The sequence below is a fragment of the Molothrus ater genome, chromosome 33, assembly GCF_012460135.2.
Source record: "Molothrus ater isolate BHLD 08-10-18 breed brown headed cowbird chromosome 33, BPBGC_Mater_1.1, whole genome shotgun sequence".
NCBI lineage: Eukaryota > Metazoa > Chordata > Aves > Passeriformes > Icteridae > Molothrus > Molothrus ater.
Genome location: NC_071660.1, coordinates 253,347 through 392,993, shown reverse-complemented (window position 1 = coordinate 392,993; position 139,647 = coordinate 253,347). Strand labels below are relative to the sequence as shown.

Here is a 139,647-nt window from a genome sequence, read left to right as displayed (position 1 = left end):
CAGTGAGAGGCCTTGGTCTGTGCCTGGCACCTGATGAGTCAGAGTCGGGCCGGGCGCTGATTGGTTTAAAATCGCTGAGCAGGGCCAGTGCTCTGAGTTTCTGCCCAGCGAGTGGATCGTCATCAGTGCCGCGCGTTCTGATTGGTCAGGATCTGTTTTAGAGTGGGGACAGGAGGAACTTGGGTTACTTGGGGTTTATTTGGGGTTATTTATGGACTATTTGGGGTTTATCTTGGGGTTTACTTGGGTAATTTCTGTTTATTTAGGGTTATTTTGAAGTATTTCGGTTTGTTTGGGCTTATTTGGGTTTATTTGGGCTTATTTGGAATTATTTGAGGTTCGTTGGGTTTATCTTGGTGTATATGGCATTTTTTTAGGTGTAATTGAAATCATTTGGGGTTTTATGGGTTTATTTGGGTGGTTTTTTTGTTTTTTTTGGGATAATTTGGATTTGTTCGGGCTTATTTAGGGGATTTACGGTATTGTTTGGGTTTTTTGGGGGTTATTTGGGGTTTATTTCCAGTGCTTTGGGTTTTTTTGGGTTTTTGGGGTCATGTGGGGTCAAAAAATCCGGGAATGTTTCTCCTGCAAAAATATGGGAATTTTTCCATAAAAATCTGAGAGTTTTTCTCCAAAAAACTGGAAATGTTCCCTTAAAAATCCCGGACATTTCCCAGCCAATAGCGGCGCGCCCCGCCCCCAACCATCCAATCACCGCGCTTCATCTCCCAAATTAACGAATCACGGCGAACCCCGCCCCAAACCTACCAATCACCGCGAGTCTCCTCTCAGGAACACCGGCCTCCCCGTGCGCCGATCCAACCAATCACTGCACGCCTCCCCTCAGACACACCCGCCTCTCACATGCCGAACCAACCAATCACCGCAGGTCTCCCTGCAGCTACTCCCGCCTCTTTCGAGCTCAACCAACCAATCACCGTGCCAAATCTCCCCTCAATCTCCCCTCGCCAAAGCCCGCCTCCCCCACCCTCTTCTGTCAATCACCACGCCCTCTACGAAACCAACCAATCATCGGGCGTCTCCTCTCAGCAACTCCCGCCCTCCCCGCGCTGCTCTAGCCAATCAGAGCCGAGCCGAAGCGGCGCCCCCTGACCCCGGGGCCGGGCATGGAGCGGGCGCCCCCTCCCCCCCGCCGCCCCCCGGACCCCCTCAGGGACCCCCGGGAGCCGCCCCGGGCTCGGGCGGGTCCTGCGGGAGGCGCTGGAGAGAGCGGGGGAGGCGCTGGGAGAGGACGGGGGGCTCCGGGAGCTGCTGAGGAGGCGCAGGAACAGGTGAGGGGTCCTGGAGGAGTCGTAGGGGGAATTTGGGGAGGGGTCTTGAGGACGTTTAGGGGGCATTTGGGGAGGATCTGGGGGGAACTTGAGGGGGTTTTAGCGGGGTCTCGGGGTGCTGTGGGGGCTTTGGGGGGGAATTTTGGGAGGGGTCCTCGGGGGGTGTCACGATCCGTCCTCACGGACGGGTTTCGTGATGGTTCGTGGATTTGATCTCAGGGTGCAAAAAGAACCGACACGGTACAAGGGGGTTTGCAATGATAATCGAAACAAATGCACCTTTATTGAATGACCACAGCAAAATGCGAGAGAGGGATTAAGGGAGAGAAAAAGATAGAGGAAGAGAGAGACAAAAGAGAGAGAGAGAGAAAGAGGGGGATAGAGCTACCAAACGTAGAGACGAAGTCCTTTGGTCCAGTCCAGTCGAGGATCCGCCTGTTATGTTGGGGAGATCTCGAAGTCTCTGGCTAACTCAGAGGTTTTTATTATGATAACTCTATTGGAAATTGCCGGGGAGGGGGAAACAGATACAATAAGGAATAGATGTAACAGGTAGTCCATGCTCTCAGCAGTAAACGAGAGCCATTGTGTTCTTGGTCCAGCGGTCACAACCTGCAGGCAAACATCTCGCTTTGGTCAGCTTGCCTCCCCCACACACCTGCCCCGGGCTGGGGGTTTCAGTCCCAGTCCTTGGAAGGAGCAGAGGGGCCTTTTCACATGGGGGTTTCGTGTCTCAGTCCTTGATGGAGAGGCTCCTTACATCTCAGTCTGTCTGTCACGGTGGTTGTAAAACAGGTGAGGGTCTTCTGTGGGGGGACCACCCAGAACTCAGGAGAAGTCCAGCCAGGCTGATAGGTGGGACAGCTCCCAAGGCTGTTGTTGCACAAAGGGCACGGTGCTTCCTTCTTCTTCTCATTGGGCTCAGTGTAGCACACAGCAAACAACACCTGGGAAAACAATGGCTTGGCAACGCTCTCAGGTCTCAGGCACATGACTTTCTCCTTTGGAGCCAGAGATTTAAGACAGGGGGGGTCTTCTCTTCAGTGGTCCCCCAGTGACGATCGTGAGGCAGATGAGGGAAAATTCGGACAGACTCTCACACGACCCCGTGACTCACAATTGTCTTGAAGGGATCTTCATCAGCAGAACTCTGGAGTGTTGCTGATGGGTCTTTATGACTTGCTGTACATTGGTAGTATACTTGGAAATGTAGAGACAGTATGACAGAGAGAGAGAGAAAAGAGAGAGAGAGAAAAAGGAGGAAAAGAAAGGATAGGAAAAAGAGGGGAAAAAGGGAGACAATAAAGAAACATACTTAATATTGATTATAACAGTATTATTTTCAAAACAATTTACAAGTGGTTAATTAATTAAAATAGTATTATTTTTATAACAATTCTCAAATTGGCAAAACAAATCACAAATAATTAAAAGCAAAAAGAAATAAACTAATCATAATACAAGCATTAACTTAAAAATGATTGTCTAAAATAATTCACTAAAAGTGGAAAATAATTTTCACAAAATCATAAATGAAAATCCAGGATTACTCTAAAACTCATATGCTTCATTCATAATTGCCTTGTGTCAAAGGCTTGGGGATGTCCACAGTGCATGGGACATCAGCCAAGTTGTGTGCATTAACTATAGATGTCAATCTTGTCAGCTGTTTCATGCTCCAATTCATAACGAATGGGACTGCTGATAAAATAAAACCAAGCAGAATTGGTATCAAAAGGATAAGAATGGGATGACACAGACTGCTCAGGACACCCGTGGCAGTAGGAGACCACCTAAAAGAGTATCCCACCCCCTGTGCTCGGCATCTTTCTCCACCCTTTCCATGACACGGGGTATCTGTCTCACATTGTGATGAACAGTCACCAGGGCTTTCTGTGCGTTTTTCTCAATCTTCTCAAGGATTTCAATTAAGTCTCAATGGAGCAGCAGTTGTCTTACCAAAGTGAGATCCATCCCAATAGGAGTAGGCATCAGTTTGTGAATCAGTGTGTAGTTGGATTGCAATAGGTAGTGAGAGGTGACTGGTGTTAATGTGGCTTATACATATTGCAAAGCTGAGCTCATTATTGGTTAATTACTTCTCGGTCAACCACGCCTACTTCCACACTGGAGCGGTTAACTGGAAACCTACAGGTAGAATCAGGCTTTGGTATTGATGGATGGCTCAAATCTTTAGGCCTGGGATCATGGTTACACTCTATTGTTAAGGTCAGCATTATAGTGGGCATTATAGCTTTGTTAGTAGTATTAATTTTGCCATGTTTTTGCATATGCCTACAGAACATGGTGCAAAAGATGGTATCTGCTGCATTTAATCAGACTACGCTTGTTCAAGAGAAAAACGGGGGAAGTGTGGAGAGCTTTGTGGACAGCTGGCCAGCTGAGAAAGGTCACATCGACATAATAGCGTTGGTTAAGTTAGAAGGAGGCAAGTCTAGGATTCAGCAGTCAGTGTCCAACCACTGACAAGGACATTGTGCCCTTGGTGCAACAACAGGATAGAGGAGAGGAACTCTTGCCAAAAATATGAGGACATTTTCAGCAGAATAACTACAAGAATGTAGAAGTAGTAACAAAATAACCATAAGAATATAGAAGTAGGCTTGGTTGACCAATAAGTAATTAACCAATAATGAGCTCAGCTTTGCAATATGTATAAGCCTCATTAACACCAATATAAATATGTGTGAACTATCAATAAAGTTGGAGACTTGCTGATCACTCATATTGAGTGCCGCATTTCTTCTGCCGATCCAACAAGATCCCCCATCAGGAAACCCGACCATGAGGAGGAATCGTGACAAAAACACAATTTTATTATCAAGGGGTCAAGGGAATTATTAAGTAATATTAAAATTATTTTTAAATTCTATAAATGTAAATTATAGAGATGTTTTCATATATTAAAATAAAATGTTATTAAAATTAAAAAGTATTAGTTATTTTAAAGTAATTAGAGATTCTTAACAAGGGCTGAGCTCTCTCTCCCCGCTCACTGCGGGATGTGGGGAGGGGGCGATGCTGACAGGGCTGGGGGGGCTGCAGCTCCGGCGGGGCGGGGAAACCGTGGGGATCTGGTGCTGCTGCTCTTCCTCCCCCTCCTCCTCCTCCCGCTCCCCCCGGGCCCAACCCCCACCCTTTGTCCCCCTCTCTTTGCCCAAATCCGTCCCATCACCGCCCCCCCCCCAACCCCTCCCCATCGCCCCCCAATAAACGGCCCCGGGGCCAACTGGGAAGCTTTATTGGGAGCACTGGGAGCAGGCACTGGGCGGGGGCAGAGCGCCAGCGGGGCTGGGGGGGAACACGGGACCCCCCCAAAATCAGCGGAGCGGGGACGGAGCGGGGATCCCGGCCGGGCCCGAGCCCACGGGGAGGGGCTGCGGCCGCCGCCGGCTCAGGAGCTCTGTGGGCAGAGAAAAGGGGGTGACACCGGGCTGGGGGCCCCGGCGGGAGCGCACACGCTCCGCCACGGCCGGGACGCCACCCCCGGCACCCGCCCTGACCTTCTTGCGCACGTAGAAGCCGAGCCCCAGCGCCAGGAAGACGAAGCCCAAGACGAAGCCCCCGATGCCCGTCAGCATCTTGCTGCGGGCGGCGTCCAGCGGCATCTCTGGGGGGTCCGCAGGGCTCAGCACCCCCAAAACCTCTCAGGGACACCCCCAGCCCCTCCCAGCGCCCTCCCTGTGGCCCCCAGCCCAGCCAGGACCCCCTGAAACCTCCCCCTGATATCTTCCTGACCTCCCCAGGAGCCACCAAAGCCCCTCCTGCCCCTCTCAGATCCCACAGCCCCCTCCTGATGGCGGAGAGGGAAGACAAGCAGTCAATCAATATGATTGGTAAGGCAAGCTTCGGTTTATCTTGAGTACACCGGTACTTTTATATTGTTTTCCAGTAATTATGCATACCTGTCTTTAGTTTATTGGTTTAATTGCTCATACCTGTCGTGAGTTTCTTGGTTTAAAGCAAGAGATTACATTTACATATTCCTTCTACTTTGTGGTTATGCATACTTTATGGTTTCTATTCTCGTTGCTGTCCTTGCCCGTTCGACCTTGTCAGCAGGCAGGACACAGCATCTTCCTATCATGGCATGCGGCCTGGTTCTGCTAAGTGCGGCCCACTTATGCCAAGCTGCTAAGTTAACATGTATGCTCCGTTATCATGGGGCTTGCTTGTACAACATTTCCACGGATCCATGGCCCTTTTCCTCCAGCCATTCTTCCACACTTTCCCTTCCACACCACAACCTTGGGCAAATTGCGCAGACCAAGCAGCCTTTTCCCCCTCTTCCCCATTGGCCTGAAGACACTCTGCACCAAGAGAAAGCTCCTGGACAGGCGGCTATCCAACAACAGCAATTTAATGTTCCTCTAGGGGGTGAAGGGAAAGGAAGTGCTGGCAGAGGAGAGGTGTTCCCCGCAGGCTCAGGTGGCCCCAGCAGACGCAGCCTCCCGGAGCAGTTCTGCACAGCGCCGCAGCAGGACACTCAGCCACGGCCGCACAGCAAAGGCCGCGAGTGCCAGAGGCGGCGCAGTTGGTCTCGCATCTTCTGGAGTCGGGAGCAGGGAACGCTCTGTAGAGCTAAAAGGATGTACAGAGCTTGAAGCGCCAGGCATGAGATGGCAGGGCTGGTGTCATCCGTCATGTCCTGAAGGGCTGCAGAGAGAGAAACAGAGGCCCAGTCAGAGGCTGGATCTGCGGGGAGCTGGGGAGAGCCTCCAGGCTCGTGCATAGCACGCAGCTCCTGGCACGGTCTGGAGGAAGCAGGAGGCAAGAAGGACGAGCTGGCAGCTGCTGGCCAGGAATGTCCCCCAGGCGGCTGCAAGGTGTCTGTGCTGTGGGCACCTTGGGGCGCGCAGGGAGCGGAGCCGTCCGCGGGCGGGCCAGGGAACGCAGGTGCCAGCGGCAGCCCCCGGCGAGAGCCCGCGGGCCTCACTCACCCCTGCAGATGATGCGGAAGTGCGGCTGCTGCCCTGTCAGGAAGCGCCCGGCCATCCCTGGGGAACACAGAGCGTGTCCTGCCTTCAGAGCCACAGCTGCCGCCCACGGGCGCTGCCAGCCCCGAGGCCACACGCCCTGCTGGCCCGGCAGGGCTCAGCCCGGGCCCCTGGCGCACGCTGCCGCCCCAGGCCACGGCTGCCAGAGGGCGGCAGCAGCAATGCCGAGCCCCGCCGGGGCTGCACATGCCCGCGCCCGGATCCTGCTGCCGGGGCAGCAGGCGGGGCTGGGGCCGAGCTGCGGCGGGCCGGGCCGGGGAGGGAGCCGGGCTTGGCGCTCACCCATGAACCTGACGGCCGCCTCTCGCAGGGGCTCCTGTGCGCTCCGCACGTAGGGCAGGGCCAGGCGCAGCTGCTCGGCCGCTCGGCTCCTGTCCTCTGCCATCTGCAAACACCGGCGGGGCACGGAGGGAAAGGGTTGATGCGGGCCCTGCCCCTGGGCCGGGCGCTGCCTACGGCCGCCACTGCTCCCCCTGCCCACAGAGCCCTGAGGCCCGGCCAGCAGCCGCAGGCGCCGGGCTCGGCACGGGGCGGAGGCCCCGGCGAGCCGCGGTGCCGCCCCGCAGCAGAGCCCGGCTGGCTCGGGGCTCCATCGGCCCCGGCCTTGGGGCCACAGGAGCCTGGAGAAGAGCCCGCAGGGCCCAGGCAAGGGAGCGGCGTGTGGGGCGCAGGCTGGTGCCCCTGCCTGCGGCACTGGGCAGGGGCCACAGCTGCCAGCCCCACAGACTGGGCGCCGTGGGCAGGCGGCTTCTCCAGGGATTGGGCTGGGCATTCCAGGCTGTCCTTACCAAGCACTCGGCAAATCTCCACATCTGATCCGTCTGCAGCAGCTGCTTGAGATCCTTCCTCTTCAGGAAGCTTACTGCAGAAAGCAGCGTTTCCCGAGAGGCCTGCAGAGCAGCAGAGACCCAGAGATGGCACCGCAGCCCAGGGCACCAGACCCGCATCTCTGTGCCAGGGCCGGGAGGAGGTTGGAGCCCGTCAGGTGCCAGGGGCTGGGGAGACAGCTGAGCTCCTTCCATGGGGACACCCAGGAGGCCTCACCTGTGCCACACGCCCGTTCTCATCGTGGCAGTGGAAGAAGAGTGGGAGCAGGCTCTGGCTCACGTGCTTCTTCAGGGGCTTTTCTCCCTTTGCCACTACCAAGGCGATTACGTCTTGGAAGAGGTGAATGGAGAGCAGCTGCACAAGGCTGTTGTCCTGTTGAAAAGGAAGCCAAAGCCCTCCACATCAGCTGCTCCAGGCCTCCCTGTGCCCAGGCCCAAGGCAGCACCCAAGTGCCCGTGGCTGGGGGCACAGAGCCTCACATTGTCAAAGAGGTGCCAGAGCACCTCAGCCAGCTGCAGGGCAATGGGGCTGGCTATTGCCAGGTCTTTCTGCAGCATCAGGAGGATGAGCACAATGAGGGTCTTCTCCACGATGTCTTCATCCCTATCCCACAGTAGCTTCCCAAGGCTTTCAGTCAGGCTGTACATGCTTGGATCCTGTGTGCAAAACAAGGCTGGGCAACCACACGCTGCTGCTGCTGCTGCTGCTGCAGGGCTCAGAGGCCGAAGGCCTGTCCCAAAGCACTCAGGCAGCTGAACAGCGACCCTGGAGAGCTGGGAGCAGCTGCCACAGCTGCCAAAGCCCAGCTAAGCCCAAGGGGCTGCTTGCCCCAGCCCCACGCTGCCAGCACAGATTCAGCTGCTTCCTCCTTCTCACCATCGAGGTGAGCACCACGAGGCCTCGCAGCGCCACGCCATGCATCTGCCTGGACTCGCTCTGCAGGTGCCTTGTCAAGATCTCCAGGACTTTTTTACCGCATTTGCTCAAGTCCAGGCAATCCAGGACCTGAAAGGCACAGAGCAGGCACAGAGCAGGCACAGAGGTGCCCAGCTGGCAGGAGCTCAGAAGTGCACAGGGCCGAGCCAAGGCAGCAGCACAGGGCACGGGCGGTGTCCCAGGCAGCTGCGGCTACGAGAGGGCAGAGGGCTGGGAGGCAGCTCAGCCAGGCAGCGCTGGCCATGGGGCTCACCTCCACCAGGAAGGCCAGGGCGGGCAGCTCCCAGTCTGAAATGCCTTGGCTGAGCAGGTCAAAGAGGCAGGATGCCATGCCGCAACACCAGATGATGGAGACACGGCGCATCTCCCTGGCAGGGAGAAAAAGGCACCATTGCTCCTGGGCCGGGCGGGCAAACCTCTCCCAGGGCTGACTCGCAGAGCTCTGGTCTGCTCCCGAGCATCCCGAGGGCGCTTTGGGAGGCGGCTGTTCCCGGGCAGCCTCCTGTGCCGGCCTTTTCCAGTCTGCTCATCCCTCCCTTGGTGACAAGGCCCGGCTGCCCATGAGCACGGGGACTGTGTGGGGCGTTGCAGGCACAAAGGAGAGGGGCGGTGGGGAGAACGAGGTCTCACCTGGCCAGCAGACGCACTGCACAGTGGTGGGTGTCAGCACAGAGCAGCGTGTCCCAGGCACGCTTGCGTTCCATGGACAGCACCACGTCCTCATAGCGCATTTGGCAGAGCAGGGCCTTCAGGGTCTGCAGTGCAAAGCTGTGTGCAGAGCAAAGCCCAGGTCACGCTGGGAGCCCCGGCTCCTACCCTGGGGCCATGGGAGGGATGGGGAGACTGGGAGGACGGGCATGGAGCACCTGTTGGGGTTGGCGGAGAGGCCGTGTTGCTCCTGGCATCCCTGCCAGAAGGTCTCAACCTCTCCTGGCATATCCTGCATGCTGATGTAAGCTTGGAAGAGCAGACGCAGAAAGAGATTGGAGAAATACTCCAGCACCACAGGCGAGCGCCAGGCCAGATTGAAGACTCTCCACAGGGCCATGGTTGCCTGCAAGAAATAAAACAGCCAGAGACAAGGCTCAGTGCCAAGACATCCACGTGGCAGGGCCTGAGCATGCCAGGGAGAGGCTGGGGGAGACACGGGGGGAGCAGCGGGTCTGGTGCCCCTGAACCCCTCCCCTAAGGCAGGATTCAGCCCAGTGCCTGAGGCAGGGAGATGCAGCTGAGGGGAGGACAGAGAGCTGGGTGCTGGAGAGGCGGCCTGGGGGCTGGCAAAGGCCGGCACCAGAAACTCACAGCCAGGGCAAAGACTCCTGCGTTGTCCCCATCGGAGGTGTACACGCTGTGCACTGGCCAGGCGCTCAGCACATCGAGGAGTAGCCGCAGCGCCGGCTCCGCAGTCCTGCTCGAGGACATGATGGTTCCCCACATGGTGGCGGCAGCTCTGTGGGGTCAGAGCTCTGTGTCAGGGCGGGCTCGGCCACAGCACCGTGGCCTGGGCAGCTGCAGGGCCCCGCGCTGGCCCTGAGCCCTGCCTCTGCCCACTGCCCCTGGCCGGCAGCGGCCAGCCGGCCCACGTGGGTACAGGCCCCGAGGGGCAGGGAGGGAGCGTGGCACCAGGCTCAGGAGCTGCCATGGCAGCCCTGGAAAACCGAGGAGCCAGAGGATCCTGGAACTGCCCGCCTGTCTGGCAGTCAGCATGGACAGGCTCTACAGGGTGATGGGCCGGTGAACCCAAAGCCCTCAAGGCATGTGGGGCTGCCCTACCTGTCACACGATGGGGCCCAGCGCAAGAGGGTGATCAGCACGTCAGAGGGGTATTCCTCGGTCAGCTCCAGAAGGGCCTTGTCCAGCCTGTGCCCAGCAGCCTCATTGGCTGTGAGCCATTGGTGGATGGACCTCACCATGGCGGGCACCTGCAGAGGGCACGGGGAGACTTGGAGAGCTGCCAGAGCAGCAACTCCCCCTGAGAAGTGCTTCCCTTCCAACTGCATTGGGCTGGGCCTCAAAGGCCGAGGGAGCCCAGCAGAGCCGGCTTGAGGCGCCGCACCACTGCTGGGGCCATCGAGCCCTTGCCCCAGGCTGCTTACTTGCACTGGATTGGAGACACCCTTCTCCACAAGCAAATCCAGCATGGCAGCATTGATCTCAGCATCGAGGAACGGAAGGTTGGCCAAGACGCCCGTGCCCGCACCGGCGGTCTCTTCCTGCCAAAGGCACGTGATGAATTTACAGAGGGGCTGCAGGAGAAGGGCAGCAAGAGAGGGAGAATCCATGGAGCGCTCCAAGCCTGGTGCTTGGCTGAGCAGTGCCAGCAGGCCCAGCCCAGGTGGGGATGGCCGCAGGTACCTGCGCCGTTCTGCCCAAGCGGCCACGGGCGGCTTCCTGTTCTTGTGTCCGGTCCTGGGCTGCATCTGGCAAAGAGCGAGCGCAGCCAGAGCTGAGGGGCTGCAGGAGAGGCCGGAGAACACAGCCCAGCCCTGCACTGCCCAGGCAGGGAGAGCCTCGGGATGCCCCGGGGGATGGAGCGTGGCTGCCAGGTGCTCCAGCCCAGCTTCTGTCCTATCCATGGATATGTCCACAGGGATGGGATGGGATGGGATGGGATGGGATGGGATGGGATGGGATGGGATGGGGCCAGGCTGGCTACAGGCACCAGCCCTGTGGCCCAGCTCTGACACTCACGCTCCTGCAGCAGCTGGAACTGCTCCAGTTCTTCAGGCTGCTGTGCTGAGGTAGCTCCAGCCTCTTCCTCCTCCAGCCAGGCCAGCTTGGGCACGCTGGGGGGTCTCTGCTCCATGTCACTCTTTGCAGTTATGAGTGCTTGCTGAAGCAGAGAGGCCTCGGAAGAGCTGAAGATGAGCAAGTGCTGCAGTTGTGCCTTGAAGGCACCTGCAACACAGGAGCCTCAGGAAGGCTACAGGACAGGAACTCCTGCAGTCTGTCCTCGAGGGCAGCAGCAAGAGAGAAGTCTCAAAAGGGAAATAGGACTGCAAGTCCCGCAGTCTGTCCTCGAGGGCACCGGCCGCAGGGATGGCAGACGCTTGGGAAATGCTCCACGTCACCGAGTCCCGCAGCCTGGCCTCGAGGTCACCTGCACAGGGAACGCCTGGGAAAAGCTCCGGGTCAGCAAGGAACGAGTTGGCTGTGTGGGGGCTCCTCACAGCACTGCTCTGTCCCGTCCTGTCCCGTCGCGTGCACCGAGCACTGTGGCGTGGCCGTGGCACCACCAGCACCTACGTCACGACGTGTCACAAAGGGTCACCCTTGCACACTCTGTCCCTTTCCATCCCACGGTGACCACGGTGCACTGTGTCACAGAGAGCCCCAGGACACACCTCCACGTGCCCTGGGGACACCCCCACGCCACCCAAACTGCCCCAGCTTGCAGGCAAGACCTTGCCCCAAGTGTTGAAGACACAGCCCAGCAGGAACTTTAGCAACGGCCCAAACAAGAAGCAGCTGCTCCTCTGCTCTGCCCGCTCAGGGCAGCAGAATGAACCCCCACGGCTGCCACCGCAGCTGAGCAGGAAGGGCACCGGGGCCTTCCACAGGCCCTGCCACGGCCTCTTTGGGACCAGTCCCGGTGCTGGGTGGCTGGCACAGTCGCAGGGGCGTAACACAGACACGGGACGTGTGGCAGTCTTGGTTTGGAAAGACAGGAGTCTGCTAAGGAAGGCAGGAGCCTCCCCTGAAATGGAGAATGTAAACCCTCCCCACCCTTCCTGACTGCTATAAACTTTAAATTTAGGGGCTCTCAGGCAAAAATATGGGAGCAGGAAATAACAGTTCTTTAATAGGGAAGGAAAAAAATTAAAGGATAAAGTAAAGCATGCAGTACACTAGAACAACACTGACAGAGTCAGAACCCAACCTGACACCCTGTGGGTAAAGGTGTGTGGTAGCAGTGCAATTGGAAATGTGGCTGCAGCCCTCCTGAAGTGTCAGGGGTGATTCTCTTGGTGCAGGGGGGGGTCCTCTAGAGAAGGATGTGTTCTTCCTCCAAAGATCCAGTGGAAGAAGAGGCAGCTGCTGTTCCTCTGGGGAATCCAGTGGAGAAAGCCGTGCTGGTGTCTCAAAAACCTCTGGATTATATCTGGGTAGCAATGCTTGGCTCCTCCCTCTGGGCGGAGCATCTCCCAATGGGATGTTATAGTTCTTATCAGTCATGCAGTGACATTCAATAGTCTGTTATCAACAGATGTCCCCTCCCGAGGGAGCTGTGAATGTGGTCACTCTAAGAGAGAGAGAAGGCAAACTGCCCGCTTGACAAAGATAATCTGCCATACAGATGGTCATGGAAAACATCTTGCACTGCAATCTGGAACAGCATCTATGACAAACTCCCCTCTTATTCTTTATAAAACATTTAGCTTGAGCAATGTTTCTTATGCTTTGGACTACGCTGATAATTAGCTGAATAAAACAAGGAATCAAACAAGGAAGAAATATCCAAACAGCTGTAACACATAAAAGGAAGAAGCCCAATTTCTTCCACCATTCTATACATGATCTCACCAGCTAGTTTTTTTAACATTGGTTCCCAGTTTTGGATCAGTATGTGGGCTATTTTTCATTGTGGTCATCTATTTTAATATATCTACACCTGATATATGAAATTTTCCACAAACACTCCCTTCTTTAGCCAATAGATAGTCTAAAGCCAATCTATTCTGATATATTATCGTTTTGTTTGGCTTTGTTGACTTGATATTAATTCTAATGCCCATCTAGTTATGTTTGTTATTATCTCTACAACTGTTTGGAGTCTTATAATGAGATTCAGCTTATTAATTGGGGCTGATACAGAGTCAGATTGCTGTGCTGGTTTTCCCTTTTTGTTTACTGATTGTTCTTTTACCAAATCTTGGACTCTACCCTTAAAGGCAAATGTGAAACAAATCCATCTCTCCCCTTTTGGACATTCACTTCCCAATATCTTCTCACTTTTTCCTAAGTTTCTAGCAATGCAATATTTTCCCCATTTTGCCTACAGGTACTTAATTTGGATGGGTCATAGCAGTGACTGCTGACATGGGTGTGTGTAATAAAAGAGGAACTTTGATTTCTTTCCCTGTAATGCTTTTGATAGCATTTGTGACACGATTTTGCTGGTATCCCTTAAGGGAAAAGACAGAAGATGAGTGACAGAAAAAGGAATAACAGAGGTCTGGCATGGCTTATACCCCCACCTGCCATGCCTATGGGGTTGCTGCCCATAGCAGGTGTATTTGATCTTCTCGGTGGCGAGTACAGCGGCCAATCCAGTCTTGCCCTCTTCTCTTTGCCACTCCCTTTTTGCTAATTTCCAGGCAAATCATTTTTGACACTCTGTAATTGTGGTTTCCCACTGTTCCTCAGGTATCTCCCACTCAACAGGCACTAATAACTCCCATCCACAAAACAAAGTTATTATTTCAGTTGTTTTGAGTTCTGTCTGGATAGGGGATAGATTTGGTGCTCGACACTTCCTGCAACATGAGCATCGATTGTGTAAACTACAATACCAATTTTCCCCACAATTTAAACATTTACATTTAACCCCGCATTATAACCCAGCATATCTGATATTAGGATGAAGCAAACAGGGTATATGGGATGGCCCTGATGGAAGTTGTGATTCCTCCTCCTCTTTGCAGAAGTTACAGGCTAAGGCCAGAACATGAGAATTCTCTGACCGAAATAGTCCTGATGCTCCTGTTTGGAGTGGAAGTATTCCTCCCCAAATTGGATATCTGACATGTCTCAGAACTTGTCCAGATGGCACTTGAAACCACTGATATAACCTTGGCCTTGTTTCTCAATTAGCTGTGATTCTTTGTACATTCCTTGGATCATTTGGGTCGTTGCAGTTCGTTACCACCCAGTCCCAACTTAGGAGCCAATTTGGTATCACCCGGTTTAAATGTGCTAGTCCACTCCTCAGGTTCCTCCACAGCTCCTTTGATTCTGCTGGCCTGGATCCACTCTCTTTTCCCTTGGCTTGGATTGCTGCCTCATTTGTCAGTAGTACCTGAAAAGGACTTCTCAATAGCACAGAACAGTGACTGGAGGAAAGGCAACTCTACAACAGGATTTGCCATTAGCATTCTTCAAAACTTCCTGGGTTTAGCAACAAGTTGGGTTTTTTGGGTTTTTTTGGCCACAGCTGCTTGTTCTTCTTGTACCCAGCTGAGTCTTCAGCTGCGCTAGGCTGTTCAGCTCTTGGGATCACGTAAAGGACAGTTCTCCTAGAGAAAAAGGGACTTGCCATGCTTAGGATGCTTCCCTTTCTTTCTAAGGCAGGAAGCCTTAACAGCACTGAAGGGAAAACTCAGAGGCAAATTCCTCTTCTTGTGAGCCACAATTAGTAAAACAAAAAAAACACCCAAAACCAAAGAAAACCAAACCAAACAAACCAAACAACCAAAAAAATAAACAAAAAAAAGAGAGCCAGGCCAGTCTTAACATCTATTGCCTTTTATCGTCTGAGCATTATTTAGCTGTTCAGCCTTCACAGATCCATTCTTCTAACACCTTTTCAGAACAACCCCCCCGCCTCATCCTATCAGCAAAAAAAGAAGAAAGAAAAAAAGAATCTTTGCTTTAAGAGAACCAAAATAACTTGGTGAGCTTTTGAGAATTAGCGAGAGATCAAGGCCATCTCTGCTTTGGTCTTATCGCTTATTCTCATGCCACCCCCTCTTCTCTCTCTCTTCACTCATAGCAGGGCCCCTGTGGGGACCTTGGGGATGTGCCTCGCCCCCCTTTCGCCCCTTTTCTCTCTCTCTCTTCACCCACCTACTGGGGCTGAGGCTGCCGCCCTGCACGGGGACCCCAGCAGGCTGGGAGCCACCCCCGGGCTGCTCCGTCCCTGCGGCAGCCGCGCTCCTCAGCAGCAAACTGTGCAAACCGTGCCCAGCGCCGCTGCCGGGCTGCTGAGCGTGTGCAGCAACCCCGCGCCCTCCGAGAGCCCGGCACCACCAAGCAGCTGCCGAGCCCCAGCGGCGCCCACACAAACCCGCGCCCCGCGCCGCCTCCACCGGGGGGCAAACGCTGGAAGTTGTCACGCGGGGCCGCCCCCATGGATCAGCCCCTGCCGCAGCCCCGAGACTCTGCCGCCCGCACAAGAGCGGTCAAACACCCACAGCCTCAACACCCCTCACCCTGGCTGCCCAGGGATTCTTTTTCTCTAATAAGCATTTGGATGAACCATCAACATATATCTTTTCCCCCTCTAGGAGGGCTTGTTCTGCTACATCCTCCTGAACTTCAGCTTGGTATTGCACAATTTCTGAACAATCACGTGTTAAGGTAACTTTTTGTTTTCTATAAAAATTGAGCTGGATTCAAACTTTTTTTTACTTCTAGTGTTAAGTTATCATTATTTCACATTTTTACATCTTAGAGTCTACTAACCATTTCTTCCCCAGCTTTTTATTTTCCTTTTTTTTTTTTTCCTTTTTGATTTTAACATATTTTGGACCACATGAGGTGTACACACCGCTACTTTATTTCTAAGAGTTTGTCCACAGCCTTTTCTTCTTCTGGTATTGCCTCTATTCCCAGCTGGATTTGTAAGTCTTTTCCAAAGAAGTTGACACCTGCTCCAGGAACTAAGAAGACATCTCCTACCCCCATTCTGGCTTCCCCTTTAATGACTACATTTTTAATGACAGAGATATTAAACCCTTCTCTTTTGTTGATGGTTGTGATTGTGGTTTTGTGTGTCCCCTCTCTGCTTGCATTTTTGCTAAGGGCCCTGCAAAAATCCTTAGCAGTTGCATTTACAGTCCAAAAACAAAAACGGGGAATTGTGAAAGGGACTAACAGCGGCCTGTTAGCTAAAGGAGCGAAAAGAAACTGGGAAGTAAGAAGAAGCTGATAAGGAGCTCTCTCCAAGGCTGTAACCAAGGAGAGAAGAAAGATAAGAGAACCTTGCAGCTGGACGAAGCATTTTTAGAAAGTTAGTTGTGTCACTGTAACTTTTCACCAATAGTGTTATGTTGACTTATTGTGGCCAATAGTAAAGATAGAAGAAGCATAAACAATTGGAAAGTGTATAAAAGTCAGCCATGTTCAATAATAAAGTGTTGCCATCTGAGACTGCTTGTGGTCTCTGCTTTATGTCGTGACCACCTCGACAGCAACACTTCCCCTCTACCCCGACGTGATAAGAACAGAGTCGGTGGGGGCCCATACGGGGTCCTAGCAACTGCCAACCGTGACCCACTGGGACGTAGTGGGGGAGGCGGCGTTGGTGCAGCTGAGAGGGGCAGGTGGAAGCCACAGGGAGGTCCGGACCTGATTTCCTCCTATCAAGACACCTGGAAGTAGGCGAGCCACCAACTAGTAATAATGGGACATAATTTATCTAAAGAGGAAGAAAATGTTCTGGCTACATGGAAAGTTTTGTTAAGGAATAACGGAATTAATACTTCAGACTATGCCCTTCGAAATATATTGGTGTGGGCTAAATCACAGGATTTTGGCACTGATCCCAACACAGCTTTTAGTGTTAAGGCATGGAAAAAAGTCGGGGACAGACTGTGGGAAGTCATCCGAGCAGGAGATAAAACGGTTGTCGATCTAGCAGTTACTTGGGAACCGCTCTTTGAGGCATTAAAGGAATGGAAAACAGAGCGAGAACAAGCAGAGCAGGATGCGGACGAAGAGTTGGGGCAGATAACAGAACCCAACGGGGGGGGGATGAGGCAGAGGGGGCCTCTGATGGGGAACTTGAAGAAAGTCCGGGTGCCATGCAAGTTACCTGGCAAGCTGCCAAAGCTTCTGGGAGAGCTGCCATAGCATCCTCTTATCAGACCCCTAAACCTCTTTATCTCACACCTGCACAGCAGCTCACGATGGTGCCTGTATACACTACACCACTACGCCAGTCAGCTGAAATGTCTTTAGCAGAGAGACAAACCCAGCCGTCTGCCCCCCCGTTTCCCTCCGCTCTAGTCCAGCCATCCGTCCCCCGCTCCCCTCTGAGCTGCATGAACAACCTGCAAGGTCGTATCCTCTGCTACCTCACAGTGATGGCAACAGCGAAGCAAGTGATGAGTCGCCCGCAGTAACACCTGAGTTGGGGCAAGGAGCTCTGGTCTCTTTACCTCCCAAGAGCTCTAGCCTTGCTGCCCCATGGACTTTGCCTCCATGTCAAGTAACTGCGCTTCCTCGACAGCCTCAGGAGTTTTGGGAATTTATTAGGAGGAAAGCAGTTGAAGAAAAGAATTGGGACATGATAGAAAGGTTAGGTGCTCCAAGAGTACCTCAGGAGAACAGTGCCAATGCAAATGTTGCCTGTGATAACCCTATGGCTTCTCCAGTTTTTAAAGCAGCTCCTGGAACAGGGGAAGGTGACAGTCATCACGTCTTTGCCTGGAGGGTTGTGCAAGATCTCCAATCAAAAGTGGCTCAGTATGGTATTAATTCCTCACAGGTAATGCAATTAATATGTGTAATTAATGCAGATATGCTTGCACCTTATGACATCATGCATCTTGCTACAATTTTATTCCAACCAGTACAATATGGTGTATTTCAAGACACTTGGAGGCGAGCGGCTGAACGCACAGCTCTAACAAATATGCAGTTGCCTCAACACGACCCTCGTCATGCTGTGGGTGTTGATGCCCTACTGGGCAATGGGTCTTTTGCCAATCCAGATTCACAGGCAAGGTGGGATCCTTCGATTTTGGCGCAAGCTCAGCAAATTGGCATGAGTGCCTTAACTAAAACAATGGAAAGGGCAGCTCCAAAACAGAAATACAGCAAGGGATGAGAGAACCATTTTTGCAATTTGCAGAAAAACTTGCTGCAGCTATTGAGAAACAGGTAGATGATGAAACTTTGGAAGACAAATTGTGCATACAATTGGCTAAAGAAAATGCAAACCCAGACTGCAGAAAGATTATTGACACTTTACCTGGGGAACCCACCTTGTCTGAAATGGTTACTGCTTGCTCGAAAGTTGGTTCAGTCGAGCATAAAATGGCAGCTCTTGCTGCAGTGCTAAGACCTTCAGCAAAATGTTATAATTGTGGACAACAAGGGCACGTAAGGTCACAGTGTACCACAGTGTCAAATGTTGTCCGGAAAACAACATTTAAGCCAAGTGCAGGCAGCGATGTTGTGTGCAATCGCTGTGCTAAACTTGGGCACTATGCTAAACAGTGCAGGAGTAAATATCATGCAAATGGTTCAGCTATTGCAGGGAAACCCAAAGAGGAGCGCGAAGGGGCGTGTGGGGAAACAAATACCCCAACAACCACCACAACAGCAAATGTGGGCCTTCCCAGCACTGCAAAGCTGCCCATTTGTGAACAATACTCAGGGGCAACAAGCGGGTCCGCAGGGATTGATATACCCACCGCTGACACAGTAACCATTCTGACAAAAGAAATATGTAAAGCGCCCCTCGATGCCTATGGTCCGATAGGATGGGGATTGAGTGCGTTTTTGATAGGGAGATCAAGTACCACACTTAGAGGTATTCATGTGCATCTAGGGCTTATTGATGCTGATTATTTGGGACAGATTCATGCTATGGTATCCATCGATGACCCTCCTGTCACTATTCAGAAAGGAACCTGCATTGCTCAAATTGTACCTTTTGTGAGTTTTGTTCCAAATACAGTGGGCCGAAGTCGCGGCACAGGAAGTTTTGGATCAACAGGAGTACCCCAAGCGTTCTGGGCTGAGAAAGTAACAGAGAACCATCCAGAAAAGACATGCATCCTCACTGCCAGTGGATGCATGTCCATCCAGGAACCGTATCAGTAACAGGTTTGATTGACACTGGAGCAGATGTCACAATACTCTCATGACTTTGCTGGCCTCAGTCGTGGCCTCTCACTCATGCAAGTTTTGGACTCCTGGGGTCTGGGGGTGCTACAACAGGTGGCCTGTCAGCCATTGTAATTAATGTGAAACATCCTGATGGCCAACAAGCTAACATCAGACCCTATGCTGCCGATGCTCCTCAAAGTCTGTGGGGACGAGATTGTTTATCTCAATGGGGTGTCAAAATTACTATGGATTTTTAACGGGGGCCACTGTGATGCAGGGCAATGAACGTCCAGTTGTAGCCCTGACATGGTTGACAGATAAACCTGCCTGGGTTGGCCACTGGCCCCTTACTACTGAAAAGCTTACTGCCCTGCAAGAGTTAGTCACAGAACAATTGCAAGCAGGAAATATTGAGGAATCATTCAGCCCCTGGAATACCCCTGTTTTTGTAATAAAAGAGAAATCAGGAAAATGGAGACTTTTACATGATTTACGGCAGATAAATGCTGTAATGGCAACAATGGGAGCTTTACAACCAGGTTTTCCTACACCTACAATGATTCCACAGGAATAGCAAATAGTTGTCATTGATCTGAAAGATTGTTTCTTCACTATTCCACTGGCTGAGCAGGACAAAGAAAATTTGCTTTTACTGTGCCTTTCATAAATCATGCTGAACCCTGAACACAATAAAAGATATCAATGGAAGGTACTTCCCCAAGACATGAAAAATTCGCCAACTATTTGTCAATGGTTTGTGGCACAGGCCTTGTCAAAAGTGCGGGAGCTATTTAAAAACTGCTACTGTTATCATTACATGGATGATATCTTGTTGGCATCTGATAACAAACAACAGTTATCAGCTCTTAAACAATGTGCTGTGACAAATTTGAAAGCTTTTGGTCTGATCATTGCTCCAGAGAAAGTGCAGGAGCACATGCCTTGGAATTATCTAGGTATGTTACTGACTAACACTCAAGTTATGCCTCAACCTGTGAAGTTAGACATTGATGTTAAAACTGCTACTGATGGACAGAAATTGGTTGGTTCAATAGGTTGGATTCAATCATATTTAGGCATAACTAATCATCAGATGCAGCCATTGTTTGATTTGCTCTCAGACATCACCTCCTTTAGTGATAGGTGGCAACTGACCCCAGCAGCAAAAATGACCCTAGAAGAAATTGAATTAGCCCTAGCACACAAATTTGTTAACAGGATAGATATCTCTGTTGCGGTTCAATTGTTTATTTTGAGAGACCATGAAATACCATGTGGGATACTGTGTCAATGGAGTGACAACTGGGAAGATCAACTGCATATTCTGGAATGGATATTTTGATCTTTCAGATCTCAGAAAACAGCTCCAGGACTTTATGAGCTTTTTGCAGATATTATCATCTGCAAGGGCCGCAGGCGTTGTCATGAGATTTTGGGACACAGCCCTGTGACCATTGTGATACCTGTACAACAGTGGTATTTTGAATGGTGCTTTCAAAATAACCATGAGTTGCAATCTGCCTTATCTTGTTTTACAGGCCAAATAAAATACCATTTGCCTTCTCATCCTGTTCTAACACTGACTAAAGAGATTCCTTTTGAAGGGAAACAAATTTGTTCTCCCGTTCCAGTGGAAGGTATAACAGTTTTTACAGATGGATCCAGGAAAACCAGAAAAGCAGCTGTGGCTTGGAGAAAGGATGATCACTGGGAATAGGAAACAATGATTCAGCAGGGATCTCCTCAATTGGTTGAACTTTGTGCTGTTCTTTTGGCTTTTACTTTATTTCCTGGTTCTGTAAATATAGTTACTGATTCCATTTATGTTACCAATTTGGTTAAGCATTTAGATCAAGCAGTGTTGCATAATATTCAAGAGAAGCCATTGTTTATCATGTTAGTGAAGTCATGGACAGTTATTGGTGCTCGAAAGCATCCTTACTTCATCATGCACATTCATAGCCATACATCATTACCGGGATTTTTTTTTTTAAGGCAATGCCTATGTAGATTCTCTAGTAGCTGCTGCTGCAATCAAAACTGTACCCAATGTGTTGCAGCAGGCAATTTTATCTCATCAATTTTTTCACCAGAGTGCTCAAGCTTTACAGCAGCAATTCAAATTGTCTCCTGGTGAAACAAAATCAATTCTTTCTTCTTGTCCTGACTGTCACATGACTCATGTCACTCAGTATTATGGTACCCAGCCTAGGGGTCTCTCTGCTTTAGAGGAATGGCAAACTGATGTTACTAAAATGCCAGAATTTGGTCGCCCAAAGTATGTTCATGTCACAGCTGATACTTTTTCTCATGCAATGGTTGTTTCTGCATTCACAGGGAAAAAACTTGTGATGCTATTTGTCATTTTTATCATGCTTTTTCTGTCCTAGGTGTTCCGTGTCACGTAAAAACAGATAACAGCCCAGCATATGCTTCGCAGAAAATGCAAGCATTCCCCATGTCACCACAGGCCAAGCAATCATTGAAAGGGCTCACAGTCTTCTTAAACGTCAGGTTCAAAAACAAAAAGGGGGAATGCAACAGGAGTCACCTCAAGTGAGATTAGAGAAAGCTGTTTATGTGTTAAACATTTTGCGTCCCCTACCTGACTCACAGTTATCTCCAATCTTTTACCATTTTTCTTCTTTGAATTCTAGGCAACCAGATTTCCATAGAAATGTCAAGGTAAGGGTCAAGGATTTAATTACTGGTATGTGGTCTGGTCCAGTGGAACTGATAACCTGGGGGGGGGGTTATGCTTGTGTTTTGACAGATAATGGTCCTCGATGGGTTCCTGCTCGCTGTGTTAAACCTTACCTGGAGCACACAGGAAGGGACAGGATGGATGGTGCCGCAGCTGAAGCAGAACGTGCGGATGACACTGGCTAAGGTCAGATATCTGTACTTAAAGATGGATGAAGGACAGGAATGATTGTATTAAGAATGGGAATGTTAATTTTGTTGATGGTTGTGATTGTTGTCTTGTGTTTCCCCTCTCTGCTTGGATTTTTGCAAAGGTCCCTGCAAAAATCCATAGCAGCTGTATTTACAATTCAAAAACAAAAAGGGGGAATTGTGGGAGCATCTAACAGTGGGCCTGTTAGCTAAAGGAGTGAGAAGGAGCTGAGAAGCAAGAAGAAGCTGATAAGGAGCTCTCTCCAAGGCTGTAACCAAGGAGACCGAGAGAAGTGAGGAATTGAAGAAAGATAAGAGAACTTTGCAGCTGGACAAAGTATTTTTAGAAAGTTAGTTGAAGTCACTGTAACTTTTCACCAATAGTGTTATGTTGACTTATTGTGGCCAATAGTTAGGGCAGAAGAAGCATAAAGGATTAGAAAGTGTATAAAAGGTCAGCCATGTTCAATAATAAAGTGTTGCCATCTGAGACTGCTTGTGGTCTCTGCTTTGTGTCGTGACCGCCTCGACAGTGACAGGGAGGTGTCCCCAATTTCCACACAGCCTCGGTGGCTGTGGAGGCCGAGGCCAAGTAGCTGTGGGATGCCAGCGCCAGCCTGACCACACGTCACTTCCTGGGGACACTTGGGGACATCCATGCCCTCTTTTGGAGTTTCCACTCTGACCCTGGTGGCCCTGGTGCTGTTTGGTGGCCGAGCAGTGCCAAAAAACCATCAAGAACATACCAAGGCTACTTCAGGAATAGTGATGTCACCACTGTGACGTCATCGGGGCAGTGACATCATCAGGGACATCACTCGTGTCACCTGTCCCCTGCCTCCTCCAAATTTGAGACAAATTTGGGGAATTTTCTGGGAATTTTCATTGAAATTGTCCTAAACCCTGATGGGAATTCCTGGGGTGATGTCATTTGGGACACTCAGGGGCACGCAGTGATGCTCAGGGACAGGGCAGCAGGTCCAGGGTGAATGAGACCCTTGGTACCTTGCAGCAGAGGCAGCTTTCCACCGTGGCTGCAGCAGAGCTGGGTTTTAAATGACAATATAATAATTGGCTTTTGCATTTCTGTATTGGCTTTTGCACGTTGTTCTTGATCACTAGTATTTTCATATAGTCCAATTTATAATTCCTTGTAGCTGCTTTATGGTACAATATAATCTATCAATTTATATGTGCACCATATAGCCTAGTTAATAGTAGAGTAATAAGTAGATATTATATCATAGGCCTTAGGGAAAAATTAAATAGAGACCATACAATGGTAAAATGCTTCGGTGTAATTGACTCAGAGAACGGTGTAAAAAAATTCTGTTGTGTCTCATATCTGCAGACTGGCCTCTCCAGGTGGTAACAGTGACACAAATGTGAGAAGAATTTATGAATTGATCAGGGGGTGTGAAAAAACAGGATGGAACCAGGAGAAGAAATAAAACACATCGACCCAATTTACAGTATGTCCTGCAGACAAGTCAGATGTTAAAACAAAACAAGTGTTCCCAGAACATCAAAGCCACTCAGGAATGTCTGAATAATGTCGAAACTCAGGAATACCTTTGTGCCCCTGAAGTGGAACCACATCTGGAGAATGATGGTTTTGTAGGAAATACATTCTGTGCTGTCCCTGTGAGCTAGCAGGGCCTCCTGAAGATAAGGAGAAGCCCCATATCTCTCCTGAAGGAACACCAAAGTCGTTACCAGGGAGACCAGAGGAAGGAGACAAAGTTAAGAGCTATGGACTCTGGCTGGCTCGCAGAGTGACGTGGATCCCTGGTCGCCTGCTGGGAACTTTGTTTCTCTTTTGTGGCTAATGGGCACTGTATGTGTGTTAGATGGGTGTAAATATCCGGAATAACTTTGAAAGCAACGTTGGTCTAATAAATTTCTCTCTTGCACCCTTTTGATGGAGTCGTGTATTATTGTACTGTGTCGTGCTCTATAGCCACATCTGGTGGCCGTCTGCCATGATTGTAACAGGACTGTAAAGAAGAAAAGAAAGTTGAAGGGTACCCTAAAAAAAATATGAGTGAAGGGAGCAGGGATGCTGCAGAGGTCCGGAGCTAAATCAGACGTCTGATTTGAGGTGAGTGATTGGGAAAAATAATGGGAAATAATTTATCACACGAGGAAATAACTGGTTTGTCCATGTGTGTGGGAACTCAGCACATCACTCCGGATGTCCAGAGTTACCGAGAGATTATGATACATGTAGTTTTTAGTATAAAAAGACATGACATCCCCATGGGAGGTCAGAGTGCCCTTGGCTGCCTTGCAGGTCAAACCTCTGTTGGGCAGAAAGAAAATTCTGTAAAGAAGAATAAACAATCTGAAGACTGAAAAACTGAAGAGTCCAGACTCGTCCTTTGAAGCGCGGGCGCCCCAGTTCCACCCTACGCCTGTCCGGGCAGAGACAGACAGCCGACCGGACATCTGGCGTCCCTGGGTGGGCGCCCGGCGGGCACCCGCTGACCCTGGTGGGCTCTGGTGTGCACCTCTCGCAGAGGGGCAACCTCAGAGCGCCGAGCGGGCAGCTCCAGAGCTGGACTTGTTCCCAGGAGAACATTGATAACTCCTTGGGAAAGCAGCCAGAGGAGTCAGAAGAAGCAGCAGCCACTGAGAACATCACACTCCACTTCTGCCAAAGAAGGTTCGTAGCAGAACAGCCTAGATGGGAATCAGAAAGGCGCCTCTGAATCCATCTCCTGTGACCTGCGGGCCGGTGACCAGGAGCCTTCAGACTGCTCTGATGACACAAATTCAGTGAGAAGGTCAAAAATTAAGAACATGGGGGGTGTACTGTCCCAGGAACAATTAGAGGTTCTGTCTGACCTACAAGGCGTGGCAGACACACACACTAAGGGGATCCCAAAGAAAAAGCTTAAAGATCTGTTGTTATGGGTGCGGTGTAATTACCCGTACTCAGAGACGCGTCTGTTGTTTGAAGTGGGTTTTTGGCAGGAAATTAATAGGCACCTCTATCTCTCAGCTACGAAGGATGATAAGACGGCCTTGAAATTGCTGTCTTCTGCAAGAATTATGTTAGAGGCGACCTCAGCTCAGTCTAGGGGGTCGGCCAGGCAACAACTTGTTACAAATCCCACAGGGGCAGAGGGAGGAGAGCAAGGTTCCAAATGGACATTGGCTCTGATCCCAATCGGCCTGGGGGAAACAGCTCCCAAGGAAGGGAGCAGGGAGAAATGTCATTGCCTTCAGTCCCACCTTCCCGAAAACCCAAGGGACCTCCAAAACGTCCTGAAACCCCAGAGAGGGCAGGGGTTTCAGGCTCCAACTCAGGCACAGACGACACCATTCCAATCCCAGACGAGTTAAGGTTTTCTCCCAGCGAGATCGAGGAAACGGGTCATTCCTTAGGAGCGCACCTTCCCGATTCGCAGGAGCCAGAGGGAGACAGGATAAGACAAGTGGCGGAGTTGGGAAGGGGGGTCAAAGGGGGACAAGAGGGAAGGGGGGTTGCGCTCTCTCACGGCAGGCACGGCAGCGGTGCTAGCTGGCGGGAGGGGCATGGAGGCAATGGGGGACACGGGTTCTGGTGTGGCTTTTGCGGGCGCAGCGCCGAGGGCGGTGGCAATCTTGGCTGGCGCGGTGCCAAAAGTGCGCGTGAAGGGCAAGGCTCGCGGGACATCTGGGGAGGGCTCTCAAACCGATGCAGCAGCGTCAGACGCGGGCAGTGAGGGTGGAGCAGCTGCAGGGCTCCAGCCGGCTACCGTAGGGAGACACAGGGAACGGACGGTGATGATATCAAACCCGGAAGTCATGACGCGGAGATCAGCCTGGATTGCAGCGCGAAAGGGGGTACCACCAGGGGGAGGGCTGCACGCTCCGGCGGGGGGTGTGGATACAGCATCAGAGGAGGAGGAGAGAGGGTCAGGAACAGACACCGGGGGGAGACTTTGGAGGCGGAGCGGGACGGAGACAGTGACGTCAGTTCAGGGGACACAGGAGGCTTTCCCGAGGGCGCGCATGCGCAGAAAGTGTGGGCAGAGCGCGGTCAGAGGCGGGTCTGATCCCCCGTGACGTCTCGGGCCAGGAGGAGGGGCTGTGATCGGGGTTCGACATCCCGGGGCTGCACCCCCTCTCCGATCCCGATGCCTTCAGTTTCAATCCCTGTGGTCCAAACCTCTTCCATCCAAGGGAGACATTCACGTATTCAACCTCCACTGTCAGCTCAGTCAACAGCCATGCAGACTCGGTCTCAAACACGATCGCAAGAGTTGCAGTCTGCTGAACAGGAGCCGATCGAGTTCGTGCCGTCATCACGGTCGGCCAGGCAGACGACAGCGCCACCTCATGGGGGGATGACCGCAGTGCAGGACATGCCAGGCCTGTTCGACAGCGCCACAGCGCCACCTGCTGGCGAGACTGCAACAATGCAGCGATTTTTTCCAACAAGGTATAAAAAGAAAACTACATCAAAGAAAACAAGAACAACACAACAAATGGATAATCCCTCGTCAACTTCAGGATCTCTTGAAGTTGAGGACAATTCAGATGAAGCGCAATCACAAGGAGAAGACATGATACCAATCACAGCATCAGAAGGAATTCCCGCAAGGATGTTTTCGGCAGCAGAAGCAGCAAAAAGCTTTCTGCATTCTTTTGATACAGCAAGAAGAACATGATCATGAGAACCTCAAGTTTCTTTTTCGGATTTGGCAGCGAGACCAAAAACCTCAAAACAAAGAATGTGGAACAAAGAATCACCAAGGACCTCCACGATTCCAGTATGCATGCAACTGCCAATGGGGTTTTCAGAGGAGGAAGAAGAACAGCCAGTGGAACCAACAGACTGGAAAAAAATTAGAAAAATGCTAGCAAAAGAAAAAGATTTGTTTAAAGGATCAGAAGATATAATAATGCCAGTGACATACGATGCACAAGGTCAGAAACTGAGGTGGGAAAGGTTGGGTCATGAAGTAGTCAAAGACTTAGCAAAGGTCATTCAGAATAATGGGCTGAAATCACAATTCTTCAAACAACTCCTGAGGGGGACATTCAATATGTACGACCTCACACCATATGATATCCAAAGCCTTGTGTCAATGATTCTCACGGACACACAGAGTCTCATCTGGGAAAGAAGACGGTGAAGGTATCTCACAGAGTTGAGAAACAGTTATCAAGGTGGGCCAAACGCAAATCTCACAGAGGCACAGTTGGCAGGGGATCCTCCAGATGACAATCCAGCAGAGCAAGCAGCACAACTTCCACGACGAGTGTTGAATGACATCAAGGAAGCAGCACGCAGAGCGATCCTGCAGATTGCTCCAGCGGGAGTTCAGGACGTTCCATTCTCATGCATCAGGCAAGGTCCCACGGAACCATTCTCGTCATTCACAGATTGACTCTCGCAAACTGTGGATCGACAAGTGACTGATGAGGCAGTGAAGAGACCTCTCATGGAAAGTCTAGCCTTCGGCAATGCCAACCCGGATTGTCAACGGGTCATCAGTGCAATGCCAGGACGACCATCCTTGGCAGAGCTGGTGGAGGCATGCAGCAAGGTGGGAACACCTCAGCATGTCGCGTCGATCGTGAGGGACGAGCTGAGAGGAGAATGGGAAGAACAGATGAAAAGACTCGGAAAAATAGTTGGAAGACAAAGTGTTGGAAAAAGTGCTGGAAGAAGTACTTCAACAACAGGGTAAAGTTCTTGCAACCATCCAGAAAAAGAACAATCTGTCGGGAGGACAATGCTACAAGTGTGGAGCATTTGGGCACTTGAAGAAGAATCGTCCACAAGCACACGCACAAGTGCAGACGCAAAAACTAGAAAAGCCACTTTGTGCATGATGCGGAAGAAGGCACTCTGTGAAAGAATGTTATTCTCAGACGGACGTGGAAGGGAATCCTTTACCGTATCCAGGAAATGGGAAAAGGAGCGCGCCCACAAACCGTCAGCGCACGTTGACACAAGTGATGGCAGTGACACAACAGCAAACAGAACAGTCATCGGGGAACATCAAGCAGACGCCCTCAGCAAAGTCTTCAGCCGATTCCCCAGCGACCCAGACCTCCTTCCAACAGGAGCACAGTGCACATTGGCAGCTTCAAAATTAGTATGCTTTCTAGATGAAAGTCATGCGGAGATTCCTGTCACCCTGTTTTTTTAAGATTTTCTAAGCCTTCTGATGTTGACATTCTTGTAGTGAACTTTCTCACTCACTTTCTGTAAATAACTCATTGTTTTGCATTCCTTTATGGAGGAGGAGAGAGTTGATGGACTGTCAGTTTAACCAGTGGCATTGGAGAGGTGCCACTGTCACCCTCCAATCCACTGTCACTTTTGGAAAACTATAAATGTTGGAGTCAGAAAATAAACGGCCCTTTTTTCTCTTTCACCTTGAGAACGGTGTGAGTGTGTGTTCTTTTGTGTCCTATAGTGACATCTGGTGACCCCAATGTGTGTATTGCAGCAGATTGCGGTGAGGTTTTCCCCCCCTCTCTTTGGTGCTCTGCCTGCGGTTCTTAGGGTAATGGCAAGTGCTGTGGGTTTTGAGGAGGATCTCCTCCTTTTGGATCTTTGGAGGGGGGTCCTGGAGTGGAAACAGATTTCTGTTTCCTGGGATGATTTTGAGAGATTGTTTCTGTGGGCCCGAGGGTGAGGGTTTCTTTCGGGTCCTGAAAAGGTGTTCTCCAGGGAGGAGTGGTCTCGTGTGGGGACCCGCCTCATGGAGGCCCTTTTTGATGATTGCACTCTAGATGCGGGACCGCTGCTGGTGCAGTGGAAAAGATGTGTGGAGCTTTGGGAGGGGTCTGGTTCTTGTACCCCTTGGAGTTCCCAGGGAAGCTCTTCTGTCTCGGACGTGGAGGAGGGGGAGTTTGAGTTTTTGTCCGATGTGGAGTCCCCCTCCCCGCCTCCGGACGGTGTGCTGGGGGGCGGAGCCCCGTGGGTTTCTGCGGGCTCTGTGGATTCGGCGGGCCGTCCTCGTCCTGCTTTGCCCAGCGTGGGCGGTGGGGTGGGGGACGGGTTGCCTTTTCTTTGTGCCTTTCCGGTTCTTGAGGGCCAGCCTCTGCCTCGGCTTGAGTCTGGTTCGGTGACAACCTGGTGTCCGAATTGCGGGCTTTCCACAAAGTTCCCCCTGGCCACAGCGGGGGCGGGGTCGCCCACCTCCAAGCTGGGCTCCTCGGTGTGGGGGACCACTTTGCCCGTCTCTGGGTCGGCGCAGCCCGCTGAGCGTGCACAGTTGGTGGACGCAGCCGGGGGCGGGGTGTCGGTCGGCGTTCTGTCCGGCCCCGCTCCGGTGGGCGGGCAGCCCGCCCCTCTCTGCTCGGTGGGGGCGGTACCCACTGGGAAGTCTTGTGGTTTGGGACGGACCCTCATAGGGGGCTTGCCGGGCTCCCTGGTGCCATCCCGCAGTGACTGCGTCTCTCTTGGCGTCCCGTCCCTCCCCTGTGTCGGGGGCCGGGGGCCCCGCGCCGGTCTCGTCCCGGTCCGCGTCGGATTTGCTGGCCGCGCTGGTACCTGTGTCTGCCGGGGCGCCCCCTGCTGGAGCTGTAGCGCGACAGGGCACTGGGGTGTTTACCTTTAGCGCACCTGTTGACACGGCCAGCGGGAGGCCGGTGGGTGCCTGGGGCCACGGCACTTCCTCATCGAATTTGGGGACGCTTCCCGCATGTCAGGTGACCGTGCGTCCCAGGCACTCCGAGCATTTTTGGCGAGAGGCGAAAACCAAGACCGACGAAATGAATGAGCCTGTTTCCTCACGGCACCTGCAGGGTAACGGGGCGGGCTCCTTTGGCTCTGCCGGTGCTGCAGGGGGCCCAGGGCCGAGTGGTGTTGGCCTGGCTCCCAGGCGATCTTCGTCTCTTGTCCCTGTTGGGCCTGAGGACCGGGGTGCGGCAGGTGCGGTGGCTTTGCCAGGGGATCCTCAGGTTTTCCCTGTGCTCAGGGGTGCTGCTCATAACACCCATGAACCCCTTTCATATAAGCTGGAGAAGGAGCTCCATGAGGCAGTTGCTCAACATGGTTTGGGGTCCACTGAGGTTATGCGGACTCTCTGGAGGGTTGATTCGGATATGCTGACGCCTCACGATCTCCGTCGTGTGGCATGTTCTCTTTTTGACCCTGTGCAGTATGGTGTTTTTGAGACCAAGTGGGCTCGTTTGGCGGCCCATGTGGTGCTGCGGAATGCTGCACTGGGTCCGCAGGACCCCAGGCGTGGGGTTGTGGCTGACATGCTGCTGGGAACAGGGCTTTAGGAGAATGTTCAAGGGCAGGTTGGATTTGATCCCCTTGTGCTTGAACAGTGCCACTCGCTGGGCATGACTGCGATTGTTCAGACCCTGGAAATGGCTGCTCCGAGGCCGCCGTTCTCGACCATTGTCCAGGGGGATGACGAGCCTTTCATGACGTTCGCAGAAAGGCTGATTGCATCCGTGGAGAGGCAGGTGCCTGATCCTGTGGCAAGGAGTGTTATGATTACGAACCTTGTCAAGTGCAATTGCAATGCTGCTTGTAGGAAAGTCATAGTGGATCTCCCTGGTGATCCTACTGTTTCTGAGATGGCGGAGGCCTGTGCGGACATCGTCCCCCTGGATCGGAAGTTTGCTGCCATGGCTGCCGCTGTGCAGCCGGTTTGGGCGGCGCCACAGGGCAAACGGCCGTGGCGGGGGATTGCGCAGGCTAGCAAGAAGCAGGGGAAGAAAGCGCAGAAGGTGAAGTTCCCCATGTTCTTGTGTGGTCGGTGTGGTAGGCCGAATCATATGTCCGATGTGTGCAAGGCGACTGTTCATGCTAAGGGCCAGGCTTTGCCAGGCTCGGGAAACGGCAAGCGGAGCGCGCAGGGGGGACGCGTGTGGACACAAGCTTCTCTCCAGACCCCGGTGCCGATGGAGGTCTCCTTTGCCGGCTTGCAGCCAGCACCTGTGGATCAGCAGGAGTGGATGTCTGCACCGCAGCAACAGTTGTGTTAGAGTCTTCTCAGATACGCAAGGTTCCCCTGGATGCCTTTGGTCCCTTGGGTGGGGGCATGAGTGCTCTCCTTATGGGGAGGTCTAGTGCCACCCTTCAGGGCATCATTGTGCACCTGGGGCTCATTGATGGGGATTTCACAGGGCAGATTTGTGCCATGGTCTCCACACCCACCCCCCCGTCACGATCCCTAAAGGGACGCGGCTTGCTCTACTTGTGCCTTTCAAGTCCTTTGTTCGCAGGTCAGCTGACCAGTCGCGTGGAGCTGGCGGTTTTGGCTCCACTGGGCCGCCTCAAGTTCACTGGGCTGCTGTCCTGACCAAGGACCGTCCCGAGATGCTGTGCACCCTGTCTGTTCCTGGTGCGACACCGCTGGAAGTCCACGTCCGTGGGCTTCTCGACAGCTGTGCTGACGTCACGGCTCTCTCCCTTGTGACCTGGCCCCCAGAGTGGCCCTTGGATCCGGTGGGGACATCTGTCGCTGGCCTGGGAGGGACGGCGCAATGTTACGTGAGCCAACGGCCCGTGCTGGTCATGAACCCAGAGGGACAGATGGCCTGGGTTAGGCCTCATGTTACTTCTACTCCTGCCAACCTTTGGGGGAGGGATGCTCTGTCTGTTTGGGGGGTGCACATTGGGACGGATTTTTGATGGGGGCCACTGCAGTGAAGGGCGCAGAGTGTCCGACGCCTCCTTTATGGTGGCTGGTTGACAAACCTGTATGGGAAAAGCAGTGGCCCCTCCCTCAAGAGAAGTTGAATGCCCTTCAGAATCTGGTGCAGGAGCAGTTGGACCAGGGTCGTCTGGAGCCTTCTACCAGTCCCTGGAACACTCCTGTCTTCTGCATCAAAAAGAAATCTGGGAAAGGGAGGTTGTTGCAAGACCTCCGAAAGGTCAATGCCGTGATGGAAAGCATGGGAACATTGCAGGCAGGCGTGCCATCGCCTACCATGCTTCCTGCAGATTGGCCGGTCCTCATTGTGGATCTGAAGGATTGTTTCTTTGCAATTCCTTTGCATCCCGATGACAGACCAGAGTTTGCCTTCTCAGTGCCAGGAATTAACGAGGCTGAGCCTGCACAGAGATACCAATGGAGGACATTGCCTCAGGGCATGTGCAATTCTCCTGCCATATGCCAGTGGTATGTGGCCCGTGCCTTGTCTGGAGTTCGCAGGCAGTTTCCTGATGTGCGTCTGTATCATTATACGGACGACATTTTGGTGGCTGCAACCGATTCAGCCTCGGTTGCTTGATGCTTTGCATGCTCAGGGACTGCAGGTGGCTCCGGAGAAGGTCCAACAGCAACCACCTTGGAAGTATTTGGGGGTCAAAATTCTGGAACGGATGATCCATCACCAGAAGGTGCAATTTGTGCATCCTGTGAGGACGCTGAATGATGCCCAGAAATTGGTAGGTGTCATCACTTGGTTGCGTCCGTATTTGGGAGTAACCGATGCGCAGTTGTCTCCTCTGTATGATTTGTTGAAAGGAGACGCTGATCTAAAGTCACCTCGCACACTGACCCCTGATGCGCATAAGGCATTGGAGGTGGTTCAGCGAGCTGTTTCAGCTTGCCAAGTTTATCGCATTGATCCCTCCGTTGATGTCACTGTGTTCGTCACCACTCCAGATTCATATCCCACGGGTATCATTGGCCAGTGGAGTGACAAGTGGTCTGATTCCTTGCACATTTTGGAATGGGTTTTCCTGCCCCATCAGCCGCAGAAGACGGCAACTGCGTTGTTTGAGCTGATTGCTCGCTTGATAATCAAATGCCGGCAACGGTGTTTGCAATTGCTGGGTGCGGATCCCTCAAAGATCATACTCCTGGTGCAACGGGAGGATTTTGACTGGAGCTTTGCAAACAGTGTGTCTCTGCAGGGTGCTCTGGAAAATTTCTCCGGGCAGATCACTTATCATCTGCCCAACCATAGGCTACTGCATATGGCAAAATCCAAAAAAATCTCTTTGAGGCCCAAAAATAGCCAGGAGCCCGTGCAAGGACCCACCGTCTTCACTGATGGTTCAGGGAAAACAGGAAAGGACATTGTTACTTTGAGGGACAGATCTGAGTGGCAGGTTCTGGAAGGTCATGAGGATGGGTCAGCCCAATTGGTTGAATTGAGGGCTGCTGTCATGGTATTTGAGAAATTTTCCCAGGAACCTTTCAACTGGGTCATGGATTCCGCCTATGTGGCTGATATCGCACAGCGGTTGGGTCATTCGGTCTTGAAGGAGGTCAGTAATCCTGCCTTGTTTCATTTACTGAAGACCTTGTGGGGTGCCATTCAGGCCCAGGTTCATCCATTCTGTGTTCTGCATGTGAGGAGTCACACCAATTTGCTGGGCTTTATAGTGGAAGGTAACGCGAGGGCTGACAAGCTGGCTAACCCAGCGTGGGCAGCACCTCAGCCTGATACACTCGCGCAGGCCAAGGCATCGCATGGGTTTTTCCACCAAAACGCACATACCCCGCAGAAGCAGTTTCAGCTGACGCCAACCGAGGCTCGTGACATTGTTGAGTCATGTGATGACTGCCATGCACTTGCTCCGCCTTTGCCGGCAGGGGTAAACCCCAGAGGCCTTAGGGCCTTGGAGCTTTGGCAGACCGAGGTCACCCTGATTGCCGAGTCTGGTCGGTTCAAGTATGTGCATGTCACGGTGGACACGTTCTCCTCTGCGATGTGGGCTTCTGCTCACACTGGAGAAAAGGCCCATGATGTCCTTGCCCACTGGAGGCAGGCCTTTGCCGTTCTGGGCATACCTTCTGCTGTGAAAACCAACAATGGTCCTGCTTACGCATCGCAAAAGGTGCGGCAGTTCCTGCAGTTGTTGGGTGTTTCGCACAAGTTCGGGATCCCTCATTCTCCGACTGGTCAAGCTATTGTAGAACGCGCTCATGGTACTCTGAAGCGGGTTCTTCAAAAACAAAAACGGGGAATGCAGGGTGAAACCCCGCACAGTCGGTTGGCAAAAGCTTTGTACACAATCAATCATCCCACTGTGCCACAGAACTCAAATAACCCTGTCATTTTGAATCACCATCTCTCGTTGCAGGCTGCGGATGAGGCACATCAGCCTCAAGCGAAGGTTCGGGTGCGGAATTTAGTCACCAAACAGTGGGAGGGTCCCTATGAGCTTATCGCTTTGGGGTGTGGGTATGCTTGTGTATCCACAGATACTGGGGTACGCTGGGTACCTTGGAAATGTGTTCGCCCTGACCTGCAACCGCAGAGGCAGAATCCAGCCAACGAGCAAGACGGAGACCGTGACCAACCTTAAAGGGATCAAGCGGGCGGATCGAGTGATGACTCAGATGAAGATGACAGGAGTTATCGCTCTGATGATTTGTCCGCAAGTGGACACTGAGCATTGTCCATGTTTTCCTTTTTACATTGTTCATTTTCTTTTCTTTTTCTTTTTAAATGGAAAAAGGGTGAGATGTCACTCTGGTTTTTTAAGATTTTCTAAGCCTTCTGATGTTGACATTCCTATAGTGAACTTTCTCACACACTTTCTGTAAATAACTCATTGTTTTGCATTCCTTTATGGAGGAGGAGAGAGTTGATGGACTGTCAGTTTAACCAGTGGCATTGGAGAGGTGCCACTGTCACCCTCCAATCCACTGTCACTTTTGGAAAACTATAAATGTTGGAGTCAGAAAATAAACGGCCCTTTTTTCTCTTTCACCTTGAGAACGGTGTGAGCGTGTGTTCTTTTGTCTCCTATAGCGACAGATTCCAACAGGTATCCGCGGAGATTCATATAAGAGACAAGATTTTTTAATAATAGGACAAGACAAAAGCAGCATCCTTGGACTCATTGTTTATCCATTAGTTGTTTCAGCGGACAAGAATATGGAACTGACAGTTTTGGCAAAAGCGCTTCATCCACCGTTGACCGTGGCAGAAAACACTCAGGTTGCGAGAGCTTTCGCCTTGCCACCACCCACCACTGAAGAAGCCATGTCAATTTTCGATGAGGAAGGGCTTCCTTTGAAGGAGCATGTTGAAATACACACTACATGGATAAAGCACATAGGTCGAGACCGACCCACGCTCACATGCCAATTAACTTGTGGAGACAGAACAATAGAGGTCAGAGGCATGCTTGATACAGGGGCAGATGTCACAGTAATATCCTACATCTTTTGGCTTCGCAACTGGAGCTTGATTGCGCCCTTGGGATCTCTCTCAGGCATAGGGGGAGTTTCTCTGTGTCTGCAGAGTGAGAATGCCATCGTTGTCACGGGACCAGGAAACAAGATGGCGATCATTCGTCCTTTCGTTGTGCAGAAGCCAATCACGGTTTGGGGACAAGATCTCTTGGCACAATGGGGCACGAAGATCGAGGTGGATTTTTAGTCGGGGTCACTGCGGCACTCGCCACATTGAAGTTGACTTGGAAAACGGATGATCCAGTCTGGGTGGATCAGTGGCCCCTGGGGCGAAAAAAGTTGAGTGCATTGAAAACCCTGGTCCAAGAACAGTTGCAGAAGGGACACATCAAGCCAACAAACAGCCTTGGAATTCTCCAGTGTTCGTCATCAAAAAGAAACTGTCAGGCAAATGGAGACTGTTGCACGATCTCAGGAAGATCAATGAAGTCCTCGAAGACATGGGACCGCTTCAGCTGGGTCTTCCATCTGTTTCGATGATTCCCAGAGATTGGCCGCTTGTGGTCATTGACCTCAAGGACTGTTTCTTCAGCATTCTGCTTCATCTGGATGATGCTCCAAGGCTTGCCTTTTCAGTTCCAAGTATCAACAAGGAAATGCCTCTGCAGCAGTACCATTGGGTGGTCCTTCCTCAAGGCCTCAAAAACTCGCCAATAATCTGCCAATGGTACGTGGCACGAGCTTTGTCACCAGCGCGGAAGAAATTCCCGAAGGTGAAAATCATTCACTATATGGATGATTTGCTCATTGCGGCATCGACACAACAAGAGCTGCAAAAGGCTCATGACTGTGTGATTGCAGAAGTGCAAAAGGCAGGTCTGGAAATCAGTGTTTCAAAGATTCAGGAGGTCGCGCCTTGGAAATATCTAGGGTGGAAGATCTCGGAGAAAACAATAAGGCCTCAAAAGATGGAAATCAGCACAAAAGTCAACAATCTGCATAATTTACAACAACTTCTAGGGGAAATCAATTGGATGAGGTCGATTTTGGGAATCACAAACAATGACATTCCAGCGTTGCTTGATCTCTTGAGAGGAGAGGCAGACATTCGATCTCCCAGGACGCTCACAGAGGAAGCGAAGAAGGAGTTGGAAAAAGTTACAGATGCCATTCAGAAGAGACAGGCACATCGATTCGTTGAATCGTTGCCTTTCCAATTAGCAGAGTTGGGAAAGAAAGCACAATTCCATGGTTTGATCTTCCAATGGAATGCGTCTCAGAGAGATCCTATCATAATCATAGAGTGGATTTTCTTACCGTATAGGCCTTCAAAGACAATTCTGACAGATTTGGAGATGGCAGCACAGATCATCATAAAGGGGAGAACAAGATTGCTGACAATGGCGGGACGAGAATTTTCAAAGATTTATCTGCCTTTGAAGAAAGATTATTTCGATTGGGCGATGCAGAAATCAAAAGATTTGTTAATTGCGTTGTTAGCTTTTCCAGGAGCTTGCACCATCAACTTTCCGCAACATAGAATGTTGCAGTCACAAATATGCTACAGAGCAAAGCCAAGAATAAGTGAAGAACCTCTGGACGGGATCACAGTGTTCACTGATGGCTCAGGGAAGACACACAAGTCAGTGATCACGTGGATGAACTCAACGACAGGGGAATGGGACTCAGACGTGAAGACGGTTCAAGGCTCTCCACAAATTGTGGAATTGGCAGCTGTTGTCCGAGCATTTCAGTTGTTCCAACAACCTCTCAATTTGGTCACGGACTCTGCATATGTTGCAGGTGTGGTCAAGCGATTGGAAGGTTCACTCTTGAAAGAAGTCAGCAATGAAGTCTTATATTCCTATCTAGTGAGCATGAAAGCAGTGCTAGAAAGCAGGAAAGAAGAATATTTCATCACTCACATCAGAGCGCACACAACACTTCCAGGATTTCTAGCGGAAGGGAATGCTCAGGCAGACAGATTGACAATGCCCATTTCACAAACACTTCCGGACATTTTTGAGCAAGCACGACTGAGTCATGCATTTTTTCATCAGAATGCGCAGGCGCTGATGGAATCCTTTTGTCTCACAAAAACTCAGGCGAGGGAAATCATTAGTGCTTGTCCAGACTGTCAGCTTGTGCAGCCACCTGCTTCAACAGGAGCAGTCAACCCACGAGGACTGCAAAGTCTTCAGCTGTGGCAAACAGATGTCACAAAATATCCATCATTTGGGAGACTCAAAAATGTTCATGTTTCAGTAGATACATTCTCAGGGGCAGTCTTTGCTTCAGCACATGCAGGGGAAACAGCAGAACGTGCTTGTCGACATTTTTTACAAGCATTTGCATCATTAGGTGTACCTCAAGAAATAAAAACAGATAATGGTCCAACATATACAGGCAGGGTGCTTGACAGATTCCTGAAAAGATGGGGTGTCAGGCACACATTTGGCATTCCACATTCACCCACAGGTCAGGCAATCATTGAAAGAACACACCACACCCTGAAATCCCTTTTGGACAGGCAGAAAAGGGGGGAGCCAGAGGCGACACCACACATGAAGTTAAACAAAGCATTGTATGTGTTGCATTTTCTTAACAGTTTGTCTTCTGAACCCAATCCACCAATCGTGAGGCATTTTTCAAACAGCTCTCAGGCAAAACTAAGGGAGAATCCTTTGGTTTTGATCAGAAACCCAGAGACAGGACAAATAGAGGGTCCTTTCAAACTAATCACTTGGGGCAAGGGTTTCGCTTGTGTTTCCTCAGGGCAAGGGCTGAAGTGGGTGTCGGCGCGACACGTGAAGCCATTTCGGACAAGAGAGCGAGAGGGCACTGATCCCAGAAGCAGAGAAATGAGCACGCAGACGGAGGAAGAAACTCAAGTTGTGAGCAACAACTCAGAAGAGAGACAAAAAGAATAAAAACTTTGGGGGTTTTTCCTTTGTGGCTTTGAGTGAGAGCATGACAATGATTTTTCATAAGGATGAAGTCATGAGCTTCATGATGCTCATGCTTTCATCTGTTGCTTTAAGCAATGGAGCAAATCTACCCATCAATCAACCAAAACAAAATGTTTGGGAAACGTTAGCCCAGGCAGCAAATTTAGAAAGTATCTGCCTGACACATTCGAAACCAGGGAAACCATTCACAGCATGCATGGTTGGGTTGCCAGTGGACGAGTGGCCAATTCCAGGGCATTCTCCAATGGAGATTTCGCAGGTCATCAAAGATCCTGTGAATGAATGGTGTGCTTGGACACATCTTTTACCTGTGGCTTCTACCGAACCGCAGGAATTGGAAATTTTCGGGTCCACAACAATGGAACTATGCATGAAATTTGAAATTTCGAATGTGTCAAGGACAAACAAAAGCATTGATGTCACTCCAAATCACAAGTTTTATAGAAACGCGTCAGCTTGGTGCAATCACACCGAGACGACAGCCAAAGGATCAATCCAGGTCCCAGTGCAATTGCCACATGGGTTGTTTTTAATTTGTGGGGACAGAATTTGGCACGGCATTCCTGCAAATGCCAAGGGAGGTCCATGCAGCATTGGGAGGATTTCAATGTTATCACCAGATTTGAAAGTATTGAGAGAGCAAAAACATAAAGAGAAAAGGTCCTTGAAACATTACAGTGCAGACTGTGATGATGAAGTATACACCTGGGACAAGGCAAGGAGAATTGTGGCAGCAATTTTCTCACCTCAGACAGCGTCGGGGGTGGCCTTGACTCAACTGGACCACATGGGTTGTTGGTTGAGCAAGCATGCTCAATCAGTCTCTCTCGCTTTGAGTGATATGTTAAAAGACATAAGTAGTGTGAGAGAGGCAACTCTTCAAAACAGAGCAGCAATCGATTATCTATTGCTTGCTCATAGACATGGATGTGAAGAGTTTGAGGGAATGTGCTGCATGAATCTCTCGGATCATTCAAGATCAATTCATGAAAGTATTCAAAAAATAAAAGACAGTATAAAGAAACTCGGTGAAATCACTGGGTCATGGATTGATGATGTGGTGGGATTTTTTGATCTTTCTCCCTTATGGAGAGGGTTTTTAAAAATGGGATTTTATATTCTAATAATACTCTTAGTCCTCATGCTCATCGTCCCATGCATCTTTTTATGTGTGCGATGTGTCATGAGTCAAGTTGCCAAAGAAGTATTCTTGGTGCAAACAGAAGGGGGAGATGTGGGAACTCAGCACATCGTTCCCGATGTCCAGAGATGCCAGGAGAACCCTTGGGGGTCTCGGAAATCCTGGAATGTTGCCAAGAGTGCTTGGTGGCTTGATTTTGATCCATCCACAGAAGTGACAGCAGTTTGAGGACATGAGAATCACTTTCAAGTGAAGGGTGTAAAAGGGACACATTTATAGAGTGAAATATAAGCTTTAAGGTTTTTGGTACAGGGGGGTTATGGAGACAAGATGGAGGGATCAGGGCGTGTCTCATCCTTCTTCTTTCTTCTTCTTGTCTTCCATCTCCTGTGGTGATGTTGGCACTTGGGGATTGGTTTATGGTGAAGGTGTACTTGCCAACATGGGTGAAAAGTATTGGAAAATAAAAGTAAATATCATGTACGTAGATTTTAGTATAAAAAGACATGACCGCCCCGTGGGTGGTCACGAGTGCCCTTGGCTGCCTTGCAGATCAGACCTCTGTTGGGCAGACAGAAAATTTTGTAGATAAGAAACAAAAAACAATCTGAAGACCGAAAAGCTGAAGAGTCCAGACTTGTCCTTTGAAACACGTGCCACCCAAGAACCACCCTACCCGTGTCGGGGCAGAGACAGACAGCCGAACCCGACAGTGGTCCACCCCCAGTTTCTCCTGGTTGGTCAAAGATTGTATCTTCCCCTGGGACCTTCTCCCCCTTATAAGTTGATGTATGCCTTTGAGTTTGCCTTTCTGTCACTGAACCTCTGGGAATAAGCTTCTTTGGAAACCATGCAGAAGGCCTCTCCCTGATCCTTGTCTCTACCCTCGGCGCAGTCTGCAGTCCACCTGAGCTTTAGAGCTGCCGTACCCTGCAGCTGCACCCCAGATTTGACAGCTTTCTGGGGGTGGCCCACCTGTGCTGTCGGTGTTGGGAGCTGGTCGGGCAGAAGAAATCCGGCACTGTGACAGGAGCCAGGAATGGGAATGGGGTCATGGGGACAGAAATGGAGACACTGGGAGCAGGAACTGGGATAGGGGCAGCAGAAGCAGGATGGGAACACCAGGAACTGGGATGGGGACATCAGGAGCAGGATGGGGACACCAGGAGCAGATGGGGACTTGTCAGCCACACCCAGTTCCATCCCCCTGGATTCATTTCCCACTCTGTGTCCCATGTCTGAGGTGTCCCCAGGAGGGTTTGGCTGCGTTGGGCTCCTGGAGGGGCAGTGGGATGGGGGGAGGGGTCAGGCCAGGCCTCATTGTCCCCAGTGGTCCTTTAGTGTCCCAAAATCAGGGCTCGGGATCTCAGAGAGGTTCCCTGGCCATGATCACAGCCATGACACAAGCACGAGATGGCCATGAGATGAGAATAACCATGAGTGACACAACCCTGAGATGACCATGGGATGACCACGACTGTGAGCATGACCATGACATGGCCACAACCCTGACCATGAGATCATTTGGACCAAGAGATGACCGTGGGTTGGCCATGGCACAACCATGGCCTTGAGGTGACCCTGACATGACCGTGGCCATGCGATGACCATGAAGTGACAATGACATGATCGTAAGATGACCATTTGTCCTAGGTTGACGTTATGATGCTTGTATCCCCATTCATGTGTTCTGTTAATGTTGGCTATTATGTTCTGTACCTTTAAGACTGGCTCTGAAGAGGGAAAGTTTTGTCTTGGTTTTCTTATCAGCCTGGCGGGACACAGAGACTGCAGCTTTTGCTTTTTCTGCTTTTGCTTTTCGCTTTGCTCTCTCTTGCTCTTGCTTGCTTCACTTCTGCTTGCTTTGCTCATTAGCTAGTTTAGCTAAACTGTCCAATTTCTTCCTGGACTGTTTCTCCTTTCCTTTTCCTGACCATTTAGAACCTGCTCTGGACTGGGACCTGGAAAATACCAAGATTCTGCACCTTGTGGCCTGCAGCAGCTGCCCCAGCGCCGGAGGGACTGAGAACAGAGCAACCACCCCCAAGAGAGACTTTCTGAATTTGTCATCTTTTTCAGAGCGGTGTCATCCGGTATTGTTCATTCTGTGTGCTGGGGGGTGCTGTGCCTGTTAAATAAACAGGTTCTTTCCACTTCTCTCCGAGGAATCCTTCCCGAACCAGTTGGGGGGAGGGAGTGTGTGGGTTTGCTTACTGGAGGGGCCCTAATTTGGAAATTCTCCTTCAAATTTGCCCTAAACCACGACAAAATCTTGGCGCCCAATGCTGGGCGAGAGAGAGAGTGGAAAAACCCTGTTTTGAGTGTATTTTGGTTGCCATTACTCTCTGTTTGTTTGAAGCAGTTAATAGCCGTGCTTTTTGAATTCATGATGAGTGTTGGGGTGAAGGCTTGCATGTGCTTCTGGTCCCTAGGGTTTTTCGAGATCTTAATACCTCTGTGGTCCCTAGGTTTATTTTCTTATCCAGAAACAGCTCTAATATTGTCCCTAATACGTAGTTTTTACAGCAGAGGGGCAGTGACCAGAATAGCTCTCCTGCTGGACTTGATGGCAATGATTTGTAAGAAGTTTATAAACATGTTGGGGTCTGCTCCAGGTATGAATGGTTCCTGGCTATGGTTATTCATCCAGTTTGTTAGAGGAGGAGCAGGGAATGAGGCTTTTCAGCCTTTGCTTTCCTTCTTCTCCTATGAATCAGTTGCATCAGTAGTGAAGGATGTTCAGTTTCCCCTGAATGGTAAAGAAACCATCTTTCTGGTATTCACTCTGGTAATCTTCCTCTATACAGTCTGCTGCTTCTCCAGAATGAGGGCTGAGATTTCTAGACGGGCTGATGAGACCCCTGACTCAGCAGTAGACCCAGGCGTGGAACATCCTGAGTGGTGTGGGAAATGGGAGGATATGGGCCAAATCCTGAAGGAATTCTCTGACCCTACAGTCTGGGACTTTCCCCATGAACAAATTCAGAAGCCAGCTGAGGTGGGGAAATACCTGAAAGAGAAGTACCAAGATGACTCCAAGGAGAGAAAGATCATTGCAGTGAGCTGGACCCTGGCATATGCTTATCACACACTGCTAGATACTGTAGGGCAGCAGACAGAGGCAGGGGGGCAGGGAGATAAATCAGCAGCTGTCCCAGTCACTCAGGCTGCAGCCAACACCCCAGGCCTGAAGCCAGCAGCCAAACCAGACAGTGAGCCTGAGCCAGCAGCTAAACCAATGGCTATTGCTACCAGCACTAGAAGTGGGAAATGCACGGACAAGACTAATCCACCAGTGGATGATGATGGTGCAGGAGAAGGACCCTCAATGCCTCCTGACATAAAATCAGGAGTCAAAGCAGCAGGTGCAAGATCAGAAGCCAATATTGAGTCCTTTTCCCTGAAGGACCTTCGTGGCCTACAGAAGGATTACACCCGACGACCTGATGAATCCATAATTAGTTGGTTAGTCCATCTCTGGGATGCTGCAGGTGAGGCTACAATTCTGGATGGCACTGAAGTGAGGCATTTGGGATCCCTGTCACATTATCCTGTCATCAACCAAGGAATGATGAGGGGGGCAAACCCTCACAGCCTCTGGCAACAGGTCTTGGAAAGTGTAGCACAAAGATACCTGTGTGCAGATGATCTTTATATGCAGCAAACTCAGTGGAAGACCATAGAGCAAGGGATCCAATGCCTGAGAGAAATGGCAGTGGCAGAAATTATCTTCTTAGATGACATTACAATTAGGAATCCAGACTTGGTACCATGCACGTCTATGATGTGGAGAAAACTTGTGCGACTTGGGCCACATGAATATCCTTCTGCCTTAGCTGTAATGAAGAGGGATGAGAGTGATGAGACCATGCTTGACATGGCAAAGAAGCTCCGAGCATGTGCAGATGCTGTACATGGCCCAACACATGCCAGAATCACAGCAGTGGAAAAATATCTGCAGAAATTAGAGGACAAGATAGAGGAGAATCATAAGAAATTCAGAGAGGAGATTAAACAATTCCTTCTCCAAATCTCAGCACTGACCGCAGATCAGAGGTTCTGGTACCCAATGCAGACATTCCCCAGATGGAGAGAGAAGGTACACCCCAGGAGCTGAGCTGTGGTTCTTCCTGCGTGACTGTGGAGAAGACATGAGGAGATGGGATGGAAAATCTACTGCTGCTCTGGCACAATGGGTGTGAGAATTGAAGGAAGGCAAGGCTCAGAGAAGAAGTTCCACCAAAAGGAAAGCAGCTCCAGTTGCGCATAGCCAAACTGCCAGGTATGATGATGACATGACATGTCCAATCCCCTTGAAGGAACATCCAAGACATATGTCCAAGGAAAGAAGGATAACCAGGCTTAGAGGGGCCCTGCCTCTGGCCAGGTAGAGGCCAGGGAAAATTGTGTTTTCTGGTCTGTGTGGATTCGTTGGCCTGGCACATCGGAACCACAAGAGTATAAAGCTTTGGTTGATACTGGTGCTCAATGTACATTAATTCTGTCGAGACATGTGGGGACAGAGTCTGTTTCTATTGCTGGTGTGACAGGGGGATCCCAGGATTTCACTTTGGTGGAAGCTGACGTGAGCCTGACTCAAAATGAGTGGAAGAAACATCCTATTGTGACTGGCCCAGAGGCCCCATGTATTTTGGGCATAGATTACCTCCGAAGTGGGTATTTCAAAGACCCAAAAGGACTCAGGTGGGCATTTGGGATAGCTGCTGTAGAGACAGAGGGCATCCAGCAATTGAACACCTTGCCTGGACTGTCCGAGAATCCACCTACAGTAGGAGTTCTGAAGGGAGAAGAGCAAGAGGTACCAATTGCCACTTCCACAGTGCATTGCCAACAGTACAGAACAACTCAAGGTGCTGTGATTCCCATCCACAAGATGATCCAAGAGCTGGAGAGCCAAGGGGTGGTCAGCAAGACCCACTCACCCTTCAACAGCCCCATTTGGCCTGTGTGAAAATCTGAAGGAGAATGGAGATTGACCATAGACTACCGTGCATTGAATGAAGTGACTCCACCACTGAGCGCTGCTGTGCCAGACATGTTAGAGCTCCAGTACGAGCTTGAGTCCAAGGCAGCGAGGTGGTACGCCACTACAGACATCGCCAATGCATTTTTCTCCATTCTTCTGGCAGCAGAATGCAGGCCTCAGTTTGCTTTCACATGGAGGGGAGTGCAGTACACCTGGAACCGACTGCCCCAGGGGTGGCAGCACAGCCCCACCATCTGCCATGGACTGATCCAGAGTGCACTAGAAAAGGGTGAGGCTCCAGAACACTTACAGTATATTGATGACATCATTGTGTGGGGAAACACAGCTGCAGAAGTGTTTGAGAAAGGAGAGAAAATCATCCATATCCTCCTGGGAGTTGGTTTCGCCATCATAAAAGAGCAAAGTAAAGGGACCAGCTTGTGAGATTCAGTTCTTAGGAGTAAAGTGGCAAGATGGACAGCATCAGATTCCTACCAATGTCATCAACAAGATCACCACAATGTCTCCACCAAGCAATAAGAAAGAGACACAAGCTTTCCTAGGCACCATAGGTTCTTGAAGAATGCATATTCCTGAGTAAAATCAGATAGTGAGCCCTCTTTACCTGGTCACCTGCAACAAGAATGATTTCCACTGGGGCCCTGCGCAGCAACAAGCCTTTGCCCAGATCAAGATCGCTCATGCAGTAGCCCTTGGCCCAGTCAGGACAGGACCAGAGGTGAAGTGTTGCCCTGTTTTTTTAAAATTCTTCTAAGCCTTCTGATGTTTACATTTTTGTAATGAACTTTCTCGTGTGCTTTTCTGTAAATACTTATTGCTTTGCTTTCTTTTCTGGAGTAGGAGAAATTTGATGGACTGTTGGATTGTCCAGTGTCATTGGAGAGGTGGCACTGTCATCCTCCAATCCACTGTCACTTTTGGAAATCTATAAATGCTGGCATCAGAATTAAAATTTCCCTCTTTTTACCTTGGAGAGTCCAGTGTCCTAGAGCTACATCTGGTGACCGCAGAAGTGTACTGCAGTCTAGGCTGGAGGCACAGGGTCTGGTGACTGCCGTGGGCGAGGTCGTATCGTTTATCCTCCCTCCCTGTTTTTGCGTGGTGATTGTGAGCCATTTGGCACTTTGCCTGCAGCTCTTGTGATAATAGCAACCCCTGTGGGTTTCATGGAGGATCTTTTGGTTTTGGACTCTGGAAGGGTCTCACGGAGCAGAAACGGGTTTCCGTTTCCTGGAGTGATTTTGAAAGATTGTTTCTGTGCACCAGACAGCAAGGGTTTTTTTCAGACCCTGCAGAGGTGTTCTCCAGGGAGGCGTGGTCTCTCGTGGGAGACTGCCTCATGGAAGCCCTCTTTGATGATTGTACTATGGACAGAGGATCACTGCTGGTGCAGTGAAAAAGGTTTGATGCGGTTTGGTGGGGGTTTGGCTTTTGTAGCTCTTGGAGTTCCCAGGGGGACCCTTCTGTCTCGGACGTGGACAAGGGGGAGTTTGAATTTCTGCGCGAGGCAGAACCCTACCCTCCCCCGCCGGGACAGTGAACTGGGAGACGGTTCCGTCTCAGATGGCGACGTTTGTTCCCCCAGGGTGGATTGGGCTCCCAGCCAGCTGATTCCGAGCGGCCAGGGAGTGGACAGAGCCCCGCAGGTTTCTGGGGCCCTGTGGAGTTGGCTCAGCCGACCCCGCCCGGCCCCACCCTGCGGAGGCAGCGAGGCAGGGGGAAGGTGCCCTCCCTTTGTGCCTTCCCGGCACCAACACTTTGTTTGCACTGCGGAGTTTCCACAAAATACCCCGAGCATGGTGGGAGCGAGTTCATCCGCTTCGCCACCGGTCTCGTCTTTGCAGGGGGGCGGCTTCCCCCGTTTCTGAGTCTCTACAGCCAGCTGGGCATGTGCAGGTGGTGGAAGCTGCCGGAGGCAGGGTGTTGGTCGCTGTTCTGACAGGCCCTGCCACGGTGGCCGGGCAGGTCGCCCCACTCCCCTTGCCAGGGGCGGTGCCTGCTGTGGGGTTTTGTGTCACGGGCAGAACTCTCATGGGGCAGTTCCGGATGCCCTTGTGTGACCCCACGGTGATGTAGCTCCGCAAGTTGCGTCTCTCTCTGTGCCCCACCCCTCCCCTGCACAGATCTCGTTCTGATCCGCACCGGCTTTGCGAGTGGTGCCAGCACCTGCGTCTGCTGCGGTGCCCTCTGCCCGTGATGCCGCGGACAGCACTGCTGGGCTGCCAGCAGGCACGGACTCTGCTGGGGCTGGTTCGGCCCCGCTGCCCCTGCCTCCCACGGATGCCAAGGCTGCAGCACATGAGGATGCTGAGGTGTTCACTTTTAGCGTGAATGCTGACACAGCCAGCAGGAGACCGGTGGTTTCCCAGGGCCATGGACACTCCTCTTTGGCCTCGTGGACACTCCCCCCATGTCAGGTGACCGTGCATCTGAAGGAACACAGGCGATTCTGGTGAGGAGTCAAAGCTAAGGTCAAAGAAAGGGTTGATTGTGCCTTCGCGCAGCGTCTGCGGAGGAGGATCCTCTGGCCCTGCTGATGCTGCAGGGGATGTGGTGTCAAGTGATGTTCAGCTGCCTCCCAGTCCGGCATCTGCCTCTGTCTCTTTGGGGCCCACGGGATGGGACTCAGCAGGTGCTGCAACCTTACCAGGGGGTTCCCAGGCTTTTCCTGTGTTTAGGGGTGCTACTCATAACAGTCATCAACCTATATCATTTAAGACTGCAAAGGAACTCCATGATATGATTGTGCAACAGGGTCTGGTGTCTGCTGAAATCATGCAGCTGCTTCGAGTGATTGCTGCTGATGTGCTGACACCTCAAGACATCCATGCTATGGCACACATTCTTTTTCTGCCTGCGGAATTCAACATTTTTGAGTCTAAATGGTCTCAGTTGGCAGCCAGGGCAGTGGAGCAGAATGCTACGCTGGGTATGCAGGATCCCAGGCGTGTGATTGGCACTGATGTGCTGTTGGGCACAGGCAATTATGCTGATCCTCAGGGGCAAGCTGCCTTCGATCCCCTCGTGCTTGACCAGTGCCAGACAATGGGCATGACAGCGTTGGTTCAGACCATAGAAATGACTGCTCCATAGCAGTCGTTTGTGACTGTTGTCCAGGGGGCTGCTGAGTCTTCCCTACAGTTTGCAGGGAGGCTGACTGCCTCTGTGGAGAAGCAGGTGGCAGATCCTGAGGCAAGGAGGCTTGTGATCACACACCTTGCAAGATGTAACTGCAATGCCGATTGTAGGAGAATCATGGAGGCTCTTCCTGGTTATCCTTCTGTCTCCCAGATGGCGCAGGCCTGTGCAGGGATAGGCCCCTCAGGTCAGAAGATGGCTGCCGTGGCTACTGCTGTGCAGCCAGTCTGGGCAGTGCTGCAGGGCAGGCAGTGACAGCAGGGCAATGCTCAAGCCAGAAAGAAACAGGGAAAGAAGGCACAGAAGGTCAAAACTCCCATGGTTTTGTGTGGTTGGTGTGGAAGGCTGCAAATGTCTGTAAGGTGACTGTTTATGCTAATGGCCAAGCTTTGCTGGGCTCGGGAAATAAGAAGTGGAGCGCGAAGGGGAGACACACCCAGACACAAGCTTCTCTCCAGGCCCCTGTGCCAATGGAGCTCTGCTTAGGCGGCTTGCAGCCAGCACCCGCAGCTCAGCAGGTGTTGCTGTCTACACAGCAGCAACAGTTGTCTTAGAATCTTGCAAAATACACAAGGTTCCCCTGGATGCCTTTGGTCCCTTGAGTGAGGGCATGAGTGCTCTCCTGATGGGGAGATCTAGTGCCACCCTTCAGGGCATCATTGTGCACATGGGACTCCTTGATGCAGATTTCATGGGACAGATTTGTGCCATGGTCTCCACACCCAGCCCCCCATCACTATCCCAGAAGGGATGCGGATTGCTCAACTTGTGCCTTTTAAGTCTTCTGTTCGCAGGACAGCTGACCAGTCATGTGGAGATGGCGGCTTTGGATCCACTGGGCCGCCTCAAGTTCACTGGGCTGCTGTCCTGACCAAAAAACGTCCTGAGATGCTGTGAACCCCATCCATTCCTGGTGCGATACCTCCAGAGATCCATCTCCGCAGGCTTCTTGACAGCGGTGCTGACGTCACAGTTCTCTCCTTTGTCGCCTGGCCCCCAGATTGGCGCTTGGATCGGGTGGAGACGCCTGTCGCGGGATTGGGAGAAACGGCGCAATGTTACGTGAGCCAGTGGCCCGTGCTGGTCACAAACACAGAGGGACAGACAGCCTTGATCTGGCCTCATGTAACTTCAATTCCTGCTAACCTCTAGGGAAGGGATGTTCTGTCCATGTGGAGAGTGCACATCGGGACGGATTTTTGATGGGGGCCACTGCGATGAAGGGCACAGAGTGTCCTACACCTCCTTTATGGTGGCTGATGGACAAACTCATCTGTGAAAACCAGTGGCCCCTCCCTCAAGATAAATTGGTTGCCCTTCAAAACCTGGTGCAGGAGCAGTTGGACCAGGGTCAGCTGGAGCCTTCTACCAGTCCCTGGAACACTCCTGTCTTCTGCATCAAGAAAAAAATCTGGGAAATGGAGGTTGTTACAAGACCTCCAAAAGGTCAATGCCGTGATGGAAAGCATGGGAACATTGCAGGCAGGCATGCCATTGCCTACCATGCTTCCTGCAGATTGGCTGGTCCTCATCGTGGATTTGAAGGATTGTTTTTTTACAATTCCTTTGCATCCCAATGACAGACCAAAATTTGCCTTCTCAGTGTCAGCAATTAACAATGCTGAGCCCGCACAGCAATATTGATGGAAAGTTTTGTCCCAAGGAATGTGAAATTCGCCTGCCATATGCCATATGCAGTGGTATGTGGCCCGTGCTTTGTCTGGAGTTTTCGCAAGCAGTTTCCTGATGCCCATCTTTACCATTATATGGACGACATTTTGGTGGCTGCATCCACCCAGGATGAGCTGCTGAGGACTCAGCCTCGATTGCTCGATGCTTTGCATGCTCATGGGCTGCAGGTGGCTCCAGAAAAGCTTCAACAACAACCACCTTGGAAGTATTTGGGGGAAAAAATTCTGGAATGGACAATCCGTCACCAGGAGGTGCAATTTGTGCATTTAAGTGAAGACACAGAATGATGCCCAGAAATTGGTAGGTTTCATCCATACTTGGTTACATCCATACTTGGGACTGACAGACGCACAACTGTCTCCTCTGTATGATTTGTTGAAAGGGGACGTTGATCTAAAGTCACCTCGCACATTGACCCTGGAGGCACGTCAGGTGCTGGAGGTGGTTCAGCAAGCTGTCTTGGCTTGCCAGGTTCATTGCATTGATCCCTCCGTTGATGTCACTGTGTTCATCACCACTCCAGATTCGCATCCCACAGGCATCATTGGCCAGTGGAGTGATGGAGTGACAAATGGTCTGATTCCTTGCACATTTTGGAATGGGTTTTCCTGCCCCATCAGCCGCAGAAGACGGCAACAGCATTGTTTGAGCTGATTGCTCACTTGATAATCAAATGCCGGCAACGGTGTTTGCAATTGCTGGGTGCGGATCCCGCAAAGATCATACTCCCGGTGCAACGGGCGGATTTTGACTGGAGCTTTGCAAACAGTGTGTCCCTGCCGAGTGCTCTGGAAAATTTTTCAGGGCAGGTCATTTATCATCTGCCCAGTCATAGGCTACTGCATATGGCAAAATTCACACAAATCTCTCTGCGGCCCAAAAATAGTCAGGAACCTGTGCAAGGACCCACCGTCTTCACTGATGGTTCAGGGAAAACAGGAAAGGACATTGGTACTTTGAGGGATGGATCTGAGTGGCAGGTTGTGGAAGGTCATGAGGATGCGTCAGCCCAATTGGTTGAATTGAGGGCTGCTGTTATGGCGTTTGAGAAATTTTCCCAGGAACCTTTCAACTGGGTCATGGATTCCGCCTATGTGGCTGATATCGCACAGCGGTTGGGTCATTCGGTCTTGAAGGAGGTCAGTAATCCTGCCTTGTTTCATTTACTGAAGACCTTGTGGTGTGCCATTCAGGCCCGGGTTCATCCATTCTATGTTCTGCATGTGAGGAGTCACACCAATTTGCCGGGCTTTATAGTGGAAGGTAACGCGAGGGCTGACAAGCTGGCTAACCCAGCGTGGGCAGCACCTCAGCCTGATACACTCGCGCAGGGCAAGGCATCGCATGGGTTTTTCCACCAAAATGCACATACCCTGCAGAAGCAGTTTCAGCTGACGCCAACCGAGGCTCGTGACATTGTTGAGTCATGTGATGACTGCCATGCACTTGCTCCGCCTTTGCCGGCAGGGGTAAACCCCAGAGGCCTTAGGGCCTTGGAGCTTTGGCAGTCTGAGGTCACCCAGATTGCCGAGTTTGGCTGGCTCAAGTATGTGCATGTCACGGTGGACACATTCTCCTCTGCGATGTGGGCTTCTGCTCACACTGGGGAGAAGGCCCATGATGTCCTTGCCCACTGGAGGCAGGCCTTTGCCCTTCTGGGCATACCTTCTGCTGTGAAAACCGACAGTGGTGCTGCTTACACATCACAGAAGATGTGGCAGCTCCTGCAGTTGTGGAGTGTGTCACACAGGTTTGGTATCCCTTATTCTCCAACGGGTCAAGCTATTGTAGAACGTGGTCATGGTACTCTGAAGCAGGTTCTTCAAAAACAAAAATGGGGAATGCAGGGTAAAACCCCGCACAGTCGGTTGCCAAAAGCTTTGTATACCATCAATCATCTCACTGTGCCACAGAATTCAAATAATCCTGTCATTTTGAATCATCACCTTTCATGGCAGGCTCTGGACAAGACACATCAGCCTCAAGCGAAGGTTCAGATGCGGAATTTAGTCACCAAACAGTGGAAAGGTCTCTATGACCTTATTGCTTTGGGGCATGGGTATGCTTGCATATCCACAGATACTGGGGTACACTGGGTACCTTCAAAGTGTGTTCGTCCTGACCTGCGACCACAGAGACAGAATCTAGCCAATAGGCAAAATGGAAACTGTGGCCAAACTGAAAGTCATCAAGTGGATGAATCATCGAGTGATGACTCAGATGCAGACGGTGCAAGTGATCACTCTGATGATTCCTTCATGAGTGGACACTGAGCATTGTTCATTTTTCCTTTTAACATTGTTCATTTTGCTTTTTTTTTTTCTTTTTCTTTTTTAAACGGAAAAAGGGTGAGATGTCACCCTGTTCTTCTAAAGTTCTTCAAAGCCTTCTGATGTTTACATTTTTGTAATGGAGTTTCTCACGCACTTCTCAGGTAAATAATGATTATTTTGCATTCCTTTCTGGAGGAGGAGAGATTTGATGGACTGTTGGTTTGACCAGTGTGGTTGGAGAGGTGGCAATTTCATCCTCCAATCCATGGTTGCTTTTGGAATTCTATAAATATCAAGGTCCAGAAATAAACGTGACTTTTTTGCCTTGGACATCTCAGCGTGAGTGTCGTTCATTTCGTGTCGTATTGCAACAGCCTGCCTCTCTAAGCAGCTGGATGCAGCAGCTAAGGGATGGCCAGGGTGCCCCAGAGCGGTTGTGGCAGTGGCAGTGAACATCCAGGAAGCACACAAGTTCACCCTGGGCCAGAGGATGACTGTGCTGGTGTCCCACACAGCGTCTGCAGTGCTGGAAGTAAAGGGGGACATTGGCTCTCCCCACAGAGATTCCTGAAATACCAAGCCAGAATGGTGGAACAAGATGATGTAGAAATTGTGGTAACTAACATTGGGAATCCAGCTTCTTTCCTCAGTGATAGCATGGGAGAAATGGTGATCCATGACTGCCTGGGGACTATCAAAGCTACCTACTCCAGAGACCCAGATCTGAAGGACACCCCTCTTGAGGACACTGAGACCTGGTTCACTGATGGAAGCAGCTGCATCATCAGCAGAAAAAGGCAAGCCAAGAGGTAATAGAGTCTGGATCATTACCAACCAACACCTTGGCACAGGAGGCTGGAGTAATTGCCTTAACCTGGGCTTTAGAGCTGGCAAAAGGAGAGAAAATCAGTATTTACACAGATTCAAAGTATGCATTTGAGGTAGTCCATGCACATGGAGCCATCGGGAAGGAAAGAGGACTGCTGAACTCACAAGGAAAAAGCATTAAACATGCACAGGAGATAATAAAACTGTGGGAGACAATCCAGCTACCTGAAAAGGTAACCATCATGCACATCAAGGCACACCAAAAAGTGAGCTCTGGATTGGAGGAAAGGAATGAGCTGGCAGACAGAGAGGCAAAAGAAGCAGCTAAACCTGAGGTAATTGTTGAGACAGTTGAGGCAGTCTCAATCCCAGATGGACAAATTTCTAAGGAAAGTAAGCCAAAGAACAGTAAAAAAGAAAAAAGGCTTATTGAGGAAGAAAATGGGAGTTATAATCAAGAGGGGTGGGCTGTTGCAGATGAAGGGAAAGGAAGGCCTGTGATCCCCTCTTAGATGCTGTGGTCACAGTGAAAGATGAACATGAGAAAACACATTGGGGAATAGATGCCTTGTATAATCACTTGAAAACAGAATCCTAGCCAGAAACTTGCAAAGTGCAGTGATTCAGGTGACTCACCAATGTAGCCTTTGCCTCTAAACTAATCCTAAAAATATTCCTAAACCAAAGCTCGAACAAATTAAGAGAGGATATGAACCTGGGCAACAATGGCAAATTGATTTTTCAGAACTGCCCAGGAGAGGGGGGTATCGATACCTATTGGTGTTAACAGACACCTTTTCAGGGTGGCCAGAAGCTTTCCCTACTAGAACTGCCAAAGCACAGGAGGGAACCAAAGCATTGTTATGAACCAGTACATAATGTACAGCCTGGGAATTATGTATATAAGTCTTTTGCAGAGAAGACTCTGGAACCACAGTGGGAGGGACCATTCCAAGTGCTCCTCACCACCTTTACTGCAATCAAGATTAAGGAACAAAGCACCTAGATCCATCATTCCCGAGTGAAGAAGGCTCCTGAAGGACTTTAGAAAGTTACACGGGGTAACAACAAACTGAAATTAAAAGTTTCTTGAGAAAATAAATAGAGTGTGAGTAAAATGATAAGCACAGTGTAATAATCCCCCAAAGAACAGAAAGATTTGTAGCTGTAATAGATAATCAAGTAGGTGTAGCTTAAAGAGTTGTGGCATTTATGATTACTGCTATAACCACAGCTAATACAGCACCACTTCCATATCGTGTGACTAGTATATAAGTGCCAAGGGAAAGCCTATGATTTTAACTCCCCTAAGTCTCTGGGTCAAATGCTAAAAATTACAAATGCAACTGTGTAAGAAAGAAGAAGTGTTTGGGGATGTAAATCTGTGTTTGTCCAAGATAGATTTCATGAATCTCATCAAGAATCCTAAATACTGTGACAAATGCTTAATTGCTCTGAGGTTAGACTCAGATACAGAGCAAAGTATTTATCACTTTGAAATGATCCCATTAACCAGACAATCTTGCTTGTGTATACAAGACAAGGTTGTATCTGCCTCAGAACAGCATGTCCCACTATAATAGTAGATGAGATCACTGTGAAGGAAACTCAGTTTAACTTGTGCATTTGTAACTTTGTCAAAATCAAAGGATGTGCTTTTTCCTATCAGGCACCTGTCATATCATACCAACATATAAAGGCAAATTTGATCACGGTCCAAGAAATATTGCCTGTGCCTGCCTATAGGGATGAACTTAACTTTGGTTAGCCAATTGTTCAAACATTATGAATTAAAGAAAATTCTTAAAGAAGTTAAAGATACAAGAAAAAGAACTTTGATTACAATACACCATGCCCACAGAGACTATACAGAAAGTATTTAAAAGATTGGAAGAAGGCCCATCCCATCATCAGTGGGATGTGCTTTTTGAGTAGTCTCCAATGGCAACTGACTTGCTCAATGTCTTAGTTCATCCAATTATTGTTTTACTTCTCTTAGTTAGTATAAGTTTGATTTTGTCTATTATAGTACATACTTAGAATTAGAGACTGTTGGGGCAAGTAGCAGCTTTAACTTCAATATTGAGAACATAGGGTACGGTTTTAAGAAACACCTACTACATAAGATGGCCAGATAAAGAAGAATCTCTATGTTAGTAAAATAATTTACCAACCTTGAAGAAGGAGTAGGGATTGAATCATGATTTTAAAAATTTGAGATTTTAGCTGAGGGTTGAACCAATTCATATTGAAGTCAGATACACCAACAATTGGTTAATCATTATTAGATGCTTAATCTAAATTTAATTGTTATATTATGAGCTCATTTGTAGAAAGAAGTGGAGCAAGTGAACCATTATAGGAACATATTGAAACCAGTAGAACAATGCCCAGCACCTGGACTCCATGTTAATCCATCCCAAAGCCTTGGATCGTGCCAGAGGGTCACAGAGACCTGACAAAGACCTTCCTGACTTCATCCCTGGGACCACTGACCCAATTCGAGACACTGACTGTCATGGTTTCAAATGGGAGGAAATTCAGGGGAGTGATGCAAAGCTTTTTGTGTAACTGACAGTCTGTTGAACCACTGAGAAGCTGGAGACGCCTCTGGGAAACACACATGTTAAAGACAAAAAACCCAGGAACTCTCTCCTTTCTAGTCGGTGGGAGGGAGGAAGAGATGCCTTGTTTTTGGAGCTGAAATCCTCTTGGAAGCTATGGAGAAAGGACTCTTTTTCCTTATAACTATGGGGAGATGAAAGTGTTCAAATTGATATTGAGCAAAAGCCTCCATGCTAGGATAAGCAGATGTTGAAATAGCCGCGATCCCATGAGAAGTTTGAACAGGGGAAGAGAGAAGAGCAGTCCTGTGCTTCCAGGAGAAGAAGAAGATCTCTGTTCCCAGGGATGAAGATATATTTTAGAAATAGATAATGAGAACTTTTGCCTTTGAACTTGTCATCATTAAAACAATACCCCACAAGTCGCCATGGCCCATCAAGGAGCAGTGGGAAGGCTTGTGGCAATGGGAAGGATTTCACAATAGCAGGGTTCCCCAGGCAGCTGCTACTCGTGATGAAATTGAGAACCACGAGAGAACTGTTCTTTTCCTCTTGTGGAGAAGCCTCCATAACCTTAACAAGAGGGACTTCTGTCCCTCAGTGAACTGAAGAAAGACTTCTTTGGAAGTGGTGAACTGACTGGAAATCTTAGGCTTGGTTTCTTTACACTGTCAGTGGAAAAGAAAAGGTTGTGGGGGGAGGAGAAGTGTTCTGAGGGATTTGTTTTGATTCTTATGACTTTTTTTTCTTTTTAGTTACTTTTAATAACATTTTCTTTATACACTTTTAAAGTTTTGAGCCTGCTTTGCCTTTCTCCTAATCCCATCTCACAGCAGGAAGTGAGTGTACTGGTGATTGGCCGGCACTGAACCTGCCACATTCTTTGGTGTGTTGGCCGGGAAAATCTCAAAATTGGGAAACCTGAAATTGGCAAACCAAAACCACTACACCCACCCAATTCAAGAGAAGAATTGTGCACGCGTGAAGGACTAATAGCCTCATTTTAATACAAAGTGGGGATAGGAGGTACTGGGGTTGTGCATATGTATTATTTTGGGAAACAAATAGAAGGCAAAAATCCTTGTGTGGTGCAGTCACACATTTCGGGGACAACTTCCCCCTGTGCTGCCCACTGGTGTAATAAACATACAACTTTCTAACTTTAACTAGTTAGAGAGCCTTTGTCCATGATTTTCAGTTTTAATGATTCAGTAACAATGCCTATAGACCCAAAATTGACTACATTTGGGACTGCACAAAAGATTACGGTATTAAAGAAACAAAATATTAAGAAATACCCCTTGGAAGAAGCAAAAATGATTTATGAAAAAAAGGAAGCAAATAATGGAGGATAGAAAAAAAGAAATACTCCTCAAGCCAAATGATTTGTAAAAAGGGAAGAGGAGGGATTGTTATAAATGCATATATATGTTTGTTTTTTACAAATATTAAGATGAATGTTGTATGTACAATGTTAAAATAACTTTGCTTTTATTTCTGCTATTAACAAAACCTTAGACCTAGCAGTAGTGGTAGCTGATCTAGTTAGGAGTGAACTGTCTGTTTGGTCAGGATAACATCCAGTGAACATGTCATGGGCACCCTGCTATTGATATGCCAACTATCAGCATCTGCTGCCTGAAGAAAGTGTGGACCAAGGCCCAGAGTGGAAGTGATCAAGAGAGGGAACCAAAACCACAGCCCAGAAACACACATGCTCTAAAAAGGCAGACCCGAGGAGGAGCCATGCTAAACAGTTCCTGGAATATGTAAACTGGATGATGGATATGAATATGCAACAGGTTGATGTAATAGAAACAGTATAAAAAGGGCGTTTCCCAAACTAGCAGGCATGCTCTTGGATTAGTGCCAAGATGCACCCGGCCCATAATCTTTGCTTTATTGTCTCTGTTTCTTATTGTCCTTTATTAAACTTTTAGATTTTAACAGGAAAGTGAACCATGTTTTTCACAAGGGAATATGGAACCTTTACATATATCGGCCCCTGGTTGCCAACTGCTGGTCGTAGTGGGGCTTGTAAAACCGGTTATTTTCTCTTTTTTTATCTAGTACGTTTCACTATGGGGCTACACTCTTTGATGGCTTTTCTCACGATCTTTCCCCTCCTTCGCTTGCTCAAGGCTGCAATGAGTTCATCAATTTCATCTTCCTCGGAGCTGCTTGAGCAGGAGCTCTCCGATTCGGCTGACCCTGTTGTACCATATAATCTATTTTGCCTACCCCCGATCCCAGGAAGCCCCACGCAGGATTTGCTGCGTCTTTTAACCCGGGCTGCGCGTCCGCCTGCATCGGTGACGTCATCCCCCGAAGCCACGCCCCGGCGTTCAGGGTTGCCATGGAAACTGACAGGGCTGGGAGCTGAGAGACCCCTCCCCCCATGGGCGGGGCCCTCTCCGCCCTCCCGGTACGAGGCTCCGCCCCCGGCTCCTCCTCCTCCTCTCGGGGCGGTGCCGTGGGCTGTGCCCGCCATCCATCCCCTCCCCTCTCCAGGTGCGAGGCTCCGCCCCCGGCTCCTCCTCCTGGCCGGGGCCGGCGCCATCCCTGCCTGCCCAGGCTCGCCTTTCTCCTCCTTCCCTGCCCGGGGCCCCGGCTGAGCTGCGCCTCCCCCGCCCCCCGATCGTGCCGGCGGTGGCGGCGGGGGGGGCGCGCCTTGGCCCGGACCCGACCGACCCCACCCTCGGGACGGGAGCGACTCGATCTAAGCCTTCTTCCTCCTTCGTTTTACTTTGTTTGCCACTATTGGCTCTTTTCCCCTTTTCTCCCCTTTTCCCTTTCAGACTAAGGGATGCTCTTCCTTTTGCTTTGCTGCGGGGCTCCGCTGACACGCTGACACCAGAAAGAGCCTCGCATACTCCAGCTCACCTGAGCACCCCGAGTATTTATCCTCGTGTCTACAGGAAATCAAACTTGATATTAATCTCTTATTCCAACTACCAAACTCGGGCCTCGTCTGATTGTCCTCTAGTTCATACCGCGGCCAGATCTTTTCTGAGAGTCCAATAAGCTTGCATTTGGAAAACACGGCTCCCCCTGGTAAGGGCTCCCCAGTTTCTCAGTGCTAATCCCAGGGGACTGTTTCTCGGGATATTATCACTACAACACTCGCAGCAGAATATACACACGGAATTTTAACAGTTCTGAGTAGAAATTAAAAGACCCAACGAGCGAAAGAGCGAGATTCCAATCGCGGCGCTCCGGAGCGGCGCTGCGGGAACGATCCCCTGCGCCAGCACTGCCGGCCCCAGGCCAAGCCCAGCCCCGCAATCCAACCCCGCTGCTCACAGCGCCCGCCCTCCCCGAGCCCGGGGCGCAGCGAGCACCGCACCCGCTGCGCTCCCGAGCACAAAACGCCCCTTCCCACCGCCCCCACCCGATAAACGCAGCGCCCCTGCAGCCGCTCACGCCTCTCTCGCTCCTCCCGAGCTTCTCGGCCTCCCGCACCCTCGGCACCGCACCTGGGCCCCGCCAGTGCCGCGGGCTGGGGGCAGCAGCTGCACCTTCCTCTGCCTCTGCTCCAGCCTTGCCCGGGTGCCTCGGCTCCCTTCGTGCTCGCCACAAACTGATGCCTGCACAAGGCTGGCCTAGAACAGAGGCCAGACGCGGTTACACAGTAAAGCAGGCATTTGTTAAAAGGCCTCCATGGATACACCTTGGGCAGAACGAGAGCCCAGCCAGGGCTACGCCCAAGATGAACCAAAATGGCCACAAAATGGACGACCGGTCACGAGGTCTGGCACTTTTATAAGTTCTTCTCCATTTGCATATTGGAGTTAATTGTCCAATTATAGCTTTAGCTGATGAAGTCCCATCCTTCTTGTTTTTCTCTCTTCAGTCCACATTGTTTATGCTCTTGGGCCTGAGGTTTGGATTATTTGTCCTTGGGTTCCCAGCTAGAGCAGGAATTGTTTTGTCTCCCTGCTCTGTGAACAGAGCTCAGCATCCCTTAATATGAAGCTCAGACCCACAGAGTAAAGCAGCACAGAATCTGAAAAAGAGAAAAGCCAAAACATGAGGCATCAAATCCATGGGACCCCCCCACACTCACCACGACCCCCCCATAGCACTCCCCAGGCCCCCCCCATTGATTGAACCCCCCCAAAACATCCCCAGGCCCTCCCCCCTCGGCCCCCCTGAGCCCCTGGCCTGTGTTCTCACCTGGGAAACCCCAAACCTTTGGGAATTCTCAACTGGGAAGCCCCAAATCCCTGGAAACCTCACCCGGGACTCCCAAAACCTCCCCTGGGACCCCCCCCCCAAAACCCTTCCAGGATCCCCCAAAACCCCCCAGGAGCCTCCAAACTCCACCTGGGATCCCCCAAGACCCCCAAAACACTGGTGACAGTGGGACACAACTGGTGACACTGGGTTGGTGACACTGGACACACCTGGTGACATTGGGACAGGGACACTAGGACAGGATGGAGAGCACTGGGATGAGACTGGAGACACTGGGCTGAAACTGGTGGCACTGGGCTGGTGACATTGGTATGGGGACAATGGGGTGGTGGCACTGGGAGCACTGGGCTGCTGGCACTGGGTTTGAACTGGGGACACTGGGCTGGAACTGGGTTGGTGACACCGAGCGGTGGCACTTGGGTGGTGACAGTGGGACAGAACCGGTGGCACTGGAATTGAACTGGGGACACTGGGGTGGTGACAGTGGGGCAGCCCTGGGGACACTGGGCTGGTGGCACTGGGCTGGTGGCACTGGGATGGAACTGGGAACACCTGGACAGGGCTGGTGGCAGTGGCACAGGGACACTGGCATTGAACTGGTGCCACTGGACAGGTGGCAGTGCCATGTCCCTGGTGCCACCTGTGCGGTGTCCCCATGACCCTGCAGTGTCCCTGGACTTGGCCTGTGCTGCCCTGGGGGTGGCTGAGGATGGTGTCAGTCTCTGTCCAAAGCTTCTCTCATCTGCCTCACCATCGTCGTGAAAAGGACAGAAACTGGGACCACCGAAAAAAGACCCTGGCTGGAATCCTGGTCTTGCTCTGGAGAGTTGTTCACCAGGATCCTGAGGCCTGAGCAAAGCCCTTGGCTTGCCAAGCTGTTGTTTGCAGGTGTGTTTGTTTCCATGGAAGACTGAACCTAGTGAAAAGGAGAAGGGGGACACCTTGCCCTTTTCTTCCCTTGCACCCGCTTCACAACAATGGCCCTGGAATTTCCCCACCTCTCGGCCTGGCTGGACTTTTCTGGGGTTACTTTGGTGGTCCCCACAGAAGACCCCACATCTGCTTTACAACCACTGTGACAGACAGACTGAGATGTAAGGAGCCTCTCCCTCAAGGACTGAGACATGAGACCCCCATGTGGAGAAGCTCCCCCTCCTCCCAAGGGCTGGGACTGAAACCCCCAGCCCGGGCAGGTGTGTGGGGGAGGCGAGCTGACCAAAGCCAGATGTTTGCCTGCACGTGTGGCCATTGGACCAAGGAGACAATGGCTCTCACCCACTGCTGGGAACATGGACTGTTTGTACCCTTCTTCAATACCTTTTTTTGTCCCCCCAGAAATTACAATAGACTATTCTTTACTACTTTTGATTTGATTTCAAGACTCATCACCTTCCCCCATCAAAAAAGACTATAATGGGAGTTCGAATTGACCAGAATCTCTGAGATCTCCCCTGATGTGAGCAGGGGAACTCCATCGACTGAAGACTTTGAAGGATTTCATCTCTCTACGTCTGGTAGCTCTATACCTTCCTTTCTCTTCCTCCCTCTTTTTTCTTATTCTTCCCCTTTTCCCCAATGCATTTTGCTGTGGTCATTCAATAAAGGTGCATTTGGTTTTTGATTATTACTGCAAAATCCCCTGTGCCATGTCGGGTTTTTTTGCACTCTGGGACCAATTCACAAACCATCCCAAACCCCGTTCGTAAGAACAGATCATGACATTAAATTGGTGTCATGGACAGGATTGTGACAGACAAAGGGGTTTGCAGGGTTGTGTGCAGTCTCCCAGGTGAAAAGCAATCCCCGTACTCTGTTGAGGGCTCTGTCTCCAGAATTTCACCAAAGATCTCTCTGTGCAAAAGGGGGAACTGTTTCTGTTGTGTTTGTGTGCATCTGCACTGCCTGGGAAGGAAGGGGCAACTTGAAGAAATTAAGCAAGGGCCTCCCAGGCAGATCTGTCCCTTCACCTACCCAGGGAAGGGAGGGGAAACACAGCAAGAGCTGTGTGGTTGTGTAAATTAAATCAGCATTTCCCTGTCGTAGTTTTTGGCCCCTTCACAAAAAAACTGTTTTGTGCGTGTGTGTGTGTGTGTGTGTGTGTGTGTGTGTGTGTGTGTATCGGGACTGTCTGGGAAGGAAGAGACAACTTGAGGTAACTAAATAGAACCTTCCAGGCAGATTTAGTCTCTTCACCCAGCCAGGGAAGTGAAGGGGACACAGCAAAGGCTGTGAAATTGTGTAACTTAAGTTTGCATCTCCCTGTTGTGGTTTTGGTCCCTTCTCAAAATGACTCAAAACCTCAGTGCAAAAGGTGACGCTGAATTTTATGCTCTGCTTGCTAAATACAATGTCACACCTTCTCTAGGAGGAGAAGAATGGGCAAACTGCAATTGGTTTAATTTAGAAAATGTTATTTATAGAATATCTTCTTTGCAACATCAAACAAAAGTCAAACTGGGCAAAAATAAAACCCTTCTCTGCTCAGTTTTGGGAGCCTGCCTCAGAGCAGCCACAGAAACTCGCTTTAAGCGAAGAAGTGAGAAAAATGCTGTAATAGACTCCCTTCAAAACCCAGTTGAAGTTTTGCAAAAACAATTAGATGAAGAAAGAAATGAAAATAATTTATTATGAGCTGCCTTAAGAGAGGAGCATGGTAAAAGCTCACAGAACGCTGATTCCTCAAAAGAGGCAGAGGAGAAGGAAACTCCTCACATTAATCAAAATTACCCTCAAACAGAATTAGCTCTGATGAAAAATTGTGGGGAACACTGTTGTTACAATAGCACGAAATCTCTAATTAAAACAGAATGCAGCAATTTCAATAATGAGGATCTTGACCTGCACATAACCACCAAAGAAATCCCGTACACTGCTACTGAATTAACAAAACTTGCAAAGCAGTACGGGCTTCTCCCCCACAAATCTGAAACAGAACACATCTGCCAAGTGTCGCTCACCAGGGAGATCAGATTCTTTTGTCAGAACAAGAAGCCGGTGGGTGCTGGGGACATGAGGTGTTCTTAACAAGGGGAGACAGACGCACCCCATGGGCCCTGGCTCAGTGTGCAGCTCATTGGGCAGGGGGGCTTCACCCCTTGGAAAGGGGAGACCTTTTAACCAGAGCTGGTACCCCCGGCCAGCCCCTGGAAAACATTCACAGAGCTGCTTGCTTGCAAATGATGCATGAAAGAAAATCAACTACAAGCTATGAGTTACCAATGCAATCACCTGTAAAGCCTGAAACTATGACCCCTTTAATTCAAGGGCTTTCAGAAACACTTAAACCTACAGCAATTATCCTTCAATAAACCATAGTAGCTGCTTCTCCTGTAGAAACACCTAATAGATTCCTTAGTAACCAGAATGACCCATTTGTTCCCCTTTATGACTTGCTGAGCAAATGGGGTGAAATGGGATTGGACTCCTTCTCAGGAGGAAGCATTGCAATTGCTGATTTTTGAAGCAACAGCTCACCAAGCACTGCACCCTGTCCATCCCACAGATCCTTTCAGCTGCAATGGGGATTTGCCTCCTCAGGGCTGTCAGTACACATTTGGCAGCAGGGTCCTGAGAGTCCAACAAGGCCTGTTGGTTTCGATTCCTGTGGTTTCAAAGATGCTGAGAAAAGATACACTACCTGGGAAAAAGGATTGTTTGTGGTTAGCTCAGCTCTCATAGAAGTGGAAAAAACCTTAGCAATACAAGAAACTTGTATTTCTTGGATAGCAGCCAAGACAAACTTGCCTCTGTGATTAAAGCAACCCCTCCTTTCTCCTCTGCTTCTGCTCACAGAGAGGGAGAAGGCAGTGCTCAGGTTGAGGAACTGTTAACTTTATGGAGTATTTTCCAGCATGAGGGACAGAATTCTTTTCTTGTCTGTATTTACACCGAGTCCTATGCTGTGTTTATATTTGGGTTGGTCCAGGCGGATGCTTTTAAAAGAGCCACAGGAGATAATATTGTTAAAGCAATGCAGGGATGGTTTGGGATTTTCCTAAAACCACAGGAAATTCAATCTGATAATGTTTCTCACTTTACTGTCAAAAGTGTGCAGGATTGGGCAAAAGGTGAAGGGACTAAATGGACTTCTCACACCCCTTACTATAGATGGGGGGTAAATGGGAGTTCCAAAATCACTGCTTTTTGCCCGACTGCTCCAAGCATAATTCCTTCACTACAGGGACCAGAAGATTCCAAGAACCCAGCACATTACCCTGGACAACCTGTTTTAGTGGACCCCCCTACTGCAGGGGAAGTACCACTGGTGTTCAAAACCTCTCTGACAATTCCACTGTTCTAACTTTTTCTGCCTCTTCGTGGCAGAGTCTGTTGTGTTTACTTTCACAGAAGAACTCTGAGGGACATGAAGACCTGATAAACCACGATAACACTAGAGATGGACAACAGAAATGATGTTTTCCCTTGCCTTTACGGTAACAGCAGGTGATGATATTACACATGACATGTAAATTAATTGAACTTGAATAAATTGGCTGCCATATACAGAGATTTGACCAAATAACAACAACCACAGCAGTCATCCTTATTGGCATTGAGAATCAGTGCTTGCTATCAAACATATTACTAAATTGGGAGAAAGTAAATGTAAATGATCACAAATTGGTAATTGATGCACTCGGTGCTACACAAAACAATCTTTCTTTGGCTCTCAGCTGTATCCAGGCACAATTGTGGATGCAGTCAGTTGCTGCCTCAATTATAAGAGAAGGTGAAGAAGGCACTTTTCCCACTGAAATTCGGAAAATAATTTGGGACAGTGCCACTGACTTTGAAAGAGAATTCCAATCCTGGTGGAACCTGGTGAATTTTACCTATGAGCCCATTTCAAATACAGCCACAGCTTTTGTGTTAACCATACACAATGCCTCAGAGCATTTGATTTTCCCTGTTATAGCATTAGAACTGAATTACAGCAGAGCTGTTCTCTATCCCAAAGAGAATGGGCCCGTCAAATTGGTGAGAAATGGCAAACTGTTAATTTGGAATCTTGTATTGTCCGAGAACAACAAGGGCTCATCTGTGAAAGCAATGCAATCATAGCTCAAGACATTCGTTTAGACATAGAGCAAAATATCTGTCATTTTGAAATTTGTCCTAACAAGACTTCTGAAACAGTCCTTACATACATAGGCAATAGATGTGCATGCTTAGAACTGCTTGTCATTTTGTATTTGTAGAAAACGTGGTAGTAGATACTAAAAATCTTTCAAATTTCTGTGCTTGTAACTTTACCAAGATTGCAGGATGGGATTTCTCTTATGAAGCTCCAGTTACCTCTCACTACCCATTGCAATCCAACTACACACTGATTCACAAACTGATGCCTACGCCTATTGGGATGGATCTCACTTTGGTAAGACAACTGCTGCTCCATCGACACTTAGTTGAAATCCTTGAGAAGATTGAGAAAAACGCACAGAAAGCCCTGGTGACTGTTCATCACAATGTGAGACAGATACCCCGTGTCATGGAAAGGGTGGAGAAAGATGCCGAGCACAGGGGGTGGGATACTCTTTTAGGTGGTCTCCTACTGCCACGGGTGTCCTGAGCAGTCTGTGTCATCCCATTGTTATCCTTTTGATACCAATTCTGCTTGGTTTTATTTTATCAGCAGTCCCATTCGTTATGAATTGGAGCATGAAAGAGCTGACAAGATTGACGTCTATAGTTAATGCACACAACTTGGCTGATGTCCCATGCATGTGGACATCCCAAAGCCTTTGACACAAGGCAATTATGAATTAAGCATATGAGTTTTAGAGTAACCTGGATTTTAATTTATGATTTTGTAAAAATTATTTTCCAGTTTTAGTAAATTATTTTAGAAAATCATTTTTAAGTTAATGCTTGTATTATGATTAGTTTATTGCTTTTTGCTTTTAATTATTTGTGATTTGTTTTCACAATTTGAGAATTGTTATAAAAATAATACTATTTTAATTAATTAACCACCTGTAAATTGTTATGAAAATAATACTGTTATAATCAATATTAAATATGTTTGTTTATTGTTTCCCTTTTTCCCCTCCTTTTCCGATCCTTTCTTTTCCTCCTTTCTCTCTCTCTCTGTCATACTGTCTCTACATTTCCAAGTATACTACCAATGTACAGCAAATCATAAAGACCCATCAGCAACACTCCAGAGTTCTGCTGATGAAGATCCCTTCAAGACAATCGTGAGTCACGGGGTCGTGTGAGAGTCTGTCCGAATTTTCCCTCATCTGCCTCACGATCGTCACTGGGGACCACTGAAGAGAAGACCCCCCCTGTCTTAAATCTCTGGCTCCAAAGGAGAAAGTCATGTGCCTGAGACCTGAGAGCGTTGCCAAGCCATTGTTTTCACAGGTGTTGTTTGCTGTGTGCTGCACTGAGCCCAATGAGAAGAAGAAGGAAGCACCGTGCCCTTTTTGCAACAACAGCCTTGGGAGCTGTCCCACCTCTCGGCCTGGCTGGATTCTCCTGAGTTCTGGGTGGTCCCCCCACAGAAGACCCTCACCTGTTTTACAACCACCGTGACAGACAGACTGAGATGTAAGGAGCCTCTCCATCAAGGAGTGAGACACGAAACCCCCATGTGAAAAGGCCCCTCTGCTCCTTCCAAGGACTGGGACTGAAACCCCCAGCCCGGGACAGGTGTGTGGGGGAGGCAAGCTGACCAAAGCGAGATGTTTGCCTGCAGGTTGTGACCGCTGGACCAAGAACACAATGGCTCTCCTTTACTGCTGAGAACATGGACTACCTGTTACATCTATTCCTTATTGTATCTGTTTCCCCCCTCCCCAGCAATTTCCAATAGAGTTATCATAATAAAAACCTCTGAGTTAGCAAGAGACTTCGAGATCTCCCCAACGTTACAGGCGGATCCTCGACTGGACTGGACCAAAGGACTTCGTCTCTACGTTTGGTAGCTCTATCCCCCTCTTTCTCTCTCTCTCTCTTTTGTCTCTCTCTTCCTCTTTTTCTCTCCCTTAATCCCTCTATCGCCTTTTGCTGTGGTCATTCAATAAAGGTGCTTTTGTTTCGATTATCATTGCAAACCCCCTTGTACCGTGTCGGTTCTTTTTGCACCCTGAGATCAAATCCACGAACCATCACAAAACCCGTCCGTGAGGACGGATCGTGACACCCCCCGAGGACCCCTCCCTAAATTCCCCCCCAAAGCCCCCCCAGCACCCCCAGACCCCGCTAAAACCCCCTCAAGTTCCCCCCAGACCCTCCCCAAATGCCCCCTAAACGTCCTCAAGACCCCTCCCCAAATTCCCCTTACGACCCCTCCAGGACCCCTCACCTGTTCCTGCGCCTCCTCAGCAGCTCCCGGAGCACCCCGTCCTCTCCCAGCGCCTCCCCCGCTCTCTCCAGCGCCTCCCGCAGGACCCGCCCGAGCCCGGGGCGGCTCCCGGGGGTCCCTGAGGGGGTCCCGGGGGGCGGCGGGGGGGTGGAGGGGGCGCCCGCTCCATGCCCGGGCCCGGGGTCAGGGGGCGCCACTTCAGGCTCGGCTCTGATTGGCTGGAACGGGCGTGGGGAGGGCGGGAGTTGCTGAGAGGAGACGCCTGGTGATTGGTTGTTTTCGTAGAGGGCGTGGTGATTTACAGGAGAGGGGCGGGGCAGGCGGCCTTTGGCGAGGGGAGACGCACGGTGATTGGTTGGTTGAGCTCGAAAGAGGCGGGAGGAGCTGAGGGGAGACCTGCGGTGATTGGTTGGTTCGGCATGTGAGAGGCGGCTGTGTCTGAGGGGAGGCGTGCAGTGATTGGTTGGATCGGCGCACGGGGAGGCCGGTGTTCCTGAGAGGAGACTCGCGGTGATTGGTTGGTTTGGGGCGGGGTGCGCCGTGATTCGCTAATTTGGGAGATGAAGTGCGGTGATTGGATGGTTGGGGGCGGGGTGCGCCGCTATTGGCTGCGAAAAGTCCGGGATTTTTAAGGGAACATTTCCAGTTTTTTGGAGAAAATCTCTCAGATTTTTATTGAAAAATTCCCATATTTTTGCAGGAGAAATATTCCCGGATTTTTTGACCCCACATGACCCCAAATAACCCAAAAAACCACAAAGCACTCGAAATAAACTCCAAATAACCCCCAAAAAAACCAAACAATATCCACAAGTCCCCTAAATAAGCCCGAACAAATCCAAATAACACCAAAAAAACCACCCAAATAAAACCCATAAAACCCCAAATGATTTCAATTACACCTAAAAAAATGCCATATACACCAAGATAAACCCAATGAACCTCAAATAATTCCGAATAATAATAACCCAAAAAATCCCAAACAAACCCAAATACTTCAAAATAACCCCAAATAAACAGAAATGACCCAAGTAAAACCCAAGATAAACCCCAAATAGTCCATAAATAACCCCAAATAAACCCCAAACAAACCCTAAATAAACCCAAATAAACCCCAAGTAACCCCAGTTCCTCCCGTCCCCACCCCAAAACAGATCCCGACCAATCAGAACGCGCGGCACTGATGACGATCCACTCACTGGACAGAAACTCAAGAGCACTGGCCCCGCTCAGCGATTTTCAGCCAATCAGCGCCCGGCCCGACTCTGACTCATCAGTTGCCAGGCACAGACCAAGGCCTCTCACTGCGGTAAACACTCACAGACCGTGCGGGGTAATTTCCAGCCAATCAGAGCGTGTCTCGCTGATGACTCATCAGTAGCGAGGAGAGAAATTTGGGGAGGGGGGGAAGGTGACCCTGGGTATGGGCTGGGGACCCCAAATTAATGCAAAACGGGGTCGCGACCCCAAAACGGAGCAGGAGGGGCCTGGAGCCCCCAAAACCAAACACGGGGGAGGGGACTGGGGGAATGATCTGAAAGGGGGGGGAGGGAGGGTGGAGAAAAGACAAGGGTGGGACCCCAGAATTGAGCTGGGAGGGAATGGGACCCCCAAATCGCGGTGGGAGGGGGGTGGGACCTCCAAAAGCGATGAAGGTAATTTTGTTCCTGGAATATGTAAATGAGTTTATGGATATGCATGAGGGTCTATGAATATGCAACAGGCTGACGTCACGGGAGACCAGGACCATCGAGCAAAGATTGTTATGGCCACCAAGATGCCCCAGTTATTTTTGGGGACACCGCTTAATTAATCTGGTTTTAATTACATGAGCCTGTTGCATATTCATAGACCCTCATGCATATCCAAAAACTAATTTACGTATTTCAGGAACTATTTTACATGGTCCATCCTTGGGGGTGTCTCCCCATTTCAGGAGCCTCCACTGAAATGGAAAATGTAAACCCGCTCCCTTTGAAAAAAAAAATTATTATTATTATTATTATTATTATTATTATTATTATTATTATCATTATTATTATTAATAATAATAATAATAATAATAATAATAATAATAATAATAATAATAATAATAATAATAATAATAAACAACTATAAAAATTAGAATTAATTTTGAAATTAAGGGGCTCTCAGGCAAAGATATGGGAGTAGAAATACAGTTCTTTATTAGGAAAAATTGAAAATACAAATGCAGTAGTACAAACAAAAAAAATGAGTGACAGAGTCAGAATCCTCTGGGAATCCAGTGGACAATGAGGCGGATCCTTTGGGAATCCAGTGGGACAAGGGATGATCCTTTGGGAATCCATTTCTTACCCCCCAAAGACAGGAAAAAAGCAGGGGGGTGGAGTTTTTATAGAGTGTCCCAACGGCGGAGTTGGGGTTTGGGTCAGGAGAGGAGCTCTTAGCAACACAAGAAGGGTGAGATCAAATTCCTTCCTCTTAGCAACAGCAGCACTCCACACAGAACCTGTCCCCAAATCCTGAATTCCCTCTAAAACAACTAAGAAATTATGGAACTGCAGATATATTCAATCAATTTCCTTCATTTAACCTAGTCTGGGGTGTTTTTAAAGAATGAAGGTGAAGCAGAGGAAAATTAAGGCCAAACCAAAAGGAGAAGCAGCCAGGAGTGTTCCCAACATGGATCACAGGGAATGTGAGTGACCAGAGCTGTGCCCAAAGTGCCTCCTCCAGTGGGGGATGGAGCTGGAGCAGCGCACGAAGCTCTGCCCGCACTCGGGGCACTCGCAGGGCTTCCCTTACCGGTGCCTCCGTTGGTGTTGGGTCAAGATAGAGCTCCTGGAGAAGCTCTTCCCACACTGGGGACACTCGTAGGGCCTCTCCCCTGTGTGGATGCGCCGGTGCCTGGCGAGGGTGGAGTTGCATGTGAATCCCTTCCCGCAGTCAGGGCACTGGAAGGGCCTCTCCTCTCTGTGAATCCGATAGTGCCGGAGGAGATAGGAGCTGGTCTGAAACCTCTTCCTGCATTTATCACACTCGTAGGGCCGTTCCCCAGTGTGGATGCGCTGATGAGTGATGAGGTTGGAGTTCTGCCTGAATCCCTTCCCACACTCAGGGCATTGGAAGGGCCTCTCCTCTCTGTGAATCCAATAGTGCTGGAGGAGATGGGAGCTGGTCAGAAACCTCTTCCCACACTTGGAACACTCATAGGGCCTCTCCCCAGTGTGGATCCTCTGGTGCTTGATCAGGCTGGAGCTGTGGCTGAAGCACATCCCACACTCGGAACACTTGTACGGCCTTTCTCCAGTGTGGATCCTCTGGTGGCTGATCAGGTCGGAGCTGCACCTATAGCTCTTCCCACACTCCCCACACTTGTAGGGCCTCTCCCCAGTGTGGGTCCTCTGGTGCTTCCTCAGGCTGGAGCTGTGGCTGAAGCTCTTCCCACATGCCCCACACTCGTAGGGCCTCTCCCCAGTGTGGGTCCTCTGGTGGCTGATCAGGCTGGAGCTCTCTCTGAAGCTCTTCCCGCACTCCCCACACTCGTAGGGCTTCTCCCCAGTGTGGGTCCTCTGGTGCTTCCTCAGGTTGGAGCTCTCTCTGAAGCTCTTCCCACACTCCCCACACTCATAGGGCTTCTCCCCAGTGTGGGTCCTCTGGTGCTTCCTCAGGCTGGAGCTCTCTCTGAAGCTCTTCCCACACTCCCCACACTCATAGGGCTTCTCCCCAGTGTGGGTCCTCTGGTGCCTGATCAGGCTGGAGCTCTCTCTGAAGCTCCTCCCACACTCCCCACACTCGTGGGGCCGTTCCCCAGTGTGGGTTCTCTGGTGCACAATCAGGTCGCAGTTCCACCTGAAGCTCTTCCCACACTCCACGCACGTGTGGGGCTTCTCCCCATCATGGAGCTGCTCATGAAGCACCAGCTCCGAGCTCTGGCTCCATCTCCGGCCGCCTTCCCGGCCCAGGCTGGCTCTTTCCCCCTCACATCCCCGCCATCTGCGTTTGCAGCCCCTCCTCGTGCAGCAGCTCCGGGGCTTTTCCTCCCCGTTGGCTTCCTGCGCCCTGGAGCCGCTCAAAACGGCCTCTGCCACCAGGTTCTGCCGCGGGCATTTGTCCTCCCTGCTCTCCATGCTCAGCTCCTGCTCTGGGGGAGGAAGGACAAGGACAGCATGGGATTTGCCTCCGTGCCACAGGCAAGGGCAAGGAGATCCCCCCAGGGCTGAGCTGCAACCGGGGGCCGTGCTGGGCTGGGAGATGGAGCAGCACAGAGGGGAAAGGGGCACTCATCACCAGCTCGGGGCAGTGCACAAATCACAAACAGGACTGGACTGCTAGGAACGTGTCCTGAGCTGTTTTATTTCCCAGCATCTGTCTCATTACTTGGTTATGACAATGGGAAGATGCCAGTAGCTCACATCACAGGTAGCAGACAAAGAACTTCATGTTCAAACTTACTTTAAAAGGTTTTTGACCAATCACGCAAAGCAAAGGCATACTGACAGTAGTTCTATCCAAGCACTATAAGCACACTGACGGTTAAAACAATGCTCCCTTATTTCAAATACAATACCTGCTTGTAAGCCTTAAAACACAATGCACAGAGCTCCATTATTAAGCTTGGAACTTCCTAATATCCTGCTAGAAATACTTTTCTGCAGGTTAGGGAGTTATTCTAGATAAGTGTTAATGCACAGACCATTGTTCTATTTCTCCCTACTTTATAATTCTTATAGAATTTTTCTACTCACCAATCTTATGGCTGCTGCAAAGCTCTAATCAGTTCTACTGTCTCTGAGGCTTGTCTTTTGCAGCTTTCCCAAAACCCTCTGATTTTAAGCATTCCAGAGACACTGACTTCCTCCTCACCTGCCTCAGTGTCCCAGGGCATCTTCCTCTTCCTCGCAGCCTCCCAGGAGCTGGATATGGGAAATCCTGGTTTGGGGAAAACAAGGGATGAGCACATTGAGTTTGAAGGTCCCTCTGCCCGACTCCATCTCTACAAGTCACCGGCCATCTGGGCTCCAGAAAAACCTCCCAAACACCAAGATTCAGCCCTGAAAAAGCCTCCCAGGAGCTCCCTGTCCCTGGTCCCTCCCCTCAGGTGTTCGGGGGCTCCCCCCTGTCCCAGCTGCTGGGGGTCACGCTTGGATTGGGGGTCCCCCTTCTCCTCGGTGCCCGCCCTGCCCAGGCTGCTGGCAGTCCCAGCAATGCCAAAAGCTCCCCCCGCTTCGCTCTCTCCATTTCGGGATGCCGGGGCTGTTTGGGCTCCCGGGCTCCCTTCTCCCCTCATTCTCTGCTCTGGGCTGCAGCGGCTCCAAGGAGTCCCCCCTGCCCTCTCCAGGCTCTTGAGGCTCCCGCCAATGGCGGCGCTCCCCCCTCTCTGCGCTCCCCACTTTGGGCTCCTGGGGCACACAGGGCTCTGCTCCTCCAGGCTGCCTCTGCCAGCAGCCACCACCGCCACCCCCTGATGTCCCGCCAAGGGGCCTTTTCCGCTCAGCCTTGGACTTCTTCATTCTCCAAACATCCCCCCAAAACCCCAACCCAGGAACCCCCCGGGATATCCAGGCCGAGCTCCCCCTCCCCGCTCACCGGAGCCATGGGGGGGCGATGATCCCACAGGTGGGGGCTGTGAATTCAGGCAGGGATCGAGCGCGGCTCCTTCAGTTCAGCCTGGATCCGCCTTTGTCCCTCCTCTTCCTCTTCCTCCTGCTCCTCCCCTTCCATTCCCCCTCCCTCCTCCTCCTCTCTGTCCTTCTCCTCTTCCATCCCTGCCCTTCCCTGCCTCCTCCTCCTCCCCCAGCAGCAGCCACACCCTCGGTGCCCCGTTCCCGCAGCCCTCGCAGCCCGCGGCAGGAGCAGCGATGGAGCCGGGACAGGTCGGGATGGGCAGCGCGGGGCTCTCGGCTGCTCCCAGCCACTGCGGGCGGGGGGAACCCGGCCCGGGCCAAAGGAGAGGCAAACTGGGCAAACTGGGGGTACATCACAAAGCTAAGGATGCAGCAGAAAATGGAGCTGAAAGAGTTATGTTAATATTAATTCCAAACGAGGAAAAACTGGAAATTCCAAAGGTTAAGGAAGACGAGAAAAAAGAATTAAACAAGACTGGAAGTGAACAAGATAAATCAAGGAAATGGAAACTTCTTGATGGAAGACAATTACTTAATAAAATGTGCTTACTAGGAAAATATTAGAAGACAAGCATCAGAAAACCCACTGGGGTACTCAAGCTTTGTGTGATCATTTTTTAAGGAACTATGGGTGCACTGGGATTTCTGGAGTAGCAAAGCAGGTTATTGAAAGATGCTTAAATTGCCAAAGGATAAATAAAAAGGTGATAAGAAAAACAACATTAGGAGGTTGTGAGTTAGCTCACTGACCATTTGAAAGAATCCAAGCAGAAGTTTAGATTTGTTAGGTTCTGGATTTATTTGTAAAAACACCCGTTTAATCTAGAAGAAAGAGAATATGCCATAGGTTAGACAGGAGATTTTAGGAGAATAAAAATCTTTAAAGTATCAGAAACACCTGAGAAAAAACAGGAAAAGAAAAAGGGGAAATGAAAGGGAGGGGAACAAGAGGAAAAATCAGAAAGAGAGTGGGATCCTTTGAAGGTCTTGCCCCCTCCGTTCGCGGCCGAGGCGCCTGTCCCGGGTCCCGGCTCGCTGCCCGCCTCAGCTCCGCCTGCCCCGGTTTCCATCCCAGGTGCGGGCTCACTGCCCAGGGCAGCTCCACCTGCCCCGGCGCTGGCGGTGAATTTGTGTGCCCTGCTCCCACTGCCCGGCCCGCGGCCGCTCTGCCGGCCATGCTGGGGAAGATGGGGGTTGCTCTGTCCTGCCGCGTGGGCCGAGGTCACCGCGCCGACCGCACCGAGGGCGGGTCCCAGCCATCCCATCCCCGGCTGCCCTGCCCGGGCCAGCTGCGCTGGGCACCGCCGCTGCTGCCGGGGTCTCCCACCTGCCTTTTCTCTGCCGGGAGCTGCCGGATCAGCCGCCATAAGCCATGTGGGGGCTGCCCACGCTCCGGCTCGGTCTCCACGGGAAGATCCCCCTCTGGCGATTCCGGCAGCAGACCCTGCCCACACTCCCACCGAGCCTCGGCGGGATATCCTCCCCTGACCCCGTCCTGCTATGAGTTACGTCCCCTTGGTAACCACAGCTCCGGCTGTTCAGGGAAACTCTCTCTCTCTATAGGAAGCACCTTATTGAAACACTAGGAGCTCAGCTAAAAGACAGTCCTCTCCAAATTCTTTCCCAAAACACGGGAGAAAGGCTACAGAAGGTAAAAAAGTGAAAGAGTTAGATGAAGGGATTGCTCTATTTCCGTTAAGAGAGGTTCCCATGGCAGGGATGCGCTGCCCTGCCCCGCGGGAGCCACCAGCGCCCCCGCCGGCCGTGCCCGGAACTGCACCCAAGGGGAAAGCGCCGCAGCCGAAAGGCCGGGACTGGCTCCGGGCTCTGTTTGTTGTCACTGCCGGAGCTGGTGTTCTTTGTTTGCTTTATTATACACACTAGAAAAGAACTGGTATTCCTATTCCCATAGCTTTGCCTGAGAGCCCCTTGATTTCACTAGTCTAAAAATTAAGAGGGAGGGGCTTTGCATTCTCCATTCCAAGAGAGGCTTTTTCTGCCTTCCCAAGCAGACACCTGTCTTGTAAAGCAAGACAAGCACCCACAGGCACTGAGGGGGGCTGCAGGAGGGGCAGACGAAGGCCCTGCAGCACTTGGGCACAAAGGCCCAGCAGGTGAATGCAAGAAGGGAGCAGCAAAAGGCCAAGCTGAAGGCAAAGGCCAGGGCAGAGTTCCTACAGCCCCTGAGGCCCAAGGGGGCCCCAGCACCCAGGGCACAGGCTCGGCCACAAGCACCCGGCAGAGGCATTGCCCTCCTCGGCAGGGGACAGCCCACCCAAACAGCCCCTGGCAAGGAATCAGGGCTCCAGCTGCAGGGCACAAGGACACTGCAAGCAGAGACAGCAGCACCCTCAGGACCAGCAAGTCCACCCCTTGATGGACATGGATTGGCAGGGCTGTCACAGCTCCCATCACACCAGGGACCCTCCACACTGGAGCCCTTGAGAACATTCAGGTGGGTCTGCATTGAGAGGAGGCCTCTCCTGATGGACACAGGGGCCTCTCAATGCACTCTGAAGCTTAGACCTAAGGGGGAAAAATGCAAAAAATTTGTTTGCTTAGTGAGGGGATAAGTGGGAAAGATGCATGGTTTTATTCAACCACTATTAGTAGATCTGGGAGATGGATTGGATTTTTTATTTGCTCCTAATTGTTATCATGATTTACTGGGAAGGAATTTGAGGGCTAAACATGGAACACAAATTAATATTATAAAAGGTGATACAGAGGCCAGTTCTGTTGTACCTCTGTGTCAAATGTCTGGCCAGGCCTATGCTGAACTGAACCCAGAAGTGTGGGCAGCCACAGGAAAATAGGGAAAATTAGATATGGAGCCTCTACAAATTACTTCAAAGCAACCAGGACAAGCAATACCCTGTTCCAGGGGAGAGAAGGAAGGGCTCACAGCCTGGTATTGAGTCCCTGTAGAAGGCAGGGCTTTTGGAGGCAGGGGTGTCTCCCTGTAACACTCCTATCCTGCCAGTCAACAAACTGGATGTATGGACAGGAGGAGGAAACACAGAATTTTCAAGTGTTAAAATGAAGATTAACTGAGGCGGCTTCCCTGGCCCTTCCAGACAGGGTAAAAGAATTTGAATTATAGGTGGATGTTAAACAGGGTCTTGCCAAAGGAATTCTTGTGCTAAAATGTTTAACCCAGTGGCCAGAGAGCAGCCTCATTGTCTGCAGAATTCTGCAGCCACAGCTTTCATGGGAGCTGAGGCTGAAAACTGATGACAACAGGAGGATCTCCTAGAGTTCAAGTCTGGCAGCAAGTTAAAGCTTTGACAACCAAAAAAGCCTCTAAATGGATGAGCAGGGCTCGGTTATTACAGTATGAAACTTGTTCAATGGCACAGGAGGATTTAGAACTGAGGACAGGGCAAGGGTTTAACCCAGCCTCCTGTTTGAACAGCCTGGAGAGGGGCTGGCAAGGAACCCAGGACTGCACTCAAGGGACAGAGCTCCCGACCCAGGCTGGGAGAGATTGATGGGACATTCCCTGGCCTGAGGGACAAAATGTGTTTGTGGATGGCTCTGCAAGGGCAGCAGAAGGGAAAAGAGCTACAAGACAGGCTGTTATTAAGGAAGGGGAATCAGACAAAGCGCAGGTCACCGCCCCATGCTCAGCTCAACCCGCGGAGCTGTGGGTGGTTGTAAGAGCCTGGCACTGAAATGCCCTGAGCAGGAAGGCTTCAATATCTTCTGCTGACACCATGGCACCTAACAGGGGGGCAAAAGCAATTCTGACTGCTTCAGCAAGCACTGGATCAGAGATCAAGGTATATTCTCCCACAGGAAGCTGGGCTGGCACAGAGCCTGCCCTGGGACTTTGCTGTTGCCAACACCCAGCCAGGACATCGGCTCCTGCCTAAGGAGTGCAAAGCAGCACCACTGGTGGCCAAGGGGCCCATGCCAAGTGTCCCTGAGGCCAGAAACAGCCGCCAGCACAGCTGAACACGGGGGGACCCCTCAGCCTGGCCTCAGGGGCTCTGAAGCCCCGGAGATTTGCACTTCCCGCCTGCAGCAGGACCATGGGAGCCCCCACTGAGCCTGCCCTGAAGGCAACGCAGCAGCAGCCAGGGCTCCACAGCGGGCCAAGCCCCTGGGCCTGCCCACAGATCTTCTGCTCAAACCCTCGGAAATCCTGGCCACCCTCCTCTGGCACCTCCAGCCACTGGGGCCAAGCCTGGCTGCCACTGCTGCAGCTTCAGCGCTGGCTGGGCCTGCACTGCCACAGCTGCTGGGGAGCACCACGGCACAATTCCACTCTGGGGCTCACTCACACCCACACTCTGGGCTGACTGGGACCGCATTGCTGCAAAATGTACCCATTTTGGTTCTCTTAAATCTTCTTTCTCTGCTCAGGCTTGGTTTGTCTTTGCCATGGGGAAAGGAATTTTAAAGGTTTTATTTAAGGGCTGTTACACCACTCAATGGAGATGAGTTCAACATCTCAACAGACTGGGAATAGCCCAAAAGACACCCACAGAGATAACGACCAGCAACAAAACATCAACGCCCAGCAGCAAACAGCAACCAACAGCTACCCCAGACACTGCCCCCGGCACAGCTGGAGACACCTGGTCTGGAAAAGGCTGAGAAGGAAATCCAGGAGTGTGGACCGAATTCACAGCAGAGGGGAAGAAATCCGGGTCCAACAGGAAACCAAATACTAAAAACCTACACAACTTGGAAGCAATGAACATTAAAGCTGGAGATTTAGATTGGTTCAGACTACATAAAGTTTAGGAAAAATCCAGTAAAACTCACATGCCATGGAATGATTTTCTCTGCACAGCCAGGGTATTTGTGAAAGAAATTATTTCTGTTGCACATCCTGGCCAGAACCAAGCAATGCCTTGACTCTCTAACACTAAAGAGATTCTTGGAGAGTTTTTGTTTTCCCTGCAGTTTCAGTGACAAAATTACAATATGAGAAAAAATTTTCATAAAACTCCCACTTTTATATTTTCAGGTAGGTTTGGGACAGAAGTGTGAGAATCAAGTATTACTCTGGGTTTTTCCATGTTCGCCTTTATGTTGCATTTTGCAAAATTGAAGAGCTTTAACTGTAACACTTTTAACTCGTAAATAGTTGATACTTTTGCAAAAAAAACAGATTCTGGGGGGGGGCACATGTGACTCACGAGGTGGCTGCCCTGGAAGAGAAGCTTCATTGCAGGCCTGCAGAGGAGCTTTCGAAATGCAAATGAACACTGCTGGGCAAAGCCTGGACAATGTACCTGGGTCTCTTGCCTGGGGCAGGAATTGGGCTGATTCCCTCTGCCCCTCACCCCAAGCTCTGCCTGCTTGCCCTGATGGAATTTGCACAGCTCAAGGCAAAGCCCAGGGTGAGGATATCTGACCCTGCAACAGAAACGGGTGAAGCTGCAAAGGGAAACAGCAAATGGAGAATGTTGGGAAATCTTCACTATAAATAAATGGGGGGGAATCATCCCTGTGCCCACTCCAACATGTGCTGTCACTGTCTGCGTTATATAGGGTGTATTAGAGCACTAGAGATTTTTTGCTACCAAGAGTTCAGAGAAATCAGTTGGGAATCTAAGTATTTGATGATTTAATTAAAGAAAAGCAGTCAATTGATGCAGCCCTGGCTGGAGAGAGCGGACAAAAATGGGGAAAAGATGAACGGCCAGCAGAACAAATCCTACAACACCGTGCACCAGCCCCTGGGAACCCAAACCAATTCATATCAGGAGCCACAGAACCCGTTTCTCATTTCAATGGCATCATTAGATTACAAGCTGCCCTTGGAATAACCAACCAGACAGCTCCAGCTCCTGACCTTCCTGCTGAGCAATCCACTGAAATGAGGAACACAACATTTCACCATGGGATGGGATCAGATCATCTGTTAGTAGAAAAAAGAGGAGTTTGTGGAAAATTAAATTACTCCAACTGCTGTTGGCAAATAGATGACAAAGGAAAAGTGGTGAAAAAAAAAAAAAAAAAACCAACGGAAACAAAAAAGCAGCTCATGTATTGGTCCGAACGTGAAAAGGATGGGAGTGCGACACGGTTTTGTGGCTCCCTGGCAGTCCATGGGTTAAACGAATGCTGTTTCTCCTCTGATGTGCTACAGCAACTCTCACCTTTTTACCGTGCTCCACACCTTGAGAGTGCAGCTCATTCAGCAGCTGATCGAGGGGCCAGGGACTTGTAGATCAGGAAGTAACGGGCGAAACCACCAGCTTCAATAATTGTTACTAATTAACATGGACTGCTGCTCACAAAAAGTCCCGCTAATTTCCTGAACTTCCAGAAGAACAAAGACTTAACAGAGCCGTGAATATCGGCTCTTCTACAAAAGTGGGGGTGCACATTAACGAGGACATGCAGTTGGCGGATCGGGAAGTCTGAACCTTCCAAGTACCTCAGCCAGTGGGCAAAAGGAGAGGGAGATGAGGCCGGGAAAATGAGGATAAAAAGGAGGCTGCGAACTACAACAATGGCAGCGAGCGCACGGCAAATGCCCCACGGCCTCTCCCTCTGCTCAGCAATAAAGTCACTTGTACAGGACTCCTCTGTCTCCTCTGGGCACAGAAACCTCCGGCCACGTCAATTTCCCCGCACAGCCCCGGGCACGGGGCAGCCGCCTCTGTCCCAGCCACAGCAACCGGGCCGAGCCAGCGCTGCTCCGGCAGCGGCTCCTGCCGAGGCAGCGGCCGCAAGGAGACCGCGGGCAGCCGCTCCCGCAGCGCCCTCACGCCAGCGGCAACACGCGCCGGACACGGCACAACGAACCCGCCTGAGCCCCCTGCCGCCCCCGAGGCCCGCAGCGAGCCCCGAGCCCCCGCACAACCCAGCGCGGCTCCCACCTGCGCTGCGGCCGCCTCCCAGCTCCGCCACCGCCTCACCGCGCTCCGGCCGCTGCCGCCGCTCCCGGGCCCGCACAGACGCTCCGCCAGTGGCACCGCTGCCGAGCCACGGCCGCCCTCAGGCCGCCACCGGGGCTCTGCTCCGCCCAGCTCCCACCAATCAGCGCGCCAGAACCACGACTGACGGCACCGTCAGCCAATCGCAGCCAGGGGCGGGCTCTGCACACGGCACAGCCTCGCCCCGGGCTCTCAGGGCTCCCCGGGCTGCGTGAGGGCAGAGCCGGAGATGAGGAACAGCCCTGGAACGGGCCCGGGCCCGAGGGGATTGAGCTGAAAACACAAACAAACTGCTCCGCACCTCCCGCCACGGCTTTCCCGGCACTGCGGCTTCGGTGGCTCCGGCTCAGCGGGAAGCCCTGGAGCCTCACTTCTCCTATCCCCTAATTAGGAGCTTCAGTGCATCGCTTTGATTTCCCCAAAAATTGGAAAACTGCCCAAATTCCTGTGGATGAGTGGGGGAGGGTAGGGATTTATGGCAGAAAACCCCAAAACCTCAGAGCAGGATAATGAGAAGTAAGTGAAGAGCCTTAAATCCAGCCTTCCCCCACGCCTCCCTCCTTCCAGCTGCACCTCCTACCCCGGCAGGGCCGGAGACAGGGAATGGGGCCGTGCTCACTTCATGCCCCGGGGCTTCTCCCTCTGCTCGGGGACAGGAGTCGTTCCCCTGCTGCACCCTGGGCTCTCTCCCACCGGAGACTTCTCCAGGAACTTCTCCAAGCTGAGTCCATCCCACGGGGCACAGCCCCCCTCCAAGTGCTGCAGCGTGGGTCACTGTGCCCCGGGGTCAGTCCTGCCAGGACAGGCTGCTCCAGCGGGGCCCCTCTGGCCACGGGGGCACAGCCTCCTCTGAGGCATCCCCGTGCTCCAGCGTGGCTGCTCCGGGGGCTGCAGGGGGATCTCTGCATCCCCATGGATCTGCAGGGGGATCTCTGCATCCCCATGGATCTGCAGGGGGATCTCGGCAATTCCCATGGATCTCGGCATCTGGTACCGCCGTCTTTGGATGCGCCAGGAACAGGCTGAGCACTGCCTGAAGCTCTTCTCACATTCCCAACACCCTTACCGGCACAGGGAGGGTTTTACCTCCTCACAGCTCCCCAGGCTGGGTTTGCAGCCCCTCCTCGTGTGGGATCTTTGAGGCTTTTCCTCCCCATTGGATTCCTGCGCCGTGGAGCCATTCCAAATAGCCTCTTCCACGAGGTTCTGTGGCAGGGATTTGTTCTCCCTGGTCTCTGTCCGCAGCTCAATGCCTGGGGGAGGAAGGACAAGGAGAGGAAGAGACAGGGAGAAGGGAAACGGAAAAGGCAGGAGGAGAGGGAGCCTTCCAGGCTGACTCTGCAGGTGCCGAGGCTGCTCTGGGCTCTGCCAGGGCTCTGCTGGGGCTCAGCTCTGGGCCAGGCTGGGCCCGCTCTCCCCTCACATTGCTCCGGGCAGCTGAGTCACAGCGGGAGAGGGAAGGGACACATCAGGGGAGTTGAGGTTTGAGAGAGTTTGTATTCCAAAAACTGCCATAACAAACAGGCTGTCCTAACTACCATAACTAACTAGCAGTGCTAACTCCCATAACTAACTACCAGTGCTAACTACCATAACTAACTAGTTGGCCTAACTACTGTAACTGAAAGCTGTCCTTTGATGAGGGAGGGGTCGATGCCCGTGGATCCCGCCGTGCCCCGGTGCGGGAAGAGCTCCGTGCCCCGCTCCAGGTCCAGCCCCCGTTGGAGGATCCACGCTGGATAATCCCGGGTGACCCCCAGGGTCAGAGCCCCCGCGTTGGGAACACACCTGGCTGGGGGCTCCACATCTTCCTGGCTCCCCGCGTGGACACCTCGGTGAAGGCCGGAGGATCTCCGTTGCTTCTCTGGTTTCTGCTCCTCTCCTCATCTCCCCCTCCTCTTCCTCCCGCCTCTCCTCGCCCACCCCCAACCTTTTTCCCCCTCCCTTTGCCCAAATCCGTCCCATCGCTCCCCCCGCCTCCCCCAAACTCCTCCGCATCGCCCCCCAATAAACGGCCCCTGGGCCAACTGGGAAGCTTTATTGGGAGCACTGGGAGCAGGCACTGGGCGGGGGCAGAGCGCCAGCGGGGCTGGGGGGGACACGGGACCCCCCCAAAATCAGCGGAGCGGGGACGGAGCGGGGGGTCCCGGCCGGGCCCGAGCCCACGGGGAGGGGCTGCGGCCGCCGGCGGCTCAGGAGCTCTTTGGGCAGAGAAAAGGGGGTGACACAGGGCTGGGGGCCCCGGCGGGAGCGCACACGCTCCGCCACGGCGGGGACGCCACCCCCGGCACCCGCCCTGACCTTCTTGCGCACGTAGAAGCCGAGCCCCAGCGCCAGGAAGACGAAGCCCAAGACGAAGCCCCCGATGCCCGTCAGCATCTTGCTGCGGGCGGCGTCCGGCGGCATCTCTGGGGGCTCCGCAGGGCTCAGCACCCCCAAAACCTCTCACGGACACTCCCAGCCCCTCCCAGCTCCCTCTCTGTGGCCCCCAGCCCAGCCAGGACCCCCTGAAACCTCCCCCCGATCCCTTTTTGTCCTGGCCAGGAGCCACCAAAGCCCCTCCCGTCCCTCTCAGCATCCCACAGCCCCCTCCCAGTTGCCCCCAGCGCCCCAGGAGCCCCAAAGCCTCTCGCAGTCCCTTGGCAGCACCAGCAGGACTCAGCCAGAGCCCTCCCAGTCTGTGCCCAGCACAACCGAGCTCATGGCGAGCCCCGCTTTGCCATGGCCGATCTCCTTCCAGCCCCTCCGGGCTCACTGCGATCCCTCCCAGTCACATCCAGCACCCCCAAACTCCCTCACAGTCACATCCAGCACCCCCAAACTCCCTCCCAGTGCCCACCAGGACCCCCCAACCCCATCCCACCCTCCCCAGCATCCCCCAAACCCCTTCCCAGCCCTTGCGCAGCCCCCAGGGCCTCTCCCAGTCCCAGCCCGCTCTCTCCAGCTCCCTCCCAGTGGCTCCCAGCACAGCCCAGTGGCTCTGCCAGCGCCCCCAGGGGCTCCCCCGTACCCCAGTGCCGGCTCAGGGGCTGCTCCAGGCTGACGTGCTCCACCTGGCAGCTGTAGGTGAGCCCGCGCCGGGGCGGGGTTTCCAGCAGCACCAGCAGCTGGTAGGTCCAGTCCCTGTTGGGGACCACGTCGGTGGCCACCACGTGCTCCGAGAGCTCCTGCTGACCCTGGAACCACCTCACCTGGATGGCAGCAGGGTAGAAATCCATCACGGAGCAGAGCAGGCGGCCGGGGCCGGGCTGGGAGCTCGAGGGGGGCACCAGCGAGATGGACACGCTGGGGGGCACTGGGAGAGAGAGGGGAGGGCTGGGCTGGGCTGGAGAGGGACTGGGAAGGAATGGGAATGGACTGGGAATGGACGGGGAGGGTCTGGGAATGGATTAGAGGGACTGGGAGGGACTAGAAATACACTGGGAGGGAATTGAGTTGCACTGAGAGAGGTTAGAAGGGATAGAGGGGCACTGGGAGAGAGGGTGGTGGTCTGGAAGTGAACTGAAACTGAAGTGGGAATAGACTGGTAATCGACTTGGAGAGGCTGGGTGGAACTGGGAAGGCCTGGGAGGGACTCGGAGTAACTGGAAATGGACTGGGAAATGGACTGAGAGGGACTGGGAATGGATTGGGATGGACTGAGCGGGACTGGGAGGGAGTGAGAATGGACTGGGAGGGATTTTATATGAACTGGGAGGGAGTGGGATAGACTGGGAGTGGACTGAGAGGGACTTGGGTGGAACTGAGAGAGGTGTGAGGGGATGTGGGGCACTGGGAGAAAGGGTGGAGATCTGAGAGTGAACTGGGAATGAACTGGGAACATACTGGGAATTGACTGGGAGAAGCTGAGTGGTACTGGGAAGGAGTGGGAGGGACTGACAGGAACTGGAATGGACTGGGAGGGACTGGGATTTATGGGGTTTGCACAGAGAGATGAGAGGAAATGGGGCGAACTGGGAGAGAGGTGGAGGTCAGAGAGTGAACTGGGAATGAACTGGGAAAAGAGTGGAAATGGACTGGGAGGGACTGGGGAGGAATTGGAGATGGCCTTGGAGGGACTGGGATGGCACTGGGAGGGATTTTGGTGGCACTGGGAGGAACTGGGAATGAAATGCGCGGCACTGGGAGGCCGAGTCCAGCGCAGGGCACTCCGCGCTGCGGGTCTGCCTGGCAACAGATGAGTCATTAAGGAGACGTGATCTGATTGGGCATTTCCGTAAGCTTTACGCGTCGCTGAAATGGACGCGCGGGGGGGCACTGGGAAGGACTGGGATGGACCGGGAAGGACAAGAGGCCCCGAGGATGGGCACAAGGAGGGCTGAGGGCTCTGGGGCGATTCCGCATGGATATTTTGAGGGGCTCCCGGTCATTGGCAGGGCAGGGCTCGAGCGGGCACGCTCTGCTCCGCGCTCACCTCGGCGCTCTGTGAGGAACGGGGTAAAATTCTTGTACCAGCACCGGCAGAACCAAAACACCGCAGTCCGTCTGTCCTCCATGAATACGGCGTTGCTGTTCCAGCGCTTGGCCAACTTCTCCCCATAGGGGGTGAACCCCCCAAAGTGCCCCACGTCGCTGTCGAACATTATGAACTGCTCCCGGTTGTAGATGGCCCTCTGGACGTACCTCACCTTCTCCGTGCCGTTCATGAAGTAACACTCGGACTTTGTCATCCTCTGGAACACCCCTGAGTGTCCATGACACCGGTCAGGGGTTGCCCACCCACCACCCTCCCTCAGCACCCCCAGAGCTCCGGGGCCCACCCCGGCTCCCCACTGCGCACCCCCTGTGCCCCACGGCCGCCACGGGACCCTCCTGCCCGCGCTGCCGCTTCCTCTTTGCCGCCCTTCCTCCATTTCCCCTTTCATATCCTCTCCCCTCCCACCTCCGGCCGTTCCCAAATCATTTTTGGGGTCCTATTTCCCCATTTTCCCACAAATTCCCCAATCCCCGGCGCCCTCGGGCTCAGTTTTCGGGTCCCCCCCTCTCCTTTTCCCCCTTCCCGAACCGCTCCCACCCCTCCCTCCCCTTCCCCCATCCCTCAGCCCCTCCCGCTCTCCCTTTGGGGGGTCCCCTTCTCCTCCCCCTCCATTCCGGGCTCCCCCCTTCGCCCCCTTTTCCCCCTTCTCCCCCCCTGTCCCAGCGCCTCCCGCCCCCCGCTCACCCGAGAGCTCCGCGCCCGCAGCCGGGGGGGCTCCCAGCACCACCAGTGCCACCAGTAGGGCCCCAGCTGCCGTCCCTCGCCCCATGGCCGGGGCCGGGCAGGGAGCAGCAGCCCCAAAGCAGCCGCGCTGCGCTGGGAGCACCAGTCCGGAGCAGGGCGGGCTCGGCAGCGCCGCGCGCTCTCATTGGCTGCCGCCACTTTTGGACAGCGATCGGCCACGGGCTCTGCCCGGCAACCGATGACGCAATACAACGCCCCGAGATCTCATTGGCTGCGCCGCCTCCTGCCTGCGCTGCCATTGGCTGAGGCCTTTCCGGGACGCTGCAGCCTCGGGCTGGGGGTTTTTTGGGGAGGGGGAACCTTGGGGCGCTGGGCAGGTGGGAGCTCAGGTGAGCCCAGCAAGGCGTGCCCAGGTGCGCGGGATCTCAGCGGTGCCCGTGGCGAGCGGTGACGCTGGCCCGATGCCAGGCACCCCCAGAGCCGCTCTGTCCCTGCCCCTGCAGCCGCACAGGGACAGAAAATGGAACCGAGGGTTCCTGGCTGGGGACAAGGACCGGGAGAGATCCCTCAGCATATCCCGCACGGGCACAACAGAGCCGGCCTGGGCACACGGAGGGAATTTATTACCAACCAAATCACAGCGGCACAAGGAGAAGGGAAAGAAATCTCTCCAACACCTTCCCCCCACCCAACACGGATCACCCAGAACAGGGGTCACCAGGGCTCTGCCCAACCGGGGGCACTGGGGATCATCCAGCACGGATCCTCCCATGGGGGATGGAGCTGGAGCAGCGCACGAAGCTCTTCCCACACTCGGGACACTCGCAGGGCCTCTCCCTGGTGTGAAAGTGCTGGTGAGTGACGATCTCTGAATGCCACCTGAAGCTCCTCTGACATTCCAAGCACTCCTAGGGCCATTCCCCAGTGTGGATCTCGTGGTGCTTGCTCAGGTCGGTGGTCCCACTGAAGCTCTTCCCACATTCCCCACACTCCCAGGGCCTCTCCCCAGTGTGGATGTTCAGGTGTTCCATCAGGGTGGAGCTGTAGCTGAAACCCTTCCCACATTCCAAGCACTTGTGGGGCTTCTCCCTGCCATGAGGCTTCTCCACCAGCTCTGAGCTCTGGCTGGATCTCCGGCCACCTTCCTGGCTCAGGGGGGCTCTTTCCTCCTCACACCTCCCTGGGCTGGGTTTGCAGCCCCTCCTTGTAAGGGATCTCTGGGCCTTTTCCTCCTCCTCCATCTGGCCACAGCTTGGGAATGACAAACCCTGGTTTGGGGGAAACCAAGGTGGGAGTGCCTTGGAGTAGAGGCTCCTCCTGGCCAGGTCCATCTCTAGAACTCAGCAGGAGTCTTGTGTCCATGAAAATCTCCAGATATCAACATTCAGCCAGAAAAAACTCTCCCAGGAGTTCTCTATTGCTGATCTCTCAACTTTTGGGATTCCAAAGGGGTCGCAGACATCTTTCATGAAAAATCCTTTCTTAGGATTTTTCCTTGTTAGAAACTACAGTTTCAGCAACCAAAAGTAAACAATGGTTATCTGCTGCTGTGGAATGCAACAGGTAGACCCGTGATTGGTCTCCTGTGGATGTTTGGATTTCCTGACCACTCACGGGAGAGATGGCGCTTGCTCTCTGTCTGAGACACAGATCTTTGTTATTCATTCTTTTCTACTCTTAGCTTAGCTAGCTTCTGAAGAAACCTTTCCATTTCTATTTCTTTTTAGTATAGTCTTAATGTAACATATGTCATAAAATAATAAATCAAGCCTTCTGATCATGGAGTCAACATTCTTGTCTCTTCTTCATCCTGAAAACCCTTCTGACCATGTTCACAAGTCTCGATGCTGCCCGGCCCGCACAGCCCAGCTCGGTGCCGGCCCTGGAGCAGAGCAGCTTCCAGCAAGCAAGAGGCAAACGCATCTTGCCAAGAGTTAAAACACACCAGAGAGGGAAGATGGGATTAATGTGTGCATAAAGGCCTTTGAATTCACAGCACTCTGAGAGAGATTTGGGGCTCTCGGCTGGACAGAGATGATCCTGCTCTGTGCGGGGCTCAAAGGCAGGGAACACGCCCTGCCGCTGCTGCTTGGCGGGGTCTCCGCAGGCCCAGGCAGATGCCAAAGCTGCTCTCACAGTCTTCTCCCTTGCCAGGCCCCTCCGCCAAGTGCGAGGGGCCTCAAAGACGGAAAGGAGCGCAGGGAGCCAAAGGGAGATGGCTCACTACCTCATTGGGGGCTCCTGGGGAAGCACTTTGCTTGAGAAGCAAGCCCCTCTCTTCCAAAGGCATTTCTCCAAATGCCTGCATTTCCCAGGGAACACCAAGACACTCTTAAGGTTTTGGAAAAGGTTTTGGAAAAATCCAAACTCTTTATTAAGGGAAAGCAAAGCAAAGGGGTGAGCTGGGAGACAAAAAAAGCGGATGGGCAGGGTCTGAGAGCTGGAGGGAGGCAGCTGCCAACAGGGAGAGAGATGGCAGGAGCTCCTGGAGCTTCCCACAGGCTCAGCTCTGAGCAGCTAGAGCTGTGCCTGGAGCTGCAGCTGGTGCATCCTGCTCTGCAGCTGCTCCCATCTGCAACGGGAGCTGGAGATGGCCGAGGGATGCCGGTACATCTGATCCAGCAGACGCAAGAAGTCCTGCAGATCTTCTTTGGAAGGTCAGCTGAATGAGTACGCTGATGCAGGATGGGCTGTCATCTTCTCTCAGGGCTTGAAGAGCTGGAAGAGAGAGGAACAGAGCCACGGTCAGAGGCCAGATTGAGGGAATCCAAGGAAAGCCTCCTGCCAGGCCCATCCCAGCCGGCTCTTGCCAGGGCTTCGGCCAGAAGGTGTTGGTCACGGATCGCCCAGGTTTCGCTGGCAGCTCTCTGGGCTGTGCCCCCGCCGCCCCTCGCCCGCACAGGGAGCAGAGCCCTCCGCAGCCCGGGCACGGGTTGTAGCTCCGGGGCCGGGATGTGCAGCTGCCCCCGGCGATGCTCGCTGCCCCGCGGCTGCCCTGACTCACCCTCGCTGATGACCTGGAGCTCCTCCTTCTGCCCCGTGACGAGCACTCCGGCCAGCCCTGGCAAGACAGAGCCCGTGTCGGTGCCGGGCGGCACAGCTGCCCGGCACGGGCGCTGCCAGCCCTGCGGCCGCACGCCCTCCTGCCCGGGCAGGGCTCCTGCCGGCCCCTGCCGCGCGCTGCCGCCCGAGGGCACGGCTGGCTGCGGGAGGGCGGCGGCAGCGCCGAGGGCGGGCGGGGCCGCAGCGGCCCGGGCGCGGCTGCCGCTGTAGCCGGGGCAGCAGCCGGGCCGGGGGCGGGGAGGGGCGCCGGGCTCGGGGCTCACCGATGATCCCGACGGCCGCCTGGCGCACGGGCCTCTGTGGGCTCCGCAGGCGCGGCAGGGCCCAGCGCAGGTGCTCGGCCGCTCGGCTCTCGTCCTGCAGCAGCTGCGGGGAGCACCGACAGGGAAGGCTCGCTGCGGCCTCTGCCCCTCGGCCGGGCGCTCCCTGCGCCCAGCAGCGGCCGAGCCGGCCCGCACGGCCCGGGGCAGGGAGCGGCGTGGGGGGCGCGGGCTGGCGGGCCCGGCTGCGGCGCCGGGCAGGGGCACAGCTGCCGGCCCCCCGCACCGAGCACCGGGGGCAGGGGGGCTTCTCCAGCCTGCGGCTGGGGCTCCCGGGCTGTCCTTACCAGGCGCTCGGCGAACTGCATCCGCTGCCCCTTCATCAGCAGCTGCTCGAGGTCACTCCTCAGGAAGCGTGCCGCACCAAGCAGGGCTTCGCCAGAGGCCTGGAGAGCAGCAGAAAGCCGCAGGTGGCACCCAAGCCCAGGGCACGGGACCCGTGACCCTGTGCCAAGGCCAGGTGAGGCTGGAGCCCGCCAGGCGCCAGGGCGGCCCAGCCCCCTGCCAGGGATGCGGCTGCGTCACGCAAAACCTCACCTGGGCCACATGCAGGTTCTCATCGTGCCAGTGCAAGAAGAGAGGGAGCAGGCTCTGGCTCACGATTGTCATGGGAGGATTTTCCCCCTCTTCCTCTACCAGCTCCATCACCTTGCAGAAGAGCTGAATGGAGAGCAGCCGCACGTGGCTGTTGTCCTGGAAGGGTAGGAAAAGTCCTAAGCACCAGCTACTGCAGGCCCATTGGGCCAAAAGCCCAAATCTCTACACACAGAGCACAAAGGTTGCAGGCAGCGTCCAGTGCCCTTGGCTGGGGGCGCAGAGCCTTACGTTCTCAAAGTGTTGCAGGAGGGGCTCAGCCAGCTTCAGGGCGGTGACGCTGGGTGGCTTGAGGTCTTTGTCCTGGAGCATATCCCTGAGCGTACACAGGGTCATCCAGACCATCTCTGCATCTGGATCAGCCAGCTGCTGCAGCAGGTGTTGATACAGGCCGCGTATTCCTCCGGCCTGTGTGCAAGACGGGGCTGTGCTGTGAAGCCGTGCCTGGCCGCAGCACCAACAGCCGCTTGGGCCACTGGGGCAGCTGAAGCGGGAGGCAGGAGAGCTGGGAGCAGCTGCCTCTGCTGCCAAAGGCCAGCCAAGCCCAGAGGTCTGCATTGCCCAGCCACACGATGCTGCCAGCGCGGCTTCAGCCACTGCCCCCTTCTCACCAGCGAGGGCTCCTTGCTGAGCACCACGAGGCCTCGGAGCGCCAGGCGCAGCCCGTCCCTGCACTGGCTGGGCAGGTGCCTGGATACCACCGCCAGGGCACTGGGACCGTGTTGGCTCAAGTCCAGGCACTCGAGGAGCTGAAAGGCACAGGAGGGCAGTGCCAGGGGAGCCGGCCGGCAGGAGCCCGGAGCCGCACGGGGCCGGGCCCAGGCAGCAGCAGCAGCGGGGGCGGGCGGCGTCCCAGGCGGCTGCAGCTACCAGAGGCCTGAGAGCTGGGAGGCAGCTCAGCCAGGCAGCGCTGGCCATCAGGCTCACCTCCACCAAGAAGGCCAGGGCAGGCAGATGCCAGCGTGGCCGCTTCCCAATGAGCAGGCTGAGCAGGTGCGAGGCCATGAAGGGACACAAGGGCGTCAAGCCATGGCGCATCTCCCTGGCAGGGGAAAAAGGCACCAAGGCCCTGAGCTGGTGGGCAAACCTCTCCCAGGAGTGACTCCCAGAGGTCTGGTATTTCCCCAGCGCTCTGCAAGGGCACATGGGCCCCTTGGGAGGCGGCTGCTCCTGGGCATCCTCCTCTCCCAACCTCTTCCAGTGTGCTCGAGCCTCCCTCGGTGACAAGGCCCTCTCGCTTCCAACCGCAGGGACTGTGTGGGGCACTCCGGGCACAGGGCACAAATGCTGGCGGTGGTGGTGGGGAGTAGGGCATCTCACCTTGCCAGCAGACCTGCTGCATAGTGCTGCGTGTCGGCAGAGAGCAGCTTCTCCCAGACCTGCTTGTGCTCCAGAGCCACCAGCTTGTTGTCAAAGGCCAGTCTGGAGAGCAGAGCCTTCATGGTCTGCACTGCAAACCTGCATGCCGAGCAAAGGCCAGGTCACGCTGGGAGCGCTGGCCCTGGCCACGAGGGCGTGGGAAGGACAGGGCAACTGGCACCTGTTGGGCTCGCTGGGAAGGCCGTGTTCCTCCCGGCACGCTCCCCAGAAGCTCCGCGCCTCATCGTCCTCTGGCATGCGCTCTGTGGTGGTGACGATTTGCAGGAACAGAGCCACCAACAGCTGGGGCGAATGGAGGAGAAGGGCATAGTGCCACTCAGACATGGGGGCGATCCTCCACAGCACCAGACTTGCCTGCAAGAGACAAAGCACACTGAGGCAGCGCTCCGTGTCAGGGTGTCCTTGAGGCAGGGCCCGAGGGGAGAGGCAGGGGGTCACCCAGCCTGCTGCCCCTAGGCCAGCTTTCAGCCCAGGCAGGGAGCTGCAGGCTGGGGGAGAGCATGGAGAACTGCTGGAGAGGCAAACTGGAGGGCCAGCAAAGGCCAGCTCCAGAAACTCACAGCCAGGGCAAAGATGGCCTCGTTGTCCCCGCTGCAGAAGACGCTGCTGAAAGGGGGCTGCTCCTCCACGGCAGAGAGCAGCGCTGGAAGCACCTCCTCGGCGGCCACTTCCGAGGTGCCGATGGCTCTCCACATCAGCGCGGCGGCTCTGTGGGAGCAGAGCTGTGCGTCAGCACCGCGCCTCGTGCGGCTGCGTGGCGCCGGGTGACAGAGCCCCGGTGCCCTGAGGGGCAGGGAGGGAGCGTGGCAGAGGCGCAGGAAACAGAGGGGCCCGAGGCTCCCGCAGCTCTCCGCCTGTCTGGCAGAGCCCGCCGGACAGGCTGTACAGGGCCAGGGGCCCCACGGGCCGGTGAGCACTGGACTCTCGAGGCACTTGTGCCCCGTACCTGTCACACGTTGGGGCGCAGTACAGCAGGCTCATCACCACGAGATCAGGGTGTTCTTCAGTCAGGGCCAGAATTTGCATTTGCAGCCCGGCGTCCACGGTGACACAGGACGCCAGGCTCTGAAGAATGCCCCTCACCATGGCTAGCACCTGGAGGAGGCGGCATGGGGAAGACTTGGAGTGCTGTCCAAGGGAGCAACTTCCCCAGCTTGCCCAAAGAAGTGCTTGCCTTCCCACCCCGCTGTGATGGCCTCAAAGGCTGAGGAGAGCCAGCGGACGGAGCTTGAGGGGCCATGTGATCCTAGGAGGACTTCAGCCCTGGTCCCAGGCTGCTTACCTGCTGCAGAGAAGCAGCACGCTGCTGGAAAAACTCCGGAGCGGGTGCAGGAGTCATGGTCAGCGTGGGCATGGCCTCGGTCTCTGGGATGCCCTGAGCCTGGGTGTGTGTGGTGGCCCTGCCCTGAGTCAGAGGCATGTCAGCCTCCGCCCAGCCGTCCTCGTCTGTTTCCCAGTCTGAGCTTGCTGCCAGATCAGAGGAGGCTGAGCTGGGAGCAGGCTCTGCCTGCAGCTCGCAGGGCCTGGAGTCAGGCTGGGCCATGCCCTCGGTGCTGGTGCCGCCGGTGTTTCTGTGCCGAAGGCGCAGGAGCCTCCACAGTGTCTGCAGCAGAAGGAAGGGCGGGAAGAGAGGGACGTTCCATGGCCTGCTCCAAGCGCGGGGCTGGGCCGGGCAGTGCCAGCAGGCCCGGCCCAGGTGGGGACGGCCTCAGGTACCTGTGCTGCTCTGCGGAAGCGGCCACGGGTGGGCTCCTGCACTTGAGTCCCGTCCCTGGCTGCATCTGTCAAAGAGCGAGCGCAGCCAGAGCTGAGGGGCGGCGGGAGAGGCCGGAGAACACAGCCCAGCCCTGCGCTGCCCAGGCAGGGACAGCTCCGGGGGCTGGAGCACGGCCATCGGCAGGGGCAGCCCCGACCCCTGTCCCATCCTGTCTGTGGGCACGTCCACAGGGATGGGATGGGATGGGATGGGATGGGATGGGATGGGATGGGATGGGATGGGATGGGATGGGATGGGATGGGATGGGATGGAGCCAGACTGGCTGCAGGCACCAGCCCTGCGGCCCAGCTCCGCCACTCACCGTACTGCAGCGGCTGCAACTGCTCCGGCTCTGCAGGCTGCTGTGCTGGGGCAGCTGCAGGGCCTTTGCTTTTCTTGCCCCGAAGCCCCTTGAACAGGCCGAGCAGTCTGCCTGCCATCCCGCTGCCTGACCTCGAGGGCACCTTGGACACAGATGCCCCGTCAAGGGTCCGAGTCAGCGAGTGCCGCAGTCCTGCCTTGCAGGTACCTGCGACAGAGGAGCCTCAGGAAGATTACAGGACAGCAAGTCCTGCACTCTGTTCTCGAGGGCTCCTGCCACAATGACAGGAGACTCCTCAGGAACGCTGGAGGTCACCAAGTCCCACAGCCTGGCCACGAGGGCACCGGCCACAGGGATGGGAGATGCCTCGGAAAAGCTCCGAGTCACCGAGTCCCGAGGTCTGGCCGTGAGGCCAGCCGCAGGAGGAACGCCTCGGAAAAGCTCCGGGTCAGCAAGGAATGAGCCGGCTGTGCGGGGGCTCCTCACAGCACCGCTCTGTCCCGTCCTGTCCCGTTGCGTGCACCGAGCACTGTGGCGTGGCCTCGGCGCCGCCGGCACCTATGTCAGCGTGTGTCACAAAGGGCTGCTCGGACGCCCCGTTCCACTCGGTGACCCTGCTGCACCGTGTCACAAAGGGCCCTTGGACACGCTGCCATGTGCCCCGGGGCCAGCCCCTCCCCACCCAAGGTGGCCCCGGTTGGACGGAATCCCTTGCCCCGAGTGTCTGACGCAAGCCCAGACACTCCCCAAGCCCGGCCAAGTGCTTGGGGAAGGACTCTCCACGCTGCCCGGCCCGCACAGCCCAGCTCGGTGCCGGCCCTGGAGCAGAGCAGCTTCCAGCAAGCAAGAGGCAAACGCATCTTGCCAAGAGTTAAAACACACCAGAGAGGGAAGATGGCATTAATGTGTGCATAAAGGCCTTTGAATTCACAGCTCTCTGAGAGAGATTTGGGGCTCTCGGCTGGACAGAGATGATCCTGCTCTGTGCGGGGCTCAAAGGCAGGGAACACGCCCTGCCGCTGCTGCTTGGCGGGGTCTCCGCAGGCCCAGGCAGATGCCAAAGCTGCTCTCACAGTCTTCTCCCTTGCCAGGCCCCTCCGCCAAGTGCGAGGGGCCTCAAAGACGGAAAGGAGCGCAGGGAGCCAAAGGGAGATGGCTCACTACCTCATTGGGGGCTCCTGGGGAAGCACTTTGCTTGAGAAGCAAGCCCCTCTCTTCCAAAGGCATTTCTCCAAATGCCTGCATTTCCCAGGGAACACCAAGACACTCTTAAGGTTTTGGAAAAGGTTTTGGAAAAATCCAAACTCTTTATTAAGGGAAAGCAAAGCAAAGGGGTGAGCTGGGAGACAAAAAAAGCGGATGGGCAGGGTCTGAGAGCTGGAGGGAGGCAGCTGCCAACAGGGAGAGAGATGGCAGGAGCTCCTGGAGCTTCCCACAGGCTCAGCTCTGAGCAGCTAGAGCTGTGCCTGGAGCTGCAGCTGGTGCATCCTGCTCTGCAGCTGCTCCCATCTGCAACGGGAGCTGGAGATGGCCGAGGGATGCCGGTACATCTGATCCAGCAGACGCAAGAAGTCCTGCAGATCTTCTTTGGAAGGTCAGCTGAATGAGTACGCTGATGCAGGATGGGCTGTCATCTTCTCTCAGGGCTTGAAGAGCTGGAAGAGAGAGGAACAGAGCCACGGTCAGAGGCCAGATTGAGGGAATCCAAGGAAAGCCTCCTGCCAGGCCCATCCCAGCCGGCTCTTGCCAGGGCTTCGGCCGGAAGGTGTTGGTCACGGATCGCCCAGGTTTCGCTGGCAGCTCTCTGGGCTGTGCCCCCGCCGCCCCTCGCCCGCACAGGGAGCAGAGCCCTCCGCAGCCCGGGCACGGGTTGTAGCTCCGGGGCCGGGATGTGCAGCTGCCCCCGGCGATGCTCGCTGCCCCGCGGCTGCCCTGACTCACCCTCGCTGATGACCTGGAGCTCCTCCTTCTGCCCCGTGACGAGCACTCCGGCCAGCCCTGGCAAGACAGAGCCCGTGTCGGTGCCGGGCGGCACAGCTGCCCGGCACGGGCGCTGCCAGCCCTGCGGCCGCACGCCCTCCTGGCCGGGCAGGGCTCCTGCCGGCCCCTGCCGCGCGCTGCCGCCGGAGGGCACGGCTGGCTGCGGGAGGGCGGCGGCAGCGCCGAGGGCGGGCGGGGCTGCAGCGGCCCGGGCGCGGCTGCCGCTGTAGCCGGGGCAGCAGCCGGGCCGGGGGCAGGGAGGGGCGCCGGGCTCGGGGCTCACCGATGATCCCGACGGCCGCCTGGCGCACGGGCCTCTGTGGGCTCCGCAGGCGCGGCAGGGCCCAGCGCAGGTGCTCGGCCGCTCGGCTCTCGTCCTGCAGCAGCTGCGGGGAGCACCGACAGGGAAGGCTCGCTGCGGCCTCTGCCCCTCGGCCGGGCGCTCCCTGCGCCCAGCAGCGGCCGAGCCGGCCCGCACGGCCCGGGGCAGGGAGCGGCGTGGGGGGCGCGGGCTGGCGGGCCCGGCTGCGGCGCCGGGCAGGGGCACAGCTGCCGGCCCCCCGCACCGAGCACCGGGGGCAGGGGGGCTTCTCCAGCCTGCGGCTGGGGCTCCCGGGCCGTCCTTACCAGGCGCTCGGCGAACTTCATCCGCTGCCCCTTCATCAGCAGCTGCTCGAGGTCACTCCTCAGGAAGCGTGCCGCACCAAGCAGGGCTTCGCCAGAGGCCTGGAGAGCAGCAGAGAGCCGCAGGTGGCACCCGAGCCCAGGGCACGGGACCCGTGACCCTGTGCCAAGGCCAGGTGAGGCTGGAGCCCGCCAGGCGCCAGGGCGGCCCAGCCCCCTGCCAGGGATGCGGCCGCATCACGCAAAACCTCACCTTGGCCACATGCAGGTTCTCATCGTGCCAGTGCAAGAAGAGAGGGAGCAGGCTCTGGCTGACGATTGTCATGGGAGGATTTTCCCCCTCTTCCTCTACCAGCTCCATCACCTTGCAGAAGAGCTGAATGGAGAGCAGCCGCACGTGGCTGTTGTCCTGGAAGGGTAGGAAAAGTCCTAAGCACCAGCTACTGCAGGCCCATTGGGCCAAAAGCCCAAATCTCTACACACAGAGCACAAAGGTTGCAGGCAGCGTCCAGTGCCCTTGGCTGGGGGCGCAGAGCCTTACGTTCTCAAAGTGTTGCAGGAGGGGCTCAGCCAGCTTCAGGGCGGTGACGCTGGGTGGCTTGAGGTCTTTGTCCTGGAGCATATCCCTGAGCGCACACAGGGTCATCCAGACCATCTCTGCATCTGGATCAGCCAGCTGCTGCAGCAGGTGTTGATACAGGCCGCGTATTCCTCCGGCCTGTGTGCAAGACGGGGCTGTGCTGTGAAGCCGTGACTGGCCGCAGCACCAACAGCCGCTTGGGCCACTGGGGCAGCTGAAGCGGGAGGCAGGAGAGCTGGGAGCAGCTGCCTCTGCTGCCAAAGGCCAGCCAAGCCCAGAGGTCTGCATTGCCCAGCCACACGATGCTGCCAGCGCGGCTTCAGCCACTGCCCCCTTCTCACCAGCGAGGGCTCCTTGCTGAGCACCGCGAGGCCTCGGAGCGCCAGGCGCAGCCCGTCCCTGCACTGGCTGGGCAGGTGCCTGGATACCACCGCCAGGGCACTGGGACCGTGTTTGCTCAAGTCCAGGCACTCGAGGAGCTGAAAGGCACAGGAGGGCAGTGCCAGGGGAGCCGGCCGGCAGGAGCCCGGAGCCGCACGGGGCCGGGCCCAGGCAGCAGCAGCAGCGGGGGCGGGCGGCGTCCCAGGCAGCTGCAGCTACGAGAGGCCTGAGAGCTGGGAGGCAGCTGAGCCAGGCAGCGCTGGCCATCAGGCTCACCTCCACCAAGAAGGCCAGGGCAGGCAGATGCCAGCGTGGCCGCTTCCCGATGAGCAGGCTGAGCAGGTGCGAGGCCATGAAGGGACACAAGGGCGTCAAGCCATGGCGCATCTCCCTGGCAGGGGAAAAAGGCACCAAGGCCCTGAGCTGCTGGGCAAACCTCTCCCAGGAGTGACTCCCAGAGGTCTGGTATTTCCCCAGCGCTCTGCAAGGGCACATGGGCCCCTTGGGAGGCGGCTGCTCCTGGGCATCCTCCTGTCCCAACCTCTTCCAGTGTGCTCGAGCCTCCCTCGGTGACAAGGCCCTCTCGCTTCCAACCGCAGGGACTGTGTGGGGCACTCCGGGCACAGGGCACAAATGCTGGCGGTGGTGGTGGGGAGTAGGGCATCTCACCTTGCCAGCAGACCTGCTGCATAGTGCTGCGTGTCGGCAGAGAGCAGCTTCTCCCAGACCTGCTTGTGCTCCAGAGCCACCAGCTTGTTGTCAAAGGCCAGTCTGGAGAGCAGAGCCTTCATGGTCTGCGCTGCAAACCTGCATGCCGAGCAAAGGCCAGGTCACGGTGGGAGCGCTGGCCCTGGCCACGAGGGCGTGGGAAGGACAGGGCAACTGGCACCTGTTGGGCTCGCTGGGAAGGCCGTGTTCCTCCCGGCACGCTCCCCAGAAGCTCCGCGCCTCATCGTCCTCTGGCATGTGCTCTGTGGTGGTGACGATTTGCAGGAACAGAGCCACCAACAGCTGGGGCGAATGGAGGAGAAGGGCATAGTGCCACTCAGACATGGGGGCAATCCTCCACAGCACCAGACTTGCCTGCAAGAGACAAAGCACACTGAGGCAGCACTCCGTGTCAGGGTGTCCTTGAGGCAGGGCCCGAGGGGAGAGGCAGGGGGATCACCCAGCCTGCTGCCCCTAGGCCAGCTTTCAGCCCAGGCAGGGAGCTGCAGGCTGGCGGAGAGCATGGAGAACTGCTGGAGAGGCAAACTGGAGGGCCAGCAAATGCCAGCTCCAGAAACTCACAGCCAGGGCAAAGATGGCCTCGTTGTCCCCGCTGCAGAAGACGCTGCTGAAAGGGGGCTGCTCCTCCACGGCAGAGAGCAGCGCTGGAAGCACCTCCTCGGCGGCCACTTCCGAGGTGCCAATGGCTCTCCACATCAGCGCGGCGGCTCTGTGGGAGCAGAGCTGTGCGTCAGCACCGCGCCCCGTGGGGCTGCGTGGCGCCGGGCGACAGAGCCCCGGTGCCCTGAGGGGCAGGGAGGGAGCGTGGCAGAGGCGCAGGAAACAGAGGGGCCCGAGGCTCCCGCAGCTCTCCGCCTGTCTGGCAGAGCCCGCCGGACAGGCTGTACAGGGCCAGGGGCCCCACGGGCCGGTGAGCACTGGACTCTCGAGGCACTTGTGCCCCGTACCTGTCACACGTTGGGGCGCAGTACAGCAGGCTCATCACCACGAGATCAGGGTGTTCTTCAGTCAGGGCCAGAATTTGCATTTGCAGCCTGGCGTCCACGGTGACACAGGACGCCAGGCTCTGAAGAATGCCCCTCACCATGGCTAGCACCTGGAGGAGGCGGCATGGGGAAGACTTGGAGTGCTGTCCAAGGGAGCAACTTCCCCAGCTTGCCCAAAGAAGTGCTTGCCTTCCCACCCCGCTGTGATGGCCTCAAAGGCTGAGGAGAGCCAGCGGACGGAGCTTGAGGGGCCATGTGATCCTAGGAGGACTTCAGCCCTGGTCCCAGGCTGCTTACCTGCTGCAGAGAAGCAGCAGCCTGCTGGAAAAACTCCAGAGCGGGTGCAGGAGTCATGGTCAGTGTGGGCATGGCCTCGGTCTCTGGGATGGCCTGAGCCTGGATGTGTGTGGTGGCCCTGCCCTGAGTCAGAGGCATGTCAGCCTCCGCCCAGCCGTCCTCGTCTGTTTCCCAGTCTGAGCTTGCTGCCAGATCAGAGGAGGCTGAGCTGGGAGCAGGCTCTGCCTGCAGCTGGCAGGGCCTGGAGTCAGGCTGGGCCGTGCCCTTGGTGCTGGTGCCGCCGGTGTTTCTGCGCCGAAGGCGCAGGAGCCTCCACAGTGTCTGCAGCAGAAGGAAGGGCGGGAAGAGAGGGACGTTCCATGGCCTGCTCCAAGCGCGGGGCTGGGCCGGACAGTGCCAGCAGGCCCGGCCCAGGTGGGGACGGCTGCAGGTACCTGTGCTGCTCTGCGGAAGCGGCCACGGGTGGGCTCCTGCACTTGAGTCCAGTCCCTGGCTGCATCTGTCAAAGAGCGAGCGCAGCCAGAGCTGAGGGGCGGCGGGAGAGGCCGGAGAACACAGCCCAGCCCTGCGCTGCCCAGGCAGGGACAGCTCCGGGGGCCGGAGCACGGCCATCGGCGGGGGCAGCCCTGACCCCTGTCCCATCCTGTCTGTGGGCATGTCCACAGGGATGGGATGGGATGGGATGGGATGGGATGGGATGGGATGGGATGGGATGGGATGGGATGGGATGGGATGGGATGGGATGGGATGGGATGGAGCCAGACTGGCTGCAGGCACCAGCCCTGCGGCCCAGCTCCGCCACTCACCGTACTGCAGCGGCTGCAACTGCTCCGGCTCTGCAGGCTGCTGTGCTGGGGCAGCTGCAGGGCCTTTGCTTTTCTTGCTCCGAAGCCCCTTGAACAGGCCGAGCAGTCTGCCTGCCATCCCGCTGCCTGACCTCGAGGGCACCTTGGACACAGATGCCCCGTCAAGGGTCTGAGTCAGCGAGTGCCGCAGTCCTGCCTTGCAGGTACCTGCGACAGAGGAGCCTCAGGAAGATTACAGGACAGCAAGTCCTGCACTCTGTTCTCGAGGGCTCCTGCCACAATGACAGGAGACTCCTCAGGAACGATGGAGGTCACCAAGTCCCACGGCCTGGCCACGAGGGCACCGGCCGCAGGGATGGGAGATGCCTCGGAAAAGCTCCGAGTCACCGAGCCCCCAGGTCTGGCCGTGAGGCCAGCCGCAGGAGGAACGCCTCGGAAAAGCTCCGGGTCAGCAAGGAATGAGCCGGCTGTGCGGGGGCTCTTCACAGCACCGCTCTGTCCCGTCCTGTCCCGTCGTGTGTACCGAGCACTGTGGCGTGGCCACGGCGCCGCCGGCACCTATGTCAGCGCGTGTCACAAAGGGCTGCTCGGACGCCCCGTTCCACTCGGTGACCCTGCTGCACCGTGTCACAAAGGGCCCTTGGACACGCTGCCATGTGCCCCGGGGCCAGCCCCTCCCCACCCAAGGTGGCCCCAGTTGGACGGAATCCCTTGCCCCGAGTGTCTGACGCAAGCCCGGACACTCCCCAAGCCCGGCCAAGTGCTTGGGGAAGGACTCTCCACGCTGCCCGGCCTGCACAGCCCAGCTCGGTGCCGGCCCTGGAACAGAGCAGCTTCCAGCAAGCAAGAGGCAAACGCATCTTGCCAAGAGTTAAAACACACCAGAGAGGGAAGATGGCATTAATGTGTGCATAAAGGCCTTTGAATTCACAGCTCTCTGAGAGAGATTTGGGGCTCTCGGCTGGACAGAGATGATCCTGCTCTGTGCTGGGCTCAAAGCAGGGAACACGCCCTGCCGCTGCTGCTTGGCGGGGTCTCCGCAGGCCCAGGCAGATGCCAAAGCTGCTCTCACAGTCTTCTCCCTTGCCAGGCCCCCCTGCTAATAACCTCTCCTAGGACGTTATTATAAAGTAGAGCACTAGGGCTCAGGAGCTCATTCCCTGGGTAGGGACTGGGTGCCCGAAGCTCGCTCGCTCATGCCAAGGCTGCTGGGCTGCCATCTAGCAAGCATGGTGGTTATCAGCTCTATAGTGATTGCAAGCTCTCAGGATTTCAGCTCTGCTTGCTAGGTAGTGGTGCCCTGGGCTGGAGGCTGCAGCAGATGGAGAGAGAGGAGAAGGAGAAGGCGCAGGCTGTTCCACGGAGATGGCTTTATTTGGGGAGGTCCGTGAAGGGTCTCTGCTCTTCTTCTTTCTCCCCTAATGGGGTACAGTATGCTTCTTTTATAGGGTTGGAAAGGATCCAAGCTTGACCAATGGGTAAGGGGTTAACATGACATTGCCTTATAGGGTTACAGAGATAGGTTAAGGGGTGGAGGACAGGAAAACAGGAATTTTCTTTTGCTGTTTCAGCATTCCTATTGTTCATATCCTCCATGGTGCTTTTCCTAAATCTATGGGGTTTACTACAACTCCACTTTCTGTTTTTACAAAAAAGGCGTTCGTTATAGTTCTTTTGAAACAGTGAACAAGGCACGAGAACATGGCTAACACAACAACAACTACAAGGAGAATCAACAACATTCCCTTAACCAAGGATGCAGCCCATCCTGTTAATCCCCATTGCCCGAAAAGTTCATTGACCCAGTCTGGGATTCTTTCTACTTTCAAGTCCTTCGCAAGATCTTTCAGTTTCTGGATGTTCGCATGGATGGATTCCGAGCGTGAAGAGAGGTTGAAGCAGCACATCCCTTCAAATCTTCACAGCCGTGTCCATGGGCAAGCAGCAGGAAATCGATTGCTGCTCGATTTTGGAGCGAAGCCTGTCTTGTGGTTTCTTCTTCCTTTAAGAAATCACTCAAGGCTGCAGAAGTAGCGTTAGCTTGTTTACTGAGCCAGCACCCAAGGTGATTGATTTCACCGAGGGCTTTAGCTGCAGCTACCCAGGGTAAGAACAGGGACACAGCAATCTTTTTTGGTTTGTTCCAATCGTATAATTTGGGATCACAATTTTCGTCAAATTCAGTGTAGGACCTTTTTTGTCGTTTTGATTCGCTTTCTTTTTTCCAATTATGTAACAGGGTGATGTTTGGAGTAAGGGTAGAATGTTTTCCAAGGGTACAGGGACCTCCCTGGAGTCAGGAGGGGATCCCAGCCCATACTCTGTCACCACAGATGAGAAACATTCCCTTGGGTAATACTTTGGGATGGAGAGAGGACACAGAAATCACACGAGCCGTGTAATTGCACCAATCGTGAGAGTTATAGGCTTTGTTAATTGGTGATATCTCTTTTCGATATGTGTTTTTGTTCTGGTCAATTTCTGGCCAATTGTTTTTTGGACGTCTAAAGTAAAATTTGACACAGTATGTGGCCTTGGAGGACCCCAACAGATCCAATTCTTGGGGTTCCTCTCGAGCATCTGGCAGAATTTTTGTCCACTCGTCCCAGGTATCAGCCACCTTGGGTGTCTTACCTGTGGTGCGGAGAAGCTCTGAGTTATAGACAGGCCAGTCATCTGCTACAAAGGGAATTCCTACTAGACATGTGGAAAGTGGGTTATCAATGCTTCCCATGGACAAGCACATGTTGTCCTGTTTTAATTTTTTTGCTAAGGTTACCGAAACATTATGGCTGGGCTGTGGGCTAATCCAGCCGAAGGCACGCGGTACGGTGAAGAACATCCAGGCAGCAGTGAGGACAGCAGCAACGGAGATATTTTTCATCTTTGGGCAGGAATAAGGCTTCTGATAGGGAATATAAGCAGAATTTGTTATCTTTATGATGAGAGGGTTTTCTGTCTTGTTCTTTTCTGTGTTCCCCTCCTCCCCCCCTTTTAATTTCTAAGCTACACTAAGGGAGGAGGAGTGGGTAGAAGGCTAAGGGGTTTTAAAAGGTTAGGGAGAGGGAATAACAGGGTGGGTTTTTTTCTTTTTTCTTTCTTTAAATACAAAAAAAAAGTGTAGCAACATATAGTTCAGAGAACACTTTTGTGTTAAGGCTATCTATGGTCTGATGCAGCAGACTGTTGTTTAGCTTTCAGTTTTGTCTGCTGTCTTGTAATGGGGTGGTCTGTTCTTGTGTTTGTGGGTATTCAGCGACGTCTTCGTCTCCAGGCAGAGCTGGTTTGGTTTTGAGGTGGTCTTGTGTTTGCCTCAGGAGAGTTCTTGTCCCTGTTTGCAGGAGTAGTGTTCTCAGTGCCTAGGTATGGCTTTATGTTTTTTCCTGGGTACCACCTCGGACCGGATGGTAGTAGCACGCACACATGTCCTCTACCCCAGGTAATCAACTGGTGAGGCCCAGAAATTTGGTGTGTTTCAGGGTCCTTCACGAGCACCGGTGGTTTCTCAGTGAGCTTTGCTTGGGTGGTATTTGCAAAGTGGCGAAGTATTGGTGGGTCAGGCTCTGATGCTGTACAGTTCAGGAAGTTGATGATGTAGAGAGCCTTGCAAAGTCTTTCCACTGGAGATGTGATTCTCGTGTCTCTGTTCTGTTGATCAAGGACTCTTTTGAGGGTTTGATGTGTCCTTTCCACGATGGATTGTCCTGTGGGGTTTACAGGTATGCCAGTCTTGTGTGCTATTCCCCATTCATTGAAGAACTCCTTTAACTTGCAGGAAGTGTAGGCTGGTCCATTATCTGTTTTAATCTCTTTTGGTACACCCAGGGCGGCAAAAGCGAGGAGAAAGTGTTTTATTGTGTGCATGGTATTTTCTCCTGCATGTGATGATGCAAATACTGCTCCTGAAAATGTGTCGACCGATACATGCACGTATTTTGACCTTCCAAAAGGTGCGAAGTGAGTTACATCTGTCTGCCACAGCTGGCAGCTATTCAGACCTCGGGGATTGACTCCCGTCCCCTTAGATGGTATCTGATAGTTCTGACAGTTCGGACACGTAGCCACGATAGCCTTTGCCTGATCCTTTGAGAGCTTAAACATTCTCATAAGGGCAGGTATATTTTGATGAAAAAACGCGTGTGACAACTTTGCCTGGGCAAAGATGTTAGGAACATTAGCAGTTTCTGCTGCCATTGCTAATGCATCCGCTTTCCTGTTGCCTTCTGCAACAAAACCTGGGAGGTCTGTGTGTGACCTCACATGCATCATATGGTAAGGTTGCTTTCTGTGGGAGATTAGGTATATTAATTTAGAGAACAGTTGGTGCAACCTTGGATTAGAGACCTCTTTGAGAAGAGCATGTTCTGGTCTCATCGCTATCCCAGCAACATAAGCTGAATCTGTAACCAGATTGAAAGGCTCGTTTTTAAACTTTTCAAAGACTCTGACAACAGCTGCTAATTCTGCGATCTGTGGAGATCCCTCCACTATTTGTATGTCAGAGTGCCAATCTTGTGTTTGGGGGTCTCTCCATGTAACCACTGACTTGTGGGATAGACCCTGAGCCATCTGTAAAGAGGGTTAGAGCCTTGAGAGGTTTTCTACTTTGGATTTGTTTTGGAATCAAATGGAAGGTTACATCAGGGTTAAAAAGTTTGTGTTTTGGGATCTTAACTGAAGTTTGGCCTGTATAGCTATCCAGGGCAAACTGGAGGCTTTCATTGGTCTGGATCAAATCCTCAAAGTCTGTAAGGGTTATTGGTAAGTATATGCATTCGAGCTCACAACCTGAAAGAGAGCGAAGGCGAGTCCTTGCCTTTTTTATTAAATGTGCTATGACCTCCTGGTAGGTGGTGAGTGTCTTTGTGGGCTGGCTACTTGTAAAGACCCATTCCAGTATCAACAAAGGGTCTCAAAGCTGGGAGTCCCATTGGAAAATCAGTCCATGGAATCGAGGTGCTTTTCCCGGGATGATGAACTGGAAAGGCAGGCTGGGCTCGAAGCGATGGGCTTTGCGTGAAGACAGGGCTTCCTGGACTTTGGTGATGGCACCTCTGGCTTCTTCTGTGAGAGTGCAGGGAGAGTCCAGGTCCTTAGGTCCACAAAGAAGGTTGAACAAGGGAGCAAGGTCCTCTGTTGTAATGCCTAGGAGTGGACGTACCCAGTTGATGGATCCGCAAAGGCTGTCTAAGTCCCTGAGGGTTTTTGGGTCGTCATTTATGGTGATCTGCTGAGGTACGATGGTTCTTTCCCGGATCTGAACTCCAAGGTAAGTCCATGGCTTGGTGTACTGGATTTTGTCCTCACGAATCTCCATTCCTGCCTTTTCTATGGTTTCAATAGTCTTTTTAACTGTATTGTCCAAGTAAGCTTTGTCTGAAGCACACACCAGGATGTCATCCATATAGTGATGGACGCCAATGATATTTTTTGAGCGGGGCCTCCTTGTTAAGAGAGGGAACGGAAAAAGCAAACCGTGGAGCATCCTCAGGGTGCAGAGGAATGCTGAAGAAACAGTCCTTAATGTCTATGATAGCAAGTGTCCAGTCTCTAGGCAGCATCGATGGGGAGGGCAGGCCAAGCTGGAGAGGGCCCATGTCCTCGATGACCTTGTTGATTCTGCAAAGGTCATTGAGGAGCCTCCACCTGTTTGTCCCAGGTTTTGGTAGAACGAAGACTGGAGAGTTCCAAGAGCTGTCGGACTCCACTATGTGGCCTTTTGCGAGCTGTTCTTCCACGAGGGTGTTTAGGGCGCGCAGTTTGGCTTTATTGAGGGGCCACTGTTCAATCCAGAGTGGCTTGTGACTTTTCCAGGTGAGATGAGGTGTTTCTGGCAGCACGCTTAGCTCAGTGGCCCCGATTAGAAATCCTGAGTGGGAATACGTAGGGAAGCTCCCCACTGGGATAGAACGTCTCTGCCCCAAAGGGTGATGGGGGCCCTTACCACGAATGGGCGGATGGTTGCCAGCTTGCCTTCAGGCCCTTCCACAAGGATGTTGTTCTTGCTTCTCATGGATACTGTAGCTCCGCCAATCCCTGAAATCATGCCTGCAACAGGCTGTAGATCCCAGTGTGCTGGCCATTCTGAGCGGGCGATGATGGTCACATCAGCACCAGTGTCCAGCACCCCTGGCAGGTGGGTCTTCTCGCCTTTGCAGGTGAGGCCGCACTCGATGGTAGGCTTGGATGGTCCCACGACTTGTGCCCACATAGCTGTAGGGTTGAGAGGAATCTGTTCCCTGTGATCCTTTGGGAGTAAAAAGGCTTGTGCTATTGGAGTTCCCTTTGAAAGAAAAAATGGTGAGTCTATGCAGTATACCTGGACGAGAATCTCTTGTCCTGGCTGCACTGTCAGCACTTCTGGAACAACGAAGATCTCCTTTGGGCTATTAAGAGAGTCACCTATAATTAAAATGTGCGAAGGACCACCTTTTGGCCCATATTTGCCTGTGGGAACTCGGTGAACATTCTCATTATTAAAGTAGATGGACAAAGCAGTTACCAATTGCCGGCGGGTTCCCATCTGGGTTGCCCCGTGGGTTGGATCCTCTTCTTGTGGTCCGGAACGTCCTGGGATGGTGCGGGGTTGGGTCTGGGTGGCCTTTGATTTGTTGTCAGCGCCCAGGGCTCGACCGGGCGGCGCAAGAAGTTTCCCGAATGCTGCTGGTAGCGCTGCTGATTCTGGGGTCTTTGGTAATTGTTACGGTGGTATCGGGGGTGTGATCTCTCTGGGCAGTCCTTTATATAATGTCCAAGATCTCCACAGTGATAGCATTTAGCTTGGTCTTTAGAAGCTATTACTGCATATGCCCCAGAAACTCCTTCTGCAATAGCCTTAGCAACTGCTTGGGCCACTGTATTTTCCGTGGACATGTGACGTGCACAGCATTCCAGCATTTGCTCTATGGTGGGGTCTGTATCCATGGGTAGAGACCTCAAAATGGCTTTGCATTTTTCATTAGAGTTACACAAGGCAAGTTTACATAAGAGTTCCTTCTTTGCCTCTGTGCTCTCGATCTGTTTCTCCAAAGCATCTCTAAGTCTGTCCACAAATTTGATAAAACTTTCATCTATCCCTTGTTTAATAGCAGAAAAATGCATTGTTGGCATTGACTCATCATGCACGAGAAGTAAAGAGGTTTTTGCTGCGAGAGCGACGTCGTGCAGTGCCTCTTTATTCAAGGTTTCCAATTGGTCTGCTGGTTTCTGTAAGTCACCTTCACCAGCTAGTTGGGCTACTGTAAAATTCGTCTTATTAGCATCCGCAGAATATGAATCTGATAACGTTTTTAAATGTCTTTTCCAATGCCTGTCCCATAACAAATATTCTGCTGGGGACAGGAGGCAGTGTGAAATATTTTTTACATGGTGGGGAAGTAAGACATGTGCTGAGAACATGGCTTCTAAGAAATTTCTAAAAATATGTGAGCTTCGCCCATGTTCTTTGGCTATATTTCTTAATTGCACTAGTTCCTTACTGGAGTTAGCTTTCCACGTCTTTATAGCGGACTCGCCACCATTCCGTCCTTGCTTATATTTTACTGGGAAAGCATTAATCTTCTGTGCCAGCTCCCAGTCTCCAGCCTTTGTCGCTTCTACTTTAATAAGAGCCCATGGATCCGTGTGGATCGTATCAGAATCAGATTCACTGCAAGAGCTCTGGTCCTCTGAGGAGGACTGAGGGGGGGTTGCTATCCGTGACTTGCGCTTTTTTCGTTTAGAAGCGTTTTTCAAAGGTTTCAGTGGCTGGGGGGGAGACATGGCATGACCTGGGCAGGGGGAGGCGCCACTGGAGCTGGGATGGCAGCACAGCACGCACAGGACCGGGTGGGGGGGGGTAGCACCGTGGGGGTGTCTGGGATCCCGTTCGGGTGGCATCGAGGGTGGGCGGGGGTTGGGGGGACGCGTGGTGGGGGCAGGGGGGCTGGGCGGGGTGGGGGTGCGGGCATGGGGGGAGTGGGGGTGGGCAGGCGGTGGGACCGGTCCGGGGTGCCGCGGTTACGGGGTGGGTTGGTGGCACTGCGCTTGTGTGAGGTGTCCCTGCTGTGGCAGGCGGGGGCAGGGGGAGGGGGCGGGGATGGACACGGGCTCGGGAGCGGCGGGGGGAGGCTCGGGGAGCCCGCGGGAGGGGCCGGGCCGGTCGGAGCCGGGGCGGGGGGAGCGGGGGCGGCGGGCGCGGCGGCGGGAGGGATGGTGGGGGACACCAGGGCGGGGGTGGGGGCCCGCAGCGGAGGGGGGCAGAGCCGACGCAGGGGTGGAGGGGGCGGCAGAGGCAGGAAAAGGGACCCCCGGGACCGGAAGCAAGGAGGAAGCCGAGCCGGGGGTAGGGGGGATGTGTGGAGTTACAGATAAGAGAGGATCCGCGGAGCTGGGCAGCGCAGGTCCCGCAGGGGTGGAGGATGTGGGAGGAGGAACTGGGGTGGGCAGCGTAACCTCTGCTTTAGGAGTAACGGAGGTGAGAGGGACTTTAGGACCTAGGGGCTGATGTGAGATATGCAAGTGACATTCCTTATCAATCTCATTAGCATTTGAAGAGGAAGTGTCTGTTACCGACTGCAAAATTTTTCTCTGTTAAATCTTTCAACGGTTTTAGTTATTATATGGAATAAAGGCAAATAGTTAGTTACAGAGAAATCCTGGTTTGTTTGGGAGATATATATTGTGTTCCCAATCATATCCCAAAACGAATTTTCAATGACTGCTTTCTTATCAGTATCAGGGTATTGCGACATAATCCAAGTTACAAACTTTTTAAGGTTAGTTTTTGAGAGCTTGCCTTTAGAAAAGGAGAAGTTGTTAGCAGATAAGATTTCTAAAATAGTTAAATATATCTCTCTCTCGGTTTTACTTAGTTTTAATGTACTAAAAATTGTACCCATGTTAATGGTTAGCCCTTCCAGCAGGAAAAATCGAGAAAAAAAAGGAAAAAACAACAAAAAAAAAGTTTTAGAGCCCCGAGGTTATGCGTGCAATATTAGCTAATACTTACAGTTCCTGGGGTCCAAGATCTGTGGAAGGGGTCTGCTGCTGTCAGTTCTCCTTGGAACTTTCTCTCGTTCAGATGTAAGTTTTGAGTGTTGAACTGACCCTCCTGGGGAAAGGATTTTCTAAAACGAAAAGTCCCTTCACAGAAGGAGCGGCTTCCTGAACAGGCAATCACAGAAAACCCTGGGGGGGCTTCGTTGCTCAACCGACGGAGATCGCCTCTGGGGGAGTCCATAGTCATTGGGCGCCACTTTAATAAAGCCTCATTGGCGTTATTATAAAGCAGAGCAATAGGGCTCAGGAGCTCAGTCCCTGGGTAGGGACCAGGTGCCCGAAACTAGCTCGCTCATGCCAAGGCCGCGGGGCTACCATCTAGCAAGCATGGTGGTTATCAGCTCTATAGTGATTGCAAGCTCTCAGGATTTCAGCTCTGCTTGCTAGGTAGTGGTGCCCTGGGCTGGAGGCTGCAGCAGATGGAGAGAGAGGAGAAGGAGAAGGCGCAGGCTGTTCCACGGAGATGGCTTTATTTGGGGAGGTCCGTGAAGGGTCTCTGCTCTTCTTCTTTCTCCCCTAATGGGGTACAGTATGCTTCTTTTATAGGGTTGGAAAGGATCCAAGCTTGACCAATGGGTAAGGGGTTAACATGACATTGCCTTATAGGGTTACAGAGATAGGTTAAGGGGTGGAGGACAGGAAAACAGGAATTTTCTTTTGCTGTTTCAGCATTCCTATTGTTCATATCCTCCATGGTGCTTTTCCTAAATCTATGGGGTTTACTACACTGCAGTGGGAGAGGGAACATGAACCAGATGCTGTTAGGAGAAAAACTGCCAGTGGTGGGAAATGCCACGGAGCAAGGCAACCCCGAGAGAGCATTTTGCTCTCACAGCATCCCTTCAGGAGCCACAGTCCCTTCCCACAGCAAGCAAGAGAACAGCACAAAATACTGGGCTGGGTCAGTTCTTGGCTGGAGCAGCAAAGGGAGGCAGTTCCAGGCTCTGCTGGCACAGACTCCCTGCTTGAGGGAACAGAATCCCCCAGGGCTCATTGCAGATGCTGTGCACGCCCCGCTGGCTGCAGACACCCCCTTTTTCAGCTGCAGCTGCTGGCAGGAGCTCTCCCAAAGCAATGGTGTCTTCATGGCCATTTGGTTCCAAAGCCAACTCAGCTCCGGAGGAAGAACAGAAAGCACACAGCAAGCCCAAAGCCACAGATGCTGCACCAAGGGAAAACCTCGACTTACGTGCCAAGTGGGTTAAAAAATACCCCGAATAAGCCACAGAGTACAGAGTGCAAACTGCAGCAGCCACGTGATGGATCATTTTGGCTGCGCTGCACACGCCTGCAGCCTGTAGCCCTGCAAGCACAGAAGGACAGGGCTGGGCTGGCTGCTGAGAATGCCTCGGGCAGGAGGATCCTCCGGCAGCGAGCCCAGAGCCACTCTGGGCACTGAGGCCTCCGTGTCCCACAGCAGCGGGAACACCACGGGGACGCGGCGCTGTTCCTGTGACATCCCGGCAGCAGCTCACGCAGAAACCGCCTGGAAGGTTCTCCTGTGTCACAAAGGAGCACAAAGAACCCTCCCAGGGCACAGCCCATGGCCCAAAGGATGAAAGAGGAACTGGGAAAATGCAGCAAACAAGGACACCCCATAGCCCAGCCTGAACACTGAGGAGGAACAAGGACGGCACCAAAGCAAAGGAAACGTGACCTTTAGTCACTGATAGTTCTGACTAAAAGCAGCAAGCCTTGTTCCATCTGGGATCTTTGTTCTAGTTCTAAAAACAAGCAAGGGTCTCCACTCTAAGTACACAGAAGGCAGGAACTGGGGAGGAGGTGGGATTAGGAAGGAGGAGGAGGAGGAGGGAGAGAGGAAAAGGGGGAGCGGGAAGAGGAGGAGCAGGAGCAGGAACAGGAGGAACAGGAGGTTCCAGTGCCCCCTGTGGCCGCAGCCGCGGGACCATCGCCCCCACCTCGTCCTGCAGGTGAGCGGGGAGGGGGAGCTCATCCCAAATCTATCGGGGGTCCCCGAGAGGGTTTTTTATTGGGGTGTGTTTGGAGCTCGCAGATTGTGGAATTGACCTCAAATATCATCTGGTGTCTCTGGGAGGTTTTGTTTTCTCTATGTGTGTAGGTTTGGATCTTGCAGGACCCCAAAGCTGAGCCCCTTGGGGGATCTTTGGGAGCCCACGTGGCCATTGCCCAGTATGGGCAGGGGAGGACATTGGTCCTGGGGACCCCCAGGAGAGCAGAGGAGGGGAACCCCAGGAACCCCCAGAGTGGGGAGAGCAGAGGGGGGAGATCCCAGAGCTGGGGGACCCCGGCAGACTAGAAAGGGGGGGAGCCTGGAGAGGAGGGACCCCTGGGATCCCTGGGATCTCAAAGTAGAGCATCAGGGGAGAAGGGCCCCCATGGACCCCCAAAAGCCCCTGGATCATCCCTGAGCAGGACGCCGGAGAATGGAGAACCCCTGGAGGTATTGGACCCTCATGATCCCAAGGAAAGAAAACCTCTGGAACCCCAAAAGTGGAGAGATCAGCAATAGAGAACTCCTGGGAGAGTTTTTTGGGGCTGAATCTTGATCTGTGGAGATTTTCATGGACACGAGACTCCTGCTGAATTCTAGAGATGGACCTGGCCAGGAGGGGCCTCTACTCCAAGGCACTCCCACCTTGGTTTCCCCCAAACCAGGGACCCTCGGTTCCATTTTCTGTCCCTGTGCGGCTGCGGGGGCAGGGACAGAGCGGCTCTGGGGGTGCCTGGCATCGGGCCAGCGTCACCGCTCGCCACGGGCACCGCTGAGATCCCGCGCCCCTGGGCACGCATTGCTGGGCTCACCTGAGCTCCCACCTGCCCAGCGCCCCAAGGTTCCCCCTCCCCAAAAAACCCCCAGCCCGGGGCTGAAGCGGCCCGGAAAGGCCTCAGCCAATGGCAGCGCAGGCAGGAGGCGTTGCAGCCAATGAGATCTCGGGGCGTTGTATTGCGTCATCGGTTTTCGGGCAGAGCTGGTGGCCGATCGCTGCCCAAAAGTGGCGGCAGCCAATGAGAGCGCGCGGCGCTGCCGAGCCCGCCCTGCTCCGGACTGGTGCTGCCAGCGCAGCGCGGCTGCTTTGGGGCTGCTGCTCCCTGCCCGGCCCCGGCCATGGGGCGAGGGGCGGCAGCTGGGGCCCTACTGGTGGCACTGGTGGTGCTGGGAGCCCCCCCGGCTGCGGGCGCGGAGCTCTCGGGTGAGCGGGGTCGGGAGGCGCTGGGACGGGGGGGGAGAAGGGGGAAAAGGGGGCGAAGGGGGTAGCCCGGAATGGAGGGGGAGGAGGAGGGGACCCCCCAAAGGGAGAGCGGGAGGGGCTGAGGGGTGGGGGGAGGGGAGGGAGGAGTGGGAGAGGGGGAAAAGGAGAGGGGAGGACCCCAAAACTGAGCGGGAGGGGGTCGGGGATTGGGGAATTTTTGGGAAAATGGGGAAATGGGACACCAAAAGTGATTTGGGGAGCGGCCGGAGGTGGGAGGGGAGAGGGTGTGGAAGGGGAAATGGGGAAAGGGCGGCAAAGAGGAAGCGGCAGCGCGGGCAGGAGGGTCCCGTGGCGGCCGTGGGGCACAGAGGGTGCGGAGTAGGGATCCGGGGTGGGTCCCGGAGCTCTGGGGGTGCTGCTGGGGGGTGCTGTGGGGGCACCACTGAGCTGTGTCCTGCACTCACAGGGGTGTTCCAGGAGATGCATAAGGTCGAGTGTTACTTCATTAACGGCACGGAGAAGGTCAGGTTCGTGCAGAGGTTCATCTACAACCGGCTGCAGTACGCGATGTTCGACAGTGACGTGGGGCACTTTGTGGGGTTCACCCCCTCTGGGGACATGAATGCCAAGCGCTGGAACAGCGACCCGGCCTTACTGGAGTACAAACGGACTGCGGTGGACCGGTACTGCCGGCACAACTACCGGATTGATGCCCCATTCAGCGTGGAGCGCCGAGGTGAGTGCAGGGCAGAGCGTGTCCCCTCGGGCCCTGCTGTGCCAGTGACCATCCCAGTCAATCCCAGTCGCCACCAGTCCCTTCCAGTATATTCCCAGTCCCTCCCACTCCATTCCCAGTCCCCTTCGAGTCCATTCCCAGTCCCTCCCAGTCCATTCCAAATCCATCCCAGTCTATCCCACTCTCTCCCAGTCCCTCTCAGTCCATCCCAATCCCTCCAGTCCATTCCTAGTCCCTTCCAGTCCATTCCCAGTCTATTCCCAATCCCTCCCAGCCCATTCCCAGTCCATCCTAGTCCATTCCCAGTCCATCTCAGTCCCTCCCAGTCCGTTCCCCGTCCCTCCCCAGCCCAGCCCTCCCCTCTCTCTCCCAGTGCCCCCCAGCTGATCCCAGTGTGTCTCCACTCTCTCTCTCTCTCTCCCAGTGCCCCCCAGCGTGTCCATCTTGCTGGTGCCCCCCTCGAGCTCCCAGCTCGGCCCTGGCCGCCTGCTCTGCTCCGTGATGGATTTCTACCCTGCTGCCATCCAGGTGAGGTGGTTCCAGGGCCAGCAGGAGCTCTCGGAGCACGTGGTGGCCACCAACGTGGTCCCCAACGGGGACTGGACCTACCAGCTGCTGGTGCTGCTGGAAACGCCACCCCAGCGCGGGCTCACCTACAGCTGCCAGGTGGAGCACGTCAGCCTGGAGCAGCCCCTGAGCCGGCACTGGGGTACGGGGGAGCCCCTGGGGGCGCTGGCAGAGCCACTGGGCTGTGCTGGGAGCCACTGGGAGGGAGCTGGAGAGAGCCGGGCTGGGACTGGGAGAGGGGCTGGGGGCTGGGCAAGGGCTGGGAAGGGGTTTGGGTGATGCTGGGGAGGGTGGGATGGGGTTGGGGGATCCTGGTGGGCACTGGGAGGGAGTTTGGGGGTGCTGGGTGTGACTGGGAGGGAGTTTGGGGGCCACTGGGTGTGACTGGGAGGGAGTTTGGGGCTGCTGGATGTGACTGGGAGGGATCGCAGTGAGCCCGGAGGGGCTGGAAGGAGATCGGCCATGGCAAAGCGGGGCTCGCCATGAGCTCGGTTGTGCTGGGCACAGACTGGGAGGGCTCTGGCTGAGTCCTGCTGGGGCTGCCAAGGGACTGCGAGAGGCTTTGGGGCTCCTGGGGCGCTGGGGGCAACTGGGAGGGGGCTGTGGGATCCTCAGAGGGACGGGAGGGGCTTTGGTGGCTCCTGGCCAGGACCAAAAGGGATCGGGGGGAGGTTTCAGGGGCTCCTGGCTGGGCTGGGGGCCACAGGGAGGGCGCTGGGAGGGGCTGGGGGTGTCCCTGAGAGGTTTTGGGAGTGCTGAGCCCTGCAGACCCCCCAGAGATGCCGGCGGACGCCGCCCGCAGCAAGATGCTGACGGGCATCAGGGGCTTTGTCTTGGGCTTCGTCTTCCTGGCGCTGGGGCTCGGCTTCTACGTGCGCAAGAAGGTCAGGGCGGGTGCCGGGGGTGGCGTCCCGGCCGTGGCGGAGCGTGTGCACTCCCGCCGGGGCCCCCAGCCCGGTGTCACCCCCTTTTCTCTGCCCACAGAGCTCCTGAGCCGGCGGCGGTCGCAGCCCCTCCCCGTGGGCTCGGGCCCGGCCGGGACCCCCCGCTCCGTCCCCGCTCCACTGATTTTGGGGGGGGGTCCCGTGTCCCCCCCAGCCCCTGAGGAGAGGAGCAGAAACCAGAGAAGCAGCGGAGATCCTCCGGCCTTCACCCAGGTGTCCACGGGGGGAGCCAGGAAGATGTGGAGCCCCCAGCCAGGTGTGTTCCCAACGCGGGGGGCTCTGACCCTGGGGGTCACCCGGGATTATCCAGCCTGGATCCTCCAACGGGGGGTGGACCTGGAGCGGGGCACGGAGCTCTTCCCGCACCGGGGCACGGCGGGATCCACGGGCATCGACCCCTCCCTCATCAAAGGACAGCTTTCAGTTACAGTAGTTAGGACAACTAGTTAGTTATGGTAGTTAGCACTGCCTGTTTGTTATGGCAGTTTTTGGAATAAAAACTCTCTCAAACCTCAACTCCCCTGACGTGTCCCTTCCCTCTCCCGCTGTGACTCAGCTGCCCGGAGCAATGTGAGGGGAGAGCGGGCCCAGCCTGGCCCAGAGCTGAGCCCCAGCAGAGCCCTGGCAGAGCCCAGAGCAGCCTCGGCACCTGCAGAGTCAGCCTGGAAGGAGGCGCTTGGAGCCTTCTCGGCTGCACCTGGCTCTTGGTTACAAACTGTGTGTGCTGGAAAATGCCACCGGCTCTGCAGGAGGGCAGAAGGGGCCCGGGGAAGGCCCAGGTGCTCCATGCAAGGGAAAAACCTGCCCTGGGTTTGTTATAAATAACTAGGTAGTATTGGCTTTTCCTATTATGTATTGACTTCTACATATTATTCTTAATCACAACAATTTTGATAGAGTACAGTTTGTAATCACTTTTCACTGCTTTTGCTATAGTATAATTTGTCAGTTTTTGTGGCCAATGCCTGGCCCCTGTGTAGCTCATATCCTCAGAACATCATTTATGGATGATATTTGAGTTTGTGGACAGTGTGAAAAACATACATTATAGTTTTGGCTTTTGCAAAATATTCAAGTGGATGCCATGTGTTGTGCATTAGAATGTTAACTTTTGCAGAAGTAGCTGTAGTTGTGAAATAATAACTAATGCTTTTATTTTTGTAACTAACTGAAATAATAATAACTCAGAGATATTTGTCAAAGAGCTAATGTTCATTTAAAGTACTTGTGGAAATAGCTAAAAGCGTCTGCATGGTCAGGTAACATTTAAGGAAGGGATGTGATGGGGCCCCTGCCACTGACCCTTCCACTGTCAATAACTGTCACCTGCTGAAACCACAGAACAGGGGCCCTTGAGAGGCAGTGACACACAACCCTCAAAACAGCAATCCACGATTCCTGCACGTGCTCTAAAAGGGTGAGTTGGGGGTCAAACCAACCTAAAGAATTCCTGGAACATGTAAACGAGTTCAAAGAAATGTTTGAATATGTATAATCGTTATGAATATGTATTTGAACAATACAATGGAGAAACTAGACAACAAGAGTTGCTGTGGTTAACCGGTGTGCCTCTGGCCATTGCCAACACCCAGCGCTATTACTGATTTGTCCCTTCTTATTCCTTATTAAACTTTCAAAAATTCTAAAGAGTGAGGCTCATTTCTCACAAAACCCAAGGTGCTCACCCCTTGTTCTTCCCCCAAAGCCAGGATTTGTCAATCCTAAACTTTGTCTGATTGGAGAAGAGGAAGACTGCAAAGAAAAGAAAAATGCATTCATGTGGAGGCTCATGTGCCTACCACCAGAGTTGCAGTCCCCCAGCTGTGGTGCACTGGTCCCCAGTGAGAAGAATAGATTTCAAAGTTATGGTGAGAAGCTTGCTTCTCCCATAGATCTTTGCAGGCACATGCTGATTTATGGAAAGTTCTGTTACCCCATTGGCCCGTTGGCCTAATTACCCTAGTTCACCCCCTGTTACCCATCTCTGGTTAGTCCCTCGAATGTTCTCCCTCTCTGTCCCTCCATTTGCCTCAGTTTACTGCATTCCTCTGCCCCTGTTTCCCTATTAGCTGTCCCGACCCTTAACCCCTCCTTTGCCCCATTTTCCCCCATATCCATTGGACCCTGACCCTCAGCTCCACCCTCACTACCCCATACAAAAACCCCCTGTGCCCTCAGCTTGCTCCCTGTCTTTGTCCCTGGACCCTGTTCAGCTCTGTCCCCTGTTCCTGTACCAATAAACCCAGTTTGCTGAGATCATACCCAGACCCATCCTGCCGACTTTGTCAGCTTTATAAAGCAGCCGTGAGCTCTGGGCTCCTGAGTGCCGGACGCTCCAAGGGCCTCGGCAGCGCCAGGACGCTCCAGACTGGGACAGCCAGGCAGGGCAGGAGGAATCACTGCCCCTTTCCCCTCCCTGCTGCTCCATCTCCCAGCCCAGCATCGCTGCAGGACAGCCTCACTGCCAACGCCATCCTACCAGGGATGGACTGGGGGGATCTCCTTCCCCTTCCCTCTGGCATGGAGGCAAATCTCATCTTCTCCTTGTCCACCCTCCTTCTTCTCCTCATTCTGTCCTACATCCATTCACGTTCCTTTCCCATCTCCTTCCTCCCTTGTTCCTTCTTGTTGCTTCCTCTCCTCCTGCCTTTTCCGTTTCCCTTCTCCCTGTCTCTTCCTCTCCTTGTCCTTCCTCCCCCAGGCACTGAGCTGCAGACAGAGACCAGGGAGAACAAATCCCTGCCACAGAACCTCGTGGAAGAGGCCATTTGGAACGGCTCCACGGTGCAGGAATCCAACGGGGAGGAAAAGCCCCAGAGATCCCACACGAGGAGGGACTGCAAACCCAGCCCGGGGAGCTGTGAGGAGGTAAAACCCTCCCTGTGCCAGGAAGGGTATGGGGAATGTGAGAAGAGCTTCAGGCAGAGCTCAGCCTATTCCTGGCGCCTCCAAAAACGGCGGTGCCAGATGCAGAGGTCATCCTGTAGATCCATGAGGATGCAGAGATCCCCCTGCAGATCCATGAGGATGCAGAGATCCCCCTGCAGATCCATGGGGATGCAGAGATCCCCCTGCAGCCCCCGGAGCAGCCACGCTGGAGCACGGGGATGCCTCAGAGGAGGCTGTGCCCCCGTGGCCAGAGGGGCCCCGCTGGAGCAGCCTGTCCTGGCAGGACTGACCCCGGGGCACAGTGACCCACGCTGCAGCACTTGGAGGGCGGCTGTGCCCCGTGGGATGGACTCAGCTTGGAGAAGTTCCTGGAGAAGTCTCCGGTGGGAGAGAGCCCAGGGTGCAGCAGGGGAACGACTCCTGTCCCTGAGCAGAGGGAGAAGCCCCGGGGCATGAAGTGAGCACGGCCCCATTCCCTGTCTCCGGCACCGCCGGGGCAGGAGGTGCAGCTGGAAGGAGGGAGGCGAGGGGAAGGCTGGATTTAAGGCTCTTCACTTACTTCTCATTATCCTGCTCTGAGGTTTTAGTTTTCTGTCAGAAATATCTCCTCTCCCCCACTCATCCACAGGGATTTGGGGCAGTTTTCCCTTTTTGGGGAAATCAAAGCGATGCACTGATGCTCCTAATTAGGGGTAGGAGAAGAGAGGCTCCAGGGCTTCCCGCTGAGCCGGAGCCACCGGACCCGCAGTGCCGGGAAATCCGTGGCGGGAGGTGCGGAGCAGTTTGTTTGTGTTTTCAGCTCAATCCCCCTCGGGCCCGGGCCCGTTCCAGGGCTGTTCCTCATCTCCGGCTCTGCCCTCACGCAGCCCGGGGGGCCCTGAGAGCGCGGGGTGAGGCTGTGCCGTGTGCAGAGCCCGCCCCCGGCTGCGATTGGGTGACGGTGCCGTCAGTCGTGGTTCTGGAGCGCTGATTGGTGGCAGCGGGGCGGGGCAGGGCCCCAGTGGCGGCCTGAGGGCGGCCGTGGTTCGGCGGCGGCGCCATTGGCGGAGCGTCTGTGCGGGCCCGGGAGCGGCGGCAGCGGCCGGAGCGCGGTGAGGCGGCGGCGGAGCTGGGAGGCGGCCGCAGCGCAGGTGGGAGCCGCGCTGGGTTGTGCGGGGGCTCGGGGCTCGCTGGGGGCCTCGGGGGCGGCAGGGGGCTCAGGCGGGTTCGTTGTGCCGTGTCCGGCGCGTGTTGCCGCTGGCGTGAGGGCGCTGCGGGAGCGGCTGCCCGCGGTCTCCTTGCGGCCGCTGCCTCGGCAGGAGCCGCTGCCGGAGCAGCGCTGGCTCGGCCCGGTTGCTGTGGCCGGGACAGAGGCGGCTGCCCCGTGCCCGGGGCTGTGCGGGGAAATTGACGTGGCCGGAGGTTTCTGTGCCCAGAGGAGACAGAGGAGTCCTGTACAAGTGACTTTATTGCTGAGCAGAGGGAGAGGCCGTGGGGTATTTGCCGTGCGCTCTCTGCCATTGTTGTAGTTCGCAGCCTCCTTTTTATCCTCATTTTCCCGGCCTCATCTCCCTCTCCTTTTGCCCACTGGCTGAGGTACTTGGAAGGTTCAGACTTCCCGATCTGCCAACTGCATGTCCTCGTTAATGTGCATTCCCACTTTTGTAGAACAGCCGATATTCACGGCTCTGTTAAGTCTTTGTTTTTCTGGAAGTTCCGGAATTTAGCGGGACTTTGTCTGTGTAGCAGTCCATGTTAATTAGTAACAATTATTGAAGCCGGTGGTTTCGCCCGTTACTTCCTTATCTACAAGTCCCTGGCCCCTCTCTCAGCTGCTGAATGAGCTGCACTCTCAAGGTGTGGAGCACGGTAAAAAGGTGAGAGTTGCTGTAGCACATCAGAGCAGAAACAGCATTCGTTTAACCCATGGACTGCCAGAGAGCCACAAAACCGTGACCCCTTCCCATCCTTTCCACGTTTGGGGTGGAACATGAGCTGCTTTCTTGTTTCCTTTGTTATCTGTTTCACCACTTTTCCTTTGTCATCTGTTGGCCAACAGCTGTTGGAGTCATTTAATTTTCCACAAACTCCTCTTTTTTCTGCTAACAGATGATCTGATGCCATCCCATGGTGAAATGTTGTGTTCCTCCTTTCAGTGGATTGCTCAGCAGGAAGGTCAGGAGCTGGAGCTGTCTGCTTGGTTATTCCGAGGACAGCTTGTAATCTAATGATGCATGTGACTCACGAGGTGGCTGCCCAGTGACTCACATGTGCCCTGCTCAGAATCTGCTTCTTTTTTTTACTTGTTTTTTTCCTTTTCTTTAGTTTAGGTTTTTGTTTTGGTTTTTTGGGTTTGTTTTTTTCTTTAAACAATGTTGAAACAATCTATTAACTGTTTATGAAATAAATGGTCACCTTTAAAGCTCTTGTAATTTTTTCCAGAATTCAGCCTAAAGGTGAACATGGACAAACCCTGACCAAAACTTGATTCTCACCCTTCTGTCCCAAACCTTCCTGACAAAATAAAGTGAGAAAGAATATTATGAAAAATTTTTCTTTTGTTGTAATTTTGTTACTGAAGCTGCAGGGAAAACAAAAACTCTCCAAGAATCTCTTTAGTGTTAGAGAGTCAAGGCATTGCTTGGTTCTGGCCAGGATGTGCAACAGAAATAATTTCTTTCACAAATACCCTGGCTGTGCAGAGAAAATCATTCCATGGCATGTGAGTTTTACTAGATTTTTCCTAAACTTTATGTAGTCTGAACCAATCTAAATCCCCTGCTTTAATGTTCATTGCTTCCAAGTTGTGTAAGTTTTTAGTATTTGGTTTCCTGTTGGACCCGGATTTCTTCCCCTCTGCTGTGAATTCGGTCCACACTCCTGGATTTCCTTCTCAGCCTTTTCCAGACCAGGTGTCTCCAGCTGTGCCGGGGGCAGTGTCTGGGGTAGCTGTTGGTTGCTGTTTGCTGCTGGGCGTTGATGTTTTGTTGCTGGTCGTTATCCCTGTGGGTGTCTGTTAAAAACGCCAATCACTTGTTTCCAAAATTTTAAAAGTTTAATAGTAATAAAATGGTTATAAAAATAGTAATACAATTGGAGTAATAATATTTTGGACAAACTGAATTAGGACAATATGAGACAATAAAGACAAACAGTTATGGATGTCCCGGTACCTTTTGCTGGGCAGCATGAGCCCTGAAAAGGACACCCGTTAACAAAGGATTAACCCTTAAAAACCATAGCCTGTTGCATATTCATACACTTCATACATGATGCATAAATTCCATTCAAATACAGGATTCTGTCTGGTCATCGGCAACTTCTTCCTCCAAATCCTAACAGCGCCTTCGAGGAGGGAAGAAGTTGGTTTCTTCTGATAAGAGGGCCATAAATTCTTCTTCTCTGAAAGATTTAGGTGTCCTGTGGCTGCTATCTCACTGCGAGTCCTTTCTTTTTAAAAAAGTATCCTGCATAGCATCTTTTCTATTTTAACAATTTTTTATAACTTAAAACTATATTTAATACAGTACTTAAGAAAACTAATACAGCATTACTTTCTAACACAACACATATAATATTCATTTTAATATTTGCGAAAAGCCAATCATAAAATACATGCGTTTGTCACAATCCCTACTCTTTGTAAATCATTTGGCTTGAGCAATATTTCTTATCTACTTGCATCTTCTGGACTATGCTGGCAGAATAAAACAGGGGATTACACAAGGAAGAGATATAAAAACAGTGGTAACACATAAAATGAAAGATCTTAATTTCTTCTAATACATTACCCCACCAGCTAGGTTTTAACATTGTTTTCTAATTATTTTGGGCCGGTACCTGGGTTATTGTATGCATATATATATATTTTTTTTTTCTTCTTTCATTTCTTTCGCTTTTGCTAGAATGACTTTTCTGTGGTCATCAATATTCAACAATCTGATATATTAAACTTTCCACAAACACTCCCTTCTTTTGCCAATAAATAGTCTAAAGCCAACCTATTCTGATACACTACAGGTTTTGTTTGGCTTAGCTGACTTGATATTAACTCTAATGCCTGGGCGGCTCCATTTGCTGTCATTTCCATAACTGCTTGGAGTCTTGTAATACGACTCAATCGATAATTTGGGGTCAATACAGAGTTAAATTGCTGTGCTGGTTTTACCTTTTCATTTACTATTTGTTTTTTTACCAAATCTTGAACTGTATCTTTAAGATTAAATGTAAAACAAATCCATCTCTCTCCTTTTGGACATTCAATTCCAAATCTATTACCACTTTTTCCTAAGTTTCTTGTAATCCAATAATTTACTCCGTTTTGCCTACAGGTTCTTAATTTGGATGGGTTATAACAGTGGCTGTTGACATAGGTGTGTGTAATAAAAGAGGAACTTTGGTTTCTTTCCATGTGATGCTTTCTGCAGCATTTGTGACACGATCTTGCTGGTATCCCGAAAGGGAAAAGACAACAAATGAGTGCCAGAAACAGGAATAACAGAGCTCTATTATGGCTTATACTCCCACCTGCCATGCCTGTGAGGTTGCAGCCCACAGCAGGTGTATTTGATCTTCTCGGTGGCGAAAAACAGAGGCCAGTCTGGTCTTGCCCTCTATTTCCTTGTCACTTTCTCTTAACAAATTTCGAGGCAAATTGTTTTTGAGACTCTTTAACTGTGGTCTCTTACTGTTCCTCAGGTATCTCTCATTCAACAGGCACTAATAATTCCCATCCACAAAACAAAGTTATTACTTTAACACTTTTTGCAGTAAGAGCATAAATTTTGTGAACCACAATACTAATTATTCTCACAATTCAAGCATTTACTTATAACCCAGCTAGCACGTCCAGTATTGGAATGAATCAAATAAAGTTTACTAATGGAAATGGTAATTCCCCTTCTCCCCTGTACAATTCACAGGCTTAGGTCAAAATACAAAAACAGTCTTGATCTTTTTATCTGAAGTATTCCTCCCCAAAGGAGATGTTTTATTCAGGTAGTGCTTGAAACCAGTGATATAAGCATTGTCTTACTTCTTACTTCAGTGTTATTCTTTGTACATTTCTTGGATCATTTGGGTTTTTCTAAACTATGACCACTCAGTCCCCATTGGAAAGTCAGTTCGGTATCACCTGGTTTAAATGTGATAGTCTATTCTTCAGGTTTCTTCACAAGTCTTTTGATTCTGCTGGCATTAATTCACCCTCTTTCTGTGATTCTGATTGTTGCTTCAATAGTACCTGGAAAGGAATTCTTAATAGCATAGTAATAAAAGAAAGACAATTCTGCATTAACTTCTATCATTCACTTTTCTTCCAAACTTTCTGGGCTTAGCTAAAAGCTTTCTCTACAGCAGCCTCTTCTTCTTCAATCTGGCTGTGCTAATAGCTACAGAGGCAAATTCTTCTTTCTGTGAGTTACAGTTAGTTAAATAAGAAAAGCCTGACCAATTTCAACACGAGATGTATCACATCTATTGCTTTTTACTTTTTGGGCAGCATTTAATTGTTTTAGCCTTACAAACCCATTCTTCAAAAAAAAAAAAAACAACTTCTTTTTAACAGCAAACAAAACACAGAAAAGAAAAAAAAAACAACAAAAAACCAAAAAAACTTCTTACTTAAAAAAACAACGCACTTTGTGAGGTTTGGAGAGTCATCAATCTCTGCTTTGATTCTATCTTTTAGTGCTAGCCCCCTCTCCCTCTGTTCCCGGCCTTGCTGTCAATGCCGTGCTGCTGCCACTTGGCTGCGGGGCCGGAGCAGGGGAGAGCAGCCACGGGCATGGGGACCCTGGGCCAGCCTTGGGTCTCTTTTGCCCCCTCTCTCTCTCTCTCTCTTCTCTCTCTCTCTCTAGTCCCGCTTACCGGGGCCGACGCTGCCATCCTGGGCTCGGGCCCCCGGCAGTGTGGGAGCCCCCCGGCAGTTCCGCCGCGGAGCCAGCCCCGCTCCTGCCCGGCAAACCCGTGTGTCCCCTGCTGCCAGCGCCGGGCCACCTCCATGGATCGGTGCCTGCCGCAGCCCCGAGACCCCGCCGCTCCTGGGGAGCGCTCAGACACCTCCCAGCCCTGACAGCCCCAAACTTGGCATCCCCAGGTGCTCCTGACATTCTTTTTCTTTAGTCAACTTATCCTCTTTCCTCTTCAAGGAGGGTCCGTCCTGCTAAACCCTTTCTGGACCCCAGTTCGGCATTGAATAACCCCCTAAACAACCGTGTGTTGAAACACTTCCTGCCTTTCATGTAAAAACCCGCATTCACACCCCTGCTCTCTTCTAGCACCAGGATGTCACCACTCCACACTCTCACATCTCAGAGTTTGCTAACCACCCTCCTACTTCAACTCCTCTCTTTCTTTCCTTCTTAGGCTAGCTGTGGCTTACTGGGTCTAACATCTTTTGATATATAAGCTACTAGATATTTTTTTTTACTCTTCTTTACTCCTGAATTGAAATTTTATGAGCTACTCCATTTTCTGTATTTATGTATAAATGATAAAGGATTTTTCAAACAAGGGTAAGCTTAAAGCTAGTACTTAGGCTAGTTTTAACTCTTTTAATTTAACAATATCTTCTTTGGTCTGTTTTATATCATCTCCTTCTGTCAATTTTTTTTTTCATACACAAATTTCGCTACCTGTGTGTACCCCTCAATCTATAATCTATAATATTTCAATAATCTAGGTAATTTTCTGATCTCCCTCTTTGAAGAGGGAGGGAGAAGGAATAAAATTCTTGCAATTTTCTCATGGTTGGGTTTCCAGCTACTTTTATTTATTAAGTGTCTAAGATATTTTACCACTGGGTAGTGAGTCTGAGTTCTTTTATTAAGCTCCCTTAAATCTTGTACTAGTCTATAACTCCCATCAGACTTTACTGGGGGAATAGGGATATTATGAGGAGACATACAAGGTTCTAATGCCCCATCCTTTATTAGTCCTTCTACTACTGGCCTCAAACCTTCCTGTCCTTCTAAAGATACAGGATACTGACGTACACGTATGGGACAATCTTCTCTCTCAGTTGTAACCCTTATGGGGTTGATATTTAATCCTCTCCTCTTTCCTTCTCCAGCCCAAACTTCTTTGCTGATTTTTTTTTCCTCATCTTCTTGGCCTAATTTTAAAACTCTAGCTGTCATTTTCCCATTTTCTGATATAACTCCTATTCTTAATTGCACTTGTAAGACTCGTTCCAATAAATTGCTACCTGCCCCTGGGACCAATAAGACATCTCCCATCCAAATTCTAGTTTTTTCTCTCAATTACCACATCTTTAATGACCAGAAATGTAAAACTTTCTCTTTTTGCCTCTGTTGCTTTCACCATATGTTTGCTCACACTATAACTTTTTGGAACATATAACAGGCAGGTTCTCTCTGTCCCTGTGTCTATTACAAATTCTAATTCTTCTTCTTGGGGACCCACTTTTAAAGTTATCACAGGCTCCAGATGATATTTGTCCCCCCCACAAAAAAATTAGAGCTTATGACCTCCTTATTCCTCCTATGTGTCCATCTCTTTAAAGATTTTCAGATCTTCTGCTTACTTAGAACCATTTTCTTATTTCTTTTAAGTTTGTTTATCTATTTAGTTGGAGTTTCTTCTTTCTCTTCTAAAAGCTGTCCCTCAAAAACCTTTTGTTTTTGCATTTCGCCTTTGATATGCTGTCTCATTTATTCCCTTGGTTATGTAATTACGAGAATTATTCATGTGTTTACACCCCTCCTCAATATTTTAACTTTATTTAGGAGGTACAGTTGACATTTTGTCTTCTCTGGGGGTCCCCATGGATTATCTTTTTCCTAAGCTTTTATTTCAGTTGCTCTGATTAATTACCTTTCTTCTTGAGAAAAATATTATTTTCATTACAGACCGCATCTCTTCTCAAGTATAAATGTTTGGACCTAAAATTGGTCTAATTGTTCAGCTATGCCAATGGAGTCTTCTAAATATCTTTTATATTTATTTCTTAAAATTTCAGACTTCAGACGAAATCAAAGGAGCATTTGCAAACTCTGGTCCATCCCTTCCTATGAGAACCTCTCTTAATGGAAATAGACTGATCCCTTTATCCCATTCTTTTTGGATTTTTATCTTCTATAGCCTTTCTCCCATATTTTTAGGAAGAATCAGGAGAGGGCTTTCTTTTAACTGAACTTTTAGTGTTTCGATGAGGTGATTCCTTTAGAGAGTTCCCCTGAGCAGCCGGAGCTGTGCTTACCAAGGGAACGGAGCTCAGGGCAGGACGGGGGACTCGGCCCAGCTCCGGGTCTGGGTGCTCCAAAGGCGGGGTGTGCAGGGGGATCGCCCGAGGGGATCGGCCCAGCTCCGGGTCTGGGTGCTCCAAAGGCGGGGTGTGCAGGGGGAATCGCCCGAGGGGATCGGCCCAGCTTCGGGTCTGGGTGCTCCAAAGGCGGGGTCTGCAGCCGGGATCGCCCGAGGTGATCGGCACAGCTCCGGGTCTGGGTGCTCCAAAGGCGGGGTGTGCAGCCGGGATCGCCCGAGGGGATCGGCCCAGCTCCGGGTCTGGGTGCTCCAAAGGCGGGGTCTGCAGGGGGAATCGCCCGAGGGGATCGGCCCAGCTTCGGGTCTGGGTGCTCCAAAGGCGGGGTCTGCAGCCGGGATCGCCCGAGGGGATCGGCACAGCTCCGGGTCTGGGTGCTCCAAAGGCGGGATGTGCAGGGGGAATCGCCCGAGGGGATCGGCACAGCTCCGGGTCTGGGTGCTCCAAAGGCGGGGTCTGTAGCTGGGATCGCCCGAGGGGCTGTTGCGGTGCAGACCGAGCTGGAGCGTGGATCGGCCCCACATGGCTGATCCGGCAGAGACAGAGCCGGGACTGACCCCGGCTGCAGCGGCGGGAGCCGAGCAGAGTCAGGGCAGCCGGGATGGGACAGACGGGACAGATGGGACCCCCCCTCGGTGCTCAGCGCGGTGACCACGGTGCACACGGCAGGACAGACAGACACCCCCCGGCACGGCCAGCGGAGCGGCTGCGGGCCAGGCGGCCGGACTGGGACAGACGGGCTGGGACAGACGGGCTGGGACAGACAGACTGGGACAGACGGACTGTGCCCGAGCTGGCACAGGGGCTGGGGGGTGGTGCAGCCGCGAACGAGTGGGGGAACAAACAGGGATGGATGAGGTAATATTTTTGTTCTGAGCTTTATACTTTCCCTGCTTTGTTCTTTTATTGGTTTTCAAAAATGTTATTTTCTTACAACCTCCCCCCTCCCCAGCAGGTGGTGTACTCTTTTTCTTCTGGATTAAACGGTTTTTACAAATAAATCCAGAGTTTAACAAATCCAGACTTCTGCTTGGTTACTTTGAAATGGTCGATGAGCTAACTCACGACCTTCTCATGTTGTTTTTCTCATCACCCTTTTATTTATCTTTTAGCAAATTATACATCTTTCAGTTACTTGCTTTTCTACTCCAAAAATCCCAATGCACCCATAGTTCCTTAAAAAAAACGATCACACAAAGCCTGAGTATCCTACTGGGCTTTTTGATACATGTCCTCTGCTATTCCCTAGTAAGCATTTTATTATCTAATTGTCTTTCATCAGGATGTTTCTATTTCCCCGATTTATCTTGTTCACCATCTGTCTTGTTTTAATTCCCCCTTTTTTTTTTTGCTTCCCTAAACTTTGGAATTTCCAATTTTTCCTCATTTGGAGTTAATATTAACTCTTTCAGCTCCATTTTCTGCTGCATCTTTAGCTTCTTGATCCGCCAAATTATTTCCCCTTATTTCTGGGGTCTTTACCTTTTGGTGTCCCTTAATATGTACTACAGCTACCTCTCTTAGGTAATTTTAATGCCTCTAAAACCTCTAAGATAAGTTTCTCATATACTAATCCTTTTCCTCTTGAATTAAGTAATCTCTCTTTTAAAATTTTTCTTAAGGTATGTGCTACTCTAAAGGCACACCTTGAATCAATATATAACTCCTTTCTTTTGTGTTAAATATTCTAATGCTCTTTTTAGAGTATGTAATTGACAAGTTTGCATGTTTTGGTTTTTTTTGGTTTTTTGTTTTTATTTTTTTTTTCTCATTAACATCTACATACTCTGTATTTTGCAAGGAGTTGTATTTCTGTTTGCTAACATAACTCCCAAAGGGCTATCTTGGGGTATTTCTGTTGGTAATTTTTTTTCCACTTTTCTTTCCCGTATCTACCTTACTGGATTTCTGCCCCATTTCTCAATATTCTATCTATTTTTCCCCTGCTTCTGTTTTCCACTTTTTACTAACAACTTAAATACCAGTTTTCTTTCAACTACTTGCACTCAAAAAACCCCCACCTTTTTCTCACACTGCTTTTGAATACAATACACTTCCCTCCAAGGAGATATGGTAAGGCTTAAAATGCACAATCCACATTACCTATACTTTCATTCATCTACATTCACTCACTTTTAGTTCTCATTCACTTTCACACATTCCTTCACACTCTCAAGACACAAAGTGGGTCTCTGTGGCCAGAAAATCTCGGGTCTCTGTGGCCCCCCCTCGCCTTGGGGTTGGCCTCTGGGTCTCAGTATCTCCGGGCCTCCTGTAAGGACCCTGACTCTGCTGCCTCCGGTGCCCGTTCACCTGTGAGGCTGATTTGTGTCACTCACACTCTTCAGCTACGGCCCCCTCACACACCGGGGAACACCAGCTTGGTTTGCAGGTCACTCACTCCCTTCGGCCCAAGAGTCCCCACCTACCCGGGAACAATGGCCTGGTGTGCAGGTCACTCACTCCCTTCGGCCCAAGAGTCCCCACCTACCCTGGAACAATGGCCTGGTGTGCAGTCACTCACTCCCTTCGGCCCAAGAGTCCCCACCTGCCCGGGAACAATGGCCTGGTGTGCAGGTCACTCACTCCCTTCGGCCCGAGTCCCCACCTGCCCGGGAACAATGGCCTGGTTTGCAGGTCACTCACTCCCTTCGGCCCAAGAGTCCCCACCTGCCTGGGAACAATGGCCTGGTGTGCAGGTCACTCACTCTCTTCGGCCCAAGAGTCCCCACCTGCCCGGGAACAATGGCCTGGTGTGCAGGTCACTCACTCTCTTCGGCCCAAGAGTCCCCACCTGCCCGGGAACAATGGCCTGGTGTGCAGGTCACTCACTCCTCTTTCCACTGCCTCCCCCTTCCCACCCGCTCGGGAAGATGAGGCCGACTTTGTGTGTGTCTCACTCTCACACACCACAAAACAACAATAAGGTACCTTTTACTTTCACATCACCTATTACAAGTTTAGTTGTTACTGGCCAGTCCCGGTGCTATTGGATATCCCTCAACCCAGCTGTGTTGTCCAACCCCAGATGCTCTTGGGCAATTTTCCCTCAGTCCTGCCGTGTTGTCCAACCCCAGATGCTTTTGGGTATTTTTCCCTCAATCCAGCTGTGTTCAACCCCAGATGCTCTTGGGCATTTTCTGTCCCTCAACCCAGCGGTGTGATACAACTCCAGATGCTCTTGGGCATTTAATTTGTTTTGCTGTGTTGTCCAACCCTGGATATTCTTGGGCATTTTTTTTATCCCTCAATCTGGCTGTGTTATTCAACCCTGGATCCTGTTGGGCAAAAATTTTCCTTCAATCTGGCTGTGTTGTCCAACCCCGGATACTGTTGGGCAAAATTTTCATCCCTCAATCTAGCTGCATTGTCCCACCCTGAGTGTCCTCGGGCATATCCTCACTCCGACAGAATTCTGCTCCACCCTGCTCTTGGATGCTCTTGGAATATAAATCCCTCAACCCAGCAGGTTTTTAGGGGCCCCTCCTGTCCTGTTTCCTAGTGGATTGGGCTAGGAAACCTTGCTCCCTACCTCCGAGGGGTCCAACCCCTCCCTGAGACCCAGTCCCAGTAACCCCGGGGGATTCTTTCACTCTCTTACCACTCGCTTCGTCTCTTTACCGGCCGCTTCCCTCGCGGAAAGTCGGAAACGCAGCATGGGAGACTCCAGCACTCACTTGGCAGCTCTGGGACAACCAGCCTGCCTCTCATTCACACACATTCATCCCCCGTACCTGCCCCCCGAGAAATACTTACCAATCCCTTTTCCTTCCCGGGTTCTTCGTGCGCACTACTAGTCTTAGGGGGCCAATTACCGCGGTTGTAGGGAGCCTTTTTCCCTTCTCTTTGTTTTATTGCCTCCTTTTGTCCACAGATCCTAACCTGCTTCTGTCGGTCACTTCAGAGCAGACAGAGCAAGGCTGCCAAAGAGGGCAGGGGGCACCTTCCCCACTCTGACTCTCCTAAAGCACCGGCAGCGAGGTGTTAACCATCCTCTGCTACCAAATTGTTAAAAACGCCAATCACTTGTTTCCAAAATTTTAAAAATTTAATAGTAATAAAATGGTTATAAAAATAGTTATACAATTAGAGTAATAATAATTTGGACAAACTGAATTAGGACAATATGAGACAATAAAGACAAACAGTTACGGACATCCGGGTACCTTTTTCTGGCCAGCACGAGCCTGAAAAAGGACACCCGAAAAAGGACACCCGTTAACAAAGGATTAACCCTTAAAAACCATAGCCTGTTGCATATTCATACACTTCATACATGATGCATAAATTCCATTCAAATTCAGGATTCTGTCTGGTCATCGTCAATTTCTTCCTCCAAATCCTAATATCACCTTCGAGGCAGGACGAAGTTGGTTTCTTCTGATAAGAGGGCCATAAATTCTTCTTCTCTGAAAGATTTAGGTGTCCTGTGGCTGCTATCTCACTGCGAGTCCTTTCTTTTTAAAAAAAGTATCCTACATAGCATCATTTCTATTTTAACAATTTTTTATAACCTAAAACTATATTTAACCCACTACTTCAGAAAACTAATACAGCATTACCTTCTAACACAACACATATAATATTCATTTTAATATTTGCAAAAAGCCAATCATAAAATACATGTGTTTTTCACAGTGTCTTTTGGGCTAGTCCCAGTCAGTTGAGATGTTGAACTCATCTCCATTGAGTGGTGTAACACCCCTTAAATAAAACCTTTAAAATTCCTTTCCCCATGGCAAAGACAAACCAAGCCTGAGGAGAGAAAGAAGATTTAAAAGAACCAAAATGGGTACATTTTGCAGCAATGCGGTCCCAGTCAGCCCAGAGTGTGGGTGTGGGTGAGCCCCAGAGTGGAATTGTGCCGTGGTGCTCCCCAGCAGCTGTGGCAGTGCAGGCCCAGCCAGCGCTGAAGCTGCAGCAGTGGCAGCAAGGCTTGGCCGCAGTGGCTGGAGGTGCCAGAGGAGGGTGGCCAGGATTTCCGAGGGTTTGAGCAGAGGATCTGTGGGCAGGCCCAGGGGCTTGGCCCGCTGTGGAGCCCTGGCTGCTGCTGCGTTGCCTTCAGGGCAGGCTCAGTGGGGGCTCCCATGGTCCTGCTGCAGGCGGGAAGTGCAAATCTCCGGGGCTTCAGAGCCCCTGAGGCCAGGCTGAGGGGTCCCCCCGTGTTCAGCTGTGCTGGCGGCTGTTTCTGGCCTCAGGGACACTTGGCATGGGCCCCTTGGCCACCAGTGGTGCTGCTTTGCACTCCTTAGGCAGGAGCCGATGTCCTGGCTGGGTGTTGGCAACAGCAAAGTCCCAGGGCAGGCTCTGTGCCAGCCCAGCTTCCTGTGGGAGAATATACCTTGATCTCTGATCCAGTGCTTGCTGAAGCAGTCAGAATTGCTTTTGCCCCCCTGTTAGGTGCCATGGTGTCAGCAGAAGATATTGAAGCCTTCCTGCCCAGGGCATTTCAGTGCCAGGCTCTTACAAGCACCCACAGCTCCTTGGGTTGAGCTGAGCATGGGGTGGTGACCTGCGCTTTGTCTGATTCCCCTTCCTTCCCTCCCCTGGAACAGGCTGTTGCTTTTAGACACCACTTGTCCTGGTTGCTTCAGAGTACTTTGGAGAGGCTCCATATCTAATTTTCCCTATTTCCCTGGGGCTGCCCACACTTCTGGGTTCACTTCAGCATAGGCCTGGCCAGACATTTGACTCAGAGGTACAACAGAACTGGCCTCTGTATCACCTTTTATAATATTAATTTGTGTTCTGAGTTTAGCGCTCAAATCCCTTCCCAGTAAATCATGGTAACAATTAGGAGCAAATAAAACTTCATGGATTTCCAATCCATCTCCCAGATCTACTAATAGTGGTTGAATAAAACCATACATCTTTCCCACTTATCCCGTCACTAATCAAACAAATCTTTTGCATTTTTCCCCCTTAGGTCTAAGATTCAGAGTGGATTGAGAGGCCCCTGTGTCCATCAGGAGAGGCCTCTTCTCAATGCAGACCGAGATGAATGTTCTCAAGGGCTCCAGTGTGGAGGGTCCCTGGTGTGATGGGAGCTGTGACAGCCCTGCCAATCCATGTCCATCAAGGGGTGGACTTGCTGGTCCTGAGGGTGCTGCTGTCTCTGCTTGCAGTGTCCTTGTGCCCTGCAGCTGGAGCCCTGATTCCTTGCCAGGGGCTGTTTGGGTGGGCTGTCCCCTGCCGAGGAGGGCAATGCCTCTGCCGGGTGCTTGTGGCCGAGCCCATGCCCTGGGTGCTGGGGCCCCCTTGGGCCCTGGGGCTGATCCCTCAGGGGCTGTAGGAACTCTGCCCTGGTCTTTGTCTTCAGCTTGGCCTTTTGCTGCTCCCTTCTTGCATTCACCGCTGGGCCTTTGTGCCCAAGTGCTGCAGGGCCTTCTTCTGCCCCTCCTGCAGCCCCCCTCAGTGCCTGTGGGTGCTTGTCTTGCTTTACAAGACAGGTGTCTGCTTGGGAAGGCAGAAAAAGCCTCTCTTGGAATGGAGAATGCAAAGCCCCTCCCTCTTAATTTTTAGACTAGTGGAATCAAGGGTCTCTCAGGCAAAGCTATGGGAATAGGAACAGCAGTTCTTTTCTAGTGTGTAAGTAAAGCAAACAAACAACACCAGCTCCGGCAGTGACAACAAACAGAGCCCGGAGCCAGTCCCGGCCTCTCGGCTGCGGCGCTTTCCCCTTGGGTGTAGTTCCGGGCATGGCCGGCAGGGGCGCTGGTGGCTCCCGCGGGGCAGGGCAGCGCATCCCTGCCATGGGAACCTCTCTTAACGGAAATTGAGCAATCCCTTCATCTAACTCTTTCACTTTTTTACCTTCTCTAGCCTTTCTCCTGTGTTTTGGGAAAGAATTTGGAGAGGACTGTCTTTTAGCTGAGCTCCTAGTGTTTCAATAAGGTGCTTCCTATAGAGAGAGAGAGTTTCCCTGAACAGCTGGAGCTGTGGTTACCAAGGGGATGTAACTCAGAGCAGGAGTGGGGTCCGGGGAGGATATCCCGCCGAGGCTCGGTGGGAGTGTGGGCAGGGTCTGCTGCCGGAATCGCCAGAGGGGGATCTTCCCGTGGAGACCGAGCCGGAGCGTGGCAGCCCCCACATGGCTTATGGTGGCTGATCCGGCAGCTCCCGGCAGAGAAAAGGCAGGTGGGAGACCCCGGCAGCAGCAGCGGCGGTGCCCAGCGCAGCTGGCACGGGCAGGGCAGCTGGGGATGGGATGGCTGGGACCCGCCCTCGGTGCGGTCGGCGCGGTGACCTCGGCCCACGCGGCAGGACAGAGCAACCCCCATCTTCCCCAGCATGGCCGGCAGAGCGGCCGCGGGCCGGGCAGTGGGAGCAGGGCACACAAATTCACCGCCAGCGCTGGGGCAGGTGGAGCTGCCCTGGGCAGTGAGCCCGCACCTGGGATGGAAACCGGGGCAGGCGGAGCTGAGGCGGGAAGCGAGCCGGGACCCGGGACAGGCGCCTCGGCCGCGAACGGAGGGGCCAAGGCCTGCAAAGGATCCCACTCTCTTTCTGATTTTTCCTCTTGTTCCCCTCCCTTTCATTTCCCCTTTTTCTTTTCCTGTTTTATCTCGGGTGTTTCTGATACTTTAAAGATTTTTATTCTCCTAAAATCTCCTGTCTAACCTATGGCATATTCTCTTTCTTCTAGATTAAACGGGAGTTTTTACAAATAAATCCAGAACCTAACAAATCTAAACTTCTGCTTGGATTCTTTCAAATGGTCAGTGAGCTAACTCACAACCTCCTAATGTTGTTTTTCTCATCACCTTTTTATTTATCCTTTGGCAATTTAAGCATCTTTCAGTAACTTGCTTTGCTCCTCCAAAAATCCCAGTGCATCCATAGTTCCTTAAAAAATGATCACACAAAGCTTGAGTACCCCAGTGGGTTTTCTGATGCATGTCTTCTAATGTTTTCCTAGTAAGCACATTTTATTAAGTAATTTTCTTCCATCAAGAAGTTTCAATTTCCTTGATTTATCTTGTTCACTTCCTATCTTGTTTGATTCTTTTTTCTCATCTTCCGTAACCTTTGGAATTTCCAGTTTTTCCTGGTTTGGAGTTAATATTAACATAACTCTTTCAGCTCCATTTTCTGCTGCATCCTTAGCTTTGTGATGTGCCCCCAGTTTGGCCAGTTTGCCTCTCCTTTGGCCCGGGCCGGGTTCCCCCCGCCCGCAGCGGCTGGGAGCAGCCGAGAGCCCCGCGCTGCCCATCCCGACCTGTCCCGGCTCCATCGCCGCTCCTGCCGCGGGCTGCGAGGGCTGCGGGAACGGGGCACCGAGGGTGTGGCTGCTGCTGGGGGAGGAGGAGGAGGCAGGGAAGGGCAGGGATGAAGGGGGAGGAGGAGGTGGGGTTAGGGGGGAGGAGCAGGGGGAGGAGGGATGGAAGAGGAGGGATGAAGGCGGAGAGAGAGCATCGATGGAGGGAGGAAAAGGAGGTGGGGTTAGCGAGGAGGAGGAGGGATGGAAGGGGAGGGATGGAAGAGGAGGAGGAGGGGGAGATAAGACAGAGGAGGAGGAGGAGGGAGGGGGAATGGAAGGGGAGGAGCGGGAGGAAGAGGAAGAGGAGGGACAAAGGCGGATCGAGGCTGAGCTGAGGGAGCCAGGCTGTCGATCTCTGCCTGAATTCGCAGCCCCCACCTGTGGGATCATCGCCCCCCCCATGGCTCCGGTGAGCGGGGAGGGGGAGCTTGGCCTGGATATCCCGGGGAGTCCCTGGGTTGGGGTTTTTGGGGGGATGTTTGGAGAATGAAGAAGTCCAAGGCTGAGCAGAAAAGGCCCCATGGGGGGACATCGGGGGGTGCCGGTGGCGGCTGCCAGGGACGCCCTGAGGGGATCTCCTTGCCCTTGCCTGTGGCACGGAGGAAAATCCCATCCTGTCCTTGTCCTTCCTCCCCCAGAGCAGGAGCTGAGCATGGAGAGCAGGGAGGACAAATGCCCGCGGCAGAACCTGGTGGCAGAGGCCGTTTTGAGAGGCTCCATGGCGCAGGAAACCAATGGGGAGGAAAAGCCCCAGAGATGCCGCACAAGGAGAGGCTGCAAACGCAGATGGCGGGGATGTGAGAGAGAAAGAGCCAGCCTGGGTCGGGAAGGCGGCCAGAGATGGAGCCAGAGCTCGGAGCTGGTGCTCCATGAGCAGGTCCATGATGGGGAGAAGCCCCACAGGTGCGTGGAGTGTGGGAAGAGCTTCAGGTGGAACTACGACCTGATTGTGCACCAGAGGATCCACACTGGGGAACGGCCCTACAAGTGTGGGGAGTGTGGGAAGAGCTTTGGAGAGAGCTCCACCCTGATCACGCACCAGAGGACCCACACTGGGGAGAGGCCCTATGAGTGTTCCAAGTGTGGGAAGAGGTTTCAGACCAGCTCCCATCTCCTCCGGCACTATCAGACTCACACAGAGGAGAGGCCCTTCCAATGCCCTGAGTGTGGGAAGGGATTCAAGTACAACTCCACCCTCATCACCCACCAGCGCATCCACACTGGGGAACGGCCCTACGAGTGTGATAAATGCAGGAAGAGGTTTCAGACCAGGTCCTGTCTCCTCCAGCACTATTGGATTCACAGAGAGGAGAGGCCCTTCCAATGCCCTGACTGTGGGAAGGGATTCAGGCAGAACTACACCCTCATCACCCATCGGCGCATCCACACTGGGGAGAGGCCCTACGAGTGTCCCCAGTGTGGGAAGAGCTTCTCCAGCAGCTCTAACTTAACCCAACACCAACGGAGGCACCGGTAAGGGAAGCCCTGTGAGTGCCCCGAGTGCGGGCAGAGCTTCGTGCGCTGTTCCAGCTCCATCCCCTACTGGAGGAGGCACTTTGGGCACAGCTCTGGTCACTCACATTCCCTGTGATCCATGTTGGGAGCACACCTGGCTGGTTCTCCTTTTGGTTTTGCCTTAATTTTCCTCTGCTTCACCTTCATTCTTTAAAAACACCCCAGACTAGGTTAAATGAAGGAAATTGATTGAATATATCTGAAGTTCCATAATTTCTCAGTTGTTTTAGAGGGAATTTAGGATTTGGGGACAGGTTCTGTGTGGAGTGCTGTTGTTGATAAGAGGCAGGAATTTGATCTCACCCTTCTTGTGTAGCTAGGAGCTCCTCCCCTGACCCAAACCCCAACTCCGCCCTTGGGATACCCTATAAAAACTCCATGGCTCTGCTTTTGTCCTGTTTTTGGGGGACAAGAAATGGATTCCCAAAGGATCAGCCCTTTTCCCACGGGATTCCCAAAGGATCAGTCTCATTGTCCACTGGATTCCCAGAGGATTGTGACTCTCTCACTCATTTTTTTTGTTTCTACTACTGCATTTGTATTTTCAATTTTTCCTAATAAAGAACTGTATTTCTACTCCCATATCTTTGCCTGAGAGCCCCTTAATTTCAAAATTAATTCTAATTTTTATAGTTGTTTATTCTATTGATAAGAATAATAGTAATAATAATAATAATAGTAATAATTTTTTTTTTCAAAGGGAGCGGGTTTACATTTTCCATTTCAGTGGAGGCTCCTGAAATGGGGAGACACCCCCAAGGACGGGCCATGTAAAATAGTTCCTGAAATATGTAAATTAGGTAATGGATATGCATAAGGCTCTAAGAATATGCAACAGGCTGATGGAATTAAAACCAGATTAATTAAGAGGTGTCCCCAAAAATAACTGGGGCATCTTGGTGGTCATAACAATCTTTGCTCGATGGTCCTGGTCTCCCATGACATCAGCCTGTTGCATATTCATAGACCCTCATGCATATCAATAAACTCATTTACATATTCCAGGAACAAAATTGCCTTCATCCCTTTTGGAGGTCCCACCCCCCTCCCAGCTCAATTTGGGGTGTCCCATCCCCCTCCCAGCTCTGTTTTGGGATCCCATACCCCTCCCAGCTTACTTTAGGGGTCCCATACCCCTCCCACCTCGACTTGGGGGTCCCATCCTCCTCCCAGCTCAATTCTGGGGTCCCACCCCTGTCTTTTCTCCACCCTCCCCCCCCCCCCCCCCCCCGTTTCCAATCGTTCCCCCAGTCCCCTCCCCCGTGTTTGGTTTTGGGGGCTCCAGGCCCCTCCTGCTCCGTTTTGGGGTCCCGACCCTGTTTTGCATTAATTTGGGATCCCCAGCCCATCCCCAGGGTCACCTTACCCCCCTCCCCAAATTGTGCTGCTGGCAACTGATGAGTCATCAGCGAGACACGCTCTGATTGGCTGGAAATTACCCCGCGCGGTCTGTGAGTGTTTACCGCAGTGAGAGGCCTTGGTCTGTGCCTGGCACCTGATGAGTCAGAGTCGGGCCGGGCGCTGATTGGTTTAAAATCGCTGAGCAGGGCCAGTGCTCTGAGTTTCTGCCCAGCGAGTGGATCGTCATCAGTGCCGCGCGTTCTGATTGGTCAGGATCTGTTTTAGAGTGGGGACAGGAGGAACTTGGGTTACTTGGGGTTTATTTGGGGTTATTTATGGACTATTTGGGGTTTATCTTGGGGTTTACTTGGGTAATTTCTGTTTATTTAGGGTTATTTTGAAGTATTTCGGTTTGTTTGGGCTTATTTGGGTTTATTTGGGCTTATTTGGAATTATTTGAGGTTCGTTGGGTTTATCTTGGTGTATATGGCATTGTTTTAGGTGTAATTGAAATCATTTGGGGTTTTATGGGTTTATTTGGGTGGTTTTTTTGTTTTTTTGGGATAATTTGGATTTGTTCGGGCTTATTTAGGGGATTTACGGTATTGTTTGGGTTTTTTGGGGGTTATTTGGGGTTTATTTCCAGTGCTTTGGGTTTTTTTGGGTTTCTGGGGTCATGTGGGGTCAAAAAATCCGGGAATGTTTCTCCTGCAAAAATATGGGAATTTTTCCATAAAAATCTGAGAGTTTTTCTCCAAAAAACTGGAAATGTTCCCTTAAAAATCCCGGACATTTCCCAGCCAATAGCGGCGCGCCCCGCCCCCAACCATCCAATCACCGCGCTTCATCTCCCAAATTAACGAATCACGGCGAACCCCGCCCCAAACCAACCAATCACCGTGAGTCTCCTCTCAGGAACTCCGGCCTCCCCGTGCGCCGATCCAACCAATCACTGCACGCCTCCCCTCAGACACACCCGCCTCTCACATGCCGAACCAACCAATCACCGCAGGTCTCCCTGCAGCTACTCCCGCCTCTTTCGAGCTCAACCAACCAATCACCGTGCCAAATCTCCCCTCAATCTCCCCTCGCCAAAGCCCGCCTCCCCCACCCTCTTCTGTCAATCACCACGCCCTCTACGAAACCAACCAATCATCGGGCGTCTCCTCTCAGCAACTCCCGCCCTCCCCGCGCTGCTCTAGCCAATCAGAGCCGAGCCGAAGCGGCGCCCCCTGACCCCGGGGCCGGGCATGGAGCGGGCGCCCCCTCCCCCCCGCCGCCCCCCGGACCCCCTCAGGGACCCCCGGGAGCCGCCCCGGGCTCGGGCGGGTCCTGCGGGAGGCGCTGGAGAGAGCGGGGGAGGCGCTGGGAGAGGACGGGGGGCTCCGGGAGCTGCTGAGGAGGCGCAGGAACAGGTGAGGGGTCCTGGAGGAGTCGTAGGGGGAATTTGGGGAGGGGTCTTGAGGACGTTTAGGGGGCATTTGGGGAGGATCTGGGGGGAACTTGAGGGGGTTTTAGCGGGGTCTCGGGGTGCTGTGGGGGCTTTGGGGGGGAATTTTGGGAGGGGTCCTCGGGGGGTGTCACGATCCGTCCTCACGGACGGGTTTCGTGATGGTTCGTGGATTTGATCTCAGGGTGCAAAAAGAACCGACACGGTACAAGGGGGTTTGCAATGATAATCGAAACAAATGCACCTTTATTGAATGACCACAGCAAAATGCGAGAGAGGGATTAAGGGAGAGAAAAAGATAGAGGAAGAGAGAGACAAAAGAGAGAGAGAGAGAAAGAGGGGGATAGAGCTACCAAACGTAGAGACGAAGTCCTTTGGTCCAGTCCAGTCGAGGATCCGCCTGTTATGTTGGGGAGATCTCGAAGTCTCTGGCTAACTCAGAGGTTTTTATTATGATAACTCTATTGGAAATTGCCGGGGAGGGGGGAAACAGATACAATAAGGAATAGATGTAACAGGTAGTCCATGCTCTCAGCAGTAAACGAGAGCCATTGTGTTCTTGGTCCAGCGGTCACAACCTGCAGGCAAACATCTCACTTTGGTCAGCTTGCCTCCCCCACACACCTGCCCCGGGCTGGGGGTTTCAGTCCCAGTCCTTGGAAGGAGCAGAGGGGCCTTTTCACATGGGGGTTTCGTGTCTCAGTCCTTGATGGAGAGGCTCCTTACATCTCAGTCTGTCTGTCACGGTGGTTGTAAAACAGGTGAGGGTCTTCTGTGGGGGGACCACCCAGAACTCAGGAGAAGTCCAGCCAGGCTGATAGGTGGGACAGCTCCCAAGGCTGTTGTTGCACAAAGGGCACGGTGCTTCCTTCTTCTTCTCATTGGGCTCAGTGTAGCACACAGCAAACAACACCTGTGAAAACAATGGCTTGGCAACGCTCTCAGGTCTCAGGCACATGACTTTCTCCTTTGGAGCCAGAGATTTAAGACACGGGGGGTCTTCTCTTCAGTGGTCCCCCAGTGACGATCGTGAGGCAGATGAGGGAAAATTCGGACAGACTCTCACACGACCCCGTGACTCACAATTGTCTTGAAGGGATCTTCATCAGCAGAACTCTGGAGTGTTGCTGATGGGTCTTTATGACTTGCTGTACATTGGTAGTATACTTGGAAATGTAGAGACAGTATGACAGAGAGAGAGAGAAAAGAGAGAGAGAGAAAAAGGAGGAAAAGAAAGGATAGGAAAAAGAGGGGAAAAAGGGAGACAATAAAGAAACATACTTAATATTGATTATAACAGTATTATTTTCAAAACAATTTACAAGTGGTTAATTAATTAAAATAGTATTATTTTTATAACAATTCTCAAATTGGCAAAACAAATCACAAATAATTAAAAGCAAAAAGAAATAAACTAATCATAATACAAGCATTAACTTAAAAATGATTGTCTAAAATAATTCACTAAAAGTGGAAAATAATTTTCACAAAATCATAAATGAAAATCCAGGATTACTCTAAAACTCATATGCTTCATTCATAATTGCCTTGTGTCAAAGGCTTGGGGATGTCCACAGTGCATGGGACATCAGCCAAGTTGTGTGCATTAACTATAGATGTCAATCTTGTCAGCTGTTTCATGCTCCAATTCATAACGAATGGGACTGCTGATAAAATAAAACCAAGCAGAATTGGTATCAAAAGGATAAGAATGGGATGACACAGACTGCTCAGGACACCCGTGGCAGTAGGAGACCACCTAAAAGAGTATCCCACCCCCTGTGCTCGGCATCTTTCTCCACCCTTTCCATGACACGGGGTATCTGTCTCACATTGTGATGAACAGTCACCAGGGCTTTCTGTGCGTTTTTCTCAATCTTCTCAAGGATTTCAATTAAGTCTCAATGGAGCAGCAGTTGTCTTACCAAAGTGAGATCCATCCCAATAGGAGTAGGCATCAGTTTGTGAATCAGTGTGTAGTTGGATTGCAATAGGTAGTGAGAGGTGACTGGTGTTAATGTGGCTTATACATATTGCAAAGCTGAGCTCATTATTGGTTAATTACTTCTCGGTCAACCACGCCTACTTCCACACTGGAGCGGTTAACTGGAAACCTACAGGTAGAATCAGGCTTTGGTATTGATGGATGGCTCAAATCTTTAGGCCTGGGATCATGGTTACACTCTATTGTTAAGGTCAGCATTATAGTGGGCATTATAGCTTTGTTAGTAGTATTAATTTTGCCATGTTTTTGCATATGCCTACAGAACATGGTGCAAAAGATGGTATCTGCTGCATTTAATCAGACTACGCTTGTTCAAGAGAAAAACGGGGGAAGTGTGGAGAGCTTTGTGGACAGCTGGCCAGCTGAGAAAGGTCACATCGACATAATAGCGTTGGTTAAGTTAGAAGGAGGCAAGTCTAGGATTCAGCAGTCAGTGTCCAACCACTGACAAGGACATTGTGCCCTTGGTGCAACAACAGGATAGAGGAGAGGAACTCTTGCCAAAAATATGAGGACATTTTCAGCAGAATAACTACAAGAATGTAGAAGTAGTAACAAAATAACCATAAGAATATAGAAGTAGGCTTGGTTGACCAATAAGTAATTAACCAATAATGAGCTCAGCTTTGCAATATGTATAAGCCTCATTAACACCAATATAAATATGTGTGAACTATCAATAAAGTTGGAGACTTGCTGATCACTCATATTGAGTGCCGCATTTCTTCTGCCGATCCAACAAGATCCCCCATCAGGAAACCCGACCATGAGGAGGAATCGTGACAAAAACACAATTTTATTATCAAGGGGTCAAGGGAATTATTAAGTAATATTAAAATTATTTTTAAATTCTATAAATGTAAATTATAGAGATGTTTTCATATATTAAAATAAAATGTTATTAAAATTAAAAAGTATTAGTTATTTTAAAGTAATTAGAGATTCTTAACAAGGGCTGAGCTCTCTCTCCCCGCTCACTGCGGGATGTGGGGAGGGGGCGATGCTGACAGGGCTGGGGGGGCTGCAGCTCCGGCGGGGCGGGGAAACCGTGGGGATCTGGTGCTGCTGCTCTTCCTCCCCCTCCTCCTCCTCCCGCTCCCCCCGGGCCCAACCCCCACCCTTTGTCCCCCTCTCTTTGCCCAAATCCGTCCCATCACCGCCCCCCCCCCAACCCCTCCCCATCGCCCCCCAATAAACGGCCCCGGGGCCAACTGGGAAGCTTTATTGGGAGCACTGGGAGCAGGCACTGGGCGGGGGCAGAGCGCCAGCGGGGCTGGGGGGGAACACGGGACCCCCCCAAAATCAGCGGAGCGGGGACGGAGCGGGGATCCCGGCCGGGCCCGAGCCCACGGGGAGGGGCTGCGGCCGCCGCCGGCTCAGGAGCTCTGTGGGCAGAGAAAAGGGGGTGACACCGGGCTGGGGGCCCCGGCGGGAGCGCACACGCTCCGCCACGGCCGGGACGCCACCCCCGGCACCCGCCCTGACCTTCTTGCGCACGTAGAAGCCGAGCCCCAGCGCCAGGAAGACGAAGCCCAAGACGAAGCCCCCGATGCCCGTCAGCATCTTGCTGCGGGCGGCGTCCAGCGGCATCTCTGGGGGGTCCGCAGGGCTCAGCACCCCCAAAACCTCTCAGGGACACCCCCAGCCCCTCCCAGCGCCCTCCCTGTGGCCCCCAGCCCAGCCAGGACCCCCTGAAACCTCCCCCTGATATCTTCCTGACCTCCCCAGGAGCCACCAAAGCCCCTCCTGCCCCTCTCAGATCCCACAGCCCCCTCCTGATGGCGGAGAGGGAAGACAAGCAGTCAATCAATATGATTGGTAAGGCAAGCTTCGGTTTATCTTGAGTACACCGGTACTTTTATATTGTTTTCCAGTAATTATGCATACCTGTCTTTAGTTTATTGGTTTAATTGCTCATACCTGTCGTGAGTTTCTTGGTTTAAAGCAAGAGATTACATTTACATATTCCTTCTACTTTGTGGTTATGCATACTTTATGGTTTCTATTCTCGTTGCTGTCCTTGCCCGTTCGACCTTGTCAGCAG

General features: G+C 52.6%; 4 protein-coding genes and 4 long non-coding RNA genes across 8 annotated transcripts; 3 read left to right on the top strand and 5 right to left on the bottom strand.

Moving 5' to 3' along the window:
* Positions 1 to 4,537: 4,537 nt before the first annotated feature.
* Positions 4,538 to 4,966, bottom strand: LOC118700973 (uncharacterized). Its single transcript, XR_004982374.2, has 2 exons — positions 4,817 to 4,966; positions 4,538 to 4,716 (listed from the first exon to the last, which is right to left on the bottom strand). It is a non-coding gene; the product is annotated as an uncharacterized LOC118700973 (long non-coding RNA).
* A 63,643-nt stretch (positions 4,967 to 68,609) lies between these two features.
* On the bottom strand, positions 68,610 to 71,337 carry LOC118700972 (zinc finger protein 501-like). Its single transcript, XM_036405564.2, has 2 exons — positions 70,783 to 71,337; positions 68,610 to 70,060 (listed from the first exon to the last, which is right to left on the bottom strand). Exons 1-2 carry the CDS (start codon positions 70,877 to 70,879, stop codon positions 68,718 to 68,720), a joined length of 1,440 nt encoding a protein of 479 aa, XP_036261457.1. The 5' UTR covers positions 70,880 to 71,337; the 3' UTR covers positions 68,610 to 68,717.
* Positions 71,338 to 80,464: 9,127 nt separating this feature from the next.
* LOC118700963 (class II histocompatibility antigen, B-L beta chain-like) lies at positions 80,465 to 83,727 on the bottom strand. Its single transcript, XM_036405557.2, has 5 exons — positions 83,604 to 83,727; positions 82,857 to 83,126; positions 81,453 to 81,737; positions 80,744 to 80,850; positions 80,465 to 80,643 (listed from the first exon to the last, which is right to left on the bottom strand). Exons 1-5 carry the CDS (start codon positions 83,686 to 83,688, stop codon positions 80,635 to 80,637), a joined length of 756 nt encoding a protein of 251 aa, XP_036261450.1. The 5' UTR covers positions 83,689 to 83,727; the 3' UTR covers positions 80,465 to 80,634.
* An 8,598-nt stretch (positions 83,728 to 92,325) lies between these two features.
* LOC129047044 (uncharacterized) lies at positions 92,326 to 93,038 on the bottom strand. Its single transcript, XR_008509012.1, has 2 exons — positions 92,980 to 93,038; positions 92,326 to 92,693 (listed from the first exon to the last, which is right to left on the bottom strand). It is a non-coding gene; the product is annotated as an uncharacterized LOC129047044 (long non-coding RNA).
* A 16,459-nt stretch (positions 93,039 to 109,497) lies between these two features.
* LOC118700953 (class II histocompatibility antigen, B-L beta chain-like) lies at positions 109,498 to 111,929 on the top strand. The gene is made up of 5 exons (XM_036405545.2): positions 109,498 to 109,633; positions 110,100 to 110,369; positions 110,794 to 111,078; positions 111,714 to 111,865; positions 111,921 to 111,929. Exons 1-5 carry the CDS (start codon positions 109,549 to 109,551, stop codon positions 111,927 to 111,929), a joined length of 801 nt encoding a protein of 266 aa, XP_036261438.1. The 5' UTR covers positions 109,498 to 109,548.
* Positions 111,930 to 111,968: 39 nt separating this feature from the next.
* On the top strand, positions 111,969 to 113,527 carry LOC118700969 (uncharacterized). The gene is made up of 2 exons (XR_004982373.2): positions 111,969 to 112,136; positions 112,437 to 113,527. It is a non-coding gene; the product is annotated as an uncharacterized LOC118700969 (long non-coding RNA).
* A 130-nt stretch (positions 113,528 to 113,657) lies between these two features.
* Positions 113,658 to 135,567, top strand: LOC118700954 (zinc finger protein 391-like). The gene is given in 5 exon segments (XM_036405546.2): positions 113,658 to 113,721; positions 114,582 to 114,740; positions 115,783 to 115,899; positions 131,931 to 132,863; positions 135,446 to 135,567. Coding segments are annotated over 5 exon segments (1,395 nt in total).
* A 3,242-nt stretch (positions 135,568 to 138,809) lies between these two features.
* LOC118700968 (uncharacterized) lies at positions 138,810 to 139,238 on the bottom strand. The gene is made up of 2 exons (XR_004982372.2): positions 139,089 to 139,238; positions 138,810 to 138,988 (listed from the first exon to the last, which is right to left on the bottom strand). It is a non-coding gene; the product is annotated as an uncharacterized LOC118700968 (long non-coding RNA).
* Positions 139,239 to 139,647: the final 409 nt, after the last annotated feature.

What these genes read in the sequence shown, in the direction of transcription:
- LOC118700972 (XM_036405564.2), bottom strand. Translation starts at nt 70,879, where the DNA reads ATGTGCTCATCCCTTGTTTTCCCCAAACCAGGATTTCCCATATCCAGC. An exon ending in GCCCTGGGACACTGAGGCAG is followed by an intron (nt 70,061 to 70,782) that starts GTGAGGAGGAAG and finishes TTCCTCCCCCAG; the next exon opens with AGCAGGAGCTGAGCATGGAG.
- LOC118700963 (XM_036405557.2), bottom strand. Translation starts at nt 83,688, where the DNA reads ATGGGGCGAGGGACGGCAGCTGGGGCCCTACTGGTGGCACTGGTGGTG. An exon ending in GTTCCTCACAGAGCGCCGAG is followed by an intron (nt 81,738 to 82,856) that starts GTGAGCGCGGAG and finishes TCTCTCTCCCAG; the next exon opens with TGCCCCCCAGCGTGTCCATC. An exon ending in GCCCCTGAGCCGGCACTGGG is followed by an intron (nt 80,851 to 81,452) that starts GTACGGGGGAGC and finishes CGGAGCCCCCAG; the next exon opens with AGATGCCGCCGGACGCCGCC.
- LOC118700953 (XM_036405545.2), top strand. Translation starts at nt 109,549, where the DNA reads ATGGGGCGAGGGGCGGCAGCTGGGGCCCTACTGGTGGCACTGGTGGTG. An exon ending in TGCGGGCGCGGAGCTCTCGG is followed by an intron (nt 109,634 to 110,099) that starts GTGAGCGGGGTC and finishes CTGCACTCACAG; the next exon opens with GGGTGTTCCAGGAGATGCAT. An exon ending in ATTCAGCGTGGAGCGCCGAG is followed by an intron (nt 110,370 to 110,793) that starts GTGAGTGCAGGG and finishes TCTCTCTCCCAG; the next exon opens with TGCCCCCCAGCGTGTCCATC.